General features: G+C 35.8%; 1 protein-coding gene across 3 annotated transcripts; it reads right to left on the reverse strand.

The window, feature by feature from the left end:
* Positions 1 to 466: 466 nt before the first annotated feature.
* On the reverse strand, positions 467 to 87,315 carry LOC128982527 (AT-rich interactive domain-containing protein 5B-like). 3 transcript variants are annotated; one of them, XM_054401510.1, is made up of 10 exons: positions 86,683 to 87,315; positions 46,138 to 46,336; positions 42,668 to 42,904; positions 42,094 to 42,209; positions 36,448 to 36,619; positions 35,519 to 35,669; positions 26,065 to 26,179; positions 10,355 to 10,546; positions 9,926 to 10,123; positions 467 to 2,607 (listed from the first exon to the last, which is right to left on the reverse strand). In XM_054401510.1, the coding sequence occupies exons 1-10, from the start codon at positions 86,950 to 86,952 to the stop codon at positions 1,768 to 1,770; spliced, it is 2,490 nt and encodes an 829-aa protein (XP_054257485.1). In that variant the 5' UTR covers positions 86,953 to 87,315; the 3' UTR covers positions 467 to 1,767. The 3 variants fall into 3 exon arrangements, with proteins under 3 accessions (XP_054257485.1, XP_054257531.1, XP_054257571.1); XM_054401556.1 differs by lacking the exon at positions 9,926 to 10,123; XM_054401596.1 differs by lacking the exons at positions 9,926 to 10,123; positions 10,355 to 10,546 and having other exon boundaries at positions 86,683 to 87,313.
* Positions 87,316 to 136,961: the final 49,646 nt, after the last annotated feature.

A 136,961-nucleotide genomic window follows, 5' to 3' on the forward strand; every position in this document is an offset into this window, starting at 1 on the left:
CACTGACACATCCCTCCTTTCACTACAACGGACCTCCACCTTCGGTCCTTGCTCCTCCCTCGAACAATGTTTGAGCCCAGGCGTTACTCCGAAAGGCACTGGTCCGAAAATGAGTTTTGGAGCAGTGCTTTTTGGAGTTTCCCCTTCAGACCACTACCTGGATCTTTTTGATAGATCTAGATACTCTATCGTCATGCTTAAGTTGTCACCAGCTTTTTTAGTGACAAAAATAAGGCAGAAAATATTATAATTATTGTTAAACGAATGTGGTACAGTTGTGAGTGGCTCATTCAACTATGGTCCTAAAAAAATTAAATAGGATGCAGCTGGTCCACATAGATAGCATGTCTACTTCAGTAACCAAAAGCCAATGATGAAAGTACAAGTGTCTTTATCCTATATAAATAGTCATTTGAGATAGTGTATCAATTAATGGGATTTGAGGATAGCAAATAGTAATTGGAAGTTACAATAGAAAACTGTGTTTATTTATAAAAGTAAAAGATATACATAAAATTTAAAACTAATGTGAACACTGCACACATAACTGCATTGAATTGAGTAGTGTTTTATACCATCAAAATATACTCTTTACACGTTTGGCAATATGTACAAGATTATCATGGTCTTATTTTATTTACAAACACAATTTTCTAAAAAAGTCTGAACGGTTTCCTGTTGTTTCTTCACAAATTATTTAGAAAACATATTAAACAGCTAGTTTGCTGATAAGACTGGGCTTTTGTAATACTTGAATATTTGAACTTTGAAAGGCACTTAAAACAAAAGCGATAAATCTTGAATAAACCTTTAACGCCATTAAGTTACCACTAAAATTGGTCTACAAACATGCGAGAGCAGCTTATGCCTGGAAAACAATATGATACATTCTATTCAGGTATTGGAACTTTCAGGTATCCAGAAACTTAACGTTGAAAATTTCAGAATTCCAGAAGCTGTTTATGAATATAAAAAAACGCTCATTGACCAAAAACTTTCCTGTCTTGTTTTAAACTCATATTTTTTTTCTATATGTCATAAATACTCATAACACATTTTCACATGCCTAAGTGCTATTTGAGTATCTATATACATGGCATAAAAACTGAAATGTTAGGTAAATTAATAAATTATAGTTTCATTAGTTATTTAAAAATGCATGGTTTGGAAGTTTTAAGAAAATTGTTTGAATATTATTTAAACATTACTACTTTAAAACAATGCCACAGGGAAAATCAAAGGTTTTATTAGTGAATAACAACTAATTTTGAAATTAGATGGAATAATAAATAACTTGCACAACATTTACAATTAATAAAGAAAGACAACACTTAAAGATTAACATTACAAATGATTTTAAATAACTGTTACCAGTATCAAAAAAGGCAACTGTGATTCTTAACTTTATCAAATATCAAGGGTGGTTTTAAAAATACATCATACTTTTTGTTTACTATCTTTTATGCCATGGATTGTAAAAATTTAGAACATCACAACACTACAATGTGCAGCATTTAACTTATTGTAAATAATACAATCTAAAGGTTTGGCTCACTACTAGTAGTTATATATGTAAAAAAAAATAATAAAAAAGCTACTACACGACCTCTTGCACATCTAGGTCTTCTAAAATTAAATTGTAAATTTATATTGTACTATACAATCTATCGAGAAAACTACATCGGCAGAATATTCTACTATCACAAAATGCTGAACGATGGGTTGAATACTGCTTATGGCACACTAGAGTGTGACGTTGAAGGCAGGTCACTTGGACGAAGGGGAAGGGCTCTGATCAACTAGAGATATGGATGTGGAACCATCCTGAAGCAAGCGGGGGAAGCTGTCGGGGATGTTCTGTCTGTGGAGGAGATCTTTGTACATCTGCAGCTGTTGAGGAGTAGTGGTGGGGGAGAACGGGGAGAACAGACTGCTGTAGAAGGCAGACAAGTAAACAGGATCCACCATCGGGTAAGGACTCGTCTTGAATGCTGGATAGTTATGAGGTGTCTGCGGAGAAGGAGTTATCTTGTTTTTTCTTCTCTGCTGGTTGGCGTTGATAGAGATACCAGGGTTGTTGGGTATACGGGAAGCCATCAGACTGTGCATGGGCTTTAGGGGAGGTATAGCTCGTTGAGGAGGGTGAGTACGAGGAGGTTGATACAGTTTTTGTGAATGGTTCGGTCGCGGCACAATAGGAACTGTAAGTTGCGGTTTCTTACTACGGATGTGATTCTCACTAGATGAAGGAGGAACTAGGGTGATTTCGAGATTGGACCCCACCGGTGTGTAGGGATTCCTTGTTCTGAGGTCCAGGACCTCCCCACCGTTGGGTCGAGGGCTGGACTGCACCACGTCCTTGGGGTTGCCGTAGACATTGTGGTTGCCCAGGGACCACGCGTGTCGGTTCTTGGGCAACAGCAGAGCCACGTCTGGAGTAATAGTGATGGACACCTTCTCCTTGCTACCCTCGCGAGGCCGTTCCACGTGTTGGATCACGGAAGGTCGCGGTTTGCTCTCACACACTGTTCCTACTGGAGTCACCTCCAAACCGCCTTCCCTCAATATCTCCAACTTCTGCTTCTTGGTAGCAGTAGGAGGCTTTGTCTGTCAACAGAAGTCAACAATTATTAGTACAGTTTATCATTGGACATTAATTTCTGCGACATTCAAATGTAGTATGTCAAATTGTGTACATAAGTTTGGTGTAACAAAATTTGTATTACTGATGATTTGGATTCTGGGAGTAATTTAATGTATGGAACTTTTCCAAAATGAAACACATTAAGCGTTCAAAATCAAAATCCACCTGTTTGAAAATATAAACCTTGTATTTCTATTTTACTTCAAGATGATTATGGTTATTTTTAGGACATATCTAGAAATAAATATCATGGTTACAGTACAATGGCATTTAGAAGGAAACTGTATCAGCTGTGTTAGTAGCTGCTATGCTATTATTCTTCATAGTAATCTGACAAAATTTCATTAATTCTCAGCCATTATCATCCATTCAAAGTCTTTAGGCCCTTTATTTAATGATATGATTCTGATGTGTAGGTCCAATCCATGGTTATATGAATTTTAAGAAAACGGAAAGTAAATAAAAGAGACATCTTATAACACTTAATCATCATCAGACCCAATAGGCGAATGACAAAAATCTTGAATGGCGCCCCTACTTATACCCTATTGGCTACCGTAATGCACCGGAAAATACATTTTTATAAGTACAACTGGAATCGAAACTTACTTGTTCATTAATCAACTTATTTCTATTTTTACATTTTTCCTTATAAATATACAATTCTTCCCAAGCATTTATTACATATTTCCTATTGAGTGGCCATTTTGTAACAGGTGTTGTGCGACATTTGATCTTTCCGGTTTGTTGATCCTCCACGCAGATGTATGGTTTTTGAAGCGGTTAAGGAAGTTCATTAAAGATTCTTGTCATTCACCTATTGGGTCTGATGATGATTGGAGTGTCCAATCGAAATCGATCACCACTTACCATCTTTTAGCGAATTTCCCATATAGGGAATAAGCTATTACCGTAGTACTCATGGTAAGACCTGGACCCGGGACCGATTTATTTTTTTTGTTTTTAGGTCCCTAGAGGCCAAAAACACCATCCGTTCAAATTCATATTATATATATATATATTTATATATATATGTGTCCGTTAGCGCGATAACTTGAGCAAATAACCCCGCCGCAGCAAACCTGCAAACTAAGCGAATTTCCATTTGACTGATTGGATTTACACTGAAACGTCTACTTAAAAATATAACATTTATTCTTGATTTAAATAGAATTAGTTTAACAAGTACTTAGGTTTGCTGCATCAGGGAGGGTAAAACTGTTTTTTTTTGTAAATGTGAATAGTTAGTAAGAAATCAAAACATTTTCCAAATTTGATCAAAAATGTTCACAAACAAGCAAACTACAACAGTTTACTTATTCTCCATAAGAATAACATGGGAATTTTAAATTTACAATTTTTTGGAATTTTCTCCATAACCATTAGGCGCATAATAACGCTTCAATATACTAATTTATTTGTTTTTTTAAGCTCTACAAAATGGTTTGGAAAGAAATTGCTAAATTTTATGTTTTTTTGTCAAAAATGGGAAAAACCTATTTCTACCCCATAAAACCCCCCGTAAACCCCCGTTCCCATGGTCCGATCATGTTGGATCACGAACTCGTTCGAATAAACGTACGTTTACACGTTTGTACCAAATTTCATCAAAATCGGATCATTTTTGCTCGAGTTATCGTGCTGACGGACATATATATATATATATATATAAATATATAAATACATATATATATATATATAAATATATATATATATATATGAATTTGAACGGATGGTGTTTTTGGCCTCTAGGGACCTCAAAACAAACAAAAAAATCGGTCCCGCGTCCAGGTCTTACCATGAGTACTACGGTAATAGCTTATTCCCTATATGGGAAATTCGCTAAAATGATCCGATTTTGATTAAATTTGGTACAAACGTGTAAACCTACGTTTATTCGAACGAGTTCGCGAACCAGCATGATCGGACCATGGGAACGGGGGTTTATGGGGGCTTTTATGGGGTAAAAATGGGTTTTTCCAATTTTTGACCCAAAAAACATAAAATTTTGCAATTTCTTTCCAAACTATTTTGTAGAGCTTAAAAAAACAAATAATTTAGTATATTGAAGCGTTATAATGCGCCTAATGGTTACGGAGAAAATTCCAAAAAATTGTAAATTTAAAATTCCCGTGTTATTCTTATGGAGAATAAGTAAACTGTTGTAGTTTGCTTGTTTATTAACATATTTTGCCCAAATTTGGAAAATGTTTTTATTTCTTACTAACTATTAACATTTTACATAAAAAAACACTTTTACCCTCCCTGTTGCAGCAAACCTAAGTATGTGTTAAACTGATTCTATTTAAATAGGGAATAAATGTGATATTTTTAAGGAGACATTTTCGTGTAAATCCAATCAGGCAAATGGAAATTCGCTTAGTCTGCAGGTTTGCTGCGGCGGGGGTATTTTGTATATTTACCGTCTTGTGAGTAACAGTATAAGCGTAAATATATGTCTTAAGTGTTATAAGAGTCTCTTTTATTTACTTTCCGTAAATTTGTAACACGTACAATGCTGATCAAGAAGAATTTTAAGAACAATTACTGTTTGCTCAAAAGAATCTAAGATGGCACCGTAACAGAAGAGATACTGTCTACATAAAACTGGTTTTAAATAATGCAAGCGCTTAGAGTAGGCTAATTCAAAACATAATTAACAACATTTTTTTAAAACTGTATATAAATTGATATATTTCAAAATATAATGTTACAATTATAAATATTTACGTTTGGCAGTACAGGTGACAAAAAATAAAACACACCTTTTCAGTCATAAAGTACCATGAACCAATAAATAATGATTACCACACAACAAGTAAAGCAAATAGGCAACACATAAATTACAGATTTTTGGTTATTATCTAAAGTGATACACATGTAGAGTCCAAGGTCAACAGCACTCTTTCCACAAACCCTACTTTGCTAGACTGGCAGAATAGAACACATTCACACTATTAGACTAGCAGAATAGAACAAATTATACTATTAGACTAGCAGCATAGGAGGACACATTCACACTATTAGACTGGCAGAATAGAACAAATTTTACTCTACTAGACTAGCAGCAGCATGAGAAACAATCACACGATTATACTGGCAGAATAGAACACATTCATACTATTTGACTAGCAGAATAGGACAAATTCACACTATTAGACTAGCAGAATAGAACACATTTTTACACTATTAGACTAGCAGATTAATAGGTCAATTAATAATAGGTAATTAATAGGTCAAATTCACACTATTTGACCGGCAGAACAGGACACATTCACACTATTAGACTGGCAGCATAGAACAATTTACACTATTAGACTAGCAGAATATGAAACATTCACACTATTAGACTGGCAGAATAGGACAATTTACACTTTGAGACTGGCAGAATATGACACATTCACACTATTAGACTGGCAGAATAGGACAATTTCCACTATTAGACTAGCAGAATATGACACATTCGCACTCTTAGACCGGCAGAATAGGACACATTCACACTATTAGACTGGCAGAATAGGACAATTTACACTATTAGACTAGTAGCATATATGACACATTTGACACTATTGGACTGGCAGAATAGAACAATTCACACTATTAGACTAGCAGCTTAGGACACATTGAAACTACTAGACTAGCTGCATAGGGCACATTAACACTATTTCAGCCGCTGTAATGAATGATACTATTATCACAATATGCCTGTAGTAGAAGCCAGCTTTCTCTTAGTGGACAGAACAAACCCAAGGCAGGCTACAACCCATCAACCAACCTGCAGAAACTCAGAATGAATGTTACTATAAAAATTTCCCAAACTGATTGCTCATTTATAGTAATATAATTATTAATACAACTTTTAATCATAGGAGAACTTGATAATATTAAATACCAGGGTTATTGAAATAGAATGGGGCAAAACTAAACGATTGGTAAACAACAGCTGGTTCAACAGCTGATTGTTACACCAATAGAGTGGGCATGTTTATAAGGTTTTTTTTCTGACATGGTTATGTTTTGTTTTATTTGCTTAGTTGAGTACTACAAAGCCTGCCAACAAATGGCAACTACAAAATAAGAAAAAGCATTTTATGATTCGGGTAACAGAGAGAGTTCGGATAGCTTATCTGAACATTATATTGATATTTTGTTCTAGTAGTATAAGACTTCTGAAGGTATAATGATAGTAAACAATTACCTTCTGTGGTCACCATAGAATAGAGATAAGTCCTTAATCTTATTATAGTCATAATTTATGGATTTAAAGTGTTTTCTGTATTTATTAAATTAACATATTTAGTCAACTGTTGGCTTGAGTAGTCAGTTGGATGAATACACACAAGCAAGACGGAAAGTACATCGAAAAAAACCAATGCAACAAAAAACATTTCAGACTTTGATTCTTTCTTAGGTAAGGCAATAAAATAAAATCTTAACCAATGAACGGTTCCCAAATCAGAAGATGGGGATTAGACTAACAGTAGATTATCAACTCTAAAAGCCCACCAAACTTTAATGTGATGATTTAATGAAAACAGAAACTCATTGTATTATACTGTACGTACATATTATAACTGGAATGGAATCAGTGACTAGATAAGTACATAAGGGGACCAAAGTTGGTGACACTTCCCTTCTCGTCAATCAATCCTAGTAACTAGCTGAACTCTAAACCTTCAAAAATAAAAATAATAGTTTAGAAACATGTTTTTCTTTCAGGTTTTTTAGAACGGTACCCAAGTTTTTTAGCAACAAATACAAACCGGCTGAGTCCCAATGAGAGAAGAAAACAGCAAGTTCATCTTTGACATTTGTTACCTCCGTTATAAAGAGCTCATTGTCCATGATTACAACTATTAAATACCCCTGACGCAGCAAACCTGCAGACTAAGCGAATTTCAACTTGTCTGGTTAAATTTTTACTACAATATTTCCATAAATAAGACATATTTATTCACAATTTAAACAACATTAGATTTAACAAGTGCTTAGGTTTGCTGCTACGGGGGGGGGGGGAAGTGTTTTTGGACCATACTTTAATAGTATATAGGATGAAATAAATAAATTTTCCAAATTTTATCAATATACAGGGTGTTTCCAAATTGTCAGGGCATATTTTGTGGACATGCTGCTGGGCTAAGACAAACATAAAACACCCTATAAGTATGCCCTATAACACCCTAAAGTGCCTAGATTTCTGTCTGTCGGTCTGTTTGTGATTTTTATAAATTATTTTATATCTCGGGCGTTTTTCAAGATAGAAAGTTTAACATTGGTATAAATGTGTATTCCAACAATACAATTTTCAAGCTTATTAACTGGTACACCTTTTATTTATATTTATATTACAAGTTAGTATTAAGTCATCAGATATAGTACAACAAATCATTTGTACAAGCTGCGAATTTTTTGACTTGAGTCCATGTTTAACTCTGACTAAAAAAATCACTAATTTTCTGAGCCAGGTGATGGCCTAGTTATCCAGACTGCCGGGTTACCGAGTGCCGAGTTTGCGGGACACTACTGTATTTCAAAAACCAAATATTAAAATGAAAAAACAGATTGCGGCATTGAGTTTAGCATAAAAAAGTAGTTCGAAATGAAGGGTCACAACACCACCTTCATATAAAAATTCATTTGTCACATTTCAAAATGGCGGATCCAAGATGGCGGCCGAAAAAAATACATCCATCATAACAAAGTGAAAATAGGTCGACGATGAATGTGGTGTATACTTATCTTTAACTAGCACTATTTTGAGATTATGGTCTTAGTTTGTAAATGCACAATGTTAAAATGGGCTAAAAATAACGTTATAAAAAGTCCTCATAACTTTAGAACGGATCAAGATTTTTTTTTAACTATTTGCGGCATTGTAATCAGCGTAAAATTCTAGTTTGAAATTATGGGTCACAACCCTACCTTTGCATTAAAAAAAACCTTGTATCCAATATGGCGGATCCAAGATGGCGGCCAAAAATGTATACCCAGTCAAAATGAAGTACTTACTACTCTACAATGATCTGACGTGGTCCGGAGTTAATATCTTAGGAAATGTAGAAAAAAGTAGGGGGGGGTGGCACTCATTTAAAACTCACCCTGTATAAATATATATGAATTTGAACGGATGGTGTTTTTACCCCCGCCGCAGCAAACCTGCAGACTAAGTGAATTTCAACTTGTCTGATTACATTTTTACTAAAATATTTCCATAAATAATACATATTTATTAACTATTTAAATAACATTAGATTTAATGAATGCTTAGGTTTACTGCTACGGGGAAGGTAAAACGTGTTTTTTGACAATACGTCAATAGTATAGGATGAAATAAATAAATTTGCCAAATTTTATCAACATATACCTATAAGTAAACTACATCAGTTTTCATTTTCTCCATAAGAATAACATGGGAATTTAAAATTACACTTTTTTTGAATTTTCTCCGCGACCGTAAGGAATACAACGGTGCTTCAATATAGAAAATTATTTCTTTTTTTAAATTATTTCCTGGAGATACTATGGATTAGAACCTACATACCAAAATTCATCGTAATCGGACCACAGGTGTAGTCCCTAGCTCTGTACACATCCAGACACACAGACACAGACATCACTTCGAAAACCACTTTTTTGGGTTCAGGGGGACCCAAAACGGATATATCCACTCAAAACTCAAACTCAAAAATTTTGACGAAAACAATACTTTCTCCATATAGGCTACTATGGTGGGAAAGTAAAAATCCCATAATAAAAGAATAAATTGGAATATTTAAAAATGAAAGAGAAAATTTAAAATTTAGAAGAAAGTTAATTTGAGAAACCGAAATAGTGATAATTTAATCTTTAATCATGCAGGCCTTCTAAAGATGGGTGGCTGTTGTTGGCTAATCTAAAGCAACATTGAAATATCCAATAATAGTGTCGACAAATTAAATGTCTTACGGTTAAGTAAACAATGCATATGGTTCTTATACCTACTTTATGAATTGTTTGTATATATACTCATATAAATGGTGTACTGTAAATTTACTACTTTCAGAAAATGAAACACTAAAAACCCAGATTAGTCATTACTAACACCATTGACTTTACAAAGACATCTTGTGTATAGTCCATGCTAAAATTAAACCCCAATAAACAGTTTAAAAACCAGTAACCTTCCAGGTTCTCACAAATATTATCACAACATTTACAAATATAAAACAAACAACAATTTGTTGATACTGATTGATACTTTGCATTCATTTATATATTACTGGTCATCAAAGATATCCATACCTTTAAAGGTGAGTGGGAATCATCAGAAACTAGGTCAATAATGTGAATGTCAATGTTCTTTTGTTCAACAGGCGAATCTGTTAAGTCAATTATACCAGAAAAGAAATTTGACGGGGAATGGGGAATATTTTCTTTTTCACGGGGTGAGTCAACAATTGATTCGGAATAGGTAAAGCGAGCATTTCCAACTTCAACAGCCTGAAAATCAAAATTTAAATAAAACAAAAATGGCGAAATATTCTGCCTTAACATGAACTATCGTAAATATTATTGTATACAAAACTAGGTAAATCGGTTTTATTACGTCAACATTTTTTGCTACACAAAAATTTGTGCATCCACTAAAATTATGATGACTGAACTTGGTAATCAGCCCCAATAAGCAGTTTGAAAATCAGTAACCATCCAGGTTAAGTCATATATTCATACCTTTAAAGGCGAGTGGGAATCATCAGAAACTAGGTCAATAATTTCAACGTTCTTCTGTTTAACTGGTGAATCTGTTAAGTCGATTACACCAGAAAAGGATCTTGACTGGGAATGGGGAATATTTTCTTTTTCACGAGGTAAATCAATAACTGATTCAGAATAGGTAAAAATGCCCTTTTCAACTTCTACAGCCTGAAAATAAAAATTCAAATAAAACAAAAATGGCAGACTAATATGGAATAAGATGAATTATTGTAAAAAGTTACTGAGTACAAAAAAAGCTGAATTATACATATAAATAAACATTCATACCAAATTTTTTGGTTAATACTAAACTAAGCACAAATAAGTGAATTTAGATAAAATAGGTTCAATATGTTTACCACTTCAAAAAATGGTGTTAAGACTTTAAAACAATGCATCTAGGCTATGTTGAGACTAGCCAAGACAGTTCACTGGCATTGTAAGCTACATCGCTACATGATTCATGCTATTGTTATTAGAACTTCACTAGAATTGTGAATGCATTTTAGACCCTTGGCTTAATCCTATCCACATTGGGGGTTTTAACAAAACAAATGCTGAAATTTGATCTTTTCATGTCCTAACTTGTTCATGATTCATCATCAATTTTGTAAGTAGTTAAGTTGAAGAATTTTAACAAAATACATGTTGATTCTCTAAGCCAATGATTCTTGGACATTTAGTATCAGTATCTAGAATCAATTTAAGTGGTTTAAATACCTGTAATGTTTGATAATCCAAGTGGTAGTGTAACAACTAGTTTCAGCTCACAATGGAGCCTTCTTCAGGTTTTCCCAAGGACATTGTCGCTTCTTCTGAAGGTAGTCAAAGTTCATAAATATTTACAAAACATAGAAAACATTTAAAACACACAACACACATGACTAGGCCTAGCTTTAACGTCTAGTTTATGTCTAGACTGCCGGGCACTATGGTCGGTGTGTCGTATCAGTAAAAGGCTGTTTGTGGGTTTCATTCTTCTCCCTCTCCCTTTCCATTATTTCTACTATAGTGTTGTACCGCAGGGGGCTCACGCTTGCGTGGGTTCGTGGCCTGGGCGACCACGCGGACCCTAGCTCTCCCAGAGGGGAGGTAACTGCCCGGTGTCAGACCCGGCACTTCAGGTAGACCACAGTTATGGACGACTGGTAAGCGCCAGCCCCTTAGGGGGAGCCTCCAGTGACATTCCCTCCATTCAGGGTGGGGGGGGTGTTTAGCTCTCAGTGACGCCGTTAATTCCGCCTCTCCTCAACTACCTGTAACTGTGGTTGTGACTGAGTCCTACCTGTTGTGTTCGACTGACATTTTGTGAGGCATATCCTCGACTTTGGAAGTAGCCTCGTCCTGGGAGGTGAAATACCTAGCCCCCAGAGGGGAGGTAAATGCTCCGTGTTGGTATCGGCATTTCAAGTTGGCCACAGACATGGTCGACTGGGCATCGGGTCCCAGTGACATTCCTTTATCCAGGATGGAGGGGTGTTTAGCTCTAGGAGAGATGGAAGTACATCATAATCTCTAACCTACCTGTGTCTGTGGTACTTTGGGCTTCGGCCTGCTTGTGGTGTGCGACCAGCATTCAGTGGGCAAATCCTCGACTTTGGAAGTAACCTTTCCTGGAGGTGAAAACGGGCAAGTACCCGCAGCTCACGGGGACACTCAAGGGCAACGTAACTTTCCGCAGTGTGAGGGCAACGGTTTGTAGGTACTTATGCAAACCTATCCCTGTCTCTGAGCACGGACGGTATGGTTATCTTGAGTGTGGGGGGTTCTTCCCGGAACCTCAATTGAGTCAAGGGTGTCGCCACCTCTGGTGGATAGGTTCATCCGGGTGGGTCCCACTTCTATACCTGCCTCCTTTTGGGAAACCCTGATGGCCTGGCAGTGATGTTGGGTCTGACGGGCAAACGAAGTAGATCGGGTGCTGGGTCCGAGCCCGCCAGGGGTATCTGGGGATCTATCGCTCTGGATATCTCTGGTTCCCAGCAATGGGTCAGGCCTCGATCGGGCAGCGGTGTAAATGGGAGGTTGGGGTTCCCCCCGTCAGCGTGCTGATGGTCCCCTTCCTCCTGGCTATTGATGGCGGGTTCTGCCTGTCAGGGATGAGATAGGTCCCGAGTGTTGCTTGCACTAAATGCGTCGGGGCGCTCTACTATGGACCTCTAGGTTCCGACCTAGTGGAACCCAGGTGGAGTGACGCTTAAACAAGCAGCCGGAATCCCTGGTTAGGATTGAGGGGCAACCCTCTTTCCGAAGGGTCTGCTTCGGCAGCCGGCGAGCCTGATGACCTTAAGTCATCCGCCCATGATGTGCTAAAGGTTGATGCGTAAGCTTCGGCCTACATCATGGGGCCCGGGTATGTCCTGTAGGATAGGTACCGGGTAAGCAGTCAGGGGGCTTCGGCTCTCATGACAACAAAATAATAATAATAATAGTGTTGTAAATAAAATTAAATGCAAATGAAAGCTTGCCGTTTAGCACATTTTGTTTGTCTGATTTGACTGCCTTATAAATCTCAAATTCTTCCAATGAGTTGATCTGAAACTTGTTTTTAATTAAATGTAGAACAGTCATGTTATTGTTGATGTTGGAATAGCTATGCTTGTTTGTGATTAAATGCTCGGCAGAAGTTAACGGTTGTGTGGACGTGGTTTTCTTGGGGATATGTTCCTTAAATTGTTTTGAAAAAGAGCGTGATGTCTGGCCTATGTAATAATTATCACAATCGCTGCAATAATTTTGTAAACAGCAGTCTTATTGTAGTTTGATGACATTCCTTTAAAATTGAGCCAAGTTTGTTAACAGATTTAAGTGCAACTGTGATGTTGTTCTTGGCCATAATATTTTTAATTTTTTTTTTCAAAACATTGGAAGAATTCAAAATTTACAAGGCAGTCAAATCAGACAAACAAAACGTGCTAAACAATAAGCTTTCCTTAGCATTTAATTTTATTTACAACACTACAATAGAAATAATTGAAAGGGAGAGGGAGAAAAATGAAACACACAAACAACCTGTTACTGAAAAGACTACACTGACCATAGTGCCCAGCAGTCTAGACATAAACTCCCGGCAGTCGTGTCGTTAAAGCTAGGCCTAGTCATGCGTGTCGTGTGTTTTAAATGTCTTGTAAATATTTATGAACTTTGACGAATTTCAGAAGAAGCGACAATGTCCTTTGAAAACCTGAAGAAGGCTCCAGCGTGAGCCGAAACTAATTATTACAGAACCACTTGGATTATCAACATTACAGGTATTCAAACCACTTTAATTGTATCTTGACAATCTACCCGGAGGCCACCTGTTCAAAAATGAAAATATCTAGAATTGATCCTAAAGAGTAGATGCCGATACTAGAAAGATCTGCGAAGAAGATTTCACACTTTTGCCGCCATTGCAGATGATGACGATAACGTTTCTGTGATCAGAGATGTCAAGAATTTTTCTGCAATCGCAGAGGACGATAATTAGTAATGTTTTAACGACTGTGGGAGGTATTCAGGATTTGGGCACCATTGCCAGAAGACGATGATGATCTAGTGACTGCAGATGATATTCAAATGTTTGCTGCGATCGTGGAAGACAATAATTATGGTTCCATGACCGATGGAAATATTCGGGATTTTGCTGTGATCAAGGGAGAAGATGTCTACAAGATCGCAGGATATATTCAATTTTTTGCTACAACAGATGATTATTTCCACAACAACCACAGGAGATGATCAGAATTTTGCCAAGATTGCAGAAAACAATGATAAAGGCTAAATGACTGTGGGAGATGTTCAAGATTTTGATGCAATCGTGGAAGACGACGATGATGTCTACACGACCGGGGGAGATATTCAGGATTTTGCCATGATCGCTGGAAGACAATGAAGTTCTGGTGACCGCAAGATATGTTCAGGAATATTTAGCAATCGCAGAAGACGTTTTAAAGATGTCTTCATAACCGTGGAAAATTATAGCAATATCACTCTAAGCTTGATTGAAAATCTCAGGCTGGCACACCTCTAGTTATAATTTTTTTTTTATTTGTTAGTAAGACCTTACCTTTGATACAATAAATGTGTTTATAGGGTTTAAATTTTAATTTGCTGGTTAGAATTACTTTGTACTAGGGATAGACGGGTCTCGAAATTTTAGGAAATTTTTGGGAAAAATTTTTCTTGATTTTTGGGACGGGATTACATTTTACTCGGGATTTTTTCGGGACGGGATTTGATATGATTGTTGGCGATGATGCCGCTATCGCGAGAGATGTTCACGATAGTTCCGCAACGCAGGAGGCGAAGTCATTTCAACGATCGCGCTGTGACTTTCCCAAATCTCACCAATATTATTTTTTTAAATATTTGAGAAGGTCATAAATTTCAGATTGGTTAGTTATTTTGAAAGCAATCATCTATTTTATAACAAACAATTTGGATTCAGGAAAAATTTAAGCACAGGTTCTGCACTAACACAGTTTATAAATGAGGTTACCCAGGCTTTGGACGGGTCTCAGGCTACAGCTGGTGTTTTCTGTGACCTGTCCAAAGCTTTTGACTGTGTTGATCACTCAGTCCTTCAGCTCAAGCTGAGTGATTATGGTATAAGGGAAGTTGTCACTCTCTATTGAGTTCTTACCTTTCCAATAGAAAAAAAAAGAACTGTAATAACACTGTATAAGATCAAGTACTATTCGCCATGGGAAAACCTATCGGCAGGTGTGCCCCAAGGTTCAATCTTAGGTCCTCTATTCTTTCTAATTTACATTAATGACCTCCCTAAAGCTATTGATCAGGAACTAATTCTTTTTGCAGATGATACAACAGCCTTGATAAAAAATAATAGTACTTCTGAAATGCTATCTTCTCTTGAAAATGTGGTTCATGGCATGGAGGGTTGGTTCTTGAACAATGGATTAAAACTTAATCTTGAAAAAACGCAAACAACAAAATTTTCCCTCAGAAACAATGGTAATAAATTGGCAACGTCTCATAAATTTCTAGGTGTTTACATAGATGAATCACTTAAATGGGATGTACATCTGAATCAATTAAAAAGTAAACTTAGATCCATGTCAATTGTATTTTTGCACTTAAGGGACTGTGTTCCTAAAGAAACTCTGAAAATGGTTTATCATGCTTATGTAGAATCAGTATTGAGGTATGGTATAATCTTATGGGGTCATGCTACCGGAGTCAAATCAATATTCAGGCTACAAAGTGCATTATCCGTATTATGACCAGCTCTCATCCACGTAGTTCATGCAAAAACCTTTTTCGAAATTTAAAAATCCACTCTAACAGGACTGTACATTTTGGAATCACTAAACTACATTCATTCAGCTAAAAACGACCTCCCAGAACCAATTCAAATCAACCATAGATATAATACTCGAAATGAAAACATTTTTAGATTTCCAAGGCACCATTTGACCCTTTATGAAAAAAGTCCACTATATGCTGGGCTGAGGCTGTACAATGTGCTGCCTGCAAACTATAAATTGTTAAATGAAAATAATTTTAAAGATAAAAAAGGTGAACTCTTAATTGACAGAGCCTTTTATTTAATTGCAGATTTTCACAATGCCCCTTTAGTTTAGAACAGTTTTATCATTCAATTTTGTTAATTTATATTATCATCTTGATTACTATTTCATTTTTTATATTCTGATAATTTTTACTCTGACAATGCACCTATTCTGTATGTAACACATGTAAAGAATGTTATGTGCAAATATTTAAAAATAAATAAATAAAAAAAAATTAATTAGATTTAATTGAAAATCATTCAGAGAAATAGAAATTCGCTTAGCCGGCAGGTTTGCTGGCGGGGGTATTTAGATCAGTGCCACAAACTGTAAAAATTGATTTTTTTGTCCCTTTTGGTAACTGCAATACTCAAAACAAACCCTTTTTTGCACAGGAAAAATCCCGACCCGAAAATCGGGAAGGAAATAAAAATCCCGTCCCGTCCCGAACTAAAAATTCAATCCCGTCCATTCCTAGTTTGTAGGGTAACGATCAATGTTGATGATCACAATGTTGCTCAGTAAACGGTTTTGAAAATCAATTACTGCTTTTGGAATTGATTTTAAAAAGTAGCTGATGATCAATATTTACAGTAGATTCTACAATAAAGTTTGTAAAAATTGTACTTGGACTCAAGGGATTCAGTACTGTAGGGTTTGGATTAAAGATTTTGGATTCTTGGATTTGATCATTCTTTTTGTTGCTTTGTTTGTTTTTGTTTTTGTGTTTGTAAAATTAATATAAAATGTTTATACCACTTTCAATAAAAGTTTTTTTGAGTATCAATAAATTCAATATTAAATTACAACTATCTCATTTTTTTTAAAGATAAAATAGATTTAATGTATTAGGCTGTATCAGCAAATTCAGTCTTTTGTTGTTACAAGGTCAAACTTTAAAAATCAAATTACAGTAGACTCTCAGTAATCCGGCAGATATAGGACCGCGATACAGCCGGATTAGTGAAAATGCCGGATTACTGGAATGTTGCACTGGGATGTGTGTATCATTAAAAACACTTAAAATGCAATTAAAACACGTCTCCGAAGATCGCGTGATCGGAAACCGCTATTGCCGTGATCGGGCATTACCACGATGGCGTTTCCATATTCTTGGGAGACAATGATAGTTAACGTCTACACGGCCGCGGGAGATAATCATGATTTTGCCACGGTCGTTCATGACGACGATGTTGTTTCCGCGACCACGGGAGGCAATGGTAACGTCTACACGTCCGCGGGAGATGTTCGTGAAATTGCCACGATCGCGCGTGACGACGATGACGTTTTCGTGACCGCGGGAGATGTTCATGATTTTGCCGCGATCACGCAAGACGACGATGACGTTTCCAAGACCGTGGGAGTAGACAATGATGTTTACACTGCCGCGGGAGATGATGAAATTTTTTACCGCGCCCGCGGAAGACAACGATAATGTCTACATGACCGCGGGAGGCGATGATAACGTCTACACGTCCGCTGGAGATGTTCATGATTTTGCCGCGATCGCGCATGACGATGATGACTTTTCCGTGACAGCGGGAGATGTTCATGATTTTGCCGCGATCGCGCAAGACGACGATGACGTTTTCATGACCGTGGGAGAGAATGATGATGTCTACACGGCCGTGGGAGATAATCAGAATTTTGCGGCGATCGCAGAAGACCTCCCGTCAAAAGACGCCGGATAACTGGAGTGCTGGATTAGAGAGGGTCTACTGTAATTAAATTATTAATTTAAAACAAAAACACTTTAAATTTCAATAGTGATGGGCTAGTTCTAGAATTGTTCGATTCCGATTCCAGAACTTTGGTTTTGATTCTCGATACCCATAGCTGTTATTAATTTGATAACACATCGCTATTTCTATTAATAAAGGAGCATGTTATTTTTATTTAATCTTTATACAATAAGACAACTGCATTACTATTAAGGTTATATAGATTAGATTACCGTAGCATATAAGGAAAATAAGATACTTCAAGAAGACATACATTTTAACATATTTTTTAAAATTAAATTGAAACAATAAACACCAGTTTAGGTAAGCCTAAAATTGTTACTGAGTTTTTTGTTTGCATAAGCATTTGTACATCTAGGCCTTCATTGAATGTTCCATAATGCTTGAGTGATAAACTCAAAGTCAATATAAAAGTCATCATCAATATAACTTAAATTACTTAAAGAATCATATAAAAGTCAGGGAGTTCATCACATCACTTGAACGGAGATTATAACCCATTATTGAACAATTCACTACGCACAGCGATCAATAACAATACAATTCGCCATTCGCAAACTCACGACAGCTGTTTCAGTTCAGTCAGAGAGAAACAACATATAACGATAAAATACATCGCTAAACAGCCGTCTCCAATAGTCACCATAAAGCCCTGAATTAGCTGAACAGTTAAGTATATAAACTGGATCGGATGTAAGCCATTGATCACGCATATAAAAATAAAGCACAAAACTTAGCGCCTACAAACTCACCCAATTTTGGGCGGGCGACACTCGTACGCATCAGAAAACCCGTCCAATATGGGGTGGGCGATACTTAAGAGGGTTCAACCAAGGACCTTAAACCTTAGAACCTTAGTGTACTATTTTACTAAGAATTAAGTGAATGCACTGTTTTATGTCTTAACTCAAACTCAACTAACTTTATTTACCTTTTTCCAAACATAGAATAACAAATAAACATATGATAATAATTAATAGAAATTAACAGGTGTTATGAAATAAACTGTTCTCACAACATCCTCCCTTTTAAGTTTGAAAGTTCTTCAACCAGCTTGGTTTGTGTATATTTCTCTTTGGACGGTTGTATGGTTCTGTTTGATGTGTATTTGCTGACAAATTTTGTTCACTGTTTTCCTCTCTTAAATAAGGGGCAAGTTTGAGGTGGAATCGATTTCTTCTCACATTCCTCTTATCAGTTTCAACAATATATGAACGAGGGCTGTCAAGGATTTTCACAATTTTGCCATGTCTTCTAAGGTCCACAATCCAAACTGGGTCTCCTATATGAAGAGGATTGAGAGTTTGCACTTTGTGCCTTCTATCATAGTTGTGTTTGTACTTCTCACGATATGTTTCTTCTCTCCCTTTAAGATCCTTTAGATCTGGTTTTCCACAAAGCAAATGTACTGTCTGAGGCAATGTGCTCCGTAATAGCCTGTTCATAAGAAGCTGAGAGGGACTGAACCCATTCCAGAGGGGTGTCGTTCGATAGGCTAGAAGCGCTAAATAAGGGTCTTCCACATTTTTCTTTAGAATCATTTTGGCGATTTTCACTGCCGCTTCAGCCTCTCCATTGCTTTGGGAAAATTTTGGGCTACTTGTTATATGCTTGAAGCCATAAACTTTGGAAAATGTCTTGAAATCTGAATGTTCAAGGACTTGAAATTGAGACCCACAGTCAGTCCTAATTTCTTCTGGAATGCCGTGTCGACAGAAAAAGGCTTTGCATCTCATTATTACTTCTCGTGATGTTAATGACTCTAATTCAGCTATCTCAAAATATCTGGAGTAATAATCTGTCACAGTCAAAATCCAAACGCCTTCAAGTTTGAACAAATCCATCGCAAGTGTTTTCCATGGCCTGTCAGGGAATTGTGTGGGAAGCAATGGTTCATGACTGTTCCTTGAATGTTTAATACAAGTAGGGCATGATTTCACCATACATTCAATGGCTGAAGAAATTCCTGGCCACCAGACTGACTCTTTTGCATGTAAACGACACTTGGTGATTCCAAAATGACCTTCATGTACTCTTTGAAGTGCCCAAGACTGCAGAGCGGGCGGAATTACAAGTCTTGAACCTCGTAGTATCATCTCATTATCAACACTTAGCTCATCCTTAACTGAATTATACGGTTTTAGGTCATCTCGTAATGATGTCTTAGAAGGCCAACCTTGGATGATTATTTTTTTCAGTTCACGTAAAGTCGGGTCTTTATTTTGTTCCTCCAATACTTTAGCAACTATGCAGTCGTTTATATCGATGGACGACAAAACCATTTGAACAAACGCTTGAGTTTCTTCTTCTAACTCACGGTCATCAGTACCTGAAAATGGGAGAGGTGCTCTTGAAAGAGCATCAGGAACTAGAAGCTGCTTTCCAGGAATATAAGTAATTGAAAAATCATATCTCATGAGACGCAATCGAATTCTTTGAATTCTTGGAGACAATTCATCAAGATGTTTGGATTTCAAAATTTGAAGTAGTGGTTTGTGATCTGTTTGTATTGTTATTCTCTTGCCAATAATAAATTCTTGAAACTTTTCACATGCCCAAGCAACAGCTGTAGCCTCCCTCTCGATGTTTGCGTAGTTTTTTTCAGAAGGAAGAAGGCTTCGGGATGCAAATGATACTGGTCGTATAGAACCATCATCTTGAACTTGAGAAAGAGTTGATCCTAGTCCTTGAAGCGAGGCATCACAGGAGATAATTGTTTCCCGATTTACATCCTAAATGGCTAGGCAAGGAGAGTTAGTCAAAATGAGTTTTATTTCATCAAATGCCTTCGCCTGCTCTGGACCCCATATCCATGGAACGTTAGCTTGAAGTAGTGAATTCATTGGGGCCAAAATCTTAGCTTTGTCAGGAATAAACTTACCAAGAAAGTTTACCATCCCATTGAACCTTTGAAGTTCTTTTACGTTTTTTGGGCAGTCCATTTTGAGAATGGCGGAAACCTTTTCCTTATCAACAGAAATTCCATCGGATGAGAGGAAATGCCCGAGGAATTTAATACTTGACTTCCCAAACTCAGTTTTGTCTTTGTTAAGTGTCATTCCTACATTTTTAAGCTTTTCAAGTACTTGCCGAACAACTGTATCATGTTCTTCTTTCGTTTTGCCCCAAATCAGAATATCGTCCATACGGACTGCGACATTTGACTGGTTGTCTAAGATTTTGTTCATGCATTTCTGAAAATGTTTGGAAGTTTGAGAAATTTAAAACGTCCAAAAGGGGTAAGGAAAGTAGTTAGATCCTGGGAATTTACATTTAAGGGGACTTGCCAAAAACCACTGTTTGCATCAAGTTTTGAAAACCATTTTGCTCCTGAGATTGAGCTGAGAGACGTTTCAATTTTGGGAATCAGATGATAAGACCGCTGGATGGATTCATTCAACTTTGTTAAGTCAACACATATGCGGACATCTCCATTAGATTTAGGCACTACTACCATTGCTGAGCACCATTCATTAGCATGCTCAACTGGTGTGATTACATTATTTTGTACCATACTTTCTAGTTCTTTATTCACTTGACACATTAGGGGTAAAGGTACTGTCCTAGGAGTGGTTGTTGCATATGGTTTTGCGCCATCCTTAAGTGCTATTGTGTAGGGATCAGGAATGACGCCCAGACAACTTAACATTTCATGGTAATCGGTAAAAAAGTCACTGTATACCTCTGCAACTGAATTAACAAAAGTTAAAATCTTCAAGTCCTGTATTGCTGGACGACCAAGCAAGGGTGTTATGAGTCCCTTCACTACGTATACCATGTGATTTATTTTAACATCTCTGTATTGGATATTAGCTCTAACACAACCTACAGTTTCTAATTTTGTTCTACCAGCCCCAAACAACTCAACTAGAGTCGGCTGGATCCTACTTGGATCAACTATGCCAGGGGGAATTACTGTTACATCTGCCCCTGAATTAATTTTAAACGTTTGTGGTTTTCCCTCAAATGCTAATTCTAGTTTCCAGGGCTTACATTTTGACCCATCCCCAAGTGTACCTATGAATATTTTATTATTTGAAGGTCCAAGTTCACTTACTTCATTTTCGTCAGTTACTTCCTGTGCTTCTTTAGATCTGCAGACCTTCGAAAAGTGACCAATCTTTTTGCATAAGTTACATGTTGCGCTTTTTGCTGGACACGTGCTTCTTGGATGGGACGGTTTATAACCACACCAGATACATTGCGCTGGGTATTCTTGTTTCTTTAGACGAAACCTATATCCTTGATTTTGGTTTGAACTCGATGACGTAGTTGCTTCAATTTGAACTCTTTTCTCATCACATAAATCTGCCTTCTCTTTCTTTACGTTATCTGCATGTCTTATTACTGTAATGGCCTTGTCTAAATTCATCTCGGGATCTAGCAACAAGCGATCACTAAGGCTAGGATTATACTAGGACGCTAGCGTCCGAGAGGCTGGCGTCCGGGACGCTAGCGTCCCACTTCGAGCCGATAAATTACGTGATTTGTGTTGGGACGCTAGCCTCTCGGACTGCCATTTTATTTCAATGTTTAGTCACTTTTTGTAACATTAAATAGCATTAGGTTTAACGAGTACCAAGGTTTTATGCTTTAAGGGGGCTAATAAAGTGTGTTTTTTAGTAAAATACTGTATTATTAGCTTAGTATAAAACAAATTGGCCAAGTTTAATCGAAATATATCCATACACAAGCAAATTCCAACACTTAACAACATTTTCTATAAGAATAACATGGCAATTTTAATATACTCTTTTTAGCGAATTTCCCTATAGGGAAGTAGCTATTACCGTAGGTCTCATGGTAAGACTTAGGCCCGGGACCGATTTACTTTTTCATTTTGATGTCCCCAGAGGCCAAAAACACCACTCGTTCAAATTTTTATATATGTATATATATATATACTAGCTGTGTACCCGTTCTACGCACGGGGATCTTATAATATTCAGTTGAAACCTTCTTATATAACGAACAGCAGTTGGTTTGCATATTTTAAGATATGCTGGCCAAACTATTATACATAGCTTCATTTTATGTTGTTTTTTGTTGTTCCGGATCGGTATGACAATCAATAAAAGGTTAAATTACCTCTGTGTCTGCCGGTCGATCCTATAACGGTAGGCTTACTTTTATTTTTACTATCTGATCTCGTTTGCATGGCTCAATCACGTCCTGGTTGAAGTTCGTTCGCTACGCTCACTCACCTGTATGTTGGAGCTCGTTCGCTGCGCTCACTTTCCTTCAGGTTAGCTCGTTCGCTACGCTCACTTGCCTTCAGGTTAGCTCGTTCGCTACGCTCACTCGCCTCCAGGTTGCAAATTAGCTGTTGTCATAAATGTAAAAGAAATAATAGTGCTAGTGCTGCACCCTGTTGGTAATCCTTGTAACTTTAATGCTATTGAACATCACAGAACAGAACCAACTTGTTTAATTGAAACAGCTGTTAAGATTCAATAATTTCATTTCTCATAAGGTTAACATGGGCTTCCAGAAATTCCACGTCAAAAATCGACAAAAACTTGATTTTCAAGGGTTTACTGTTAAATATCTAACTGTCTCATATTCGATGAAATACGTCTAAAACCATCTCATATATGTATAGTATTTGGAAAATAAGTTTCAGGCGGGACAGTGCTATAGTTATTGAGGAGTAGTTGTAATAAAGTGCGTATTTTAGCGTTACCAAGAGAATGACAGATAGACAGACAGACAGACAGACAGACAGACAGACAGAAATTGAGATAAGGTTTGATTCGGTTTCTCGGACCTATGAAATGTAAAAATAACCAAAAAGTTCATTATTCTAAGCAATGTACAGACAAAACTCTAATTTTATTTATATAGATATATGTGTCCGTGAACACGATAACTTGAGTAATTTTTATCCAATTTTGATGAAATTTGGTTTGAAGGTGTAAGGCGGGATAAACTTGAATGAGTTCGCGATCCACCATGATCGGACCATGGGAACAGGGTTTTATGGGGGGTTTTATGGGGTAAAAATTGGTTTTTCTCACTTTTGACCCTCAAAACACAAAATTTCCCAATTTTTCTCTAAACCTTCTTAAAGAGCTTAAAAAAACAAACAATTCAGTATAACAAAGTGTTTTTGTACGGTTATTGGTTACGGAGAAAACTTAAAAAAATGGTAAATTTAAAATTCCCATGTTATTCTTATGGAGAATATTGTAAAATGTTGTAGTTTGCTTGTTTATGGATATCTTTTGATCAAACTTGGCAAATATATTCATTTTATACTAAGCAATAATTATTTTACTTAAAACACACACTTTATTAGTTTCCTTGTAGCAGCAAACCTAGGTACTCGTTAAACCTAATGTTATTTAAATAGATCAATTGAAAATCAATTCAGCCAAATGGAAATTCGCTTCAGGCGTCAGGTTTGCTGCGGCGGGGGTATTTACTCATTTAATAGTTAACATTTTAGTATTTAAATTTTTTCCATAACTAATAACAGTACAAAAACACTTAAATATAGGTACTAAATTATTTGTTTTTAAGCTCATTAAAATTATCTAGAGAGAAATTGTGAATTTTTTAGTTTTATGGGTCAAAAATGACAAACCCCCCTTTTTAGCACATAAACCCCGTTTCCAAGGTATGTTCATGCTGGTTCGCGAACTCATTCAAATTTATCCCACCCTTCACCTTAAAACCATTTTTTTTCAAAATAGAACAAAAGTTACTCCAGTTATCGCGTTTACAGACATATATATATATATATATATATAATATTCAAATCTATACGAACGGATGGTGTTTTTGGCCTCTGGCGACATCAAAATGAAAAAGTAAATCGGTCCCGGGCCTACGTTTTACCATGCCACCTACGGTAATCATTTCGAGCTTTCGGTGGCTTTTTTTAGCTTCCGACGCTAGCATCCATAGTATAATCGCCCCCATTTGATTTAATGCCCCGCTAGCGTCCCGGACGCTGGCCTCTCGGACGCCAGCGTCCTAGTATAATCCTAGCCTAAGTTTCTCATCATTTAAACCCAGTATTAGTACCATCAACACCATTTCATCATTAAGTGAACCCCAGTCACAGGTTCTAGCCAAGGAATGGAGACTAACTATAAACTCTTCAACTGTTTCATTAATTTTTTGTTGTCTCTTCAAAAACTTTGCTCTTTCAAAAATTAAGTTCCTCCGTGGAATAAAATGTTTGTCAAATAAATCTAAGACTTCTTCAAATGTTAGCGTTGATTCGGTTGCTAAATTAAAAGATGCAAAAATCCCATCAGCTTTCTCACCTAATGTGTATATAAGAGTGTTGATTTGTTTGTTCTCAGACTCTTCAGATAGCCCAGATGCTGACCGATATCTTTGAAATCGTGTTTTCCATCTTGGCCAATCTGCTGGTACAAAGGAGAAACTAGCTGGAGGTTGAATAACTGAATGAGTGTTTGATACAATGATTGACTTCTTAGTTGAATTGCTGTATTCATTTTCTCTGCTTCTTTCATTTTCATTATCTTCATAGTCAGATTGTTTCCTTCTTGGATTTCTCTTCTGAGGCATAGCTCTAAACCGCTGCCACCATGTACTATTTTACTAAGAATTAAGTGAATGCACTGTTTTATGTCATAACTCAAACTCAACTAACTTTATTTACCTTATTACAAACATAGAATAACAAATAAACATATGATAATAATTAATAGAAATTAACAGGTGTTATGAAATAAACTGTTCTCACAACACTTAGAACCTTAAAGGATCAACCATTGATTACAAATATACCCACGTAGTGTGTTTATGATATTGTGTCAATATAATCAAGATATGATAAGTATGATATGATATAATAAGATATTATACAAGTTATCAAGCTCTTTACCTACTCACAAAATAAACATCAAGCCAATCACAAGTTATACTAGTACCATTGACTGTATACACTTTGTGTGTATTATATTCAATGTTTGTACCATCCGGCCAATCTGGCAACATTTGACAACATGGCGCAAAGTGATAAGCCTCTATCATTCAACTAGTGTTCTACTAGTTGTTAGTTGAACAGTGAACACATTGTGAAATGAAAAGGGACGCTATTTTGGATTTTAAAACAATTACAAATGTGAGAAATGTGAGCTTATTTGTATTAGCTGACTTCAGAGTATTCCAAAAACAAACTAATGATGTGCAACCCATTACAATCTTCAATGTCAGTCGAGTTTTGCATCATAATTAATCTCTTTTTTCAGAATCGGTATAGAATACAATGAAGCGAAGTATTGAGTACAACGAAGCGAAGTTTCGAGTACAATGAATCGAGTATCGACGATTCTTTGATAACGCTGTAATCAAAGAAGTAAAGTGGTAAGTAAGTAGAGTAATTTAAAAACATACGAAAGATAAACAATAATAAATGCCATATGTGAAGAATAAGAGTAGTAGTATGCCTTACATTCATGTATGATGATTTTTCTGTAATACTGATTTCTTCATACTTCTTCAACTTAGCCAAAGCAGCATTTTTCGTTCGGTTGGGAGCAACATGCCTTTCATATGGTAGCAATAACCTGGAACAAAAGAATATTATTGGATGTGATATTTAAAAAAAGTTAAAAAACAGAATAAAATAATTACAGTAGAACGTAGAACTCCTCATATACGACCATGACGGAATTGGGCCGTGGTCAGAACGGCCAAAAGGTCGGATATTGGGAGGTGCATAAACTGCAGTCTCCGCGACATCAGTAGTCGTATCCCACGGCCATGACAACAGCTGTAAGCATAACTTGTGTCTTCGCGACTTCTGTAATCGTTTCCTGCAACGGTGGCAACACCCGTGAGCGTTGCTTGTAGTCTCTGCAACTTCGGTAACTGTCTCCCGTGATGGCGGCAACACCCGTAATCAGCGACAGTGGTGATAATCTGCAGTGATTACTGTAACATCCGCGATCGGCCTTTTTGGTAACCGATCACGCTTCCAGACAGGAAACAAGTATACGGTTGGACACTAGGTCAGATATCCCGAGGAGTCGGTTATACCTAGGTCGGATATGAGGGGTTTTACTGTATTTGTTTAGTAATTATTAGATTTTTTCACACCACATTAAGAATATAGTGTTTAAACTTGCTTAAATAATTTATAGATTTAGAAACACATGGATAAGATTAATTGACTCCTGAAATATTATATATCACCAAATCAGATGGGTAATTATATATATACAGGGTGGATCAAAAGTTCCAAACAGTTAAATATTTAAAAAATAATAAAGACACGACCTACAAAAGGTTACTGGGCGTTACAATCATTTTAAATCATTATTCAGCCGTACGCTACTTCCTCAGGAGGCGGGCCTTCTAGAAGTAGGAAGAAAATCTTAAACGTTAGCACAGGTTGATATGCACATCCAATTTAATGTCTTTATTAGTAGAATTTGAGCTCAAAATATCAACTGAGTAAAAAAGGGCAGCGGTTCAAAGATTCAAAATGGCAGACTCAAGAAAATGGCTATTTTACTCAAAAGGTCTGTAATGTGATGTGCATATCAACCTACCTACAGACTCCAGTGCGAAAATCTTTGGTTGGATGTTGGAGGATCCCGAGGTCACTCTCGGATCACTCAGATGGTAAGAGGGGAGTTACTGGACATGCCCTCAGACCACATGCCGATTCGATTCTTCTTCGCCAGGCCATTCACCGTCCTTCTTCCATCCAGGGATGAGTGGATGTTGGGTGGGAATCTTCTTCCACAAGGCGACCTTGAATGGTATACTGATGGTTCAAAGGTAAGCAGTGGGACAGGGGCTGGAATTCATGGAGTGCAGAACGGGGTGGACATTTGTCTTCCTATGGGCACTCACCCAACTGTGTTCCAGGCCGAAATGACTGTGATAATGAAATTTGCTAGGGAGAACCTGAGGCTAGGCTTCAGGGACATCAACATTTCCATTTTTACAGACAGCCAGGCTGCGCTCAAAGCGCTTGACTCCTACGAATTCAATTCCAAGGTGGTCAGGGACTGCCTCTCTGCAGTATGCAACCTGGGCAGGCGCAACAAGGTAACACTCTGTTGGGTTCCTGGTAGGGGTGTGCGAATAGTGATTTTCAACCTCGAGCCGAGCCGAGCCGAGCTTTTTAAAAAATGTTCGAGCTCGAGCTTTTTCGAGCCGAGCTTTTCCTAGCAAAGGCCTAACCTTATCTTAATTATTAAACTTTTTTTTTTCTTAAAAAAGTGCATAACAATAATAATGTTCAGTCAATTTTTAAATAAACACAATGTTATTTTAATATGTTTAAAAACATTGAGAATTGTCAAGACATCAAATAGTAGATAATCACGATAAGAACTGAACTGAACTAAATGAAGATGCAAGAAATAAAAGGATATCGATTGAAGGCCTGAAGAGATATGCAGTGCAGACTGAGACAATCAGATTGTCTTTCATGACAGAACAGCAACGCGACCTTGAATGACGACAAAACAACTAGCAAGTCGATTACATATGTATATTGTAACTACTATGAATATTTAATTCTATTTTGTATCAATAAATACAAAATAAATTTAAAAACACGTGATTATTCTTGTTGTTTTCCATGCACAAAATATTTTTGTTTAATGTAAAAATGGATTGTATGTTTAACAATAATTGCAGTCCATTATTGTTAAAACACGTTCACTGCTAATGACGCACTTGTGCGTCATAAGTATATTAGCCTATATATAATACATGATGTATATAATTACATAATATATTTTAATCCACAATTTATAGTATAAAATTTATTTAATTAAAGATATATTGTCACTCAATTAACATGATCATGTTAATGTTTATGTTTTTTAGCCATTTATAAAAGTATTACATATCATTAGCAGTGAATGTGTTGCAGTATGGTCCCAAATTATTGTTTTTGTTTTTAAAACATCGCAGTTCATTTGTAAAAATTAATGTTGAAACAGCCCAATGGCTTGTGCAATAGTTTGTTTACAAGCTTTCTCCAGACCACGGGGGAGGGGTGGGTCTGATAAGCCGTCTATTGTTCACCCGCAAGAAGGTCCGACCCTCATTAGTGCCGCTCGGCTGCACTCAGTGGGGAACCCAATACAACAAATCAATCTTTTAAATGAATACAAATATTTGGTAATAATTGTTTTATTAACATTCACCTTGAAATTTCAATAAACTTGGTGTAAAATTTGACAAAAATCGGCCATTTTGACCGATTATTAATACAGTACCAAATACCAATAAAGTAGTACTTAATTGGTAGGTAAAAATTAACCGATTTTCGTCACGTTATACCCCATGCTGTGCGCTATGTCACAAAAGCTGATAACGACATGGGTGATTAGTAACCATGACAACATGTTGAATGCGTGATGAAGGGAAACCCAAGAAATAGAAGAACAAAGAGAAAGAATGACGTTGTTATCTTTACAGTACTGTAACAGTACTGTAAATAAACTATTACAGCGCCCCTAGTATCAGGAGCGAGACAAGCACGAGTTGACTTTTATTTGACCATGGTAGTTCTTTTTTGCTTTATGCCTGTTCATTCCAGACGAATCTAATCGTAAAGCAAAACAGCCGATAACGACTAAACTAGTTATCAGTATTGCATCATACGGCTTCTTTGCCGTTTGCTGTTAGGTCGTTGGAAACGTATTGCTGTAATTTTGTCCTGGGAAACTAATGGTAGCTATGGAGATTTAGTTTTCTGTCCAAAACGTCAAAATATATTGTATATCCGAAAAAGTCGGATAAATAACGGATAGTGTCGGATATCGAATTTGGGCCCGGTTTGGATACGGATATCCGAACCGAATCCGACCCGATTTTTCGGAAATCCGCACACCTCTAAATGAATCCTATTAATCAAAAAAGAACATGGTTGGTTTGGATCCAAAAAGGTGGAGAGACAAGTTTTACTTATATATTAAAAAATATATAATTGACATATAGAGGAAATAGACCAAAGCACTAGAATTAATAGAATAACACACAAAGTAAACAAGAAATGAAATGCAGAACACGATGATTTAACACTGTCACTCAATTTTGTCATCTAGAAGGGTCGGCGAACTAATCAATAAATAGCCAAAACCAGTTTCCTCCCCTTCACACAGTCTCACCGCCCCCTCCCCCCCCCATCCGGGTGGCCCAACACTTTGTCCTTGAAACACCCTTGCGTCTGAAACAATAAACTCTTTAACCCTTACACCCTCGTTGCTGTTTTGACAACAGGTTTATGAATGCGATCACTATTTTTCATTTCCAGAATTAACTATCAATTATTATTATTTGCAAGATACAAATAGGAAACTACATCACATTATGGTATTTAATGACCCGTACTATCAAAAGTTAATAACTCATTACTTATTTTGAAAATAAAAAGCACTCATTACAGCACGCGCCACTTATTGATATATATATAATCCTCAAAGTAACTGTTACTTTTATACAAAATAAAATAGGTACAAAATTGTGTGGCTAGTCAAAATTTATAAACAAACATTTTATTCTATAAAATACAGATGGTAAATAGGGGTTGGTTTAAAGGAAATAAAATACAAAACATATTAATTAATTATTTTGATAAACATTAGAAAGGTTATGGGATTGATTGAACTAAAATAACCGCAGGGAAACTTAAGTAGAAAAGTCGTCAACCACAATCTTGTTTAATCAGTACATTGTTAGAGAGAGAGAGAAAGAGAGATAGCAGATAGGGGCGTTTGATAAAGAATCTTAAAAAGTAAACAAACAAGGAACAACGACACGACGATACTCGTTTACAGCCTTATTGTGTCGCCCACTACATTTGCACACGTGACCACCTTTGTTTCTTCCTTATCTTTCATCCGTCCCAAAATAGAATTCCTGAAATAGTTTGTTGGTATAATCTCCCCTCCCACACAAGGCGCAGTGCTCAGTGCGCAATGTAGGTTGCCGTGGCAACCGTGTGTCGTCATAGCGACTTAGCCAATCACGCACTCGAACTGCGTTGTATATTACGATACGAATAGTTGTGTTGGAAAGACAACGCGATAGGTGGTAGTTTCCTCAAAATTACGATCGATAATCATTGCGTCTTGACTGAGCTGAGGTTCTTGCTTATCAAGACAGAATTATGAAACGGAGAGTAAATTTAAATGAAAGTTAGTTCCGTATTTATTAATTTAATTTTTATTTGCTAGTTCAATAAGTATTCGGCTCGAACATTTCGAACTTTTTGAAAATCACGAGCCGAGCCGAATAGGACGCTATTCGGCTCGAAAAAGCTCGATGTTCGAATACTCGCACACCCCTAGTTCCTGGGCACTCAGGGATAGAAGGGAATGAGGTGGCTGAAAGGCTTGCAAATGTCGTGTCAGCCTCAGACTTCGTGGGACCACAGCCTCTCTGTGGAATCTCTCGTAGGCATGCATGTCATTAGTCATGTCATGGGCCCAAGAGGAATACAGAAAAAGATGGTTTAGGCTTCAGCAACACAGGGAAGTAAACTCACCCTCTTCTCCCTTTCCCAGACGGTCGCCTCCAATGCTCTAGGTTTTTACAGGAGGCAACTCAGACAGATCACAGGAATGGTCACTGGCCATGGATTCCTGAAATTGCACCTGCATCGCTTGAGGATCCACAATGGAGACACTGCGTGTAGAAAATGTGAGCAATCAGAGGAGACTGCAGATCACCTACTCTATGATTGCACAGCTCTGAACGAGATAAGGGATGGTACTCTTGGATAAATGACAAGGGGCAGACACCTTCCTCAGGAGGAGCTCATTGACAGAATGCTGAAGTTCACTAAGCAACTCAGGTTGGACGGACTGTGATGTACCATATGGGGAGCCGAAAATCCCAACAGTGGCTGACGCGCAACAGGACAAGGTCCGCCCCTACAGAATCAATCAATCAATCAATCAATCAATCCTTAAGGTGGCGTAATTTCCTACGTTGCCATCCAAGTTTCGCCGGCAGGAAATTTACATCACAGTCTTCTGTGAGAAGTCCCCACCAAAAACACAATTTCTTCTGAAATGGACATTTTTACGGCCAAACTCCCCTTTTACTTTTAAACTCCCTAACCAATTTCTGCACTTTACCCTACCTCATTGACAAGGCAATTGATAGGTTGCTGAAGTTCATTAGCCCTTTCCACTCTAATTACGGAGGCCTATTTTCTCACCAGCTCCATTTAATTTGAGCCAAATTTGCATACTTCAATTGTTTACCAAAATATAATCTTTTTCCAAATACTTACACATAAACTGAAAAAAAAAAAAATCAAACATCAAAACTAGCATAATAGGCCTACGTTGTCATAGCGACAGGCGGGCCCGGTGCGACATTGGACTTCGTGCGGCCACGACGAATGGCGGGGGCCCCACCAATTGAGCGGAAAGGGAAATGCAACTCAGGTTTGACGGACTCTGATGTACCATATGGGGAGTAATGCCGAGTAACTTTGTACCAAGTTTTGTAGCTCTATCTTTATAATTTTTGGAATCATTTAACCATCCTGGTAATTTTATTCCACCCTGTATATAATGACCCCCGCTGCCACCCATTAATAGTTGTAGTTGACGTTTGCTACTAGGGTGCACGCCAAAGTAAGACTATTTCCACTTCGATAATGACCTAGGGCTCTGCCCCACAGGTTTTCAAAGATCTGAGGTGAATTTTTTCAAAGTGAACATTGATTGGTTTACATGGCAACCATGAAGATAATCACAATGATAACATTCACGTTGACAAACTGACAAATTACAATAACTGACAAATACAGGTCCGTAAAGTTGGCCCCCCCCCATAAAAGCACTAACGAAAAAACTAGTATCAATGGTTAGTGCTTTGTTAGTGCTGGTTAGTGCTTCAACTCACATCGTTAGTGCTCTTACGGTTCAGGAGCTATAACTAAAAAAACTGTCGGGGGCCAACTTCACGGAAGTTAGCCAACCCCAGTCTATGTTGATACAGTACTTACTTTCAAAATGGTATCAATGGTTAGTGCTGGTTAGTGAATGTCCAGGAGTTTTAATGAAATATCTAATTCTGAGGCCATATTCACCAGGTGATGTGCTACAGTTCCACCCAATTGTATCAACTAGGCTCTAAACATTTTTTAAATGCTCCAAATGAAAGGTTATTAAATTAAAGGTTAAATTCCTTATATAAATTATTCCCTCCTCACATGAGTTAAGGATGCATTTAGTACAAGTAGCGCATAAAAAAACACCTTTTACGATTGTGCATGGTTCAATTGTCTTAAAATATTATTCTTCATATTTGATTGACTTAATACACATATATCTATTATGAATGTGATATAGATAGTCCATATTTATTTAAAAATCTTGTTCAAAGTTAACTAAAATATTTTGTAAATAGGAATAAAACCAGAGATTGTATTAGTGTATTTAATATAACATTTGTTATATGAAAATAACAAATTATATACAAAATATATATATACAGGGTGTCCCGGAACTCTCTACCAATGTTTTAGGGCATTGCTCCTGGGTAAGAAACATACCTAAATATCATATTTAAATTGTCCGGAAGTCCTTAGTTACTCATACCGCTGGAGGTTAGTTGCAGAGCATGCTGAAAGTGGTCACGTTTCACTAAAACTGCCATATCTCAGTTAATACTTGTTCAACCATAAAAAAATAAGGTGTCAAGGTCCTTAGATACTCACACAGCCACCATTTAGTTTTTTTCAGTTATTAACTTGTTTCTAAAGAATGGTTAAACATATGAAATGGAAACTTTGTACAAACATTTATGACACCTAGAAAAAGCTACCAAAAAATTCTGAAGATTTTTCAAATCCATAAAACGAAATAACGGCCATTTAAAACTTTGTTTCTTAAATAACTCAAAAATCGTTAATTTTACAAAAAACTTACAAGAATAATTTTGTTTAGGCAATTTCATTGGCTACAAATCGCTTGAAACCTTATTTTTTAAGATTGGACTGTAAGTATTAACTGAGATATGGCAGTTTTAGTGATACGTGACCACTTTCAGCATGCGCTGCAAGTAACCTCCAGCGGTATGAGTAACTAAGGACTTCCGGACAATTTAAATATGATATTTAGGTATGTTTCTTACCCAGGAGCAATGCCCTAAAACATTGGTAGAGAGTTCCGGGACACCCTATATATATAGGTATATACATATATATATTTTTGTGTGTATATAATTTGTTATTTTAACTCCTGAACCGTAAGAGCACTAATGATGAGAGTTGAAGCACTAACCAGCACTAACGAAGCAATAACCATTGGTATCGTTTTGAAAGTTAGTGCTCATATATTACTTACTACTGGGTGGGGCTAACTTCCGTGAAGTTGGCCCCATCCATAGTTTTTTCGTAATAACTCCTGAACCGTAAGAGCACTAACGATGGGTGTTGAAGCACTAACCAGCACTAACGAAGCACTAACCATTGATACTTGTTTTATCGTTAGTGCTTCTATGGGGGGGGGGGGGGGGGAGGGCAACTTCACGGACCTGACAAATACATATTTCACAATTCCACACACCTGATTTTAAATTTTATTACAAGCTTTGCCCTTGAGTTTTCAAAGTTTTAACCTTATTAAACTATTTTATGGATTGACTTTTAAAGGAAACTAAATTATAATAACAATTAGGGATGTATCGATTCTTGATACCATCGATACTTTGACATTGGTATCGACTCCGATACCACTCCGGAACCGTAAGAGCACTAACGATGGGTGTTGAAGCACTAACCAGCACTAACGAAGCACTAACCATTGATACTTGTTTTATCGTTAGTGCTTCTATGGGGGGGGGGGGGGAGGGCAACTTCACGGACCTGACAAATACATATTTCACAATTCCACACACCTGATTTTAAATTTTATTACAAGCTTTGCCCTTGAGTTTTCAAAGTTTTAACCTTATTAAACTATTTTATGGATTGACTTTTAAAGGAAACTAAATTATAATAACAATTAGGGATGTATCGATTCTTGATACCATCGATACTTTGACATTGGTATCGACTCCGATACCACTCCGATACCGACACGTCTGCAAAAATTTCGTGGACGAAGAAATACCACTATCCTATTGTCGCGAACGAGCAAGACGACGATGACGTTTCTGTGACTGCGGGAAATGATGATGATGTCTACATGACTGGGGGAGATAAAATTATGTCTACACGACCAGGGGAATGTAATTTTTGGGGGAAAAAAATTCCCGATCATCGGTATGGGATTACATTAGATTTGGGATTTTCTTGGGATGGAATTTGATCTGATCGTCATCAACTTTTCATGATCGTGGCACCATTGTGGGAGCATCTACCACCATCACAGCACTGTCGCCAACAGTGCTGTGTCGCGTTCACGGCGCCATCGTCAATATGTTCCGCGTTCACGGCGCCATCGTCAACATGTCCCACGTTTGCGGTGCCTTCTTAAACATCTCCTGCGACAACGGAGACATGGTCATCGACTCCTAGATTTGTGGATGAACCATCTATCACAACTCGTTTAAATTTTTTTTTTTTAAGAGGTTGGCGGCCTCTTTTAACCTTGCATTTGCCCCTCCACATAGCAAGGGGTGAGCCGGTACAGTACAAAGATGAACTGTACTGATAAATTTTATCAGCAGTGACCAGAATCCGAACCCACAACATCGCTGCCGTGGGCCCGAAGTCCATGACACTACCGACTGAGCCACCGATTTCTTTCCCTAAAACCGCCTAAATATTGTGAACAAAGTATAATTAAATTACAATGTTATGTAATAAATTTGAATAAAAAATTGTGATCAAATCTCTTAAGACTTAAAATCTCAACTGTCTACAAATGGAACATGACATTAAGTCTATTGATAACACATTGAATGTGAGTTACCGTTCGTAGTGTCGCCTACAACAAGTAGCTGCACTGGTACTAGATTGATCTCCGCCCATCTCTTCATACACATACTTCCACAGCCTACTGGACGTGACGGTGTCATAGCCTCCCAAGTGACGTACTTTGCTGAACAGCTTCCAAAGGTTCACTGGGAATCAAAGTGATTCTGACTAAAATAACTGATAAAAGCTTGGTTTAAATCTGATTAATATGCGTTTTATATTTATGTTTTGTGTGTATTCATAATAGACAATCAAGTGCAACAATTTCCCAATCCCTTAGCCACCCAACCTGTATAAACAGCCTTAGTATCAAAGGTCAACCCCAACGTTATCTCTGAAGCTAGTTCCGTGTTTGCCGTTGAAGAGGACACATGGGGTACCCCACTACACTTCAGTGCAGTAAGCAAATTTAAGTCTGCAAAAGGTATTTATTATACTTTAACTTTCATTTTTTGGACTGTTCCCATTATTCTATTCAACACACATTGTTGGCTATTTTACATTTTTTGTAAGGGGACGGTCCAAACCTTGGTCTTGTTACTATATAATGTCAAGTCTAATGACAAATGGTAAGTGGGTCTCCAATTGATCTCACTTGGTTAGACAATATGAAGGTGCAGAAAAACATCCACATTAATGGCCACATGTTGGCCTTTTTTACTATGCTTCCAGCACCGTAAGAGAGGATTTTTGTTGCCAGCGGCCACTTAAACTTTTAATTACAGATTACTTTAAGTTGGAACAATATATTAGCTTACTTAGTTTAGTCATATAGTAATTTGAGGTATTTATACTATTGAAACTATCTTGCCAACATAGGATTTTAGCGTAGGCCGGTGTACTAAACCAGGTGAGGCAGTACCAAACAAAAATGAAAATGAATGATGCTTTATTGTTGGCAACAGTAAGGTGTGAAGTACTCACATTCCTTGAAGCCTATAGTAGGAACCCTGCTTATGGGAGTCTGACGAGACCTCATGAAGGCTTGCAGCTTAGCAAAGAAGTCCTTCTCTTCTGAAGGCTGGTGCGGGCCACGAGGACCTCGTCTGGGAGCTGCCACTAGAGATATCTGCTTTACCGGGGTCACTGACTTGGCCTGTACACAGTGGAAATAACATTGCAATTACTCACAAACATATTAAATCTTATAATTTTAGGCTCCCTAATTAACTTGCTGATTTTCTAGGATTTTGGGAATCAACACTATAGCCCACCGACCAAAAAACACTAGGCATGAATTATTTGCCTCACTAAAATATACACTAACCTACAAATACCTCATGTGATGGTTACATTATAAAAAGTGTCTAGGTTTTCTTAAACCAAAGACAATTATGTCTAACAATTCGTTGAAGAACAAGATGGACATGATAAATATGTCAGTTTGACAAATGTCTCCTGTTTAAAATTTGTAATTGGGTTATATGAGTTTTGTATAGTGAAATAGGAGTATGAAATGAGCTACCAAACACAAAGAATTTTATTTTTTTATAACTTTATTTTATTTAACACATACATCTTTTGGTAACATCCCTTTTTCAGCTGTCCTACTTAACCAATTTTCACGTATGAGGTGTCATTTTTAAGCTTATGATCTAGCGCAGAGACCAATGGTAATGAAAAAGGTAATTTCCTTAGGGATCTGCCCTCGCCTCCCTCCCTGGGTTTCAACAATTTCAACTATCTAGAGTTCACTTTCAAAGATCCATTGTTTAGTAGAAATAGGTAATTAATTCGAAATTATTAGCTCTTTATCTGATTTGAAAGTAAAGAATTTTACTGCAATAAGTGATAGAATAAGGGTTTTATTTTTTAAGTAAATAATAGATGTTAAGGGTAACTCTTACATACAGCAGATCTAAAAATACCCCCGCCGCAGCAAACCTGCCGACTAAGCGAATTTCCGTTTGTCTGAATTGATTTTTAATTAAATCTATTTAAATAACATTAGGTTTAACGAGTACCTAGGTTTGCTGCTACAAGGAAACTACTGTGGGGTTTTTTAGTAAAATATTAATAGCTTAGTGTAAAATAAATAATTTGCCAAGTTTTATCAAAATATATCCATAAACAAGCAAACTACAACATTTTACAATATTCTCCATAAGAATAACATTGGAATTTTAAATTTATAATTTTTTGAATTTTCTCCGTTACTAATAGGCCTAACCGTACAAAAACACTTTGATATACTAAATTATTTGTTTTTTAAGCTCTTTAAAAAGGTCTAGAGAGAAATTGGGAAATTTTGTGTTTTGAGGGTCGAAAATGAGAAAAACAATTTTTTACCCCATAAAACCCCGTTCCCATTGTCCGATCATGCTGCTTCGCGAACTTATTCAAGTTTATCCTGCCTTACACCTTTAAACCAAATTGATTCTAAATCGGACAAAAATTACTCAAGTTATCGCGTTCACGGACGTATATATATATATATATATGTAAATCTATATATATATACTAGCTGACCCAGCGAACTTCGTATCGCCTAAGTTATAGGTTTCCCCTAAGACAGACCGATGGAAAGAAAGTACCGTTACGTTTAATTTTCAAGATGATCTCGTTCGCATCGCTCAATCACGTCCTGGTTGAAGTTCGTTCGCTACGCTCACTCACCTTTGGGTTGGAGCTCGTTCGCTACGCTCACTCACCTTTAGGTTGGAGCTCGTTCGCTGCGCTCACTTGCCTTCAGTTAGCTCGTTCGCTACGCTCACTCGCCTCCAGGTTGAAGTTTGTTCGCTACGCTCACTCACCTTTTGGTTGCAAATTAGCTGTTGTCATAAATGTAAAAGAAATAATAGTGCTGCACCCTGTTGGTAATACTTGTAACTTTAATGCTATTGGTTGCTATTGGTCATAGAACAGAACCAACTTGTTTAATTGAAACAGCTGTTAAGATTCATTAATTCCATTTCTCATAAGGTTAACATGGGAAACTCCAGAGCCACTGGGGCGGAGCCCTTTTAAGAATTTCGAAACGGGAAATAGTTTACTTCCTATTCGCATACCTACAGAATTTACACACCAAATTTCATAACGATCGGTGAAGTCGTTCCGGAGGAGTTTGCAGACAAACACTGTGACACGAGAATTTTATATATTAGATAGATATGTAAATCTATATATATATATATATATATATATACATGTATAAAATTTGAATGAATGGTGTTTTTGGCCTCTGGGGACATCAAAATGAAAAAGTAAATCGGTCCCAGGCCTAGGTCTTACCGTGCCACCTACGGTAATAGCTACTTCCCTATAGGGAAATTCACTAAAAACAGCATTATTCTCTTTCACATACTTCCCCTGTTGCGAAGGAAGGGTATACCAGCTCGTAATAATTTAATTCTGAATCTCATGAAGTATGTGGAACTTGGCAAACTGTACCGTATTCAAAGAGCAATTTTACTGAAATTGTTACTGTAGTTCCTGATTATTGGATTTCCATACAATTTTGCGATTTGTATCTTTGTATTCATCTATATAAATAATCTAAAATAAACATGTAGAAATATTCGAATCAATAACATACAATAATGCTGTATAAACCATTTTCACGTTTAAGGCTAAAATAACTCCATAAATAGGGTCAGTTGGGGTAATAATGACCACTTTTAGCAAATTTCCCTATAGGGAAGTAGCTATTACCGTAGGTGGCACGGTAAGACCTAGGCACGGGACCAATTTACTTTTTCATTTTGATGTCCCCAGAGAACAAAAACACTATTCATAAAAATTGTTTTATATATATAGATTTATATTTTGATAGTTCTGTTCACTTTTTAGGGCAACTTTTTCAATTAATAAGCAAAGTAATAAAAACCAGAGTACCCTGAAATTCATTTTTTATTTAAACTGATACATATTTCGGCACTAAGGCCATGATCACAGTATGAGTGTTATGAAAGTATGTAAACAATTAAAATAAATAAATAGTTAATAACATATGTTTGAATTCATAGTAAAATTTTGATTAAATGGTTAGGTGTATTTTTTAACATGTAGATGTGTAAGATTTTTCTCTGATTTGTCTGATTTTTTCATGAATTGGATTTTGTTTTTGTTTTTGCATTATATTGAGAATTTGGTCGTCGTGTTCTTTTGAATGTAGGTATATTTGTAATTCTTCTTTTATATCCATTTTTTCTCCCTTTTTCTCAAAATTTAGAATTTTGACACACTCTTCTAATTTGCCATAATTATGATTATTTTCTAATATATGTTCTGCATACATTGATCGTTGAGATGTTTGATTGTTTGATTTTATGGCTTGGATGTGTTCTTTGAATCTGCATGAAAATGTTCTTCCAGTCTGACCAATGTAGAATTTGGGACAATTTAGACATTTAATTTTGTATATTCCAGATTTGTTATATTTGTCAATTGTTTGTCAATTGCATGTGAGTTCTTGTTTGATAGTTTATTAATTAAATTGAATGCCTTGTTTCTAGATCTATAGCTAATTTTGAATTTGGATGCTTGAAATGTTTTTCTGATTGGTTTGTTTAATACCGAACTGTACGGAAGACAAATAAACTCCTTCTTCTCTTCTTTTTCTAAATTTTGGGTTTTCTTATTTTTCATTTACGTACGCTCGTTGAGATAATACCCGACCGGACGACATTTGTAGGCCTACTCCTAGATAGACCTCCTACCTAGAGTAGGCCTACAAATGTCGTCCGGTCGGGTATTATCTCAACGAGCGTACGCTACAAAAACATATGTAAATAAAAATAGCATGCTAAAATGTTCTGTGTTTGTGTATATATGTGGTTCCTGTATATAGTCGACAATCATCTCTCGATGTGAAAATTGTACATAGAAAAATGCTGCTGAAGATGAGCCGTATTACTAGGCTTGAAACATGTACAGCATAATCAACTACAATAATTGACACCTACTGGCATACGTGATACGTAAGTAGATTATTATATATAATAATGTATTAATTCGTCTTGGTAGCTTTTTGTTAACAATTAATGTTAGTCTGCTTACGATTTGTTTGGATAAGGCTCAGAAATATTGATGTCATAGAAAAGAGATCAAGAATAATCGGGAATCACGATTTTAAATTACCACCACAACCTTAAGCCGAGTTTTATTCAAAGATAAACTGATGGATGACATAGATTGAACACAGCGGCATCATTGACCTAGGATACTGCAATTAGACAAATCATCATTTATGAAATCAAAAAAAAGGTTGTTTGGTGTGTGTTCAGTTGTGGTTACTTTAGGAGGCGCTGATGTAGGCAAAATATCACTTTTATTTCAACTATAAATATCTTATACTTTTAATAAATTAATATGGGAAATTACGATGTAGGTTGATTCAATAGGTGGGTAATTATTACAGATATTAGAACTGATAACGGTATAAATTATTAATATAGATAATTACGTCACTAGCTTTTTTTACTAGCGTGTTTACTTTTTAAATTCCTTCAACATGTGACCAGTTCCTTTTCAAATGAATGTTATTTTAACCAAACAGCTATAATTCTTAACAAACTTTATGTTATTGATTTTACTTTTCTTTGTTTACTCTTATTTATTTAGCAATTGATTCAGTGAAACTGATACGTTTAATGATGATAGGATACCAAAGTTATATTATGTGTATTCCTACTGTGAATTTTATTGGATAATATATTTTTATTTTAGGTAGTTTCTATTCAGACCTACTGGAAATTGTGTATAGTATGAGTAATTGAATTGTGGTGATAATAATTAGCAGGTATGCGATGGAAGGTGTTATTGTTGACTAGGTCTATACACTTCTCAATTGACTATTACCATTGACTAATGATACTGAATTATTATATTAATAGTCAAAGCTATTACTCTCTACTGTAGGCTACTTATAATCAGTGTGTGAATCGGCCGCAAATCTCACTTCAACGCTTTTCACATCGTCACAATTGCTGTTTTATTGTAAAATTATAGGATTTAAAATGCATATCGTATAGGCCTATGATGGAATAATACATATTTGGCCACGCAACATTTGTTTACAAGATGATTTTTCACATTATAACTGCAAGAAAATATTTTGTCTTTATACGTGTAAACTAGCTGCTCTGAATTGTACACAGTTTTAACTGACAACTCAATTCCCGTACGCAGGACGGGCTAGCATCTTGTATACTTTTATATTACAACTTTTAATGGATATGGAAAATGATAATCAAAAGTAGAAAAAAAACTTAATAGGATTAGTATATACATAAATTCCTTCAAACAAACAAAAATTTTAGGGTTGGGGTCACTTTGAATCAACGCATGTGCATTATGTAGAAACCAATAATTGAAAATTTGTTACGTATTTTATAATTATTAAAATATTTACCTGATGTTTTCCTTTAACAACTATTTACATCAGGTTGCCAAAACAAAATAGACATATAAAACCATGTAAAACACATTTTTTTAAAAATTTTACTGACATTAGGTTTTTAAAAAATGACGCTGGCATAATTTTCCCCTGGTCACCCCAACTGACCCTAAACAATTGACATATTTAAGAATCTGAGTACTATCTTAATAAAACTAGTTATATGAAATAACCTTTGTAGAGGATGAGGATGTAGAAACAGATGAAGACTCTGAATCTGAATCCGAAGACTCCTGTGAAAGGTCCAGTAGCTTCCGTTTTTTCCGAGGCCTTCCTTTTAGTTTGGGAGCTATATGGGGGATGAAAAAGGTCAAAAGTTTTATATTGTTTGGAAATATTTTAAAACAACAATTAAATCAACTAATTGTGTTAGGTTAACATGACTGATAGCATTGTTTGATAATAACTTCACCAGACAATAACTTCAACTAGGCCGACTCGTACATGGATTTTGCCATGTTTTCCAGTGGTTTGAATTTGAATATGATTTTATCTATAATTTAAGTTATGAATAATTAATAAACAATAAACGCTTTTCATATAATATGAACTCTTCACTTCTGGAAGTAGTAGTTTCACACTTTTATCTGTATCAATACTCTGGCATTTAATTAAAGTAGTTAGGTTTGGGACCTAATTTTAAAATTTACACTATTTACAGTTTAACATTTATTTTTCAAACATAGAGTGTGCAATCAACAAGCATACATGATAAGTTGAGAGTTGTTTTGTATGCCTACTGCCTACCTAGGTGGTTACAGAGCAGCTCATGGCCCTCTAGGTCTGGATAGTCAAACGTCTCCTTGCAGTAGAGGACTCTGGTGTTGCGGCAAGGTACTATGAAGCCTCCCAAGGCAGCCACCAGGGCAGTTCTCAGCCACTTGTTGTGTACTCCTTCCAAGCGCTTCAGTATACCTCGGTAGCGACAATAGCGGGGGAAACTGAGCACCACCACACCACTGGCTGTGTCCCAGTGTTGTTTACCTGCACATTGCACAGTCAACTACAGTAGCCTGCTGCACTAAAGTTATCCATCCTCTGATAAAAATTCTCTTAAATATAAGGCAAACACATCAAACTCTGTGAAAGGTTTCAATTAAGGCAAAAGAGATTTATCCTTGGAAATATAACATGTAACAGTATTTGAAAATTTAATGCAATAGTAAAAGCATAATGATATATATACAGGGTGCGGCAAAAAAACCGATCCATTTTCTGTAGCACACTGTTCAGCGACAGGTCGTCTGAGGGTGGTGGGAGTAGGCTCGTTGGAAAGCCTATGCAATGCCATTTTGTGTAGTCATAGAGCAGTGGTCGTATGAGCTACGTGCGGTTGTTATCGAGTCGTTTTAAAAAGGTAATGATTTAGTCATTGCAACTCAGCGGCAGTTCCGTGCTTTTATTCAATTAGGTCAACATAAGAGTTTCCGTCGTAATAATCTGTATGGATGATTACCAAATTATACACATTATTATTCTAATCCATAGGGATGAAAATTAACCTCAAAATTCGTATAACTGAGCGGTCAGACATGTTCAAGGCAGCCGCTTGTTTTCGGGCTGGCCTACGAGGACTGTTTTCCACAGCAGCACGAACTCTATCGAATGTTTGTTGTCTGGCGTCCGATCTGACTTTGGAAGGCCTGTCAGCTTCCTTTTTAACGCAGAAGCCGTTGTCCTAAAGTAAGTAACCCACCGCATTATTGTGCTACGCACCGGAACTTCTCCATGTCACCTTAGTTGAAAGAATGCATGAAACTGCCGCTGAGTAGCAATGTATGAATTAAATATTTAATCAAAAACACTCCCATAACAACCGCACTAGCTCAGGTGACCACAGCTCTATGACTAGAAAATAGCATTGTGTACGCTTTCCAACGAGCCTACTCCCACCACTCTCAGACGACCTGTCGCTGAACAGTGCTCTTCAGAAAATAGATCGGTTTTTTTGCCGCACCCTGTATATATATATATGAGGTCTATATATATATATATATATATATATGATTTACAGACTAATAACATTGCCCCTAAACAAAACAAATTTTGAAAAAGAAAAGAAGATAATAAAATATATTGCAGCCAAAAATGGATATAAAGACAATCTTATTGATAATATGATAAAAAACAAAATTAAGAAACAAAAGAAAAAAAGAAGAGAAATTGAAAAAAGAATACATATGTCTCCCTCATAACTCTAAATTAAATAAAGCAATAAGGAAACCTAATCTAAAACAAATTACAAAGCAACATATAGAACAAAAAACAACGTCTTTAACCCTTTCAGTGCTATGAAACGATATATCGTTGTTTTAAAAAAACCCTAAGGGATATAGAGAGGAAGGTTATTTTAAAAAAAAATAGCAAAACGGCCATTGGTGACCTGCATGTTCATAGGATACACTACCAACCACTTAGCTAAAAGATTCGCCCAATCCGATGATTTCGAGGTGTATGTCTAAACCAAGGATTATGAACACCTCACTATGCCCCAGTGGTTGTAGTATATCGCTACAAACACACAGGTCACCAATTATTTGCCACACAGGACGGGATTCGAACCCGAGCAGACGAATGCCACTGGCTAAGTGACACACGCCCTAGCCTTCTCGGCTATCTGTGCTTGAAGACTGGGGAGTCAAAACCCGGTATTTAAGCTGTCGCCACCGATTGCGAACAGATGGCGCTGCAGATAGTTGTTCAATGCGTTACTAGGTAGCAGCACCAGCTAGTCACGGACTATTTAGATGCAATCTTTTAGTTTTAGTAGTAGTAAATGTGTTCCTGAGACTTTGCTGCAAAACATTAGTTTCCCTAAAATTGCTATATTACAATAACCTCGTCCAACTAAATCAGGGTTAAATTCAATATTACATTGTAAACTATGTGTCTTTTGATTTTGTGAGATTTCGGTTTCAAATAATGCTATCAGAACATAAAAATTTATAGGAAAACCAGGAAAATTACAACAAAAACTAAGTTTTATTTGATGTTTACTACAAATACCGGGATTTATCTTTCTTATATATTTTCTTATTGTGTTATTATTCAAAATTAGCCTAATTAATAAAATAGTGACAACATGACAGTTAAAATTCAACAACGGGTAATGGAATTAAAAGGCAAACAAAAAAGTCTTATAAAATATGAATTATTGGCCTAGCACTGAAAGGGTTAAGATTATAAATTCAAAAGTGTCCAAACATCAACAAATAACTGAAGAATCATCAAAATTTAACAAAAGCGGTATTTACAAAATTTCCTGTACAGACTGTAACAAGTATTATATTGGCCAAACTAGTAGAAGCTTCAAATGTAGATTCCAAGAACATATACAGGCATTTAAATCTAAAAATTCAACAAGTATGAAATCAAACTACGCAGAACACCTAATAAAAACTAATCATAAATATCAAAATAAAGAAAATAATTTATCAATAATTGAATTTGAACCAAACAAAGCCAAATTATTCATTAAAGAAGAATTCCACATATATAGATACCATAAAAAAGATCCTGAAAACATACTTAATACAATGCAAATTCAAAAAGAAAACATAATATATGAAAAAATCTTATATAATAAATCAAAAGAAAACAACACTTAAGCCAACCTATATACTAGACAAAATTCCAAAATCATATGATAATTTACTTATTTATTATTTACATTTCTATTTATTTACTATTTGTTCATAACTGTGATCATGGCCTAAGAGCCGAAACATGTAAGTTTATTCAATAAATTAATAACTTAAAAAAAAGGGTACTAAATGTTTAATAATTTATTTCATTTATTAATATATATATACATATATAGTACACAATACAGAACCGATTTACATATTCTCTGCTTCAAGGCACGATGTAACTTGTTTATGAGCAGGACAGCAGTGAAAAGGCACCATTTAAATTTAGAAGTAAGCTTAGGCCTAATTGTTTTGCAGGTTTTGGTCATCAGTCACACAAATCTTTAATGAAGCACCCTTTGCCTTTTCCAACACTCCCAGGCACTGGTGTAGAGGGAAATACATCCCTGATAATCAGTTACATTTAAGTAAAACAGTACTGTATTTGTTTTTTTCTAGCACAATTCAATAGTAAAAGGGGACATTCTTTCAGGGTTACAATATTAAGTGTACAATACTTTTGGCTAGCATTTTTCAATAAAACTAACATTCTAAGTATTGTTTTTTTATAACAAAAGTGAGAATTACCTAACAGGTCCTTCTCCTTGTCAACCTCAGTCAGGTCCATCACGCAGTTGTCAGCTAAGAGCCCCGGACGAGGCATCAATGTGGCTGAGTGGTCGTACACTGCTGACAGACCCCAGGACCAGTCCTGTGCCTCCGTGATCCATGTCAGTAGATCCTCCACCCTCAGTACCACCTTCTCTGTGATGGCCAGCACCTCATGCTACAACAGAAACTAATTGTAACGAAGTAGTTCTCTAGTGTGGTGTGTGGACAGCGGACAGCGACAGGTTCCGACGCGTTCGTGACTCATCTGCCGCCTGAGCCAAGTTTTGTAAAAGGCTAGTAGCGCAGTAACCTCCCGTCGGCGAGCCGGCGTTTGGGACAAAACATGTTAATTTCATCCCTTGTTTCAGACGCTGTTTCTCAACAGATTTTCTTTAAACTTGGTAAGAATATAGTTGAATAGTTATACTACAGCTCTTATACCTCAAAAAATTGAACATGATATAAAAAGTTGGTTTTATCAATGTTTAAAAGTACAGTACTCATTTTACGTTACGTTTAAGATTTTTTTGTATTCATATGAATTAGTATATACTAGCGGAATACCCGTGCTTCGCAACAGAAACTTTCAGAAAGGTTGAAATTTTTAATAAATTAGTGTTCAAGTGCCAACAGCCTTCAGTCAACAATTCAGCTACAACCTGTTTTGCTCCAATCGATGTCATATTAAAGCAGCTATCATAATGTCTCACCCGGACCAAAAAATGTATATGCTCAGGATGGTTACCCATGACCAGACTGCATAAATGTTTAGGTAGGTGCTTCAAAGGTAGTAGTTGCACTACCACCATTGCAGTACATGCCCGGTGTTTCTTCTTTCCATTTTAAGGCTTCGCAGTACACTTAAATTTGAACGTCATGGTACCTATTACCACCGAGCTATTTCCTTTATAGTCTGTTTTCGGATTATATGTCATTGTTGATAGATGTGTCACCATCCATTAAATCTTTGGCAAATGTATTTCAGGATGAGTTTGTTTAAACCTATTGCTTGCGTTCTTCACCTGCTATTTCTTTGTTTGTCTGTGCACCTGCTACACCGTTTACGCCTTAATGTATTTTGTTGAGATTCCGGAATTGGCTGATGATTGGGATAAACAGGCTCTTTTTGTGGCTCTAAAACGTCGAAGTGCCCGCTATACAGGGATTGTGTAAATCTGAGTCTTTTCATGGAATTACGTCCATCACTTAACTTGACAAATTTGAATAGTTGTTAAGCTACAACCAGCCCACACAACCCACCAAAGGTAAATGGCTTAGACATTTAATAGAAGTATTCCCTAGAATTTAGGTAATTATTCCCGTCACTGTCGTAGAATAAGATTGAAAAGTAGTCCCAGTTCTTCACATTTTCAACAATTGCTTCGCACACAGTTAGTGTGTGTATGTGAGAAGGTGAATTATAAATGACGGTGAAATAAATAAACACGCTTCGTCTCCTCTGATGTGAATGATAGGCCTATTGTGTGGAACGAACTTGCCATTAACATTTAACCTCAGTGTAGATACTATGAAACAGTTTAAAAAACTACAATAGTTATTTGTACAACTAGTGAGCAATTGCCTCACTCGAGTGGAGGAATGGTAGGCGAGTGAGGAATGGTTTCTCGAGTGAGGAATGGTTTCTCGAGTGAGGAATGGTTTCTCGAGTGAGGTGATTGCACTTTGCACTCGAGTTGCACATTATATTTTTCCTACAGTTACCATAAAACAAATAAATTGGTAAAGAAACGTGCCTTCACGTTGCAAATCTGGAGTGAGACTAAGTAATTAGAGTGAGACAATGTTAACATAGTCTCACTGATGAGCAAATTGGCCACTTTGCTTTCTCAAATCAGTGAGAGAAAATTTACATTGTTAGGTGACTGTAGGAAAAATATTAACAGAACTATATATCACAAGTTCTCACTTAAAAATTCAAATTCAATAAAAAACTAAGTTCAATTCTACTTTCTTCAACACTAATCACACATTTTATTAGAAGTTGATAAAACTCAAATGACACAGTAAATTAGGTTAATTTCACTGACACACAACTATGATGTTTATATAGTCTGAAATAAACTTAGTAAACTTAATTTGTATTCTAACAGCTGATGATTAGGCTAAATAAATTGCAGACAAATGTAAACAAAAACCCAAAACAAATTATTCTTCCTATACAAACTCCATGCTAACTTTGATCTTCTGTGGGGGGGAGCCCATTGGGAATTTTGTAAAATCGCTTCTTATTGTCTGCCTACGCTATGAGAGGAATATGTATGCAAAATCTCGTTCATCTATGTGCAATGGTTTGGCCTGGGCATTGATCGGAATTTCACATTTATATATAGAGATATAAAATCCAATGTATGTTTGTTTGTTTGTCCTTTATGGATTACGAAACCGCTCGACAGATTTTAAGATTAAGCATTATTCAAGGATAGTTTGGTGCAGATCCGTCAAAAGGGCTCCACCCCCGTGGCTCTGGAGTTTCATATGTTAACCTTATGAGTACTCATATTTAAATGGAATTAAAGAATCTTAACAGCTGGTTCAACTAAACAATTTGATTATGTGATGTTCAATAGCATTAAAAAGTCAATAGGTTTACCAACAGGGTAAAGCACTATTATTTATTTAAATTTATGACAACAAATAATTTTCAACCAAAAGGTGAGTGAGCGTAGCGAACTAACTTCAACCTGGAGGCGAGTTAGCGTAGCAAACGAGCTAAGCTGAAGGCAAGTGAGCGCAGCGAACGAAGATGAGTGAGCGTAGCGAAAGAACTTCAACTTGGAGGCGAGTTAGGGTAGCGAACGGGCTAACCTTAAGGCAAGTGAGCGCAGCGAACGAGCTCCAACCTAAAGGTGAGTGAGCGTAGCGAACAAACTTCAACCAGGACGTGATTGAGCAATGCGAACCAGCTCATCTTTAAAATGAACGAGCATTTGACATAAAACCAACCGGTCCTTGGTCCTTCCAGCCTTCACATATTGCTTCCTGCATATGGAAACAGCATCTCTAAGGAGGATATGGCAAGAGTTCCCGCTGGGAGAGCCTCATTACCTCAGCGAGAGGCTGAAGTACAGGAGGGAGATCTGTCTGCGTAGTACTCGCTCCGACCGCAGGCTTCACTTTCCTAAAGTGAGGCTTGAGGCTGGAAGAAAGTCTTTTTCTTATTTCGGCCCGCAGTTGTACAATGGCCTCCCTCAAGAGATCAAGTGTTCAAAATCGTACTACACATTCAGGGCCGCAATGAAAAAAACAAATGTAAAATGTATATTGTAATTTATTCTGTTGTAATTTGTTTGTAATACTTATGTAAATATATTAGGATAGTTTAGATTTAGTGACTTGAGTTAGTTTGAAAACCATGTATTATGAAACTCTCACGTAAATAAAGGCCTTTTTATTTATTTATTTAACCACATTAGGACAGGACGATGTCTGTCGGGCCAGCTAGTCTCTTATATTAAGACATGAGGGCCATTTTTGGTGAACAAAACTCCTCCGTTATTTCTAGACAGATTTTAACGTTTGAGGTGTCAAATAATTCGTCTCAATTTGTAGTTTTGCATAAAGGTTTTAGAATTTAAAAACTCTTACCCTTAAGGGCACGAGACGCTCTCAAAGTTCACATTTTCCCCATAAGAATTACATTGAAAACAAATTTAAAAACAAAAACAGCTGTACTGTACTACAGCATTACTCATCCCGCCACCAACACCAACACAATCAAACTAGGGGGCAATGTCAATGAAGATGTACATTAGTGTCAGGTGAGGACTGAGTGGGAGATGGCCTTGTGTCTGTTGCGGTCACAGTCACACTCACATACCAAGGCCACTCACAATCTTGCCACTAACTAACACTGTCAAACTAGGGGGCAATGTCAATGAAGATGTACATTAGTGTCAGGTGAGGTGGTGGTCAGGTGAGGACTGAGTGGGAGATGGCCTTGTGTCTGTTGCGGTCACAGTCACACTCACATACCAAGGCCACTCACAATCTTGCCACTAACTAACACTGTCAAACTAGGGGGCAATGTCAATGAAGATGTACATTAGTGTCAGGTGAGGTGCTGGTCAGGTGAGGACTGAATGGGAGATGGCCTTGTGTCTGTTGCGGTCACAGTCACACTTACATACCAAGGCCACTCACAATCTTGCCACTAACTAACACTGTCAAACTAGGGGGCAATGTCAATGAAGATGTACATTAGTGTCAGGTAAGGTGCTGGTCAGGTGAGGACTGAGTGGGAGATGGCCTTGTGTCTGTTGCGGTCACAGTCACACTCACATACCAAGGCCACTCACAATCTTGCCACTAACCAACACAATCAAACTAGGGGGCAATGTCAATGAAGATGTACATTAGTGTCAGGTGAGGACTGAGTGGGAAATGGCCTTGTGTCTGTTGCGGTCACAGTCACACTCACACACCAAGGCCACTCACAATCTTGCCACTAACTAACACAATCAAACTAGGGGGCAATGTCAATGAAGATGTACATTAGTGTCAGGTGAGGACTGAGTGGGAGATGGCCTTGTGTCTGTTGCGGTCACAGTCACACTCACATACCAAGGCCACTCACAATCTTGCCACTAACTAACACTGTCAAACTAGGGGGCAATGTCAATGAAGATGTACATTAGTGTCAGGTGAGGACTGAGTGGGAGATGGCCTTGTGTCTGTTGCGGTCACAGTCACACTCACATACCAAGGCCACTCACAATCTTGCCACTAACCAACACAATCAAACTAGGGGGCAATGTCAATGAAGATGTACATTAGTGTCAGGTGAGGACTGAGTGGGAGATGGCCTTGTGTCTGTTGCGGTCACAGTCACACTCACATACCAAGGCCACTCACAATCTTGCCACTAACTAACACTGTCAAACTAGGGGGCAATGTCAATGAAGATGTACATTAGTGTCAGGTGAGGTGGTGGTCAGGTGAGGACTGAGTGGGAGATGGCCTTGTGTCTGTTGCGGTCACAGTCACACTCACATACCAAGGCCACTCACAATCTTGCCACTAACTAACACTGTCAAACTAGGGGGCAATGTCAATGAAGATGTACATTAGTGTCAGGTGAGGTGCTGGTCAGGTGAGGACTGAATGGGAGATGGCCTTGTGTCTGTTGCGGTCACAGTCACACTTACATACCAAGGCCACTCACAATCTTGCCACTAACTAACACTGTCAAACTAGGGGGCAATGTCAATGAAGATGTACATTAGTGTCAGGTAAGGTGCTGGTCAGGTGAGGACTGAGTGGGAGATGGCCTTGTGTCTGTTGCGGTCACAGTCACACTCACATACCAAGGCCACTCACAATCTTGCCACTAACCAACACAATCAAACTAGGGGGCAATGTCAATGAAGATGTACATTAGTGTCAGGTGAGGACTGAGTGGGAGATGGCCTTGTGTCTGTTGCGGTCACAGTCACACTCACACACCAAGGCCACTCACAATCTTGCCACTAACTAACACAATCAAACTAGGGGGCAATGTCAATGAAGATGTACATTAGTGTCAGGTGAGGACTGAGTGGGAGATGGCCTTGTGTCTGTTGCGGTCACAGTCACACTCACATACCAAGGCCACTCACAATCTTGCCACTAACTAACACTGTCAAACTAGGGGGCAATGTCAATGAAGATGTACATTAGTGTCAGGTGAGGACTGAGTGGGAGATGGCCTTGTGTCTGTTGCGGTCACAGTCACACTCACATACCAAGGCCACTCACAATCTTGCCACTAACCAACACAATCAAACTAGGGGGCAATGTCAATGAAGATGTACATTAGTGTCAGGTGAGGACTGAGTGGGAGATGGCCTTGTGTCTGTTGCGGTCACAGTCACACTCACATACCAAGGCCACTCACAATCTTGCCACTAACTAACACTGTCAAACTAGGGGGCAATGTCAATGAAGATGTACATTAGTGTCAGGTGAGGTGGTGGTCAGGTGAGGACTGAGTGGGAGATGGCCTTGTGTCTGTTGCGGTCACAGTCACACTCACATACCAAGGCCACTCACAATCTTGCCACTAACTAACACTGTCAAACTAGGGGGCAATGTCAATGAAGATGTACATTAGTGTCAGGTGAGGTGCTGGTCAGGTGAGGACTGAATGGGAGATGGCCTTGTGTCTGTTGCGGTCACAGTCACACTTACATACCAAGGCCACTCACAATCTTGCCACTAACTAACACTGTCAAACTAGGGGGCAATGTCAATGAAGATGTACATTAGTGTCAGGTAAGGTGCTGGTCAGGTGAGGACTGAGTGGGAGATGGCCTTGTGTCTGTTGCGGTCACAGTCACACTCACATACCAAGGCCACTCACAATCTTGCCACTAACCAACACAATCAAACTAGGGGGCAATGTCAATGAAGATGTACATTAGTGTCAGGTGAGGACTGAGTGGGAGATGGCCTTGTGTCTGTTGCGGTCACAGTCACACTCACACACCAAGGCCACTCACAATCTTGCCACTAACTAACACAATCAAACTAGGGGGCAATGTCAATGAAGATGTACATTAGTGTCAGGTGAGGACTGAGTGGGAGATGGCCTTGTGTCTGTTGCGGTCACAGTCACACTCACATACCAAGGCCACTCACAATCTTGCCACTAACTAACACTGTCAAACTAGGGGGCAATGTCAATGAAGATGTACATTAGTGTCAGGTGAGGACTGAGTGGGAGATGGCCTTGTGTCTGTTGCGGTCACAGTCACACTCACATACCAAGGCCACTCACAATCTTGCCACTAACCAACACAATCAAACTAGGGGGCAATGTCAATGAAGATGTACATTAGTGTCAGGTGAGGACTGAGTGGGAGATGGCCTTGTGTCTGTTGCGGTCACAGTCACACTCACATACCAAGGCCACTCACAATCTTGCCACTAACTAACACTGTCAAACTAGGGGGCAATGTCAATGAAGATGTACATTAGTGTCAGGTGAGGACTGAGTGGGAGATGGCCTTGTGTCTGTTGCGGTCACAGTCACACTCACACACCAAGGCCACTCACCATCCCGCCACCAACACCAACACAATCAAACTAGGGGGCAATGTCAATGAAGATGTACATTAGTGTCAGGTGAGGACTGAGTGGGAAATGGCCTTGTGTCTGTTGCGGTCACAGTCACACTCACATACCAAGGCCACTCACAATCTTGCCACTAACTAACACTGTCAAACTAGGGGGCAATGTCAATGAAGATGTACATTAGTGTCAGGTGAGGACTGAGTGGGAGATGGCCTTGTGTCTGTTGCGGTCACAGTCACACTCACACACCAAGGCCACTCACCATCCCGCCACCAACACCAACACAATCAAACTAGGGGGCAATGTCAATGAAGATGTACATTAGTGTCAGGTGAGGTGCTGGTCAGGTGAGGACTGAGTGGGAGATGGACTTGTGTCTGTTGCGGTCACAGTCACACTCACATACCAAGGCCACTCACAATCTTGCCACTAACTAACACTGTCAAACTAGGGGGCAATGTCAATGAAGATGTACATTAGTGTCAGGTGAGGTGCTGGTCAGGTGAGGACTGAGTGGGAGATGGCCTTGTGTCTGTTGCGGTCACAGTCACACTCACATACCAAGGCCACTCACAATCTTGCCACTAACTAACACTGTCAAACTAGGGGGCAATGTCAATGAAGATGTACATTAGTGTCAGGTGAGGTGCTGGTCAGGTGAGGACTGAGTGGGAGATGGCCTTGTGTCTGTTGCGGTCACAGTCACACTCACATACCAAGGCCACTCACAATCTTGCCACTAACTAACACTGTCAAACTAGGGGGCAATGTCAATGAAGATGTACATTAGTGTCAGGTGAGGTGCTGGTCAGGTGAGGACTGAGTGGGAGATGGCCTTGTGTCTGTTGCGGTCACAGTCACACTCACATACCAAGGCCACTCACAATCTTGCCACTAACCAACACTGTCAAACTAGGGGGCAATGTCAATGAAGATGTACATTAGTGTCAGGTGAGGTGCTGGTCAGGTGAGGACTGAGTGGGAGATGGCCTTGTGTCTGTTGCGGTCACAGTCACACTCACATACCAAGGCCACTCACAATCTTGCCACTAACTAACACTGTCAAACTAGGGGGCTATGTCAATGAAGATGTACATTAGTGTCAGGTGAGGTGCTGGTCAGGTGAGGACTGAGTGGGAGATGGCCTTGTGTCTGTTGCGGTCACAGTCACACTCACATACCAAGGCCACTCACAATCTTGCCACTAACCAACACAATCAAACTAGGGGGCAATGTCAATGAAGATGTACATTAGTGTCAGGTGAGGACTGAGTGGGAGATGGCCTTGTGTCTGTTGCGGTACATTACCTTATGGGGGAAAATAAACTGTAGTAGTTTGCTTGTTATGTGATATATTTCAACCAAATTAGACAATTTTGTTTATTTAGTACTAAGCTATCAACATTTCAATATAGAACATTTCATAACAAACCCTGTTGCCTTTCTTGTCGCAGCAAACCTAAGTATGCAATTCATTAAAATGAATCCCATACTCTAAAACAAGCGCGTGTACGGACAAACTTTTATTTTTTTCTAAAGGTTATTGACTTTTTGGTTGAATATGGGGTATTTGGCCAAGTGAAATCGATTGGAGTTGGTCACAATGCTGGGAAAATCCAGTTTCTGTTCTACTGACCTTTAAAGTGCCCATGTTATCGGCAATATCTTTTTGTAGTGTCGGTTATCAAAAACCGCTGATACAGGTTATTTTTATTGTCATCATTTGATTTGACGTGTAAACAAAAATCACGATAAGCTGTACGCCTTGGTATCTACCACGATTACTAGAAAAATACCGGTATGGGTCATAAGCATAAACAAATGACGTTTTTGGCCCCAAAATAAACATTATTTGACATTGCTTAAATGGAACTGACAAAACATATGTTCAATGCTATTAGTATATGATTCGGGCCAACAACGTCATTTGTTTATGTTTATGATCCATACCGGTATTTTTCTAGTAATCGTGGTATCTACCTATATATAAAGCCAAAAGTACCCATGAACTTTTGGGAAAACTACAAGTCACACCCCAATAAACCATATACTTAAAATGTTCGACATGACGAGAAACCTTGCACAACACGATCCTTTTTTTCATAAATTGCCCTTTAAGGTCATAATTGTTTCGAAAGGGAACTTTCCATATATACTTAATGTTAAAAATACCTCAGCTGTTCTTTTGTATGTTATTCTTTCAATTTATTACCTTATTAAAATCTGGTGTGATTATTTGTTTGTAATGCTGTAATCTGTTTTGTTTATTTCAGCTTAACTTGACCAATCAATCTATATATATATATATATATATATATATATATAATACTCTAAGCCGATTTTTGTGAACAGAACTCCTCCCTCATTTTTGGACCGATTTTGATAATTAAAGTGTCAAACAAATGGCCCTGATCTGTAGTTTTGCAAAGTGTTTTTCGTTTTTTGATATCTTTGTTAGTTTAGGCAGGATCGTCCATCAAAGTTGGGTTTCCTCCCATAAGATTAACATGGGGGAATCTAAATATTTAATTGGAAACTTTGTCGCCACTAATTTGAGAGAACGGCTGGGCGTAGAAACTTGGTAGATGTGTCCAACGAAAGGTCTTGGTCTGTAGATGAGTTACCAAAAGAAAAACGAAGTAAATTCGCTTAGGGCTCTGTCCCAGAAGCCTTTAAAGATCCCTCCACAGATTTGTTTACATTTTGGCCACGTGGATAATACTTTTTAATGAAACAGCTGTTAATTTTAAAATTGTATTTTAAACAATACACATTTATTGGGAGTTACTGAATTGTCCAAAAGAAGTATTATTTTCTGATTTTAAAATTGATTTTCCTCCGTATCATTTGTGTTGCAATATAAAGTTCCATTACAAAATCAGTGGAAAATCCTTTTATCAGAATAACTCCTACAATTGTTTCTTATTGAACTATCTTATATCTATTTTACGTGTTGGTGTCTGCCTGTTTCACACCTTTTCCCTATATTTTATCATATTATTCTAGACAGATCATCATAGGTTCATGAGATTTTTGTCATGCATGCTTTCAATCATTGAAAAAATCTTCGATTGTGTAATACAATACAAAATAATACAAGTGCAGAAGGGCACCCATTTGAGCCGAGTCCATATTTTGTTAAACTAATAGTAGTTTACAGCAACTGGATAAGACATTTTACAATAGTTATGTAGAAATATGTGCATGATTTAGAAAGTCATTAAGCTGGAAAACTAAACTGCAATACATTGCAGACTTTTCAGGGAGGTTACTTTGATGTATTCAGTCAGCTTAAAAAAACATAATATAGATATGTATGTATGTACAAATAAGAACTTGAACTCTTGGAGAGCCTTTGAATGTTATTAGACTAACGAAAAGGGTTGTGCATGTTTACTAGCGCTACTCAGCAACAAAAACCTTTTAATTTATCTCTAAAACATATATTCTTAAAGTGCACTGAGCAGCAGCAAAAAAAAATATATGTAACTTCCCAAAAAAGTTACAAAATGCTCAAACTCGCATTGTGACATTTATAATTCGGCTTATATTTCTCCAACAGATAATTCATCTGCAGAAGAATTTTATTGTGCTCTTACCGTGTCTGATAACATCCAAACACAGAAACCTTGCATAAAATGGTACCTATCTTGACAAGTTATTTGCAGTGGCCTATCCTATTATTGTGACCAAGGCCCACTGGGTTGGTAATATTATTGAAAATAACACGACATTTTGGCTGTAAAAATGGCCCAATGAGTATTTAAGCAGTTACTGTCATGACAGAATGGTCTTATCCTTTTAAACTAGGTCTGATCTACGATATGAACTGACGCGACGTGACGAAGGAAAAATCAAACTTACACTGTAACGGATATATCTCTCTTTGAAGTTAGTACGTGTCTTCCCAACAAACAGATTTTTTTCAAATAAAATCATAGATTAATCTGCATTACACTGATGAAATCACGGAAGTGTTTAACTACAAAAGATCCACCAATACGATTTTTATACTGTTTAAAGGTTCTCCAAAGGAAGAGATACCAGATAGTATACTAACAACTCCAAAGACGTACAGTATGGGATATATGTTATTCATTGAATGATCAACCATATTTGGTACCTAACTAACACAATTAATATCATTATTGTTTTTACACTTATTAATCTTTAAACAATGCTATATGCTCAAAATATGTATAATTTCACTGAATTTAGTGCAGTTAGATGAATTAGCGTGAGCCTTGAAAGTAACCGTCGATTTCGACGGGTTTCACCTAGTAGTTTTATTGAGCGGAGCGAGCGAAGCGAGTGAAGCTCTTATACGTCGACTGTTATGCATTTCGTAATACGCAAACTCCTCCTAGACGGCTGAATCAATCGTTTTCAAATTTTGCATGCTGATAAAGACCATATCGGTGAGTGCCAACATCTATATGGCGTTAAATAAGTCTCTCAGGAATCCGCCCCACTGTGTCTCAAAGTTTCAAAATTATTCTTATGGAAGCAGTATTTGACACATAAACAAAGCCATATGATCAGCTGTTGTCTTTTGAATGCAGTAGATAAAGAAATAGCTGATAGCATTATTCCACAGATATTAGAACAGAAACGGTATGGATCATAAATATAATAAAATGACGTCACTAGCTTGAGGTCCGTGACGTAGGAAGTAGTAAAGGTAAGCAGTCTGGAGTGTAAAAACTATTTACGAAGATTAGATTAAGGTATCTGCAATCCTAAAATGATATTGGAAGGGAAGGAAACAGGTCCGCGACGTAGGAAGTGGTGAAGGAAGTAGTCAAGGCGAGCAGTCTGGAGTGTGGAAACTGTTTAAGACGATTAGATTAAGGTATCTGCAATCCTAAAATGCTATTGGAAGGGAAGGAAACAGGTCCGCGACGTAGGAAGTGTTGGAGGAAGTAGTAAAGGTGAGGTGGTTGCTCACCGGATTGCTTTATTGCTTGTGCTTGCTTTTAAGTCAATCTATATAATATTTAATATTGTAAATAAAACAATTGTTTTACTGAGTATATTAAGATAATTGGTTATTGGTAATTGGATAATAAAGTTAGTTATGTTTTAGTAGTTATGAAGGTCGCAGATTTGAGAGATTGCCATATATTTTGTGTTTTCGCTTATTATAATCACCATCACATGAAGTCCTCTAATGCAGTTACTGAATCATCCAAAATGGTTGAATCCGAAACTGTGAGGGTTGATTTCTAGATTATCACTAGCTGGAACTGTAACGCCCTATTTGAGTAAAAGCTAATGACCATCCCAGAGGTTTTAAACTTAAATGTAAATGCAGGCTTCCGAAAAGACCTAAAATGACATCTCTGTTTTTACTCCCCTTCACTACAAAACAATGTGTAGCCAAACTAATTTTCCTATTAATTATATCCGCACAATCTGTCTTCACTTTAAACTGTAGGTAAAAAAGATTATAAAGCACGAATCTATACATATTTTCGATACATGCAATCGTTTACAATCGAAATTTACAACTGAGTTGAAAACAGCTGATATTTACTCCATAGAGGCTAAAAAACGATTTTTACTTCCTAAAGAGTAAAAATGCTACTTTAGACCCGCAACGCATGCATTAAAAACGACTTTTTTTACTGCATCATGACAAAAACATGACATAATATGAACCCTTGATGACTCCGCTCAATTTTGTGGATGCCTCTGCGAACGCTACCTAGTTAATAATTATGAAGTCAAACGGGTTTAAGCCCGTGGGTAACAGCATAGACAAATAGAATAAATATAGACCGTCAGCTGTGCTGCGGTAGGCATAAGTTCTGGCATCCACCGCTAGGTTTGCCATGTAGTTACGGCGCACACCGCTGCAGCGTCTGCTGGTCTCATACGGCTCCTGCACTCCTCGCCTGCAGTGGTCTGCGCCATAGCTACACGGCCCTCCTAGTGGTGGGCGCCGGAACCTTCCTTTGACAGTATATATTTATTCTGTTTGTCTATGGTAACAGCTAGTTGAAGTAAACAAAATTCAGCAATATGGCTTCTCATGCTATTCTTATGGAGAACATTTCATACCTTATATATAATTTTGTGTTAAAATTTGGGTAATTTCACTATTTTTCCCGCCGTCACAGGGTCGAGACCTTTAATTTGATCCCCCTTTCGCCGTTCTACCGTTCTACGACTTCCCAGTCGCCCACAATTTTGACCCAAAGAATAGGCTTACGTAATTAGAATATTATATATATACACATATACAAATTTGGACGAATGGTGTTTTTGGCCTCTGGGGACATCAAAATGAAAAAGTAAATCGGTCCCTACTTCCCTTAAAGGAAATTGGCTAAAATGACAATATAATAAATAGAAGACGTTAACACACTCCAGCATTGCCGTGCATATACTGTAAATTGGTTTAAATTGTCTTCAGCTGATTAAAGAAATATTATATGGATGATAGGTGTTGTTTGTATCTTTGCTAGTGTATTTAACTGTAGGCCTACTTTACGTCATAAATATTTACATTAAAATATTTACGTTAGAGCCACATACATTTTCATTGGGCATTGCACTGTTATTATTTTTATTCATAGTTTACCTCACTGTTAATTTTATTGTCCTTGTTTTTAAAGTCTTGTCTGTAAAATCTGTTTGTTTGCCAATGTTATTTCATTGTAATATTTTTTAAATTGTTTTAGGCAATCGTTATTTTTCTGTCCCGTTGTTTAGCATGTTATCTACTTATAGTTAAGGAAGACCGTTAATTCCGTGTTTGTTTCGTTGACAAAGTATGTTTTCCTACAGTCACCCGACAAAGTTGGCTTCCTTGTACTGTTTATAGTACAGAAAGCTGCTAATTGCTGCATATTTATATTTTTTCGTACGGTTTATACTTTGGCGCACATCAGGATTCCAACCAAACAACACAAAACAGCGTGGTTCTATTATGCACGTAATCCGTGTACGATTGGAAATAGGTTGGCAACACTTAAAGATAATAATACTATGAGCAGCTGATTGACTATTATAACTTCGATTTAACCTGTCATTTCGTGTTTATAGTTTCGGTATTTCTGAACGTTTTTAAAACATTCCTACGATACGATCTTAATAAACAAGAAAATACCTTTAAAGCATTTTTTTAGGCGCGGAAACCACTTCAAATAAAAAAAAAACATACAGGAACTATATTCTCAAGTCGCAGAGCACATTTCTTGCCGAGGAAACATAGCGGAGTGATACGGACCGGGTACTACTTTCTCTAGGGCACCTATTTGTGTTGCCAGCTGAACCTAAAAACGTGTTGTATAGTGTTTGAAAGACTAATTATTTATATGCTTTATAGTGACTGTAGGTAAAATATAATGTGTAACACGAGTGCAAAAGGCCTTTGCTGCACTCGAGATCATTCCGCACTCGCCTGCAGCTCGTACATTGCTCTCGTGTGCAGCAAAGTGCCACTTTTCCTACTAGTTACACAAATAACTTTTTTTCATTCTTGTTCTGATGTCATTTCATGTCAGTATTTCAGCAATTTATTGTCAATGTCAAGCACGATGAATCCGTTTGTATGTAGTTTGTATTACAAGGTTATTTTTACGTTTCATAGCCTAAGAAAGCCGAAACGAGTCTTATCTCAATTTCTGTCTGTATGTCTGTTTGTCATTCTGTGACTCCGTCTGTAACGCCAAAATGTCATTTTACGCGGCCTTCTCCTAGAAAACTAGATTACCGATAAAGGTTCTAATCATTTTTCTGTATTTACTGGATTGTTGAGAATGTCTTTGGCTATAAAAACATGGCCTCGCTTCTTTGAAAACAAAATAACGAACCTTCAAAAACCCAATTTCGTTCGATTTTTTTCAAATTTTCACCTAATGTTTACTATTACATTTTATGGAATAACGATCAGCTGTTTGGATTTGTTCTCATCACTTCTAGCTGCCACTGATATGTTTACATTAAAAGTTGTTTACAAATACCGAAACCATTTCCGATCAAGTTTTGTGCACATCCAAACCAAGTGAGATTAAAAACGTTGTGCCTTACTTAACCGGTTTAATTAATCGCAAGTGCAACGATTGTTCTTGAGTTATGACAACCGGGGAAAATGCCGTGAATCAGTGTTGTATTAGTGCTGGGAAACTTACCTACATTTTTTAAATCATCGTCACCAATAGCTTACAAAAAGGTTTTCACTTATTGACGACGTTTCAAGGACAGTTGTGTAAAGTGCAAAGTAAAAAATCACAAATGCAGTGGGTGATCGTGGATGTTGCTGAAATCTTGGAAGATCTATCTGATTTCGCTGTGATCGTAACAGAAGTTTAACTTACAGATATACTAAACTCGCTTTTCCAATGTGTTGTTCACTTTTGGTTTCTACTTACATTTCGACAACGATATTGGTACTTTTCCTATCTAGGAAGTAAAACTAAAAACGTCCAAAACCCCAGATTTGTTCGTTTTTGTAACATTTCCTCCGAATGTTTGCTAGATATATGTACCGACTATCGTTTAGAGATTACGTAATCTTTTAAATAAGAAACCTTTGTTTGGATAAAGGTGGTTTTTTCAAACTATCATTAATATGTTAACATTTAAATTTGCTTACAAATAATGCTATTAATGGGAAATAACTTTGATTTTCGAAAACTTAAAAAGAAAATTAAAACCAAGGGAGATTAATAACTTCGGTACTGCACCCCATCAAGTGAAAGTTTTTTTTTGAGCAAACCATAGTGAGTTTTTAAAGCTTTACATTGTTAACGTTACATGTTACATGTTTTGTGGCCTGTGTATTTATTTATATATTTGCCAACGGATTAACACCTATAATACAGATTGATTAGAAGGACAGTTTGAATTGGTCGTAAGTACTACAGTTATTTTCTTAAATGTAAACGTTGGTTTTTGGTACTGCTACTTTTCCTTAGAACCGGTGGTAGCAGTAAGAATCATTTTTACGTACAAGCACATTACTATTTACAACTAGCCATTTGATGGCACTATAAAAACTTTCAAATAATTGTTTTGTTTGCAATGTTAAAGCGTAGGAAATCCCCTAATTCAATTCTGTATTTGTGTGTGTATGCTGTCTGTTGGTAACGCATTAATGTCCTTATTTCTCAGTGTTTCGTGGAAAAGACAAGATGTTTTAAGCATTAACATTAAGCACCTTTGTTAATGAAAATTTCAACCCGAATAAAGTGTGCAGTAGTGAGGTTGAAGTAGTATTTTAACTACTTTTAACCAGTGTGAAAAGTAACTTTCAATTACAGGCCTACCTTAGGGCTATGCCTCATAGATCTATAAAGCAATTCCTTTTATCATTAGATATAAAATATAGACTAACACGATCGGGTGACATGTAGGCTAATTGTGAAGCATTCGTTTTGGCTTTGAAACTGTCAGATATTGTATTTGCGAAGGTTTATATGTATTCCTATACAGTAATAGTTTTGCCAGCATATCAGGAAATATTCATATGCAAACCAGCTCCTGTTCTGAAAATAAGAAGGTTTCAACTTACTACAAGATTCCCGTACGTAGAACGGGCAAACAGCTAGTATATATTAAAATATGGTAACAACTTGTCACTTCCGTTGTTGAACAGGGGGCCATTTCATTTCCACTCATGGCCCCCACATTTAATTGTGGGCTCTGTTATCAGGATCTGGCTCGGCCCCCAGCCCATGGGGGTCTCCCCCCGGAAAAAATGTTGAGAATGTCATGTATTTTAGTAAGTTTTAAGGCAATCTAGGTATTAAATTTGTGAGTGGTAAATGGCACTTTTGCAGCCTTTTTTAAGGAAGAAAAGAGTTCTTCAATGAGTTTTATAAGACTTAAATTACAGGAATTCAGCAATTAAAACTATTATATCAATACACAAAAGCTCCATGCCTATTAATATTTTGTCTTTTTTATTTCCCTGTAAAAGCGTTTGGCTATCTTAACTGCTATAATTGTACTTTGTAATATGGAGTAGGAAAAAAAAACTTACGTAAATCGAGTTTAACAGCTTACACCAATGAAATCATATTTTATTCAGTGACAATTTTCATCAAGAATTTTAACAATACTACATTTTTTGGGAGTGGATGCCTGAGCTGCCGAACTTTCGCGAGTAGCCATGGAGAAAAAGAATGTGCACGAGTAACGCCGAGAATGACCGATGCTATCCAATCCATGCTGTAGTACAGTATTATACCGAGCGAATTTGGAAGAAAACTTAGGTCAAAATTATTACAATCTTTCATATTTTTTAAACTCCAAAAGTAAATAATTCTAGATTGCAATTATTAATTGAAATATTCCATACATAAAAGTGCAACAGGGACCAAATGTTGATAAAACGGGACAAATAAGCGTCCCGAGAGGATTCGTCGGGACGGACCAGTCCCCCTAAAACGGGACTGTCCTGTTCAAAACGGGACGTCTGGTCAGGGGTCACCTGAGCTAATTCACCTGAGCTAATGGTACATACTTTTATAGTACATGTCAATGTTTCAATGCTTTACAAATTTTTTTTTTAACTTATAAGTATAAGAATTCATTCTTGAAACTATCAGTTTAATTATAAAACCAAACATTGTTTATTATGGGGAGAGTGAGGTAGGAGTGGCTAGGCGCCTGCCGGGAGGAAGGGGTAAAGGGAGTTTGTGGGGCCGGCCACTGGGGCCCGAGCTGGCTGTTCTGCTGTTGTATAGTACATACGCACCTATAGTATTTAAATATAAACTAGCTTAGAATCTAGAATTAATACATTTTATTTTAAATTATTTAACTTTGTTTTTTTAAAATATTTAAATTATTTTTTATCTTCAATTTATGATCTGCTGAAAAGTGATCTTCAATGGGGAAGAAAAGAAAAACAAGAAAAAAGAAAAAAAAACGGGTAGGCCCGGGCCCTGTGACCAGAGTTGCACCAGCCCCACCCTTGTGGGGCCATGTTTCCACTACTGTATAATTAATTGTGAGCCAATTCTGAGTTAGCTTAATTATTCAGGTTATATGATGTTGTTACGTTGGCTATTTTGAGATTGCCCAGTCGTCAGTTTTGAACCCCCAGTGTTCGATTTATAGAGCATTTTTTTACTATTTATCCAATTGTGGTTTGATGATAAAATATTGTCATCCAAGTTGGCCAAGACGCACAAATTTAGCTTAAAAAAAATAGAGATGGCATCCAATTAGGCCTAATGAAAGTATTGCCACTCTGTAATGTCGAGTAAACATTGCCAGGAGTTAACTGCTCCCAAGCATGGTGGAAGTAAATAGCTCCCAAGTCAATGAGAGACACGCATGGAGACAAGGTCAAGGTCTGTGGCTGTACGCTGTTCCTGTTGGTCCGTCGGTTTGGTCTTGGTGCTGAGTGGAGGGGATACGTGCTGTTAGTGGGGGGAGGAGAGGGAAAGCGTGCTCTTTCTCTCTCCCCCCCTTCAAATGGACCAACTACCCAGTACCCACTCCACCCAAACACAAACACAACACACACACACACACACAAACAAATGAACGTCAGCGCAGAGAGATATTGTAATAATGTTGCAATGCATTTATCTGCGTTACTTTCCTTATTCCTTCTGAGTCATTATTATACACAGACAGTCATTGTGTGTCTATAACTGGTTCAGCAGTTTCGCGTTGTTTGCCCAACAAAACTGTTACAGGCATGTACAGTATGACTACTGACTGATAAACGCGGTATTGATTATTGATTGACTAATTTATTTTAACTTGGCAGTGACACATACAAAGTGTAGTCGGTCTGCCATGGTTGCAATACAAAACGAAGGTTCTAAGATACAATATTCTCGAATGCCATATTGTCTGTAATACGCCTTTTACTCCATAATAATTATTGTTAATAACAACTTTCTTAAATAAAAATAAGTGGCTATCCATGCAGCGTGCCTCAACCCTGAGAAAACATTATTTCCATTTCCCACACTGTATTTCAGTAGTGAAAATAACCAATGAAAAGGCTTTTAGAGAGGAAATTCTTCGCTTTACCAAGTAGATACCTCTTAGTTAAAAATTTAATGCAGTATTACTGTATTTAATTTTAGATGCAATGCAGATTAAAATGTACATTTGTTTAAGAACTAAGACGCTTTGGAAGTAGGAAAATACAGTTTATAGTGAGTCGGCTGATTACAATAGTCACATTCACATTGCCAGTTGGTGTTGATAGTCTGTAAGCTGTATAGGCTGGATATCAGCTAGCTAGTTATAAATGTTTATTTGACAATCAGCGATCCTCCACTTGGTCCATTGAGTGTAGCCTACGACATTTATGACAAGATTGCCTTATCTCGTGGTGCTAGCCTGTCATGGTCATTGGTCATGTGTCATTGTCATGACATTGTCACGTAGAGTATTATCCAAATCAGTTATCTGTGTTTACCCCACACTTTTTGTCTTAATCTAACGTTCAATGATTAATTTATAACACGATTTCGTCGGATACACTTTTTGGCCCTTTTAAACGTGAAGGCGCTTTCAATGTTATAAATATATTATGGATTGAAAACATTTCGAGTTCGGTATGATGTTGTACCAAATAATAAACAAACACCCTGATATTCATCCTATATGTAAAAACGGGCAATGGTTGAATTTTAAAATGGAAACGAAAACAAGTTAAATGATAGGTATATGTATAATATGAAGAATTTTTGGGTTGAAACTTGAAAATGATATTAACATAAACTAAAGACAGATCCCTCCTTTTTGTACTAAAAAATAACAATACGTATTCGAAATACGGAACAGCATTAACGCTTATAGGATGGAATCAGTTATTGTTGCTGAATGTGAGAACGTGTGCTAACATGAAACAGAAATGTTACTAAAGTTGGTTTTAAATGTAAATGAAAAGAGAAAGAAGAGGGATTGGCGTGGGGCCAACGTCAGTTTTAGAAGAGGCCGTGCAATGGCAATGCGTTGTACTACTGAATCAAAAAACATCAACTCGACCACGGCACACGCCGATGCAGTGTTGCACTTATCTCGTTGAAACAAACAAATTATAAATTAATCTCCTGACAACAACGTTATACCCATAGCTGTCACGGTTCTTATCTGAGAAACTGTTTTGGTATGAAGGTTATTCATTACTTATTTGGAGACAAAGCTATTCTTCGGTACTGCAATAAAATTGTTACATACACATATGAAATGTTAAAATCCAAGCTAAAGTAATCGTAACCAATTTTGACTTACTACAAGGAATGACAGGAAGTAAAACAGACATGGATGAAATATTACACAATAATAACCCCGAATAATATTAATTTACATGTCCATTTATGTTACACACCTATATCCATTTCACGATCTGCTGATTGGACGTTTTCTTTTTAACCTACGTTTCATCCACACTATCAGATTTATCACAATTTAGAAACAAACAAAATAATAATAGTGACCTGAATAATGAATAGGCCTTAGTGAAAAAATAATAATAAATATTATCTCCATCTTGTAACGAATAAGTTAAAAAATCAAAATCAGGTAAATTCGGAATACGAGGGCTTTATTATTGCAACTTTGTTCTGAAGATAAGACTGGTATTTTCAAATTGAAAAGTGAAACAGGGTGCCCACAGAAAATTTGTCATTAATGTCCATGACTAATTACCATTGATTTCCATGACCCACGAACTTCTCACGAACTAAGGGACACCGGGGACACCTCATAATATGAAAATAATATTTGTACTGTATTGCAATTTGAGTTGTAGTAATAAAGTTGTAACATTATAATATACACTGTTGCAACAATATCCTACAATAATATTAATAGACTAGTAAAAATAGCTTAACATTTACCTGTACCTAGAAGTAATTGTAATATAATTTCTGTCAATGGATTCTTATGTAAAAGTGGCTGAAAAAAACGATGGTGAAAAGTCTACCACTCTACGGAGGTGCGTTGGCCTTGTATGAAAGGTTTTTCAAAATGGCTACCGGAAATATTTATATTTTTAGCCAATAAGTCCTAAATTATTACAGGTAGCTTAAATAAGTAAATGAGTAAATTATAGAGGATTAAATTGCGCAACTGTTGGTATATAATAAGTTAAATTAAGGTAAGTACTTACATTTTTACAAGAAAATAATGTTGTCAAACAATTTTAATAATTTATTGTAATTCAGGGAAATTTTGAGTTATGGACTTCAAGTTGGCAACAATGTTTGTTTTGTTCCAGCTGAGAGTTCTAATTGTTGTTGTTATTATTTCAACATGTTTCTAGTTTACTTTCATGAGTTTCTTGTTAGTCCCCCTAAGTATGACCATTGTAAAATAGAGAAATGAATATCGAAAACCTGTTTTATTTGTGAAAAAATTATACACGACGGTTGTGAGGTGTCATATCTCGCTGAAAAAGGAATTGAAGCAATACACCGACCTGTAAGGCAAGGAAAATAACTGAATTCCATGTAATTGTTGGTCAAAAAGTTCATAAAAAATGTAGGGCGCAGTTTATTAATTTAATATCTCCATTCAGAAAGCAGGATGATGAAAACCAGTTGTTTCCGTTCGACACGTTTTAGTGAAACCTATTTTGATTTCAAAAGTAATTGTTTTTTGTGCACAGCTGAAGTAAGCCTAACATATAAATAGAGGAAAAAACAAATTATTTGAAGCTCGGACGTTAAACTTAGGAACATCAGTGCTATAAAAGTGCATCGAACGTAATGATGAATGGGCTGGCAAAGTCAAAATACAACTTTTATGTATACGATTTGCCTGCTATGAAAGCATGTTATCACAAACAATGTTTACAGTAGTATACTTTCGAAATGTAATATCTATACCACAACAATAGGAATATCTTTAATCTCGTTGCGGATTAATGTGGCTGCTGCTGAAATCATATTTATTTGTTCTTTTTCAGTCTCATCTTTAGTTTTTGATTTATGATACTCCTGCAACACATAAGAAGCTGTACTTTTAAAAGTAACAATGTCCTTAGTTCCAACTGTGTCAATAAAGATTTAATTCTCAAAATGGTATATGAGTTCTGTTTCATAAACTTATCTAACTTATTTCATAACGATAACTCGAGCAAAAATGATCCGATTTTGATGAAATTTGGTACAAACGTGTAAACGTACGTTTATTCGAACGAGTACGCGATCCAGCATGATCGGACCATGGGAACGGGGGTTTACGGGGTGTTTTATGGGGTAAAAATAGGTTTTTCCCATTTTTGACCCAAAAAACATAAAATTTAGAAATTTATTTCCAAACCATTTTGTAGAGCTTAAAAAAAAAAATAATTTAGTATATTGAAGCGTTATTATGCGCCTAATGGTTACGGGGAAAATTCCAAAAAATTGTAAATTTAAAATTCCTATGTTATTCTTATGGAGAATAAGTAAACTGTTGTAGTTTGCTTGTTTGTGAACATATTTTGATCAAATTTGGAAATTGTTTTTATTTCTTACTAACTATTCACATTTTACAAAAAAAAACAGCTTTACCCTCCCTGATGCAGCAAACCTAAGTACTTGTTAAACTAATTCTATTTAAATCAAGAATAAATGTTATATTTTTAAGTAGACATTTCAGTGTAAATCCAATCAGTCAAATAGAAATTCGCTTAGTCTGCAGGTTTGCTGCGGCGGGGGTATTTTAAACTTGTATCTTTATTTATGTAAAAACCGCAATAGATAGAAATATGCAGTTTGCGGGAATCATCTATTGACGTAGGGGGCCCATTTTTTTTTTAATTCAACGTTACATTCACATTCCCCCCTGCCCCCAACTTATTTTTTTTTAATAGCAAGGTACCCCTAGTGACATATCAAATGAAAGAGCATAAAAAAGAAAATGTTTGATGAAAAAAAAATTGAAAATCGGTTAGTTTAATTCACCAGTTCATAAATTTGTAAGATATTCCCCCCTCCCTCCCAGGAACTTATTTTTTTTACAGCAAGGTACCCCTTGTGACATAGGTATCAAATGAAAGAGCATGACAAAAGAAAATGTTTTGCGAAAAAAGATTGAAAATCGGCTCATGAATTTGTGAGATAATCCCCCCTTTTCCCCTCCTCGGAACTTTTTTTTTTTAATAGCAAGGTGCCCCTTGTGACATATCAAATGAAAAATAAAATTTCACCAAACATTTTCTTTTTTCATGCTCTTTCATTTAATATGTCACAAGGGGTAACTTACCTTGCTATTAAAAAAAATAAGTTCCGGGGAGATGGGGGGGGGGGATATCTCACAAATTTATGAACCGATATTCAATTTTTTTTTTCATCAAACATTTTCTTTTTTTATGCTCTTTCATTTGATATGCCACAAGGCGTACCTTGCTATTTAAAAAAATTAAGTTGGGGTAGGGGGGAAAGGGGGGGAATGTGAATGTAACGTTGAATTAAAAAAAATGGGCCCCCTACGTCAATAGATGATTCCCGCAAACTGCATATTTCTATCTATTGCGGTTTTTACATAAATAAAGATGCAAGTTTTTAAAAAAAAACACCCTGTATATACATCACTTGTTTCTATCATGGGATTGCTGTTACAAAATACAGCCTTTCCTCGAGGTAGGCAGTCGGGAATAGGTAAACTATTCATACTCTGATAACACTCGTCATCATTTTACTTTTAGCTAGAAAAAATCCACCAGGGTTTTTACTTATTGAAAAATCTATAGAGCATTTTACCAAAATAAGTTAAAATGTCCCATTTTAGACAATATATTGTTAAATGAACTAAACAACGTCTTGCAGTCTTATGACTATGCAGAATGAATAAATTTGTGTAAAAGGTAACGAGGTGTTAGCCCGTCCTACGTACGGGAGTAGTCAGTTAAAACCAACGTTAAAAATGTGTATAATTCAGAACAGCTAGCTTAGACAAATTTTATTGCAGCCTACAGTAGAAAGAGTAATTATGAATTGAGAAGTGTATAGGCCTAGTCAACGATACCACCTTCCAATTCCATCGCATACCTGCTTCTTCCATTATCAATATCACCAAAATACAATTACTCATACTATACACAATTTCCAGTAGGTCTGAATAATCGTTCACACATATCCTTTATATCAATTTCACTGCATCAATTAATTGTAAGTGTAAACAAAGAAACTAAAAACAATAGTTTGTTTTGGTAAACAGCTGAGTCAAAAATAAATTAAAATATTCATTTGAACAAAAGAACTGGTCACATGTTGAAGGAATTTAAAACGTAAACACGCAAGTAAAGCTAGTGACGTAATTAATTGTCTATGTTTATTATCCATCCGTTATCAGTTCTAATCTCCTTAATAATTAAACCACCCTCATTGAATCAATGTACACCGTGATTCCAAATATTCATTTATTTAAACGTAAAGTAAATAAAAGAAACGTCTTATAACACTTAAAACATATATTTACGCTTATACTGTTACTCACAAGACGGTAAATATACAAAAAAGGTGGTAAGTGGTGATCGATTTCGATTGGACACTCCAATCATCATCAGACCCAATAGGCGAATTTATTTAAACTATAAAATATTCGGAGCCTCCAAACTTAACCACAACTAAACACACGCCAAACAACTTTTTAGATTTCATAAAAGGATGGTTAGTCTAATTTCAGTATCCAAGGTCAATGATGACGTTGTGCTCAATCTATGTCATTCGTCTGTATATCTTTGGATAAAACCCGTCTGAGGTTGTGGTGGTAATTTAAAATCGTATTCCTGGGGGTTCTTGATCTCCTTCTTTATGACATCAATATTCACGGGCCTAATCCAAACAAAGTTTAAGCATTCAAAAACATTGATTGTAAACAAAAAGCCACCAAGATGAATTATAACATGTAAAAATTGTGATTTTCCTACTCTTTCCTAAAATAGTTGAGTTGGTCTACTAATCTTACTTATTTCGTATAATAAATGACAAAATCAGAGTAAATAAAATAACCTCATAATTCTATAGAGCATTTTTATATCTCAGCAGCTGTTAGTTAAAACAAATTATATTGCACTAAAACAAACCGAAGATTACAAAGATTACTTAAAAGAATAATTTGAACATCCTAGTATTTTACTATGTAGGCCTATATTAAAATAATCTGTCATCCTCTTATCGAAGGATTCAACGTATCAATGATTAGCATTACACATAGTATAAATAATTCAACCATTAGTATGTCTTTTAATCTTATCCAAATGCTGAATTTGTGTTACAAACGCTGAATGTTTACAGCTGTTATGTTAAGCAAATTATATTATACCAAAAGCTAGTTTAGAATCTTAGCGTCGGCTGCTAGACTTTTCAAAAATTTAAACTTAATTTCTAAATAACTGGGACCCTAAACTAAAATTATGGCTTCGACATTCCCTAGTTCTCAAAATTATCTTTATTTTAACACAAAAATCTTGAAAATCCGTCGAGTGGTTGATTCAGAATCGTGAAATAAAAAAAAACCCTGTTACGTTTTAATATTATAGATAGATAGATGAAAATGTCACGTTGTGTAATGACGTATGTGCTATTGAAACATCTGGGCAGCAGCACGATGTATTTAAATCGGTCCCTGAGGGACAAAGTAGTTTTGAAGTCATGTTTAGAAGTACAGATTACAGAATAATATATACCGATGTGTTTCAAAACACGTGGGGGTATTAACAGTTTACTAAGGAAACTTTTTTTCAAATTTACATTGATTCGTTAGCTGTGACAAACATTACAAAATTTGTATACAGGTTACTTTACTATTTGTAACTTCCACATAACGACATCAAGGTTTGTAAATCTGTTTATTAACACAGTAGATTTATTCAATTTTCAATCTACAATATGCCATTTTATATTACCATTAATGTATGTACTGTAGTATGAATTGATAGCATAGTCCGAATCTCACAGAAATGTCACTTTTCACATCACCAAGTGTAGCTGAAGCCGTGACCCAGCAACGTCTGTCTGGCCCTGGTCCTCTAAATCCTCGCCGCAATCAAATGCATAATACAGACTACCACTACAAATCCAATTTTAATTATTATAAAGTTGTAGGTTATTATAATATGATTATGTAACAGATTCTTATTCAGTTATGCCAGTTATTCAGTTCTTATCCTCCTTTACTAGTCTTGACACTTGTTCCATTCCCCGTTCTCGAGGGACGATCTTAAACTATTCACATGCTTATTTCCACAGTCCCGTCAGTGGTCTATTGTCTATATGATACACCGTTACCATACCATGACTGGAGAAATGTAGGCCTACTTGTCGCAAATCTACCTGGGAGACTACCAAACCCGAAAATATTGTTGTCGCTCTGTTTAAATTATAGAATATAGATAGAGAGTTGTACTTGGTGGACTAAATATGAAAATAGTTTTATTTGTGAATAATGTATCAGACAAATTTATACTAGCCTAATATAGCCTACCATATACAGTTAGGAGTTTTGCACTCGTGGTAAAATGTTATTTTTTAAAATACAAAATTTAATGACGAAATTCCTCTAAAAAATTATAAGTAGATTAGGCCTATACTGTAATACATGATATTCTAGAATCCATCAGAATATAAATCATCGTCCAGTTAAAGATTCAGACATTAGGCCTATTTCCACACAAAATAATATTGTTCTTCGATTTCGATTGAAATATTAAAATGACTTGTCTCATACAGGACAGTCCTCCCAAAGAATTGTATTGAGGTATATGTCACCCCTGAATGTCGTTGGATTTAAAATTCTAAACAACATTCAACAACTTCAAAATCATGATTTAAAATGTTTAGTACAATATATTACAAATAAATGGATTTCACCATAAAATTACTCTATGACAACGTTGAGATACAACAATGTAATGTAATTTAGGAGATATGTAAACAGGCATGTAGTTAGTGGAGGGGAGGAGCCCTATATCGATTTAGAGAAGGCCCTCCCCTTCGAAACGTGTAGTAGACATACAAGCAATTCAGCTTCGGCGATGGGTACCAAGCAGTACCTAATGAAATGCAATCAGCCATCTTCACTCCATCATTTTAAGTAGTTTTGAAATTTAAATTTGGAAACTTGCATTAAACTAATATTTGAGTAATGCATTATAGTTTTGCTTATAGTAGGCAATAGTTTATGTAACCTATAATTTTATATAAAAAACAAACCTGCAGACTTAGCGAATTTCCATTTACCTGGCAGGATTTCTACTAAAATATTCTCTTAAAGATGTCAGATTTATTTCAAATTTAAATAACATTGATTTTTAATGGGTACTTAGGTTTGCTGTTATGCTTATGTTTGATGTATTGAGGTGAGGTTGTTTATTAAATTCGATTAAAAGATATCCATAAACAAGCAAACTATAACAGTTCATATTTATTCTCCATACAAGGAGTTTAAATTTAATTGTTTTTATTATGTTCGTAACTGTAAGGCATACAGTACTTACAACAACGCATTGTTATACAAACTGATTTCTTATTTTAAGCTCTACAAAATGGTTTGGAGAGAAATTGTGAAATTTTATCTTTTTAGAGTAACAAATGGGGAAAACCAATTTTAACCCCATAAAACCCCCCTGTTTCCATAGGCCGATCATGCTGGTTGCTGAATTCGTTTGAACAAACTTAGGTATAGGCTACACGTTTGTACCAAATTTCATCAAAATAGGATCATTTTTGCTCGAGTTATCGCGCTGACGGACACACACACACACACACACACACACTTACAGGGTGACTATTAAGTCTTAGGACGACTTTATAGGCCTAACTTTAAAACGAAAATACATATCACAACCAAATTTGGTATAGCATTACTCGTAAAAGTAAGTTACTTTTTTGTGTACATGCTGATCGGACGTCAACTATGGGGGATGGCCCATAGGTAGTAAGCTTAAAATCTAAAATCTCTAGGCTGATATGCACATCAAATAGAAGGTCTCGTTACACTAAAAGAATGCCACATGACGAACCTTAAATGGACAACCGAGTAAAGAACGGCAGCTAAAAGGTTTCTTGAATCTGCCATTTTGAATCTTTAAAGCTGCGCGCTCACAGGGTCGGTACGGGATTTTTTAAAGTTAAAAACATTGAATTAAATGGGGATGCACCCACTGCATCGTCACGGCCGTCAACGCGCATCTTCAGGATGTACGATGGAAAGTCTGGAGCTACAAACTCCGGGACTTCCGTGACGACGGATCCGTTCGACCGATCCAGTGCGCGCGGGCTTTTGACTTTCGGTACGGCATTTTCAGCTTCCTACGCAGTCTGCTCTATATTCTCTGTTGTGCTTTGTGCTCAAGTTCAGTTGAAATCCTAACCGCAACAAGGATGGATGTGAGTACGCAGAAAGTGCGAGTTGAAGAATAAGAAGAGATCTACAAAATGAAAAAAAAAAGATTTAATTGAAAATCAGATCAGGCATAGTGGAAATTTGCTTAGTCTACAGGTTTGCTGCAACAGGATATTTATAATGTAAAACATTTTTAAGAAAATTATTGGGGTTATAGTATTGAAAGTTATTTCCTCAACTTAAATACAAGAACAAATAGGCATAGTACTACCTTTGATAATTGGTTTTTACCAAGTAAAACTGATTAAATGACTTATTATGAGCTATAGTAACTGTTGTGACCCAGCAACTATATATAAACCTTCGCAAATACAGTATCTGACAGTTTCAAGCCAAAACAAATGCTTCGCAATTTAATGTCACCCGGATCGTGTTGGTCCATATGTTAAATAATTGACTATATAACCACAACCAATAGTTGTGGTTATATAGTCAATGGTTAAATCCAATGATTAAACTATAAAATGCTTTATAGATCTATGAGACATATCCCTAAGGTAGGCCTATAATTGAAAGTTACTTTCCACAATGGTTAAAAGTATTTAAGGTACTACCTCAACCTCACCATTTAACACTTTATTCGGGTTGACATTTTCATTATCAAGGTGCTCTTGTCCTTTGCGTGAAACACTGAGAAATAAGGACATTAATGCGTTAGCAACAGACATACACACAAAAATACAGAACTTAATTAGGGAATTCGCTACGCTTTAAGCATTACAAAGTGCATATAAAAATTAGTATTTGAAATCTTTGTTAATGTCATGAAATTATATCATAACAATTTATATTTGCTTGGACCAAAGATGACCAGAAATGCTGTCGGAATTACGGCTTACTATATGAAATGAAGTACCATAGACGATTTAACTATTGACTATATACATAGTCAATGGTAGGAACAGAAAGTGACACATTGGAAAAACGAGTTTAGCACTATCCGTAAACCTCTGTTACAATCACCACTAGCGTCTAGACTGCCAGTGCAAGTCCGAGGATCGGAGGATCGTGTAGTCCAGGAGCTGAGGGGGTTTGAGCATGCATGAAAGTAGTACGCAATGTTAATGCTGATTATTGTAATATGGACTGTGGTGATCAAAATTACGTATGTCGCCTATTTCAAAAGTGGTCGATAAGGTGGGGGGGAGGGGGCAAACATGGCGGTTTGCGCTATGCGTTAAAACGCTGATAGTTCGAAAACGGTAAAAGATAGAACATCGGTTAAAACGTCGTTGGAATTCTAATAATGTGGACAACAATAATGGTTATTGGGTCCGAGGTCGTATCTCTATAAATAAACAAGTTATTGTATAAAATATGTAAAAATGGACTTTTCGTGTAGTTTTTTAACCGAAAGTAGAATTAATTTGTGAGTGTCGCAAAGAAGTAATATCAAATATCTTTGCTGATAGTTGTAATATGGACTGTGGTGATAAAAAATACGCATGTCGCCTACTTTTCAGGTGGTCGAGAACTTGGGGGGAGGGGGGCAAAAGATGGCGGAACGCGCTATGCATCGAGACGACTGTAGCTCGAGAACGGTACGAGATAGGACATCGGTTAAAACGTAGTTTTAATCCAAAAAATATTACCAATAGAAAAGGTCATTGGGTAAAAAGTTGTATCTTAACTAATAAAAAAGTTATAACAATAATAAGTTTAACAAAATCTACATCGCACAGCTATTTTTTTCGAAAATCGTATGGATTGTTGATAAATAATAGTGTAATTCCTTAATTACTCGGCTATATATTAACTAGATGCATGCTCTTATAAGAAAAAAATATATTATTACGAATACATTTGGTTTAAAATGTAAAACACGGCCTCCAAACTACATAGCCTATAATACTTGGGGTTTCGCCGCAATCAAATGCATAATACAGACTACCACTACAAATCCAATTTTAATTATTATAAAGTTGTAGGTTATTATAATATGATTATGTAACAGATTCTTATTCAGTTATGCCAGTTATTCAGTTCTTATTAACAGTTCTGCCGATATCAGCAGCACTGCGCAGCAATTATGACGCAACCTATCGGACGAACCCCAAGGCGTTTGGAGGCCGTGTTTTACATTTCAAACCAAATGTATTCGTAATAATATTTTTTTTTTCTTATAAGAGAATGCATCTAGTTAATATATAGCCGAGTAATTAAGGAATTACACTATTATTTATCAACAATCCATACGATTTTCGAAAAAAATAGCTGTGCGATGTAGATTTTGTTAAACTTATTATTGTTATAACTTTTTTATTAGTTAAGATACAACTTTTTACCCAATGACCTTTTCTATTGGTAATATTTTTTGGATTAAAACTACGTTTTAACCGACCTATCTCGTACCGTTCTCGAGCTACAGTCGTCTCGATGCATAGCGCGTTCCGCCATCTTTGCCCCCCTCCCCCCAAGTTCTCGACCACCTGAAAAGTAGGCGACATGCGTATTTTTTATCACCACAGTCCATATTACAACTATCAGCAAAGATATTAAGATATATAAACCTATGAAAGAAAGAATTGGGAGAAGAGCGAAAGAGAGGATTTGGGGGAGGGAGAGTGCAGCCCCCCTCTCGCGGAACAAGAGATATGTCCGCGGAACAAAATTTATGTTTCGGCGGGCCCTGAAATCTACCTGCTGATCCCCGGAACAAAAGCAATGTGAAGAAATTAGCCTTCAACCTCGGAACAAAAGCGGCACACGCATTTAAGACTGCCGAGACGGCCGTGATGACCGTACCGACCCAGTGGCGTAGCTGCCATTTTTACAGTTGTTCTTTTGAGCTCAAATTTGCGGCAAAGAAAATTTATTAGTAAGGATTATTTGGAATTAGTAGGAATTAGCAAGGATTATTTGACCAAACTTCCACAGCATAATCTGGGCAAATAGTCCAGATTTACTATCAAAGAAAAGTAAGCTAATTAGAAAGATTATCTGGTAAAACATTCACACTATAATCTATTCAAATAATCAATGTATTGATTAATCAAAGAAAAGTTATTCTAGAAATATTAGTTGACCAACATTTCACAACATAATCTATAACATAATATAGTCGATGTTTAGATTTTACAAAGGAAAATGTCATGTTTATTTATAATTTCCCAACAACATTCTAAACCATTACACCGGTTAAACTAATATTTGTAATGCTATTTTAGAGTACAACTTGTATGTTCTTGAGTGTTAATTAGCTTTCGTTAGCTGTGGTATGCTTGGGATAGAAGAATAGAGCCCCTTGAACACACCGAACAACATATAAGCGGAATCAGCCAAATATTAAAACCGGTTTGTTGAGTTCTAAGGTGACGACAAGGTCTACGCATAGCCAAGGCACTATCTACGTTATTTTAAATAAATTAAGCAAATAGCTGCACTATGAGCGTTTCTTTAACAACAATTAGGCTAATTGTTATGCACCACTATCACTATACAGGCTGAAATGCTAGTAAACATAAACGTGGGGCCGACATAGACATTAGACGAGTAGGCCTATGCTTATTGCTAGCAGGAATAAGGTTTATAACGGGTTTTATCGACGATTTTTTACGACGATGTCCAGAGTACAGTACCGACGGCCGAACAAAAATGTATGTGTTCAAACTACTAGACTAGGCCTGTGGACGGCGAAACCGTAGAAAGTGGTCCCACGTAGCGTTAGCTAGCAATTGATTACGGTATAAAGGCATAGTTTAGAACCAGACACGTTCGTTGAACTGCTTGATGAAAAGGTAGAAGGAACCAATGATCTCTAGCGCAATGAAGCAAGCACAGCGTGTAAGGTCTGCCAACTAGATGCTTGTTATCGACATTTTAGGACTGTTGAACTGGTCTGCAGTTACTCTTTGTTTAAATCCAACTAACTGTTTGACATTTGAATGACTATATAGGTAACTCGAGAAATTATTTGTTTATGAATGATGATTGTGTAAGTTATCACCCATTTTTAAATGTCTGGCAGTCTCCTACATAGTATACACAGATGGAAAGATAGGCAACACAGTCGACTGCTATAGGCCCTACTGTATTATAATCCTTTGACATCGAATAAATATATTTTCCCCTACGCTTTTGATGAGATCTTATGCAAGCTCATGGTGGATTCCACCATGATGCAAGCTAACCTACCATATTTTTTTTTGCTGGTAGTCATAACAGCTTGTAAATTGTTTTACATAGGAAGTTTTGTATTTTAGTTTATTTTGACATGGCTAACGCTGATTGTGTTTAGTTAATTTGGCTAAATAAATTACATATAACTTAAGCTATTATGTTTAAGTTATTGCATTACTTGTACTTAATTCAAAGAGGTATCATTAAGGTTATTCGATTAAATCAAACTATTAAATGTGAACCACATATTCTGATATCAAGTCTATAAATATAATTAATGGGTTTATTAAGTAAATTACTGACAGTTGGTGGTACTTATACATAGGCCTACACCTAAGTTATTGCTGTCTAATAGACGATTGTAGCGGTGGTGGGGGGGGGGACATAGACCTAACATCGTTGGGAGAGACAGAGAACAGAACAGAGAGCGGGTCTGGTACAGTCAGGTCAGGTTATGAGGAGCTGCAGATCGTGCAGACTGTACAAAACTACACTGCTCATCTCGGACTAGACTACAAACAATCGTACAAGGCTACAAAGCCCCCCATACACTATCCAACATGTTGGACTGACATGTCGGGATCCAACGTCTTGTCGAACATATTGGACAGTGTGTGGGTTCCAACCAGTTCCAACCCGACATGCTCGACGGATATGTCAGGTCGGATGCTCGGACCGGTAGCACCACCCGACTCGAGCCGACGTACAAATATCTCAATATAAAAACAACAATAAATAAACGGTATCAGCATTCTGACACATACTTTCTCCCATAAAGTAGATGAAAGTGCTTACTTTCCTGTACCTTTTATTTCAAATTTTTATAGGTACGGTACCGATTTATTAAGATGATTTAGCCTAATCAATATTTATAGGCTCAAACTAATTTTCCAATAATATAAGATAAATAAAGTATTGTTGATTCAGAGGAACTGTAACTTACCCTCAACTGAAAAGTTATGCAACACCCTAACAAAAATCATGACTCGTAGGCATAAGTTATAACATTAAGTTTACTTAAGTTACATAGTTTAGTTAACACCAAACAAGTTAAGTAACTTACTTAAGTTAGATTGTCTTTCAAAAGTAATCCAAGGGATTTTTTATCCAAATAGCATTTTTATTAATAGAAATAAGTTAAGTTAAGAAGTTATCATGTTTCAGGCATAAAACTGTTCAATCACCTTCCTGGTGAGAAATCTGGAAAGAAAGAACTTCCAAACCGCAATAGGCTATTAGACTGGCTGGTTTAAAATCCTTTTTCCAATTTCAAGATTTTGTAGTTAGTTAAGTAAGCTTTCCTCTAAGAAAATAAACAGGTTTCCTGTTTTTGCATAGTGCATGCATTTTGCATGAACTGCTTGGTCTGCTTTGTAATATTTTGTGCATGGTTTTAAAATTTTGGTAATTATTCGGACGTCATGACTAGTCGCAAAAGTGAAATTTTTTTCCCCATAATGACCTAAATTTCACGCTGAATCCGAAAATGACATTTTTATTTTTCGTAAAAGACCGGAAATTACCAAAAAAACGGAAAATTTACTCAAAATACGTCATGTGGGTACTCAAAATATGCGGAATATTGCGTAGATTAAGAATATGCAAGATTGTTTTGGATCCGATGAAAAACACCGGAGATAGGATGAGAAAACGGAAAAATCGTTAGGTTAGGTTAGGCTTGGTTAAGTTAGGTTAGGTTATGTTAGGTTAGGATGTTAGGTTAGGTTATATTATGTTAGGTTAGGTTAGGATAGATTTGATTAGGTTAGGTTGGCTTGGATTATAATAGGGTTAACCCTAACATAACCTAACCAAACCTAGCCAAACTAAACCTATCTTAACCTAGCAAAACCCAACCTAACCTAACTCAACCTAACCTAACCCAAGGGTCATTCCAAATCAATTCAACCAACGAAAAATGATTATCTCACCCACCATCTCAGAATTTGATGAAACTTGGCTTGTTTGTTCTAACCATAAAGATAAGTCACCATACCAAATTTTAACTCAATTACCTCTTACTTAATTAGTGAAATAAAATCAAGAACTAACTTAAACTCATTTAATCACAGAACAAAACATAACATTATTTGTTTACATTTTCATAATAAACATAAAACCAAATTATCAGCTGATTCCAATATATTACACTTTTCCCTCCTCATCGTCTACCGCACCTTCTCTTCTTCGCAGTTGATCCGAATGTTTTCTTTTTATCACTCCACCACACATGACTTCATAAGAGTATAAGCCATTGCGTTTGACTATTGTTCCTGCTATCCAACCAGGGTTATTCTCTTTTTTCATCCATACTTCTTCCCCTTCACTGAATGCTCTTAAGGTTTTATTTTGAGTTGGGTTTTGTTGTTCCTTCCAAATTTACAGATCTAATTGTTGTCTAAGGTTTGGTTTCATGTTGTCCAAAATAGTTGGCATTCTTCGACCAAGAAACAACTCTGCAGGGGCTCGTCCTGTTGTTTTTTGTGGGGCATTTCTGTAACTGAACAACACATTTTGCAATGCCAATGAAGAATCATTAATTTCTTGTTTTGTTGTTCTGTAACGCCTTTTAAGTCCCTATTAGACGTTCAACTAAGCCATTACTTCTAGGATGATAAGGAGTAGGTCTTATATGTCGAATTGAATGTCTCTTAAAAATGCTTCCATTTCAGTAGAGACAAACTGTGGCCCGTTGTCAGTTACTACTTGTGATGGTATCCCATACCTGCTCATCCACGATCTTAATCTTTGAATTATGGCAGTTGAAGTCGTTGTTCTTAAACATTCAACTTCTGCCCACTTAGATAGCGCGTCAATCCCTACTAACCACATTACTCCATCAACTGGTCCAGCTAAATCCAAATGAACTCTTTCCCACACTTTTTCAGGAATGTTCCATGGATAGACCAGGACTTCTTCAATGTTTCCTCTGTTTTCTTGACATGCTTCACAAGTCTGTACATGCATTTCAACGTCTTTGTCAATGTCAGGCCACCATACATAGTATCTGGTAATTGATCTCATAGCTGAAATTCCAGGATGGCCACAGTGCAAAATTCTCTAGATTTTTATTCTCATATTTGTTGGCACAACAACTCTACCAAACCACATCAAAACACCATCTTCAACTGATAATTCTTCTTTCCTTTGTTTAAATGTTTTAATGTTATCTGGTACGTTCTCTGGCCATGCATTTAGCACATAACTTTGAACTAATTTTATCTCCTTGTCCAAACTGCCTTCCTTATTTATAAAAAACTCCTTATTTATGCCTTCTGGCCACCTTTGCCTGATTTCAACTTCAAACTGTGGAAAGTTAACGCCACCAGCAAATCTATCCCTTACTCTTTCCTCAAAATACCTGTCGTATTTACAGTAGGAGGCTAACTCTTTTAAACGTAAGACGAAATTTGAAAAACTCTCATCATTTCCTCTCAAACATTTTTCAAAGTCTAGTCTCGCTGCAAAGATTGTTTTACTAGGTTTATAAACACACCGAAATGTATCAAGCAGTTCAGTCATAGGTATGTCATTAATTTTCCTAGGTAAAACAAAGTTAGATACCTTTTAGCGAATTTCCCATATAGGGAATAAGCTATTACCGTAGTACTCATGGTAAGACCTGGACCCGGGACCGATTTTTTTTTCGTTTTGAGGTCCCTAGAGGCCAAAAACACCATCCGTTCAAATTCATATATATATATATATATTTATATATATATTTATATATATATTTATATATATATTTATATATATATTTATATATATATTTATATATATATATATATATGTGTCCGTTAGCGCGATAACTCGAGCAAAAATGATCCGATTTTGATGAAATTTGGTACAAACGTGTAAACCTACGTTTATTCGAACGAGTTCGCGAACCAGCATGATCGGACCATGGGAACGGGGGTTTATGGGGGCTTTTATGGGGTAAAAATGGGTTTTTCCCATTTTTGACCCAAAAAGCATAAAATTTTGCAATTTCTTTCTGAACTATTTTGTAGAGCTTAAAAAAACAAATAATTTAGTATACTGAAGCGTTATAATGCGCCTAATAGTTACGGAGAAAATTCCAAAAAATTGTAAATTTAAAATTTCCATGTTATTCTTATGGAGAATAAGTAAACTGTTGTAGTTTGCTTGTTTATTAACATATTTTGCCCAAATTTGGAAAATGTTTTTATTTCTTACCAACTATTAACATTTTACATAAAACACTTTTACCCTCCCTGTTGCAGCAAACCTAAGTATGTTTTAAACTGATTCTTTTTAAATAGGGAATAAATGTGATATTTTTAAGGAGACATTTTAGTGTAAATCCATTCAGGGAAATGGAAATTCGCTTAGTCTGCAGGTTTGCTGCGGCGGGGGTATTTAGAAGATCCCTTCTGGCTTCCTCAGTTTCATCACTGTCATCACCCAATCCCTTTACCTTGCACATCAATTGGAAGTGAGCTTCATAATCCTCCCAGTTCTATTTTTCATCATAGGGTTCTATTGAAAACATTTCCATTCTCTTTCGCACCTCTTCTTTATTGTTCCAACCAATATCTTCACATCTTTGGGTTCGTTTTTTACTCATCGTCGCCAGTGAAATAAAATCAAGAACTAACTTAAACTCATTTAATCACAGAACAAAACATAACATTATTTGTTTACATTTTCATAATAAACATAAAACCAAATTATCAGCTGATTCCAATATATTACAGTTTCCTTTTAATAGCCTTTTAAAGTTTTTCTTTCCGCTAGTGCTAACCATCAGATGTCGCGGAATAAAACTCGCTTACTTTTAGAAAATAATTTGTAACTTTTCTGTTTACTGAAGAATCTTCATAAAAATGCATGTACTTATTCTTTAAGACATGAGGATTCCATAAAAAAATACTAATACCTCTTAGTTTAATAAGGCTGAAAAAAATTTCTTTTTTGTACCTACCTATGAATTTTTAAAACGCGAAGACATAGTTCAGCGTAAAATGGATTATCTAGAAAAGGGTATTAGATAAACACAAAAAGATCTTTTTACTAATAAAAAGCCTGTAGCCTACCCTATTAATTATAAGGCCTAGGCTATAATAAATGAACTTAGGGGTACAGTTTCTTAACTGGGCTATGCTAATATTGATTGAAATTATCGAATTGAAAATATTGATTGATAATCGATGTTTTTAAATATTTTGTTTCATTAGATTTCTAGTCATTTGTACAAACATATATTAAATTGATGAACCTTTTGTTTAAGTTCATCATACATATTCGGCATCAAATGAAATTTTTAGCTTAATCAAATTTAATTTTTAACTTTCAAGTGTGATAACAATGTTAATACTCAAAACCCCACTCATTTGAAAGAAAATTTTATCCTCTTTCCAGTGATAAGGTTTATCTGGAGAGAGATTTTTGTTAGCCTATCAAACCTTTTGTACCGGTAGGCCTAACTGAATGTTCCGATTTCGGAAAAATCGAATTAACTTATTTGTATTTGGGAATTTTCTTGGGTGATAATAGGTAGGCCCTAATAGTTATCATTTTAATTGTATTATATGATTCTGCATTAAATTTTGAATATATATGAGTCCAATTTGAGGCCTCTAGCTTAATAATTGTCCATTCTACATAGAAAGACGAGAATACATGCACGCTCCCTTAGCGTCAAATTGGACCTCGGAAACTAAATTCGCTCAAAACTTCAAATAGCCATATCTCTGAAACCGTTTGACATAATGAACTGAAATTTTGGATTTTATCCTTACTTAAATGTCTAAATTATGTGTACAAATTTTCATGAAAATCTGTGACTAGTGGGTGACAACCCCTGGATGACTTGACATGGAATGGCCACTAACTTTAACAAGGCTAAAATAGGCTAAATGAAAAAAATAAATAATCAAAAAGTGTCCCATCCCTCCCCCCTAAGTTAAAGGCCTAACTTAAATATACTTAATTATTATTGACCTTAAAAACATACTTAACTTAATAGTTATGGGATTATTCGTCAAATGCCTACAATAACTTATGTCTCGCAAAATATGTCCAAACTACCTTTTTCAAATGGAAATGTAATTTAAGTTAGGCCTAGCATTATTATTCAAATTAATAATTGGTGTAATTTGTATGATGATAGCGTTAAGTTCAGGATTATAAATTCACTAGAGAACCCGTGCGGCTCAATGAGCCGCATAGTATAAAACAACGCCGAGGAAAACGTTATGCTTAAATTCGAGTAAATTCTAGTTACATCTTAGAGTTGTTTAAACACTTGTTAGAAACTATTTTAAATATCCCTATTTGTGTCGTCAAGGTTCACCTACATTATTTCTTCTCTCAGTTTTAACTGATAACTTCTAATGAATGGTAAGCGATCAGCTTCAATTCGAGCTAACATGTTGCAACAAAGTTTTTCCATCATTGAGAATTTAAGAAAACTGTTGCCTAGACATCCCCCTAATCAAACGAATTTTCTCCGTAGAGAATCCTGAAAAATGGAGTGATATAAACCATTTAATGTGCTCCATTTTTTACCCACAAACTCTGGGTTATCAACTGGAAAGCCATAATCTGCTTTGAATAGGCTAAAGCAGCAACTTATCAATGGCGTTACACCTATGATAGTTTGTTAACGTATTTTAACGTGTTGTGTGTTAGTCACAGTATATGACCTGCATCAGAACGTTCTCACATTGTTCTTTGGGGTTTCTCTTAATACCTGTCCCAAAGTTTTGAAAGTATGGATTCATTTGTCGAAATAGGTTGGATAACTCTTGTAGCTATAAGATTTGGATAGCAATTTTCATTTTCTCTTTTTGAACAGCGTATATTATTTGCCTCTCCTGAATCATAAAATTAAACTTGACTGTAACTACTCGATCGTTGAATACATAAACACTAATTCCTTCACTTATGTCTAATATTACTACTAAAATTCAGTAAAAAAACTTTGTATAAGTTTGTCCAAGGAACTGGCAACATAACCTAGAAATAAACAATCCATCCATTTGTGTTTTTTCCTCAATTAAAGTAGAGCACGTACCTAATACAAAAGTTTACAATAAAAACATAAGGTCCACCAAGATTTGGTATAATCTTACTACTTGAACTTATCATAGTCAAGGCATTATTATTGTTTGTACTAAATTTTTTGAGATCTGTCAGTGTCAGAAGTAAACATTTCTCGCATGCATTAATTTGATCTGACATTAGGCAACTTTATTTTACCATCGTGACAACACTATGTGCTTCGTATATTTTTTCACTTCCAAAGTAAGTTGCATAGCAGAACAAATATTATTCATCTCACCAAGTGAATGTGTATTTTATGGATGTGTATATCTGTTAAACCAGGCCTCTCTTTCTCTTCTCTCCTTATACGCATAAGATACCTTATTATTAATTGTCTCCTCCTCCCGTTTTCAATAAAACTGATTAAGTGTTTAACTTGGTCTTAACCTACTGAATATTAAAACATCAATATTTACTCCCAAAAAGCTAATGGGTTTCTTTTTATAAACAGCTGTTCTTGTTTTTAAATTTGTTCTATGTATTTCTTATGGGAAAAACCCAACCTTTGAGAGGGTCTCACGCCCTTAAGAGTAAACATTTTAAAGTTCTAAAACCTTATTGCAAAACTACGTATTGAGACGAATCTTTTGACACCTTAAACGTTGAAATTGGTCCACAAATAAGGGAGGAGTTGCGTTAACAAAATACGGCTTCACGTATTATATATATAGATAGATATATATATAGATATAAACGTAGGCCTAGTTCAACATCAATATCCAAACGAGGCGTTTATTTAGTAAAATAACCAGACCTTTAGGATAAAATTGATTTGAAGCGAATTGTTAAAAGTAACCCAAAATGCAGTCTTTGTTTACAGAGAGGTTACTAGCGTCTAGGCCTACCTATACCAAGGTTAGAGGAGGAGGTAGCCTACTGTAAATAAACCCTAATTTTTTTTTAATTTCTTAATTAAAAAACCAACGAAGTTAAACTGAAACTTACCTCTCCATGACAATCACTTCTCCCTTCAGGTGTATTTTCAGGCAAAATATATAATCGTAAACTAGCTAATGTCTGTTCATTGTTTTTGTCTTCCCATAATAACTGAAGTTCACCAATGCTCACTAAGTCAGAATCATTCCATAATTTAACGAAAAAAAATTCACTCAGAGCCAATATGTTTGTTTTTCCATGTTTAGAATACTTGAAAGCCTTATAAAATGTATATGGACCATGTTGCCCACAAGGTGCACCAATTAATTTAAAATCCATTATCACAATAACAACACAATTTAAAAATAATAGCTCTAAAGATAAACTGTAATTGGTTTCACAGAGACAAAATGTTTTTGGAATGGCATTGTAATGACGCACTGTTACAGGCTGCGCTGTAGGCTACGCACAATAGGCGGTCTTATAGGAATGAAAAGGATAGCAAGTGTCAATATTATAATGGAAATAAAACTTAATTTGAACCTATTTAAAGCGAATCAGGTTTCCTCCACATTTCACGTGCACTAATAAGGCAGGTCGTAAAAAATATAATATTTTATCGTGTTTAATTAAATAAATTTAAAAGAAATATTAGAGCTCACAAATAACACGCCACAAGCACATCACTTTGTATTTTACTCTAATTATGTGACGTCACCGATACTGTACCATACCCATAATGCTTTGAAGTTTAAGCAAAACAAAACAAAGCGATAGTGGAAGTGGATAGTGGGATGGGATGGGATTGGGATTTGGGAATTTGAAGTTGATGTTGATGCAAAGCTAGCTAACCTAATCTGAGTCCTGAGTGTTATAATTTTGTAATTGTGAAAGTGTTTTGTTTTGATAGAATCATAGACTAACCAACACAAAGGAGTATGTTCTATCATAGATAAAAGGTTTTGATAGAAGTTATATTAGTTAGTTGGCTATTATGTTCACTAGGCCTAACTTATGTAGCCTACCCTATTAATTATAAGGCCTAGGCTATAATAAATGAACTTAGGGGTACAGTTTCTGAACTGGGCTATGCTAATATTGATTGAAATTATCGAATTGAAAATATTGATTGATAATCGATGTTTTTAAATATATCTATTATAAAATAAAACTAACATAACCTAACCTAACCAACCAAACAAATTAAAAATAAAACCAAACAAGTAAAAAAATCGCATGCAGGTTTACTAATCGAATCGATAGTTTCAATGGATATTAGCATAGCCCAGTTAAGAAACTGTACCCGAACTTAAGAATAAAGAGATAATTTGAACTGCCATCACAAATGTGAACCTAACCTAACATGAGGCAAATTAGGTTTAAGCTGGGGTCTGGATCCTAAATAAGTACCGTAGAGACAGTAAGTGGCAGATTCATAATTATATTAGGATCATTTTAGTGGTAAGTTCAATTGAATAAAAATTGTCTACAAAAACAAATATATTCCTCAGTAAACAAAAGACTGTTATCCGGTCCTTGGCATCAGACTCTATAACCACCTGCACCAAGACATAAAGTCACTCCCTCTTAAGAGTTTTAAAAAGAGAGTGGAGGAACTACTCAAGGCGCGGCCCCTGTACTCCATGAAGGAATATTTCACAGAGGAAAATGGTGAATGGGCCTCGTAATCTACAGCCATGTTAACCACATAAATTAAAAAGTACTAAAACTAAAATGTTTAAAATGTTTTTTCTTTGACGAAATCTATCCAGTCACTACTGGTCATCGATGGATACATGGTATAAAGGTATAGGCTAAACTAGCCTACTAAGTTAACCTAACTGAATCCTGTTAAAAATAGGGATGGAATCAAATCAAACATAAACATAGGCCTACTCCCTTAAAGTTTAATAGATAGGCCTATCTCATCATTAAATGGATCTAAGTTACTATAGACAATTTTATTATTAGTTCCGCCCTTGGGCTGCACTTTACTTTAGGTCCTACACTCATTCGAATGAAAATATCGATCGATATATCGATTAATCGATTGTTTCATTCGATATATCGTTTGGTTAGTTAGGTAAGGTTAACCTAACCTAACCAACCAAACGATATATCGAATAAAACAATCGAATAGGCCTAATTGATATTTTCATTCGAATGAGTATAGGACCTAAAGTAAAGTGCAGCCCACCCTTGTTTAATTCTCGTGATTTCAGTCATTAAAACCTTGGTTTAGGCCTACTACCTAATTGAAACGATATAACTTTATCATAAAAAATGGAGGTCGCCTAGCCTAACTAAGGCTAGTTATATTTTTTAACCAAACAGTAAAGCATACTTGAATACTTGATCTCTTCATGGTCGACCAACAAATGTTAAATAGATTGCGTCATTATAGATTTCCGGTACTACACAAAAACACTATTTACATACTTATAACTTATACCTACATTAAACTGCACTGACAGATGTGACTTTTTTGGGGAAGGCGAGTGACTCGTCAAACAGTTTTTTATAGAGTAGGCTACAAGGGCCTGCTGAGTAGGCTCTGGCGAAGTGCGGATTTGAATCGCATTTGGTCTAGGCCTAGAGCTCGGATATTATACTTAAATTAGTCGGCAGTTTGTTGAATAGTTTTATCGATATTGAGGGGTACGACTGAAGTGTGTGGCGAAGCCGATAACGAGGTAGGTCAAGGTCACCAGCCCCGCGGGTCCCATAATTGTACTGTATGCTTCTGGTTGAGAAATTAGTTTCTCAGAAGGACTAATGTGTTGTAGCCTATAGGCCTTCTGGCTTTAGACTGATAAGATGCCAAGTTCTTGAAAAATCTGCCTACGATGGTCGGTTTGGCTGGAAGATGTTATCAGTCCTAGAGCCCTCATCTTCAGCAGGAGCACACTTTGAGTTGCGTGGCTATGTCACCATACCACCAAGTCATAGTTGGATGTGGCAGTGGAATAATGCGTAAGTTAGTAAGCCTACGTGATGAGCAGGTAGGGGCGTGTGATCTCGTTCTTTAGCCTTCTGATCAGATAAAGTATTCTACTAAGCCTAACACATACCTTCCCAACATCATGATTCCGGTTTAGTTGTGAGTCGACCCAGGACCCTAAAGCATGGTTTGCACGGGTCGAGTAAGGCGGGTGAGTCAGTGTGCGAGTTGCCACTTTCTCTTTAACTCGCATGGTGTAGACATGCAGGAGAGTCGAGCAACGGGCGAGTTGATAAAAAGAGGTCAGTTGAGAGCGAGTCGAGTGATTTAGTTGAAAACCGAGTTGCTCGGCCCCAGTAGCTAACCCCACCACCACGATTTGCCCGAAAAAACATCTGTTTACTGATATAAAGTGAGTCCAGTTACCACAGAATTAATTTGTTTGTATTTTTTGTGGTCGCTGAGTGAGTCGATCACACATTCACAGTTCACACACAACGATCAGTATTGAGGTTAGTTCAGTGAGTAGTGTAGGCCTACTCTCCCTCAATGCTCAATGGTTTATTTGAACAGTACAAGTGATTTTGTAAAAGTACAAGTTGAACAGTATTGTGTTGCATTTAACTGTAAATCCCTACTCTTATAGAATTCAGTTTTCAAGATTGTTGTTGTACAACTTAAGATCTACAGTTCTACTGGATCGATTTTATTTATATAGATGGGTCGTTAGAAAGCTCACTCCCTAAAAATGTGTTCCATCAGAAATACATTGAAAACGGTGTTTTCAAATTTTTTATTTGGAGGCAACTTTTGGCTGCCTTTTTTATATTATTTTAAAGAAATGCAGTATAGTAGGTAATTTGTAACAAATCTAATTTAAACTGTATAGATTCAGTATTAAACTCTTGAAGGGCCATTTTAAACTCAAACAACAATTAACACAAAAAAGCTACGGTATACAAAATACCCAACACCATAGAGAAATTAAAAAAATTACTTCTCTGTGCCTACACTGTCCAGGTGTTTGAAATAGGAATGTGTGTAGACAGTCCAGTTAAGTACTGGGCGAGTTGAACTAATCAACAACTGGGCCGAATAACTCGTCTGCCATACTCGACCCGTGTAAACCAGGCTTAACCGCTTGACTGCCTCGTCTTCAATACCCTGTTTGAGGGTGAACTGATAGGATATTCCTATGTCAGCACAAATGAAACTAACCCTAAAATAAAATAGGTAGGCCTAAACAAAATTTTGTCGACACTAGCAATCAGTGTTACCTACATGGGCTGCACTTTAGTATCTGTCCTACACTAATTCGAATGAAAAATATCAATATATAGATTATTCGATATATCGATTATTTCATTCGGCTAGTTAGGTTAGGTTAACCTAACTAACCAAACTTGATAAGTTATACAGGGTGTATATAAAGTCCCGCACGGGCTTAATATTTTCTAAACGACAACAGATAAATCAATAAGATTTGGTACATCAACACCACACCTAAAAATCTACTTTTTCAATGAACTATGAATTTTCTGTCATATCATGGGGACGTCCCACAAGGAGTCGGAAGAAAATCTTAAATGGAAGCATAGGTCAATATGGACATCAAATGAAAGATCTTTTTTAGTAGAATTACAATGCTGCAAACCACACTTCAAAAGGTTGATCCTGCGTAAAATGGCAGCCGTTCAAAGATTTCTTGAATCTGCCATTTTGAATCTTTGAACGACTGCCATTTTTTACTCAGGCGTTCTTTTGAGCTTGAATTTACGGCATTGTAATCTACTAATGGTGAAGACCTTTAATTTGATGTGCATATCGACCTATGCATTTTCTTCCGATTCCTAGGGCTGTTGAGGAGTAAGCGTATAGGGTAATAGCAATGCAAATTAAATGAGTCTTTAAACAACTGTCATTCTTGGCTCGGTTGTCCGTTTGAGTTAAAATTTGCGGCATTAAGTATATTCTGCTAGTAAAGACCTTTAATTTGATGTACATATCAACCTATGCTTCTATTTAAGATTTCCTTAGGACTCCTTGCGGGACGTCCCCATGATACAGTAGAACCCCTCATATCCGGCCTTGGTTTTACCGGTCCTCTGTTTATCCGGCCCCTTCCAGGAAGCCAATATCAAATTTTTTTCTCACAGCTTACAGACGTTGAGATGCAGCCACTAGTCTTTTTGACTGCTCAAGTCATAAAATAAATTGTTCTCATTATTTATCTGTTTGTTTATACATATATTTGCTGAGTTACTATACTCAGTTGAGCTAGTAGGCCTAACTTCTGATCAGTTGGTTGATTATTTCCAAAGTGGGGTTAGTACAGTACAGTAAGAGTACATTAATAATGTATTTCACAAAATGGTTAAGAATGTTGAGTAGAAATGCATGTACCATTTAAGTCCTAATGATCTTTAAGTACAATTTATTGTCATTTTTACCTCCATTTAGGTTTTGTTTGTATCATAATATTTGTACATTCGTTACTTAATGACTTTAACCTACAAATATTTTTTTCTTTTTACAAACATGTTAATTTTTCTAAAAATGATCCCAGAACAGAATTAAATTATACTTTTGATTGCATATATTGATTACCTATTATTATTAGGTATGAATTATCATTTTCATAGTAGGTTGGTTTATCCGGCCAAATCGTTATCCGGTCAGGGGCTTGGTCCCGTGGTGGCCGGTTATGAGGGGTTCTACTGTATGACGGAAAATTGATAGTTCCTTGAAAAAGTAGATTTTTAGGTGTGGTGTTGATGTACCAAATCTTATTGATTTATCTGTTGTCGTTTAGAAAATATTAAACCCGGGCGGGACTTTATATACACCCTGTATAACGTAAACCAAATTAGTAAAAATACTAATTTAAGCTAATTTGTACTAATTACTAATTTAAACTTGGTAAAAATGTAAACCAAATGTAAATAACTTATATTGGAGATATTGGCAATGAATAATGAAATGTATAACTAAATTTAAAAGTTCAAAAAGGCCAATATCCTTATATATAATACGTGAAGGCAATATCTACGAAACACTACTTCTCCGTTAATAATGGACGGATTTTGACAAATGACGTGTCAAAATAAAGTATATTTTGTGAAGACGCCCCATTTCACCAATTCCTGTAATAAAAATCCTCAGGCTTTGCCCCACAGGCCATCAAAGTTGGAGTTTCTCCCATAAGGTTAACATGGAGGAATCTAAATATTTAATAGGAAACTTTGTCCCCACTAATTTGAGAGCACGGCTGGGCGTAGAAACTTGGTAGAGGTCTCCAAAGAAAGGTCTTAGTCTGTAGATGAGTTATCAAAAGAAAAACCAATCAAAATCCCTTCTCTGCCCCAGAAGCCTTTAAAGATCCCTCCACAGAGTTGTTTACATTTTAGCCCTGTGAATAATACTTTTTAATGAAACAGCTATTCATTTGTAAATTGTATTTCAAACAACACACATTTATTGGGAGTTACTGAATTCTACCAAATAAGTTTGCAATATTATTTTCTGATTTTAAAATTGATTTTCTTCTTTATCATGTCATGTTTTGCAATATAACGTTCCATTACGAGATCAGTGGAAAATCCTTTTATCACAGCAATTCTTAAATTATTTCTTATTGAACTATCTTATATCTATTGTACGGGTTGGTGTCTGCCTTTGTCACCACTTTTGCCTACATTTTATCATATTATTCTACACATATCAAATATTTATGTAGAAATATCTGCTCTTATCGTGCCTAATAAAATCTAAACATAGAAACTTCGTCTAAAATAGTACCTATCTTGACAAATTATTTGCACCTGCCTATATTACGGACTTTGGCGCACTGGTTTGGTAACATTTTTGAGAATAACACGACATTTTAGCTGCAAAAGATTGTACAAAGAGAAAACACTATTTAAGCAGCTACTGTCATTTGACAGAAAGGTCATATTCCTTTTAAACTAGATCACACAATCCTTTATAAGATACGTTGATTAACAATATGTAAACGTAAATATATACGTAACAGCCAATTTACAGTATTTTTGATTTTTGGAAATGTTCCATTGCTATGTCATTTGCATAATTTGTTGCCTATGAAGCCGCACGACCATATAAACGAGGAGACCCTTAACAGTACAAGAATAAAAGCCAACTTCACTTCAAGTATTCCACTACACCTAACATTCCGCAGTGTGTAGAGAGATTATATTGACAACTTTATGTTATTGATAAGGCTGAGACAACTAACTGACATCCCCCATGTCAAGGAACTCCAGTTTTACAGTAACCCCACAAACAATAATTTCTCAAAACTATGATAGAGGGTTCATTCATTGGCACAGAAGTACGATATGAACTGACGCGACAAATCAAACTTACGCTGTAACGGATATACCTCCCTTTAAAGTTAGAATGTGTCTACCCAAAAAAAAATATTTTCTTTTGAAATAAAATCATATTACACTGAAGAAATCACGAAAGTGTTTAACTACAAAAGATCCATCAATACGATTTTAATACTATTTAAAACGTTCTTCCAAAGGAAGATATACCATATAACATACTAATAATAACTCCGATGACGTACGGTATGGGGAATATTTTATTCATTGAATGATCAACCTAATTTGGCAACTAACACAATTAATATCATTATTGTTTTTACACTTATTACTCTTTAAACAATGCTAAATGCTCAAAATATGTATATTTCACCCAATTTATCGCAGTTAGATGAATTAACGTAAGCCTTGAAAGTAACCGTCGATTTCGACGGGTTTCACCTAGTATAATAAATTATTTTAATCCACAAGCGCTTTCAGAAACTATGTTTCCATCGTCAGGCTGTGTTAAATGTAAATAGCTTATGGCATGTAGGATAAGGAACTTTGTATATATTTGATGTATTAGGCCTACAGTAATTGACGTTTCAACCAATGCAACTGTAACTTATGTAAATCTGGTTAAATTAATTACTTATGACTTGTATTGAATTAAATAATTGATATAAGTTTATCGATCAATATGTTCATTCGAATGAGTGTAGGACAGATACTTAAGAGGGTTCCCTACCCCCGCCGAAAAACGTTAGAAAACCGCTTCGCGCGGTATCATATAGCGATTCCAGTTTAAACATTTAAATTGTGAACCATACACCATTTTGTATATAAAGAGTGGTTCTACTAAGTTTGCTTTTTAAAAAATGTCTGTGCTTACGCAATCAAGGGCTACGGCTTGTCAAAGTTAGTGAACTTTACAGTTGAATAATAATATCCTTTTTGAAATTATCGATTTTTAATAAAGCAATATTAGTGCGAAATTTAACTAAAAATATTAAGTCCCTTTTAGTTTCAAGAAAAGATTATTTTTTGTATGTGCAAAATGAAACCGCGTAAAACCTTGCACGGCGAAAAGTGCTATGATTCTGACGGACTCTAGCGGCCTTTATCGAAACTACTCTCTCGCGGAGGGATACCAATTTTACACATTCTTCATTCATAATATTTCCCCCAAGATTTATCCATGACACGTAATAACATTATATTAATTATTATAAACCAGTTAAGAAGTATAAATAAATATAGCCAAGAACCTGTTGATAATATAAAAACGTTCAGCCACATAGGTTGTAGCATATTTGTTAAACGAAAACGTTTAAAATTAATATTTCATTTGAATAAATGAATCTTAGAACTGGAGCAAATAAGTTCCAAGATGTAGCGTTTTTCAACCTTGCCAAATGCAAAACCTGTGCGACGCGCTGTGGGGTGATCCTAGGGCGGCAGGCGCGGCGCGGCTGAGTAATTCCCTAGAAATGAGTGAAGGGTTGTAAAACTTTGGGCTCTTTTATTGGTTGTTTGCAATTGGTTTCTCTTTTCCGCCTAGATAGATATTTCGGCATTAGTTGTTTGGACGGCAAACGAACAAACTTTGCTAAGAAAAGGTCGTATCAAGCTAGATTCGCTGCTGCAGTCGTGAGCCACAATAGCGGTACACCGCATTACAAGTTGCACAGAGCTATGTACGAATGCAGCCCTGGAAAATATTCCAAGTCATATGAAATAAGGCGAAAAAAAATAATCAAACGTTCACAGTTGCGGTTGAAGACTCCAAAAGGTAGCACATAAGTGCACATCTACCAGGTGCAAGGCCAGCTCCACATAACAAAAAAGAATTACTGCATGTTTGTTGTGTGGACACCAAAAGGAATGAAAACCCAACGGATTGACGGAAGGATGAAGAATTTAAAAAAACGAAGATGGAAGAAAAACTAACTAGGTTCTACAAAAACTGTTTGTTGCCCGAGATAATAGATCCCCGAAAACCACGGAACATGCCAATCAGAAACCCCTCCTACATTGTTGAAGCTCAGAAGAAGAGAAAGCGATAAGATGATACAATGAGATACAATTTGAATATAGTAGTTTTGAGATATATTTGAAGATTTAGTATTTGTAAATCTTGTCTTGTAAATATTACTTATATTCACGATATTATTATTTTTCATTATTGCAATGATTGTCACGTATAATTGAAATTGCATTTTACCACTAAGTCATACATCATTTTCTCTTTACACTTTTAAATGTTCTTACGATTGCTATAACTTTTTTGTGCTGTAAATAATATTTCTGTTATTATAAATAAGATTTGTATAGTATGGTATGTTTAAAGGAATATTTTTATAGTTTTTATGTGTGATATTTAGCTGTACTGTTCATTTCTTTGAAGATGTAGTATTTGTAAATCTTGTCTTGTAAATATTACTTATATTCACCATATAATTATTTGTAATTATTGCAATGATTTGCACGTATAATTGAAATTGCATTTTACCACTCAGTCATACGTCATTTTCTCTTTACACTTTTAAATGTCCTTATGATTTCTATAATTTTTTTTTTGTGTTTTAAATAATATTTCTGTTATTATAAGTAACATTTATAAAATACTAGCTGTACCCGCGGGCTTTGCCCCGTTTAACTTCACAAGTGAGCTCGTTCGCATGGCTCAATCACGTCCTGGTTGAAGTTCGTTCGCTACGCTCACTCACCTTTTGGTTGCAAATTGGCTGTAGTCATAAATTAAAAAAAAATAATAGTGCTGCACCCTGTTGGTAATCCTTGTAACTTTAATGCTATTGAACATCATAGAACAGAACCAACTTGTTTAATTAAAACAGCTGTTAAGAAATTCCTTTAAATATGAAAAATCATAAGGTTAACATGGGAAACTCCAGAGCCACTGGGGCGAAGCCCGAAAGCCCAATCAGAATAAAAACTACTTAGTTTTCCTATTTAATGCCCAAAGAATTGGTGTACCGAATTTCAGCCTCCTAGGTAAATGGGAAGTGGGAGAATTAGTGATGAGTGAGTGAGTCAGTGAGGGCTTTGCCTTTTATATATTTAGATTAGTATTTTTAAGCAATAGGCCTATGTATAGGCCTATGATGTTTAGTTTTCTATTTGTTGTGTAATTTAGAGTGTGTTAGATAGCACGTGCATATTAGTTTTTTTTTTTTCAATTTGTTAACTATAATGTAACATTCTTTTAAATTATTCCAGAGATATCTACTGAGTATTTTTTATTAATAAAGAATTCCGTAAAGAATTTCATTGAATCAATTATATTCAATACCTATTATTTACAAGCGAAATAAATAAGTAAGCATATGAATTCCAAAAATTATAACTTGGGCTATAATCCCACAGTTGTTTTACAGCGGTGTAATCTGACTGGAAGAGGCGCGCAACGGTCTTGAGTCTGTATGAACGGCGTGAATAGTTTCAGGGAGGTAGCCCGTTGTCGCCAGTCACCGAGGGTTGTAAATCAGAGAGAGGGAACTAGGGGAGAAAGTGAAATTGAGTGCGCTGCTGGGGCGAGTTTACTAGGATGGGCCTACTTCCACTGCGGAGGCGTCCTGGCGGTGACACGACCAGCAGACAGCAATCCTAGGGATTATTTTGTTGTCTTGTAGTTCCAACTAAACTCACCAGGGTCGCAGAAAATTGAATACAGTCCGAGGTAGGGAACCCCCTTAAGTGCAGCCCTTATGTAAAAGTGGTGTAAATTTGGTGTCCTTTGGTTACATCAATCATCAAATACTGTATCTTGTGCTATTAGAGTCCAGGCCTGTTTTCAAGTACGTAGGCCTAAGTTAGTAGGTAGGCGAGGACGGGGTACAGTGGTCCATGGTGCACACTGGGTCATTGAGGAAATTTCCCTTTTTAGGGATATTTTCCCCCTGATTCCAGTATAGTTTAGGTTGCCTACCTGCTAGCCCATATTGTGGAAAAAGAGTTTATGGGGGTTTTATGGGGTAAAAAATGGTTTTTCCTACATTTGACCCAATAAACATACAATTTAGCTATTTCTTTCCAAACCATTTTGTAGAGATTAAGAAAACAAATAATTTTGTATATGCTAGGCGCATAGTTACAAAAACAATTTTAAAAAATTGTAATTTAAAATTATTATGTTATTCTTATGGAGAATAAGTAAACTGTTGTAGCTTGCTGGTTTATGAACATATTTTGATCAAATTTGGAGGATGCATTTATTTCTTATTAAACTATTAACATTAAAAAAAAAATTACCCTCCCTAATCCAGAAAACCTAGGTAGGCCTACTTGTTAAGCTATAATTCTATTTTAATAGCTAATAAATGTGGTATTTTTAAAGAGATATTTTAGTGTAAATCCATTTAGTCAGTCTGCAGGTTTGCTGCAGCGGGGGTATTTATATTTACAATGGTTTTTTTATGCAATGTAACTTTATCCTATACCTAAATGATCCTTGGCTGTTCTTATTCATTTGGATATCACTTTAAGACGGCAGCTTCTCCTAGGGTACAGTGGGTCACTTTGTTTGGGGCACCATGGGTCGCATTGAAAATGCATATCATCAGAAAAAGCATATTAAGTGAAATAGATGAGAAAAATTTTAAGAAAACTCACAATTTTATGTTTGGTGAAGAAGGAATTCATTTGGCAGACCATAAAGACATTGAGAGAAAACAACCAAAACCATAAAAAATATCCTGGTACTGAAAGAAAAATGACTAAGTTGAAATTTTCACTAAACTTTGAATCCTGTAATGTGCATTGAGACATTGAGCATTTCTCAAAAAAGGCTTTTTTGTTGTAATGTCTAACTTTCATATTCATCTTGCCTGCCTAATTTCTTTATAACATATGGTTAATGTTATCTATACTATTATAAAGAAGAGGTGGTGTCTGTGTGTGTGTTTGTATGAGCTAATCTCAAAATCTACTGGTCGGATCGGGCTGAAATTTGGCATGATGATAGCTCACATTCCCGATTAACATATAGGCATATTTTTATCCCAAAAAATCCTTCGGGGCTCCGCCCCAGTGGCTCTGGAGTTTCCCATGTTAACCTTATGAGAAATGGAATTAATGAATCTTAACAGCTGTTTCAATTAAACAAGTTGGTTCTGTTCTATGATGTTCAATAGCATTAAAAGTTACAAGGATTACCAACAGGGTTCAGCACTAGCACTATTATTTCTTTTACATTTATGACAACAGCAAAAGGTGAGTGAGCGTAGCGAACGAACTTCAACCTGGAGGCGAGTGAGCGTAGCGAACGAGCTAACCCGAAGGCAAGTGAGCGTAGCGAACGAGCTAACCTGAAGGAAAGTGAGCGCAGCGAACGAGCTCCAACCTAAAGGTGAGTGAGCGTAGCGAACGAACTTCAAAAAGAACCGAAATTTCTTAAACCATGTCCTCACTCATAACTGCTATAAGCATTTGATACTTATATGCCAACCCCGTACGAAGGACGGGTACTCTGCTAGTCTAAATATATAAAAGGCAAAACCCTCACTGACTCACTCACTCAACACTAATTCTCCCACTTGCCATTTACCTAGGAGGCTGAAATTCGGTACGCCGATTCTTTGGGCATTAAATAGGAAAACTAAGTAGTTTTTATTCTGATCGGGCTTTTGGGCTCCACCCCAGTGGCTCTGGAGTTTCCCATGTTAACCTTATGATTTTTCATATTTAAAAGGTATTAATGAATCTTAACAGCTGTTTCAATTAAACAAGTTGGTTCTGTTCTATGATGTTCAATAGCATTAAAGTTACAAGGATTACCAACAGGGTGCAGCACTATTATTTTTTTAAATTTATGACAACAGCTAATTTGCAACTAAACGGTGAGTGAGCGTAGCAAACGAACTTCAACCTGGAGGCGAGTTAGCGTAGCGAACGAGCTAACCTGAAGACAAGTGAGCGCAGCGAACAAGCTCACCCAAAGGTGAGTGAGCGTAGCGAACGAACTTCAACCAGGACGTGATTGAGCCATGCAAATACTTGTGAAGTTAAGCTGGGCAAAACTCGTGGGTACAGCTAGTACATCTATATTGTTATGAGTTTGTTTATAGGTAGTTTGACCTGTTTACATTCAGTTGTTGCATTCTATCTTATTCCTAATTAAATTAGTTTCATGTTAACTAACTGTCTAAATCATTTTATATAATCAGGGTAATTAACCGCTGCAGCTCAACTCTGCTATTTCACCAACATCAGGTTATGGGCCTCCTGTTTACTGATTTTTAATTTCTCTGATTATTTTGTCCAAGTTCACCAACTTTGAAAATGTATCAACCTTCCTTCAATAGAGAAATTGCAAGGCCGTGAAAACTATGATACATGGAAAGTTTCCTTTCAAGTATATTTGGAAGATTGTGAGCTCTGGGACTGTATTTTGGGAACTGAAGAAGATAGAAAGAAAGTGACAAAATTTAAATCCAAAATTATCTTGCTAATTGATTCAGTTAACTATGTCCATGTTCAATCAGCAGAAACAGCCAAGGAAGCCTTGGAAAATCTAGACAAGGCATTTTCTGACAGGGGTTTGACCCGAAGAGTTGGTTTGCTGCGATTGTTAACAACAAGGCTAGAAAATTGTAAGTCCATTGAAGATCATGTTAATCAAATCATATCAACAGCCCACAAGCTAACCAACATTCGTCTGAAAGTGGATGATGAGTGGGTAGGAACAATTTTACTTGCTGGACTACCGGATCAATTCCAACCAATGATCATGGGTATTGTAAGTTCTGGTGTCCAAATAACGGCTGATTCAATCAAAACTAAACTACTTCAAGATGTATCCGTGGAAAATGAATCTTCCAAATGCATTGCGATGTACGGTTATGGTCGAAGAGAAAATTCAAAACTAAGTTTTCAGAACAGCCACAGACACAACACTTCATGTAAAAAGAAACCCACTGAAGACAAGAAACGGCAATATAGCAAATGTTACAAGGGACCTCGATATTTCCAATGCAATTGTTATGGTCACATGTCAAGGAACTATGACAAATCCAGGAACATCAGCACCAGAAATGAAAGAGAGTTGTAAGTCTACTAAACAGGACAATTCACTCTTTGCTGCCTTCTCAAGGTGAACAGATGTAAGTATTGATTGGTATCTAGGTGCAGAAGCTAGTGCTCATTTATGTGTGACAGTGTGATATTTGAAAATAAAAGGAAATCTCCACATGTGAGTATTACCACCGCTAATAATTCCACTATGGTAACTGACACAATTGGAGATACAAAACTTTCTGTAACTATTTCAGGTACTTCATCAGATGTTAAAGTTCAAATTGTATATTATATTCCTCAGTTCAATGTAAATTTACTGTCTGTCAGTCAAATTGTGAGTAAAGATAACACTGTGATTTTTGACAACAAAGGAGCTCAGATTTTCAATAGTGACAATGAAGTAATTGCCAAAGCTTCTAAGGTCAACAACCTGTTTAAATTGGATGTTCAACCCTCTTCAGGCACAGTCATGACTGCAAAAGGCAATGATCGAATGCTCTGGCATAAACGTATGGCTCACCTGAACTATGATGATCTGACAAAATTGTCAAATGTCTTGGTGCATGGAATCAATCTTTCTGACAAAAAGCCGGGTATGCCTTGTGAATCGTGTGTACTTGGAAAAAGTCACCGACTACCTTTCCAACCAAGTAGCAGTAAAAGTAGTGAACTGCTAGAATTGGTACACTCTGATTTGGTTGGACCTATGGAAATAAATTCTCTTGCTAGTTCTAAGTATGTTCTTACTTTCCTAGACAATTTTAGTCATCAAACATTTACCTATTTATTTCTTGAAGACAAAGGATCAAGTTTATGAAACATTCAAATCTTTTAAACATCTTGTAGAAAATCAAAATGGAAGAAAATCAAAACTCTGAGAACAGATGGAGGTGGTGGGTATTGTAGCAAGAAGTTTTCTGAGTTCTATGAGAAAACAGGTATTGCACATCAGACTAGCTGCAGTTATACACCACAACAAAATGGAAAAGCTGAGCGATTGAACCGCACACTAATGGATCGTGCCCATTGTTTATTGCTCGACTCCGAGATGCCTAAATGTTTTTGGGCTGAAGCAGTTAACACTGTAACTTACCTGTTAAATCGCTCACCGAGTAGGACAATATCTTCGACTCCTGAAGATTTGTGGTCAGGCCAAAAGCCAACCCTCTCTCACGTGAAGGCATTTGGTTGCAAAGCTTATGCACATGTTCAGCACCTAAACTACACTCATGTTTGAGTAGGGTAGGAATGACTCAGTCAATCTTTGATTCCAGTGTTTCACGTGGTGAAAAATGGGAGGATGTTAATCGTTACAGCCTGGGAGGACAATTTAGTAGTTTTTCACAATGATAAACGTCTCAAAGTAATCCTTAAGACACGACTAATAAAATAATTGTAAATTAAAGATATGGGGACAGCAAAATTCATTCTGGGTTTAAGAATAACCCGGGATAGGAAAAACAAGAAGATTTTCTTAATCAACAAGCATTAAACTGTTAAAAAGGAAAGAAGCTCTTCAGAAAAAGTTCAAATGAAGAAAGTTAAGTTTGTTTACACTCCTACAACTAGTATGGTGGCTGATTCTCTAAGGCACTTAATAAAGACAAGCTCATGAATTGTATCAAGGAGCAAGGAATATGCAAGTTGGGAGGATGTTGTAATGTCTTACTTTCATATTCATCTTGCCTGCCTGATTTGTTTATAACATATGGTTAATGTTATATATCTATACTAAGGTAAATGCACCAGTAGCTGACAGTGCTCCAGAAGCTGACAGTTTGAGTTTCTTTACATTATAATGTGGTCTCTTAAAAATATGTACATATGATTGCATTGTTAGAAGAACATATGTTTATTCTTGATTTGTTTATAAACAAATCAGTGAAATTTAGCCCATACTCGCTGAATGGTGGTGGTTTGAAAGCGACCCTGTCTGTACACATCACATTTAGTCGATTCCCTTAATGAAATTGTTAAGAAGATAAGTTTGGTTTTTTGTCATTTCGCTAAATTTCTTAAATAGTATTAATGATTAGGCTCATTATTTTTATCAATTATACCTTTGTTGACAATTTCATGATAATATTGGGGTGTTAGGGGTTTTGGATTTAAAATTATATCAATGTCAGGCTTTGGTACACAAAAGCCATACAAGTTCCACTAGCTGACAGGGGATATTTGCTACTTGCATAATACTAAATTGGTTTTACTCATCAAAATTTGCATGCTATTTCACACATTTTAATTTTTTAATTAATAAGCCAAATTATCTTTAAATACCCCCGCCGCAGCAAACCTGCAGACTAAGCGAATTTCCATTTGCCTCATTGGATTTACACTAAAATGTCTCCTTAAAAATATCACATTTATTCCCTATTTAAATAGAATCAGCTTAACTCGTACTTGGGTTTCTGCAACAGAGAGGGTAAAAGTGTTTTTTTTTTTATATGTAAAATGTTAATAGTTAGTAAGAAATAAAAACATTTTCCAAATTTGGGCAAAATATGTTAACAAACAAGCAAACTACAACAGTTTACTTATTCTCCATAAGAATAACATGGGAATTTTTAATTTACAATTTTTTGGAATTTTCTCCGTAACCATTAGGCGCATTATAAGGCTTCAATATACAAAATGATCTGTTTTTTAAGCTCTACAAAATGGTTTGGAAAGAAATTGCAAAATTTTATGTTTTTTTGGGTCAAAAATGGGAAAACCCAATTTTTATCCCGTAAAACCCCCCCATAAACCCCTGATCCCATGGTCCGATCATGTTGGTTTGCGAACTCGTTCGAATAAACGTAGGTTTATACGTTTGTACCAAATTTCATCAAAGTCGGATAATTTTAGCTCGAGTTATCGTGCTAACGGACACATATATCGTCGGTCAATAGACATAGGGGCGTAACTTGAAAATCGGCAATTTTGAGATAAGACTACCACCCCACTAATTTTTATGCGCTCTATTCAATAGACCGACTGGTGCAACTGTATCTCAAGTCGTTCAAAAGTTAGATGAGCATCGTAACTGACATTTTTCCTACATTCCAAGAGACATACAGACGGAACTGCACTTACGACCGTATGTCTCTTAACTTTAAATGTATTTAGCTACTAGGTGCAGAGTCATAAAGGCGTATCAACTTTTAATAATAATGTATTAAGCTTACTAGCTGTTGTACCCGTGCTTTGCAATGGGAAGAGGAAACAAAATAGAAACATTTTAATCTTTACATCTGTTGCATATAATAGTTACTCATCCGCCAACACTTTTAGAACCAAAATTCTACTTTTATGGCCTTAATAGAAACGTTTAAGTTATGACTTTTAAATCTGGTAAGTAGTGGATACCGCCATTTTGGTTTTGATTAAATTTAAATCTTGTGTAGGCTGATATGAGAAAAACTGACCAAATCTTTCAAATAAAACTTTCACATACGATTTACCTTCATATCTCAAAATTACATATCTTTTTATTTATAATTGACATTTTAAATTTCAATTTTGAAGTTGCAAAAATAGGCTAAGAATTATTAACTTTAAATGGACATTTTTTTTTAATTTCACTCTTCTTTATATTAAATCACAAATCCTCCCATCTTAAGTTTCTTCACTGACAATAAATCATTATTAGAAAAACTAACTCAGCTGTTAGTTATAGAAAATATTATATTTAACTTTTACTTATTTACTTAAATATTTAATATATTTAACTTCTTTGTATCAGCTGTCTGAAATTGTGAAATATGCAATTTTAGCAGTTCTTCTTGTTTACATTGAAATGTCAAAGCTAATGTAAACAAACATTTAGTATTCTAATCGCAGCCATGGAGACCAATCAATATTTACTTTTAAAATCCTCACCTCAGAACTTTTAAAGGCAAAGGGGCAAAGCCTACGGTCAGTATCGAAATGTGAATAGTCCTATAATGGTCCTTAATATGGTAGCTATATTTTGTAAAATTTAAGCCCAGGTTCTAAGCCAAGCAGACTCTACAAGAAGAACGAGCCAAAGTTAAAGAAGGAAAAATACAATGATTTGATGGGGCTCTGCAGTGGTCCAACACCTATTTTACAGGGCGAAGACAATGTACTGTTCTACAAAAACTTGCGTCAGGAGTAACTTAAAGCAATTAAAAAACTGTTACTACGGTGATTAGCAGATGGTTAATTTGTTACTTTTAGTCTTTTAGTATTTTGTATTTTTTACTGTACTGATGTCTAATATTTTGTTTTCACAAGGCAAATTTGAATTTCTATCTGTAATGAATTTGTTGTAATGGTACTTCAATTCTCATTTCGGCAAAATGTTAATTTGATATAGGCCTATTTTGTATTTTTGTATTAGGCTAGAGCTGATTTCTACATGAAATAATTTCAATTTCTGTCTGTAATGAACTTTTTGTTGCCCTAATAGGCTAACTTGCCGGTACTTCAATTATTATTTTGGTAAAATGTTAATTTAATGTAGGCCTAGGCCTATTTTGTATTTTTGTAGTAGGCTAAAGCTGATTTTCACATGACATAATTTGAATTTCTGTCTGTAATGAATTTGTTTGTTAATAGACTACACACTATTTTAGTTGTAGTTGGACTAGTCTCTAGACGTTGGTTTTCACGTGGCATAATCATGTTTTTTATAGTTCTCCTACTTAATAAATTTAATTGGAACATGATAATTTTTTTCTTTCTTATTCATTAAATTTTAACCAATTTAGTGCATAATATGTAATAACAAGGTTAATTTTACAGATAAATGAGGACAGTTTATAGCTTTAAAATTATTGAGTGTAACTGGTTATTTGAATTTTCTTGTTTGAGACATACAGGCGTATCTACTTTGACTTGATGTAATTACGAAATCAATAATGATAACAACATATTAACTAGTGCAAACTGATGCCCATACCCTTTGGTATCATCTGTGAAAATTTCATTGTCCTAGGTGGCTTATATCTATAATTACAACGCCAAAAGTAAGTACATGTTCTGAAACCACCTAAAAAACTGTTCTCCTGAAAAGTTGCCATTTTGCAGTTACGCCCCTATGTCTATTGACCGACGATATATACATATATATATATATATATGAATTTGAAGGGATGGTGTTTTTGGCCTCTAGGGACCTCAAAACGAAAAAAAAAATCGGTCCCGGGTCCAAGTCTTACCATGAGTACTACGGTAATAGCTTATTCCCTATATGGGAAATTCGCTAAAAATGTATATTTTTATATATATATAAAATATATATATACTAGTGTACCTGTTGCTCGAATTCGAGCAATTACGAAGCATTACAGGCGACACAAAGATAATGGAAATACTAACAATCTACACAACAGTTGGAAATAATTAAAATCTTTTGTAAATATCTTATGTTTTTTAAAAAAGATGATCTTTTTTTTTAGTGTTTTCTACAAATTTTTCCCTCTCATAGTTGCATTAGGTTGTCTATGATAACGATTATAAATGAAAAAAAAGCCTTATTTCTATTTCTTCTACTTGGTTGTGATCTATGACTTTTTCTATGTTTCCATTGTTTGCAAATCGGTTATTTCAATGATTGCTCAAGAAATGTAGAACAGTGTTAATTCAGTTTTATTTTTAGCCTAAATCAAATTGTCCAGGATTTCTTGCTCTTTTCCATTGTAATAATTACACCAACCCAAGTTTCGTCTACAGATGCAATATGCCAAGGAATATCACCTACGTACAATCTCCATGAAATGGTAAAGGCAGAAACCAACCCATACAATAGATAAAAGCTTACTCCAAAATAATTTAAAATCAGAAAACCCATTGCAAATACTGTACTTCATTTTGACAAATTCAATAAATCACATTTTAAATATTAACAGCTGTTTCATTAAAAAGTAGTGTAGAATTATGCATCTAGTCGTAATGTAAACAAATCTGAAGAGGCAACTTTAAAGGCTTCTGGGGCAGAGCTCAAGGGAATTTACTTCGTTCCTCTTTTGATGGCTCATCTACAGACCAAGACCTTTATTTAGAGACCCCTACCAAGTTTCTACGCCCAGCCGTTCTCTCAAATTAGCTGTGACAAAAACCCCGTTTTCCTCCATAAGAATAAAATGGGATGGGAATTTAAAGGCCACTGGGGCAGGGCCCCAAGGGAATTCACCATGTTTCTCTTTTGATGGCTCATCTACAGACCAAGACCTTTCTTTAGACACCTCTACTGAGTTTCTACGCACAGCCGTTCTCTCAAATTAGCTGTCACAAAGAAAAAGAGTTTCAAATTAATATATAGAAAATCTTTTGTAAATATCTTATCTTTTTTCAAAAAGATGATCTTGTTTTTTTTAGTGTTTTCTACAAATTTTTCCCTCTCATAGCCGCATTAGGTTGTCTATGATAACGATTATAAATGGAAAAAAAACATTATTTCTATTTCTTCTACTTGGTTGTGATCTATGACTTTTTCTATGTTTCCATTGTTTGCAAATCGGTTATTTCAATGATTGCTCAAGAAATGTAGAACAGTGTTAATTCAGTTTTATTTTTAGCCTAAATCAAATTGTCCAGGATTTCTCGCTCTTTTCCATTGTAATAATTACACCAACCCAAGTTTCGTCTACAGATGCAATATGCCAAGGAATATCACCTACGTACAATCTCCATGAAATGGTAAATGCAGAAACCAACCCATACAATAGATAAAAGTTTACTCCAAAATAATTTAAAATCAGAAAACCCATTGCAAATACTGAACTTCATTTTGACAAATTCAATAAATCACATTTTAAATATTAACAGATTTTTCATTAAAAAGTAGTGTAGAATTATGCATATGGTCGTAATGTAAACAAATCTGAAGAGGCAACTTTAAAGGCTTCTGGGGCAGAGCCCCAAGGGAATTTACTTCGTTCCTCTTTTGATGGCTCATCTACAGACCAAGACCTTTATTTAGAGACCCCTGCCAAGTTTCTACGCCCAGCCGTTCTCTCAAATTAGCTGTGACAAAAACCCCGTTTTCCTCCATAAGAATATCATGGGATGGGAATTTAAAGGCCACTGGGGCAGAGCCCCAAGGGAATTCACCATGTTTCTCTTTTGATGGCTCATCTACAGACCAAGACCTTTCTTTAGACACCTCTACTGAGTTTCTACGCCCAGCCGTTCTCTCAAATTAGCTGTCACAAAGAAAAACAGTTTCAAATTAATATATAGATTTTTAATGTAAATATTTTTTTATTTTAAAATATGTAAAATAAATTTTCTTAATAACGTTTTACATGATTTTATAATTTAATTATTAAGTTAGATTTTATTTGTCTTATAAATTATAAAACCCCTTAGGTTTAGCAGCTATATAGTAGTACATTAATAGTTCCAGTGTCAGCTACTGGGACAACTGACAGTCAGCTACTGGTACAAGCACTTTTTTCACTGTCAGCCACTGGAACACGTACTAAGGTTGAATTAGGTTTAAAAATGTTATAAAATATATTTTAAAACCCCTTTTTGTATGACAAATTTGAAAACTACACTAAATTTAGAATCACATAAAATCCGTAATATCTTTTTAGTTCCTATTTATTCAAAACCACGGATTATTAAGTGCGTATAGTTTCTTATACTGTCAACTACTGGTGCGTTTACCTTAGTGTCCCTTCGAGCAATTGCCAAGTATTACAGGCGTTATTTTAAAACGAATAACAGTAATAATTTTTTTATCACTTTAAAAGATTCGACTCAAAGATTATGGAATATTTAAGATGTACATAACAGATCGATATAAGAGTGAAAATTTAAAAACGTACGTTTTCAGGAAAAGCACTTTGCAAATTTTTTTCCCATTTTTTCAAAACTTTTATTATTTTTTTTATTTTATTAACATTTGAAGTTTTATAAAATGTCCATGGTAACGCAATATCTTTGGTAGTTTTTTTTTAAAGAGCATCTTTAGTGGAAAAACACAAAATCCTGTCACGACCATAACGGACGTTTAAATGAATATTAAAAATAGTTAATATTATTTTTATAACTATGTTTTGCTATTAACTAATTTACTTTTATGACCATTATACAATAAAAAGGCCACTGAGCTTTTGGTATATTTGGTCTTTCTAGAAAAAAAGAAAAAAACTCTAAAAATTGAAAAAAGCCAATAAAATCTTTTTAAGTTTGTATAACTCCGAAAAAACTTACCAGAGACCCGAAAAATCGTTATGTTTGTATAGAGGTGTGCTTCTTTTGTGTATAAAACATTAAAATATGACGATATTTTAATTTTTGAATTTTTTATGATAGAAATCATAAACGTGATGGTCAGGGACAAGCGGTACGGTCGTGAATTGTCTGGAATAATCTAAATCTTTCTAAACAATCCTTCAATTATACTGTTAGATATAATAAAATTATGTGTTTCAATTGAACTGAACTGTTCAATTTACAATTATATTACAGTTATTGTCACGACCAAACACACTATAATCCATAAGGCTGGATTGGTCGTGAAAAAAACCGCGATGGTCGTGAAACTTTGGTCGTGAAATTACGTGTTATTTGGCTCTGTTCTGGCGGTAGTCCTGCACCTCATGTTCGAGGATACAAAGTGGACTTCTAGGTTAATCTAGCAATTGAAATATCTTATAAACAAAAAATAACACCATGTCTACTTCATCGAATGACTATGTACGGTCATGGACACACCAAAATTACAAAAAACACAATCTTTCCTTTATTAATCTTGTAATTCCTCCTTTCAACTCGAAACGACCGGCACTACAATCCTGACGTACACCCCGAACTAGTCTCTAAAACCAACTGACTCCATCGACGCCAGGCTTGCCACTGTCGTGCCCCAAAGTTGAAAATTTTTCTTAAATGGTCGTGACGCCAAATCGAGGGACAGACTTATTTTGTCATGGTAGTCAGTTTGCAATGACAATAAAATTATAATATGCTCCTCTTTTGTAAGTTTAATAACCATTGATGACATAAAAATATGGCTTTATATATTTCGGCATGAATAATTAGTCTAAAAACAGAGTGAAAGTTGGAAAATGTACCCTAGGGACATGTCATGGTCGTGAATTTTGAGACTTTAAAAATACGAAAAAAATACCTAGAACCTATTTAAAACCAAATAAATGTGTGTAACATGTTGCCCCCGTCCCAAAAAATATTAAAACACATAATAATAAACTACAAATCCAGTATCTACGAAGTAAAAGGCCAGGGACATGAAAACGTACGTTTTTAAATTTTCACTCATAATCAACATTTCTTGTAAATATCTTATCACTTTTCAAAAGCTAATCTTGTTTTTTAGTGTTTTCTACAAATAGCCTGACTCATAGCCACATTAGGTTGTCTATAATAACGATTATAAATTTAAAAAAAAACATATTATTTCTATTTCTTCTCCTTGGTGGTTTTCTATGACTTTCCTATATTTCCACAGTTTGCAAATCGGCTCTTTCATTGATTACTGAGAAATGCAGCACAGTGTTAATTCAGTTTTCTTTTTAGTAGGCTATATCAATTTATCCAGGCTCTCTCGTTTTTTTTTCCATTGTAATATTTACGCCAACCCAAATTCAAATAGTAAATATTTCATTTGGTTGTAGCAAACTAACTGTTAAATTATTGACTGTTTCAAATTAACATATGTTTTTCTTCCCAATTTTAATTTCTGACAACAGCCGGAGTTTCATAACAATATTTGTTTCCCATGTTAATCTTATGGAGAAATAGGAAACTTTAAAGGGCCCCAGCGCCTCACCCTCTAATTATTTCTCTAAAAAGAAAGTTTCCTGCACAACTTCACGTTACGCTCTTTCCAATTACACCAAGAACATGTCAATCGGTTCAATAGTTTCGGAGGAGTAATTGTCACAAAAAACCTGTTTGCGTATGAAATAAGTACTAGTGTTCTGGTTGCTTGAATTCGAGCAATTTCTAAGTATATCAGGCTTTTTTTTCTTTTTTTTTTTTTTCGAATAACAGTCATAATTAATTTCTGATGACTTTGAAAGATTTGACTCAAAGATTAGGGAAATACTCAAGATGTACATAACAGATCGATATTATAAACATATCTTGTAAATATCTTATCATGTTTCAAAAGCTGATCTTGTTTTTTTAATGTTTTCTACAGATAGCCTTACTCATAGCCGCATTAGGTTGTCCATAATAACGATTATAATTAAAAAAAATCAACATTATCTCTATTTCTTCTTCTTTGTGGTGTTCTATAACTTTCCTATGTATCAATAGTTTGCAAATCGGCTCTTTCAATGATTACTTAGAAATTCAGCACAGTGTTAATTCAGTTTTCTTTTTAGTATATCAATTTATCCAGGCTCTCTCGCTTTTTTCCATTGCAATATTCACACCAACCCAAATTCAAACGGTAAATATTTCATTTCAACCAACTCGGTAAATGTGTATAGCAAAATGTTAAATTAGCAACTGTTTGCAATTAACATGATCTTCTTCCCACTTTTGATTTCTGACAACAGCTGGAGTTTCATAAAAATTTTTGTTTCCAATGTTAATCTTATGGAGAAATACGAAACTTTAAAGGGCTCCAGGGCCTCACTCTTTCATATTATTTCCCAAAAAAAAGTTTCCTGCACAACGTCACGTTACGCTCTTTCCAATGACACCAAAAACATGACAATTGGTTCAGTAGTTTCGAAGGAGTAATTGTCACAAAAAATCTGCTTGCGTATTAAATAAGTATAGATAATAGATAGATCATTATGAGTTTGTTTATAGTTTGACCTGTTTACATTCAGTTGTTGCATTCTATCTTATTCCCAAATAAATTAGTTTCATGTTAGATAACTGTCTAAATCATTTTATTTAATCAGGGTAATTAACTGTAGCAGCTCAACTCTGCTATTTCACCAACATCATTTTTCAGTTTTGCAATTGTGTTTCCAGGAATATTTATCATGTTGGTGTGATACTTTGTCCTTTTTTTCTTTATGACCCATTGTGGCCCACTGTACCCCTTTCTGGTGTAGGCCTAGAGGGGATCAAAATGTAATGTAAAAAAAAAATTAATATAGAAAAACCTAAAATTTAGTTGAAAAACATTTTTTTGTAAAAGAATTGCCAAGCAATATCTATATTTAATCCAACCCTTCATGAAAAATACTATGAATTAAAAATTATGAAAGCAATAAGTGACCCACTGTCGTGCTCCCCTACCGTAACTTAGTAAAACATCTTGTAAAAACCAAATCTTTGGATTTTCAGCAAAAAAATTAGGCAACAGGTTACACAAAAAAAAAACTAAACTGTACACCTCCCAGACAGCACACTTTCTCCTCAGGACATCCCACGGATATTGCGACAGGATATGCAAGATATCCCATAGTAGTCCCATGGTCAACCTGGGATATCCCAGGATATCCGCAGGAATGCGTAATGTCCCCGCCCGGGGATGTCCTACGGATAAGCTCACAGCATATCCGTGGGACATCCGAGGTCATCCCAGGGTAGTCCTCAGGACATTCTCAGGACATATGGGACTACTATGGGATGTCCCTGGGATAAAGTGTGGTCTGGGCCTGAACATAAAATACCCCCGCCGCAGCAAACCTGCCGACTAAGCGAATTTCCATTTGTCTGAATTGATTTTCAATTAAATATATTTTAATAACATTAGGGGTAACGAGTACCTAGGTTTGCTGCTACAAGGAAACTAATAAAGTGTGTTTTTAGTAAAATATTGATAGCTTAGTACAAAATAAATAAATTTGCCAAGTTTGATCAAAATATATCCATAAACAAGCAAACTACAACATTTGACAATATTTTCCATAAGAATAACATGGGAATTTTAAATTTACAATTTTTTTAATTTTCTCTATTACTAATAACCGAACAAAAATACTTTTATATACTAAATGATTTGTTTTTTTAAGCTCTTTAAAAAGGTCTAAAGAGAAATTGGGAAATTTTGTGTTTTGAGGGTCAAAAGTGAGAAAAACCAATTTTTACCCCATAAAACCTCCCGTAAAGCCCCGTTCCCATGGTCCGATCATGCTGGTTCGCGAACTCATTCAAGTTTATCCCGATTTACACCCTTAAACCAAATTTCATCAAAATCGGACAAAAATTACTCAAGTTATCGCGTTCACGGACGTATATATATATATATATAAATCTATATATATATACATATATAAAAATTTGAACGAATGGTATTTTTGGCCTCTTGGGACATCAAAATGAAAAAGTAAATCGGTCCCGGGTCTAGGTCTTACCGTGCCACCTACGGCAATAGCTACTTCCCTATAGGGAAATTCGCTAAAACACAAAATAATATATATTTAGTATGAAAAGCTTAATTATCAGTTGAGTAAATTGATTAAATAGTTAATAAACACAAATTTTGAAGAAAAAAACGAGAAAAAAGTTTTTGGCCCAGACGGGTCTCGAACCTGGTACCATCGCCTTATGAGCCTCGTACCTTACCTACTGAGCTATCTGCGCTTGATATTTAAGAGTGTTTTCAAGTGGCGAAAGAGAAGCCGACAGTTGCAATGGTCGCAATACTTGTAATCTTGTAATATGTTTGATACTACAGTTTATAATATGATTCTGTTAATCTGTTTAGGCCTCAAGTAGTTGAATTATTTTTCTGGTAGTTGTACTTGATGTAATTACTGAAAATAATTACATCAAGAACAACACTGAAATATATCCAAAATTCAAAAGACTAATTTTTATAATATTATTTTTTATTTTTCCAATATCCTTTAAATCATCTGTTTTAACTTTGTTTAAAATTAATTTATTAAGTAAATACTTACTTTTTGTACTAGTGTAAACACAGCCTGAAGATGGAAACCAAGTTTCTGAAAGCGCTAGTGAATAAAACAAATTATTATATATTGGCCTTGTTGAATTTAGATATACATTTCATCAGTGGTAGAAGTTTTTTTTTTTTCTTCAGTTTGTTACTGGGACATTATGGGACATTACAGGATATCCAGTGGATTTTGTACATGTCCCGGGATGTCATGGGACATATTGGGATATCCTATGGCATTCGTACATATCCCGGGACTTTACAGGATATCCTGAGGTTAACTTACAAATCCCGGGACATTACGGTATATTGTAGGATATCCTGTGGATTTCGTACTCGTCCCGGGATTTTGCGGGATATCCTGAGGCTAGCGTACATATCCCGAGACATTCTCAGGACATATAGGACTACTATGGGATGTCCCTGGGATAAAGTGTGCTGTCTGGGCTATATGGCTCAAAAGAGTACATTTTTTGTCAGTGTTGCCTTTGGCTTTAGAATGTAACTTACCTAATATTTTGCGCATGTATTTCACGACCAAGCCAAAATCCTGTTTTATCCTGCCTTTAGTGTGATGAAAAAATCCTGTTTTATCCCACCAGAATAATAATCTCGATCCATCCCTTAGGATCTTTTATATGTTACATGTTAACATAGCTCATTTAACCTTCCTACTATAAGATATGCTGAATCTAGGCCTTTTCAATTCATTCGGGATAGATTTGACTTAGAAATCAATCAGTAAAGCCTCTTTCACACGTATCGACTTTTCACCGTGCGCTGTGCACGGCTCTGCGCCGTGCATTCCTGAACCGCGCCGTGGACCACACGACTCGCGCCGTGGACTTGGGCCGTCCGAAAATGACTTCTTGCCACACATTTCTTCAGTCTGTCAAAATGGATAACCAAACAAGTGTGCTATTTTTATACTTGCTACATCGTCAAAGCAAAAGGAGGCGTAATAAGCTAAAGTGGGTACACCCTATAAACGTCCAAAGGCCAGAAACAGGAGCATTCGTTCTTTTTTTCAGTTCTTTTCTTTTCTAAGAAAGAACGAAAGTAAATTTTATAATTATTTATTCGAATGTCAGTTGCTTCATTCGATGAACTGTTAGTAAAAGTGCAAGGAGGCTTAATTAAAGAAACAGAACACTTAAGCCTCAGATACGATACGAGCGGTGAGCGGCAAGCGGCGAGCGGCAACCTTAGCGGCACGTAAGCGGTGGTGGTGGCTACGATACAAGCGGCACATTTATAACGCTCATCAAATTTCTCCTGTTTTATGAGTCAGATTGATAAAAACCTCGGACATCGGGTCTCATTTAGTTGCGTGTAAATTTGTTGAGGGTGGCCACGATGCGGCGAGCGGCGGTGAGCGGTGGCACCGCTCAGCGCCGGTCATGGTTCCAAGTCAAAAACGATTTTCACGAAAACGCCGCTCGCCGCTCAGGTGAGTCATGCTTCAGTTAGGTCTAAAATGACAGGAAAAAACAGCAGCAAACATGCGATACGGGTCGATACGTGAGTTGCAGTCCAGGGAATTTTTTTGGAATGACCAGCACGGAAGTTTTAAAACACTTCAGTCACCATAAAAGTATGGAACAAAGTTAGGGTTAAGGTTTTTCTAAAAACTAAGTTTTTCTTTAAAGACAAACAACTGTCAGATAGTAACAATAGTTGCAATACGTCTTGCAGGTAAGCATAGTTTACCATTTTCGACTAAACTGACTCGTAAAACTGGGGAAATTTCATGAGCGTTATAAAAGTGCCGCTTGTATCGTAGCCACCACCGCCACTTACGTGCCGCTCGCCGCTTGCCGCTCGCCGCTCGTATCGTACCCAAAGCCTTACTCTCAGGTTTTGCGCTAAAAGTTGTATTTTATGTATCATACAAATTATGTAAGCTGACTTCATTTCCAAATAAATCTGGTTAATCTTTACAAACGAGCTTTGTGGCCCATCTTAAGGCATGACTTCACTGTTTAAAAATTAACTAATGTTTTATAGCAAATATTACTATGAACTTGTGAGGTGTTCACATAAGTTATTTTTACAAATTTTTTACAAAAGTGGAAGATTCCGCCTTTTGTGATGGATGTACTACACATCTCAAATCCATGAAGACACTGAAATAAACAATGTCTGCGCATGCGCTAGACCGAGTCGGGACGGCCCCGCGTCGACCTGTGTGAACGCATCCATAAGAGACCATGGTGTTCAAGAGGTCGAGTACGGCGCGACGCCGCCTCGTCGCTTGAAGGAGGTCGTGATGTCCACGGCCGCCGTGGACGGCGCGGCGCCGTGGTCGATACGTGTGAACAGTTGCATTTACAGCAATGCTATTGAATAAACACGACGTCGTGCCGTACACGGCGCACGGCAGAAAGTCGATACGTGTGAACGAGGCCTAGGGTAATTGAAAATAAAGGTCAGACCCAAAAATCTCATTGTTTTATCCCGCTTCAATCCTGCTCATGGTCCAAAAATCCTGCTTGTGGAAACACTGTCTTTGCGCTGTATAGGGATGATCAGAATTTTGCCTCATTCTCGGAAGATGATGAAATGAAATGAAATGAAATATTCCTTTATTGTCACAATACATTCCAAGTTTTTCAGCAATGCTGATGAAACAGGTGACATTGTCCATTATTAAAACTAGATTTACAATTCATTCCTATAAATTAAATAGGGGTAATAGAAAAATGTTTAACTGTTATTCAAATATTCAGAAACAGATTCAAACTGTTTTTGTAAGAGATACATTTTAAACTCGCTTTTGAATTTCGAAATACTGTTAATTTGTCTGAATTTGGTAGGTAGACTGTTGTAAAGCCTGAGACTCATATAAAATGGTGATCTTTCATACAGACAGAGGCGATGCCTTGGATATTTCAAATTATTTTTAAAACGAGTAGGATATTGATGGATGAATTGATTGTTGTCATATGATTGGTAGTTACTTTTTAAAGAAACCATCATTTTAAATATACAGGGTGGCTGGTCATCAGTGTCACAAAATTTTTTTGGCGTAAGTACAAAGTAAATGCAGTGTAATGATGCATATTAAAGGTTCCAAGTCCAAAAATTAGCTTCCCAAAGAATTATTTTATGTTTTTCAAAAATAACTATGTTTTCAAACTTAATACAGCTATTTCCCAATTACCTGTAAATGGATTTGAGTAGACAATGTCATTTTCGTGTTCTACATTAAATTTTGAATAAGAATAATATAATACCCCCGCCGCAGCAAACCTGCAGACTAAGCGAATTTCCATTTGACTGATTGGATTTACACTGAAATGTCTACTTAAAAATATAACATTTATTCCCTATTTAAATAGAATTAGTTTAACAAGTACTTAGGTTTGCTGCATCAGGGAGGGTAAAACTGTTCTCTTTTTGTAAAATGTTAATAGTTAGTAAGAAATAAAAATATTTTCCAAATTTGATCAAAATATGTTAATAAACAAGCAAACTACAACAGTTTACTTATTCTCCATAAGAATAACATTGGAATTTTAAATTTACAATTTTTTTGAATTTTCTCCATAACCATTAGGCGCATAATAACACTTCAATATACTAAATTATTTGTTTTTTTAAGCTCTACAAAATGGTTTGAAAAGAAAATGCTAAATTTTATGTTTTTTGGGTAAAAAATAGGAAAAACCTATTTTTACCCCATAAAACCCCCCGTAAACCCCCGTTCCCATGGTCCGATCATGCTGGATCGCGAACTCGTTTGAATAAACGTAGGTTTACACGTTTGTACCAAATTTCATCAAAATCGGATCATTTTTGCTCGAGTTATAGTGCTAACGGACACATATATATATATATATATATATATATATGAATTTGAACGGATGGTGTTTTTGGCCTCTAGGGACCTCAAAACGAAAAAAAAAATCGGTCCCGCGTCCAGGTCTTACCATGAGTACTACGGTAATAGCTTATTCCCTATATGGGAAATTCGCTAAAATGACAGAGGATCAGTTGTAAAAACTCCATTGTAAATAGATTCAAAGATAAAAATTAAGATGTTTGAAAAAAATTTAAAAAACATTGGTCTATTGTATTCGTTCACACCCTGTATACAAGAAAGTGTCCGAATATGTTAAAAACTGCGCCATTTTATAAGCTTTCCAACCATATGCTACACTATTGAGGTTTAGATATTCTGTTGTTTGTTTTAGTGGTTTGAATACCAGAAAACAGGGTATCTTTTACATTTGAAACATAGAAAGCCGGTATGTATTAAGCAAAAGTTGTATTTTTGTTTCAGCTTTAACAGTAAAAACAGTAAAAAAGTTCCCTGTTTTCTGGTATTCAAACCACTAAAACAAACAACAGAATATCTAAACCTCAATAGTGTAGCATATGGTTGGAAAGCTTATAAAATGGCGCAGTTTTTAACATATTCGGACACTTTCTTGTATACAGGGTGTGAACAAATACAATAGACCAATGTTTTTTAAATTTTTGTCAAACATCTTAATTTTTATCTTTGAATCTATTTACAATGGAGTTTTTACAACTGATCCTCTGTCATTTTATATTATTCTTATTCAAAATTTAATGTAGAACACGAAAATGACATTGTCTACTCAAATCCATTTACAGGTAATTGAGAAATAGCTTTATTAAGTTTGAAAACATAGTTATTTTTGAAAAACATAAAATAATTCTTTGGGAAGCTAATTTTTGGACTTGGAACCTTTTATATGCATCATTACACTGCATTTACTTAGTACTAATGCCAAAAAATTTTTGTAACACTGATGACCAGCCACCCTGTATATAGAAAAGGCATTGTCAATATGTCATATTTTTTAAAAATAGGTTTAAATGATGCTCTTTTTGGTGCAAAAGATAGGATTCTTAAATACTTCTTTTGTTTTTAAAAACTGTGTCGGCATATGAAGTTGAGCCCCATAGTTCAATTCCATACTGCATGATGGAATAAAACATTGCATAATATACAGTAAGTTTAGTTTTCAGATCAATTATATTCCTTAAAACATACATTTGAGAACAGGCTGTATTCAGCCTCTTTAGCTAATAATTAAGCCTAAAGGCGGGGACACACTTGTCATACACCCTTCCGATCCGACTCCGATCATACTGTGGTACGACTGTCGGAGAGGGGAATGGTACATAACTTTAAACGTGGTTGTTTACACCTCTCCGACACGCGTCACGTCATACTCCGATCCTACTCCGATTTTGGCTCCGATCACGCACCGACACTGCAGTCTATTCGTTTGTCGGATGCAGGATGGGTTGTTTTTTTTAAATCACCTTTATTCTTAAGATTTAAGAATAATGGTTTAAGATAAATATATGCCGATGCTTGATGTGAAATCTGTGCGTGCATACCTTCAATTTGAGACCTCGATCATGAAAATCGGACGGGTAGAAGAGCCAATCGAACTCGAGAGAGAAAACCCAATGTGCTTAATATAGGATGGGCACTTAAGTAAGCCACCTAACTTTCTTTCCATACAGAATGAACCCAAATTCTTCGTTTTCCACTGCCCTTCAGAGATGTCTCACTTTCTTCCTCTTCATCTAGACAAACCGCCATCATGGGTGAATCCCGAAGTCCAAAGTTTTTGAACATTTTTACCACCTTCTGCACGTAGTTTACAAATCAGACTGGCAAGTGTTGATCGACCGGTGAAGGAAATCTGAGATGGGTCGGAATCGTGTATGACATGTGTGTTCACCCCCTCCGATCCCGCACCGATCCTTCTGGAATCCCGCAAATCGGATCGTAGTAGGATCGGAAGAGTGTATGACAAGTGTGTCCCCGCCTTAAGAACTTTGTATGTTCAACAAAAGGTAAAGTATCGCTTTGGTATTGTAATTCAAAATTTTGATTCTCTCTATTTTGGATTGTTTGAAATAATATAACCTGTGTTTTAGAACTATTGAGTTGAAGCCCATTTACTGTAAACCAACTGGATAAATCTATGAGTGAGCGGTTGAGTTCTAATTTTAGATTGGGTATATCTTTTGCTTTAACTATGGCTGTAGTGTCATCTGCATATAATATGAGGCTAGAAGATACATTTTGAGGTACATCATTCACAAAAATTAAAAATAGTAATGGACCCAATATCGAACCTTGTGGGACACCACATTTAACTTTGTGCCAATTTGAGATAAACTTTTTGCCATTTTTTATAATTGATGTTCTTTGTTTCCTGTTAGTTAAATAAGAATCAATCCAAGACAAAGCCATGCCAGAAAATGAATAATGTCGAAGTTTGCTCATTAAAACATCATAATCCACACAATCAAACGCCTTGGATAGATCACAGAACACCGCCGCAGTACTCTGTGATCCATCCAGGCCAGCCGATACTTGATTTATGAACTCTGGGACAGCCATTGTTGTGTTTCTTCCAGATCTAAACCCAAATTGTTTTTCTGTTGATGATGATGATCTCCAAACGACTGCGGGAGATGATTACCATTTGCCACAATGGCAGGAGAGTATTACTATGCCACACCAACGCAGGGAGGCGATGATGTCTTCACGGCTGTGAGGGATTATCAGAATTTTACCGTGATCTAGCAAGAGGATAATAATGTCCACACGACCCTGGGAAAAGATTAGAATTTTGCCTCATTCGCGGTAGACTGTGATAATCTCCTCACGACCGCAGGATGTGTTCATATATTGCCGCGATCAAGGAAGACAATAATTAGGTCCGCCATCAGAATTTTGCCGCAATCACGGGAGGCGGACGATGATGATGTACACACAGCCGCAGGAAATAATTAACCAATTGCAAGAGACGGTTAAGATGTCGTACACGACCGCGAGGGATTATTGGTTTCCCGCAATCGCATGCAAGTAGGCCTACAGCCACCATTTTTTTTAATTTTCAAATTTTTGGCGCCCCCTATAAAAGCCAATTGCCTCACGCCCTAGGCACGTGCCTACTATGTCTATATGGTAAATCGGCCCTGGTTTAACAGTTATGAATCGTAGACTAATAATTATGTAATTAGTTAACCTGTTGAAATAGGCAACCTTATAGATTTCTCATGATTTCATATTTATGTGCTCAGACATTTGTTTAACGATATGGATAGAAGTGATTTTTGCATAAAACGGCCGAGACATACCATTTTTATATCATAGCTGCATATTCATAGTATTATTATTACCATCCACAATAAAATTATTCTCTAAGTGTCTACTCGGGTCCAATAAACTTGTCTGGAAACCAAATCAGTTGAGAAGAAGAAGAAAGCAGTATGTCTATCACTTGATGTTGCAGCCAAAGAACACTTCAAAGAGTGGAATGTGATCAGCATCTCGCGTCTGGTATTCCTTCCGAGCAGCTATCACATTCCATTTCCACAAATCATAAATAAAAAGCATTTCGTGGTAATCCCGAATCGAATGAGATCTGGTTGGCTGTCTATTTGTAACTGACTGAATTTTTTTCAGGACTCTGCTATTTTATCTTATCTTTAGCTAAATTGTTATTATTATTCTAATACCTGAATCTATTAAATAAGTGTATTAAGTATAAAAAAAATTTCAATTGAATTTGAATGGAGTTCATTAAAATTTTCCTAATCTTATATTACTTTTTACTAATATTATAAATTTGAAATTTGTGTTTTTGTTTGTTTGTTTGAAATTCAATTACGCAATAACTACTGAACGGATTGGGCTGAAATTTGGCATGATGATAGCTAACATTCCCGATTAACATATAGGCTTGTTCTTATCTTAAAATTCCTTTCGGGCTCCGCCCTAGTGGCTCTGCAGTTCCCCATGTTAACCTTAGTCCAGGCAAAATACGACAATTTACCCTTAAACCTGGGCAAAATTGCTTCACAAGCCATTGAAGTGGTATTCAACACAGAAAATAATGCTTTATAACATATCCAAAATCCGACCATGGGAAATTACTAAAAAATCAAATTCAAAATGGCGGCAAAATTTCAAATTTTTGTGATATTTGTTTTAAGACTTTTGGTGGTATGGGATAACGGAAAGCACATATACATAAATTAAATATCAGATTGGATGTTGAAATATCAAATAAATACAAGAATAGACTTTATTAAAACGACAAGGGCATATTTGTATGTACATTTTAGTTTCCATATTACTAAAAAATAACTAAATATCATACGTTTTCTTGGACAAACTATTCATTTGAATAACTGTTATCATTTTGTTTCAATGTTCTTACATTTATTGATCTGGCACTCCCCTCAAGAAGCAGAACAAGAAAGTCCGTTCTGTTTACACCCACAGTTGCGCAATGGGTCATAAAAGAAGAATTGACCATTTTCAATAATCACTCTACGGTTGGCGGTATATCAGATACTGTACGGTAGTCCGAGTTTTTCACCAAGTAGGACATTATTCTCAGACGTTTGAACAAATATGTGAAAAATAACTATTATAGGAAACAGTAAACATATCAAAACAGGCAATGCAAAAAGATTACAAAACAAAAAGTCGTACCCCCATACATTTCTTATGGACGTTTCGTAATTTGAACATTTTTTAAGATAATTTTTCTTATATCTCCAGTTTTAACTTAACGCTTGCAGTTTGTTCTAGCCTTAAAATATTCTGTGATAAAAGGATTTACATTTGAGCTATTGATCATTAAAATCGGATGATTTAGAAACAAGCTACGAACCCTATCACAATATTAAATTAAAATTTTTAGATATAAGTTTTTATTAAAAGATGTATATCTCCTGTATATCTGTATCTCTATATATATTCTGTGATAAAAGGATTTACATTTGAGCTATTGATCATTAAAATCGGATGATTTAGAAACAAGCTACGAACCCTATCACAATATTAAATTAAAATTTTTAGATATAAGTTTTTATTAAAAGATGTATATCTCGGGTTGTTAATATGTCAACAAGTCCATTCTGGTCTCAAATTACTCAGTAAATCTTTGGCTTTAATTTTATTAACCATTTAATAAAATCCGTTGAATTTTAATTGAGTCATGAATCTTTATTTAACAGTAGATTATTTGTTTTTCAAAATTTGTCTTTAGTTTTACACGTATATCCCCAATTCTAAATAACTCCCAAAAATCTTTACAGTCTTAAATAAATAATAACATTATAGACTTTTGTTTTAGCTATGGATTACTTATTGGGAGTTATTAGAATTAAGGATAAATGCCCTAAACTAAAGACAAATGTTGTAAAAGAAATAATTTACTGTTAAATAAAGATTCATGACTCATTTTAAATTTGTCAGATTTTATTAAGTGGTACATAAAATTAAAGCCAAACATCCACTGAGAAATTTGAGACATGAAAGAACTTGGTGACATATTAGCAACCCGAGATATACATCTTTTAATAAAAACTTATTTCTAAAAAGTTAAATTTAATATTGTGTTAGGGTTTGTAGCTCGTCTATAACACGTCCGATTTTAATGATCAATAGCTCAAATGAAGACAGTTTTATCACCGAATATTTTAAGGCTAGAACAAACTGCAAGCGTTAGTAAAAACTGGAGATATAAGAAAAATTATCTTAAAAAATGTTCAAACTACGTAACGTCAATAAGAAATGGATGAGGGAGAATTTTCGTTTGAATATATCTTCAAAACAAAAAAAATTATTTCAAAACGGATTTTAGCAATGAAATCAGCGTAAAAATCTAATTTATAATGATGTGTCACAACACTATCATTGCTTTTAAAAATATATATTTATTGTATATCCAATATGGCGGATCCAATAGGGCTGATCCAATATGGCAGATCCAAGATGGCGGCCAAAATGTGTTCCCTATCAAATTAAAGGACTAACCACACAATAAATATCGGTGGTGATCTCAAATAATAAATAACAAAATAACAAATAAGTGAATATCTCAAAAATATGCATACAATGCATGTGATATATTTTTTAATGTGTCCAATGTTGGGGATAACTGCCATTTTTAATCGTCATTAGAGGGGGTTTCCTGTAGACCGATTTTTGGCAATCTTTAGTACGTCACTCTGCACACCCAACACTATACCAAATAAAACCATACAATGTTTTCTTGCATTTTTTTAAGGCCATATCCCATATTATCTGACTATTGGTGTTTTAAAAAAAATGGCTCTTAAGAAAAATAGCCGCCATTTTAAAATTTATTTTTAAACACTTTCCCATGGTTGGATTTTGTAGGATTTGGATATGTTGTAAAGTAACATTTGTTGAGTCGAGTACCACATAAATGGCTTATGAAGCAATTCTGCCCAGGTCAAATCATAATTTTACTAGACTACCTAATGAGTATTCATATTTAAAAGGAATTAAGGAATTTAGGCAGCTGTTTCAACTTAACAAGTTGGTTCTATAATATACAATAAATAGCATTAAAAAGTTATGAGGTTTCCCAACAGGGTGCAGCACTATTATTATTTAGTTTTTGCATAAGTTACATGGCAAAAGCTAATTTGAACCATAAACAAAAAGAATTAAATATAGACCGTCAGCTGTGCTGCGGTTGTAGATTCTGGCGCACACTGCTGGGAGCGCCATGTAGTTACAGCCTATGTGCTACATAACTATACGGCGCTCCCAGCGGTGTGCGCCAGAACCTATGGTAACCACAGCACGGCTGACAGTCTATATTTAATTCTTTTTGTCTATGTTTGAACTAAGCAGCAACTAAAAGCTGTGATACTCAATGAGAACTGTCAAAGTAGGATTGTTTACAGTTATAATTATGTTTTTAATTGAGCGGAGCGAGCGAAGCTCTTATACGTCGACTCTTATGCATTTCGTAATACGCAAACTCCTCCTAGACGGCTGAATCAATCGTTTATGTCTATATGGCCAACATCTATATGGCGTTAAAAAAGTCTCTCAGGAATCCTCCCCAATGGGTCTCAAAGTTTCAATGTAATCCTTATGGAAGCAGTATTTGACACATAAACAAAGACATATGATCAGCTGTTAACTTTAGAATGCAGTAGATAAAGAAATAGCTGATAGCATTATTCCACAGATATTAGAACAGAAACGGTATGGATCATAAATATAATCAAATGACGACACTAGCTTGAGGTCCGTGACGTATGAAGTGGTGAAGGAAGTAGTAAAGGCAAGCAGCCTGGAGTGTGGAAACTGTTTATGAAGATAAGATTAAGGTATCTGCATTCCTAAAATGCTATGGGAAGGGAGGAAACCAGGTCCGCGACGTAGGATGTGGTGAAGGAAGTAGTAAAGGCAAGCAGTCTGGAGTCTGGAACTCTTTGTGACGATTAGATTAAGGTATCTGCAATCCTAAAATGCTATGGAAAGGGAGGGAAACAGGTCCGCGATGTAGGAAGTGGTGAAGGAAATAGTAAAGGCGAGTTGTTCGGAGTGTGGGATCTGTTTATTACGATTTGATTTAGGTATCTACAATCTTAAAATGCTATGGGAAGAGAGGGAAACAGATCCGCGACGTAGGAAGAGGTGAAAGAAGTAGTAAGTTGAGTAGTGTGGAGTGTGGGAACTGGAAACCGTTTGTATCAGTTTTAATGTATCTACAATGCTGAAATGCTATGAGAAGGGATGGAAGCATGCCCACGACATAGGAAATGGTGAAAGACGTAGTAAAGGCTAGCAGTACGGAGTGTGGGAATGTTTGTGGCAATTAGATTAACGTATCTAAAATGCTATAGAAAGTTATGAATACAATTAGGCATTGCATTTAGGCATTGCAGTTGACAATGCCTTGTCAACCGCAAAGTCATGGTACTCAGCCAACAATCTAACCTTAAATGAAGATAAAACAGAATTCCTGTACTTTTCCTTAAAAAGTCAACTGTGCAATAACCTCACTAAACCTGTCAAACTCCTTGGTATCTATCTAGATAGTAAATTGACTTGGGAAGAACATGTTTCTCAACTTTCTAAAAAGCTGTCTCGTATTGTCCGCCTGTTAAGAAAGCTTAAGCATAGTGTCAGCTTAGAAGTTCTTCTGATGACATATTTTGGCCTCTTCCACTCACAAATTAGCTATGGAATTCGATTGTGGGGAAACTCTGCTGCCTCCAACAAAATATTCACTTGGCAAAAAAAAGCTATCAGGACTATTATGGGTCTTACTAAACCTGAATCTTGTAAACCTAGTTTTATTCAGCTCAATATTTTAACTTTGCCATCACTGTATATTTTTTCCAACCTTATGTATGTAAAAGAAAATTTAGTTAACTTTCCCATGCAGCACAGCAATCATAATCACAACACTAGAAATAAGCACAATATTGTTACACCTTATATTAGATTAAGTAAAACCTTCAAAAGTTACCATTATCAACAGTATCTATTGTTCAATAAGTTACCATTAGAAATTAGAAATCTGTCTGTAAAAAATTTTAAATCGTATGTAATGACATTCTTAAAAACAAATGCCTTTTACACTGTAGAAGATTTTTTAAACTTGTAGGTTAAGCCACCAATGTCATGTGGATAAAGTAGTATCTAAGTCGAAACACTCAAAATGCTACATACAACCCTATGTGTTGTACTGTATGACGTTGCCTATTACTGTAATAAGTTTAATGGCATTAATAAATTCTTATTGAGTCTTCTTATTATTGAGTCTTACAGGTCCACGACGTAAGAAGTGGCTTAGGAAGTAGTAAAGTATGAGCATCAGCATAGTGTGAGATCCGTCTGTGGCAGTTAGATTAATGTATCTTTAATACTAAAATGCTATGAGAAGGGAAGGAAACAGGCCCCACGACGTAGGAAATGGTGAAGGAAGTAGTAAAGGCTGGCAGTGCAGAGTGGGGGAACCGTTTGGGCAGTATAAATGTATCTGTAATACTTAAATGCCATGAGAAAGGAAGGAAACAGGTCTATGACGTCGTAAATGGTGAAGGAAGTAGTAAGGCTAGCAGTGCAGAGTGTGGGAACTGTCTTTGGCAATTACATTACTGTAATGTATCTGCAATCCTAAAATGCTATGGGAAGAGAGGGAAACAGGTCCACGACGTAGGGGGTGGTGGAGGAAGTAGCAAAGGTGAGCAGTGTTGAGTATGGGAATGGATTAATGTATCAGCAATGCTAAAATGCTACGGCAATGCTATGGCTACGGAAAGAGACTGTAGTCTGTATGTTAAAATGATTACAAAGCACGAATCAATACATATTCTCAATACATGCAATCGTTTACAATCGAAATTTACAACTGAGTTGACAACAGCTGATTTTTACTCCATAGAGGCTAAAAACGATTTTTACTCCTTAAATATTAAAAATGCTACTTTAGACCCGCATGCATTAAAAACTACTGTTTTTACTGCAGTATGACAAAAACAATATATGAACCCTTGATGACTCCGCTCAATTTTGTGGATGCCTCTGCGAACGCCACCTAGTTTAATGAATAATTGGTGATATTGTGTGAATATTTGATATTTATTTTTTTTCTATTGTTTAGGTGCAGTGGTAGAACAATGGCTATAGTAGATGAATTAGGTTGTTTTATATCATACCGTGAATTTAAAGAACCAAATTTTATCAAACAGATTCCCCCCCATGGCAAATGCAAAGCTTGAGTATAACTGCAATTTAAGCATTTTATACTTATATGCCAACCCTGTACGAAGGACGGGTGCTCTGCTAGTTTCATATTAAGTTAAGGTAGAAAATTGAATATTTTTTAATTTATTAATTTTTCAATGAAACTGGGTGTTAAGGAATTTCTTGATACTTTTATTACTATTGCATATGTAATCTTTGCTATTAGTAAGCTTAAGTACCCAAATACAAAAAAAAAATATAATCATAGTCGTTTTTCACTTAAAATTGCATGTTAAATCTATTTTAGGCTACTTCAAATCATCAGTCTTTAGCATGGCCATGTTTTTTCACAATGAAGTTTTTGATAATTGTCAATTTCATTGGAACTCCGCAACATAGGAATAAGGATTTTAATATTGATGAAAAGTTTTAACTTTTACGATGAAACTTAGGTAAAATCTCATTCAATACCCCAATGTTAAATGTTATTGTTGAAGCAATATAAAAATATAATATATTCATCATGTATCCAAATATACCCTAACTCAATTATTTATTACTAGATAACCCATTGCTCTAAATCGAGCAAATCTGAAACTTGTATTAAAAGAATAAACAAAAAACATAAACCGCAAGACCTTAGTCAAAGAGTCACTCTAAAATAATTTATATGACTGATTAGAATATAAAAAATATTATGATGTAAAAAATATAAAAGTAATCTACAATATTTAAATTCACGTTCACTCTCATACTGCTCTGGTTATCTCTTATGTATAGTAGGCGGGTGCACTCTATGAGCACGTAGATGTCAACCACACACTGTAAAGTGAGCTTTTGACCTAATGTAGCTCAATTCCTCTCTTAAAGCCAACCATTGCTACTCTTATTCTAGCATTGTCAAATTATTTCTACGATATGTTCTGTTTTAGGGGTGTTTAAATTAGGAGCCCCAACCCCAGTCTCTGGTTGGGAACATAAGAGGGTAAGCAAATGAATCTAACGACAGATCTAGAATGGATACGCGTTTAACATTATCAGTACGTATTGGAAAAAAACTATACGATTTATTTGGCCAGGTGGTGCTTTGTTTTCAGCTTTAAAAATTGCTGTGACATTTACACAGGTAGCACCATTGTAGCGAGGGAAGACACTTCTTCTGTCTCTTATTATGGCCATAAGAATCTCACTTGACTCCTCGGAGCTCTCGTCCCTACAGAATGTCTGCCACTGTCTTCAAAGATTTGCAAATGGGCATAGTGACCCTATTTCCCGCATATTTTTCATTGAATTTTTTGTTTGATTCGTGCTTAATTTTCCTTTGGGTTCTAGTAACATTGTTGTACTTACTTATATATCTATGCGTATTCAGGATCATCACCTTCTTGAGGAATTAGAGGACCTACTCGGTGGTAAAACGTGTCACGAATCTTGACATTGTCGATCCCCTGTGGAATTGTCTCGTCTTAATGAGCTTCGGAGCTGACCATGGTAAAGGCAGAATTGAATTGACGAATTTTATCCAAAAATGTCTGGATATAAGTCTCACAGTCCTTTTTTTCAGATTGGGAGTTTCCAATAAGATCCTGAAGGTATGGTGAATTGCACAAATGAGGTAAACGAACCTTTCATTTATTGCAACAAAGAGTAAAAACTTAACTGTCTCAGCCAGTCTTTTCTTGCTTAAAATGTAAGCCACTACAATGTAAACATTTCAAGTTCATTTGTCTGAGATTGGATGTATCACAACGGTGGTACTACCACTACTATGTACCCGTCAAATGTTTCATTGAGAGGTTGATGCAAGCGGTCATGTCCGTGTTCCCTCCTCCAGTCACTCACAGTTTTCTTCGTCAAACTCGTGGCATTTGTTTTTAAATTGAAATGAAATAAGAAAGTTAACCAAACAGAAAACACTATAACGGAATTGGAATTTTGATACACATTGTAAATTACATGATAATATGGTAATGTAACGGATAACTGATCTGTGAATAATCACTTTTAAACATTCACTTCATCGCATCGAACTGTAACTGAGTGAAAATTTAAAAACGTACGTTTTCATGTCCCTGGCCTTTTACTTCGTATATACTGGATTTGTAGTTTGTTATTATGTGTTTTAATATTTTTTGGGACGGGGGCAACATGTTACACACATTTATTTGGTTTTAAATAGGTTCTAGATATTTTTTTTGTATTTTTAAAGTCTCGAAATTCACGACCATGACGTGTCCCTAGGGTACATTTTCCAACTTTCACGCTGTTTTTAGACTAATTATTCATGCCGAAATATATAAAGCCATATTTTTATGTCATCAATGGTTATTAAACTTACAAAAAAGGAGCATATTATAATTTTATTGTCATTACAAACTGACTACCATGACAAAATAAGTCTGTCCCTCGATTTGGCATCACGACCATTTGGGAAAAATTTTCAACTTTGGAGCACGACAGTGGCAAGCCTGGCGTCGATGGAGTCAGTTGGTTTTAGAGACTAGTTCGGGGTGTACGTCAGGATTGTAGTGCCGGTCGTTTCAAGTTGAAAGGAGGAATTACAAGATTAATAAAGGAAAGTTTGTGTTTTTTGTAATTTTGGTGTGTCCATGACCGTACGTAGTCATTGATGAAGTAGACATGGTGTTAATTTTTGTTTATAAGATATTTCAATTGCTAGATTAACCTAGAAGTCCACTTTGTATCCTCGAACATGAGGTGCAGGGCTACCGCCAGAACAGAGCCAAATAACACCTAATTTCACGACCAAAATTTCACGACCATCGCGGGTTTTTTCACGACCAATCCAGCCTTATGGATTATAGTGTGTTTGGTCGTGACAATTACTTTAATATAATTGTAAATTGAACAGTTTAGTTCAATTGAAACACATATTTTTATTATAACTAACAGGATAATTGAAGGATTGTTAAGAAAGATTTAGATTATTCCAGACAATTCACGACCGTACCCCTTGTCCCTGACCATCACGTTTATGATTTCCATCATAAAAATTTCAAAAATTAAAATATCGTCATATTTCAATGTTTTATACGCAAAAGAAGCACACCTCTATACAAACATAACGATTTTTCGGGTCTCAGGTAAGTTTTTTCGGAGTTATACAAACTTAAAAAGATTTTATTGGATTTTTTTCAATTTTTTGAGTTTTTTTATTTATTTCTAGAAAGACCAAATATACCAAAAGCTCAGTGACCTTTTTATTGTATAATGGTCATAAAAGTAAATTAGTTTATAGCAAAACATAGTTATAAAAATAATATTAACTATTTTTAATATTCATTTAAACGTCCGTTATGGTCGTGACAGGATTTTGTGTTTTTCCACTAAAGATGCTCTTTTAAAAAGAAACTACCAAAGATATTCTGTTACCATGGACATTTTATGAAACTTCAAATGTTAATGAAATACAAAAAATAATAAAAGTTTTGAAAAAAGGGGAAAAAAATTTGCAAAGTGCTTTTCCTGAAAACGTATGTTTTTAAATTTTCACTCAACTACATGATAATCAGTAAAGTACGATGTAAGGTAAATCAATTTAACCATAGTGAAAAAAATGAAATATTTATTAAATATTTATTCTTTTTGTCTATGATTTAACTATTACAAACACTTGTCTAGTATTGCTAGGAAACTCTTTATTATGAATCAGATTTAGTTAACAGATTGAAAAAAAATATAAATTCCAGCTTTGCTCTGGAAGTTTTAAGTCCTGCAGTCTGTGGTTAACCTTAAAAACTATTTCAAACTACGTCCATATGTTATTTGTAAACAAAGGGAAATGAGTTTGATCTAATGACAACAGATAGTGCAACCTTCCAAACTTTAGCCCTTAAGTGTACTTAAGTGGTGCCCTTTCTAAATATTCTGAGACGTATTTGCACATCTACGTGAAAATACCATTAATTTGACACCTCAAACTTTAAAATCCACCAAGCTGTTATTGAGTTATGACTGTGAAAAGAAAACTGCTTGCGTATTAATATATAGATTCCATGTTTAACAAAAAGACTGTTTCATGTTTATAAAATTTGTTGTTATGTTGGCATAGCAACTTCCTAGTAGGAGTAAAACAAATGTTATACAAGTTTGTATGTGTTCTGTTTTAAAGATATATAATAAAGTATTGTTTGTTTGAAAAGTCAAGTCTTATAATTAAATAAGGTCCACAGATTTAACCTCAACAGTTATGTTAAGAAATGTTTTACTTTTCTTTCCTATTTTTTCAACACAAGATCATCCTAAACTGTTAGCAAACTTGCCCCTTTGTTTGAGCAACACAATGTGGTTTGTGCAAGATGGTGGACCACCACACGCGCAAAATTTAAATGAAGTTTTTGGGAACAGATAGACAGGGTGTGGGGTCCATCCCATGGAAGGTAACTGTAAATCCCTAGATCAAGGATTAGACCATAGACAAATAGAATGAATATAGACTGCCAGCAGTGCTGGTTAGCATATGTTCCTGCGCCCACCACGATGAGTGTCGTGTAGTTACGATACGGCTCCTGATGCGCTCCTTGCCTGCAGCGGTGTGCGCCGTAACTAAATTTTAACATGAAGATGTAATAAACTAGGTGGTGTTTGCAGAGGCATCCACAAAAGTCAGCGGAGTCAGCAGGGTGCATATTATATTTTTGTCAACCTTCTCCATCGAGCTTCATAATTCTTCTTACATACAGTTTTAAGTGAAGACAACATTTGTGTAGAGATAAATATTGGGGTACCTAATTAGATTGGCTAAGTAATGAAGGGGAGTAAAAACACAGACTGCCATTTTAGGCATTCTCGAAGTCCTGCATCTACATTTTAAGTTTAAAACCTCTGGGTTAGTCATCAATTTTTTCCCAAACAGGACGGTACAGTTCCAGCTAGGTAGTGATAGCCTAGAAATCAACCCTTACAGTTTCAGATTGTACCATTTTGGCTACTGATAGCGGCATAAGAGGAACTTCATGTAATGGTGATTATTTAAGTGAAAAGATGAAATATATAACACTCTTAAATCTGAGACCTTCATAAAACATAACTAACTAGCCAACTAGATGAAAATCCTCAGTAAAACAATTTAAAATTTTTTACAATATCAAATTAATAGATTGAAATGAATTGTAATTTGACTTTATTTGGATTTTAATGAATGTGAACATAGCCTAAAATAAATGTTACAGATGTTATATTAACATTAACATTCGCATTGATTCCAGCCTAACCGATGTGTTACACGTTAGTAATTTTTATAATCAATCGGAAAGTGATCGAAGACAAAGGTTAAGCTGTCGAGTTTTGGCTAAAATTTGTGTGCTTCCTAGTGGTCCTTGTTGATCTTGACAAGATCGAATTATTTGCTACGTAGCGGCATTTCAAACAGATCATAAAATCCACAATTATTCAATGAAATCTGTGTATGGATGATATGTAAACTTTGTTAACGTGTTTGGTTTTCATTAACACGTTCACTACTGAGCATTGCATATATGCGATGCCGCGGTCATTGCCACAGACCAAGGTATACATTTGAATCTTACATATAGACCGGCTGTCACTTGGTTAACAGTACACACTAACCACGGGCAAAAACCTGTAAAACAGATCATTTATATTGTAATGGGCTACAATCGTGTTTGTAAATAATTTATTCTTGTTTTTTGTATTTTTTATAACCTTTTGTAATGTTGCATATTTGCGACGCCCGGTCTACAGCAAAGACAATAGTGAAAATTATCATAGTTTTCTTGAAATAGACCAAACGTCGCATATATGGGAAAGTTCATTTTTGTTTGTGTTTTGAGGTAAAAGTAAGTAAAAAACAGATTACTCAAGAACAGTTTATTACTGAACAAAAATAAAAGCTACATAGGATAATGCAGCATACATACTGCATACATACATACAGTGATGCAGAAATGTATAGACCAGTTTTTCCAACTATCATATGACGTCACCAATCATCATATCCACAGACCAAGCGACGCAGCTATGCGTCAGACATCTCTGTAGACCACTGCAGGGAATTCAGTGACTGGGACGGGTGGCGTTGTCCTGTAATCCAGCTACTAGGAGGTCACAAATTGTGGATATTTATAAGCATGCACTGTGGATGCGATACTCCCTGGTGTGGATTAACGTCCGCACGAGTGAGTACTACGACTATCCGCAGTACTATCCTGATAATTAGACCAATTCGTATATACCAAGGCAAAAATGTGGTTCGGATTCCACTATAAACTGTAGGTCCCTTAGTTGCCATTAGCTGTATGGGCTATTAATTAACAGCTGTGTCTGAGGAATGTCGGCCTTATTCACTAATAGTGGGGTGGGTTAGCAACAAATTACACCATAATAATTCACATCTGGCAACCAACGCGCCCCTTTGGATTCAGATAGTACATGCGTAGACGAGTCCAAAAAGTCCGGGACACCAATTTTTCGGGCACTCTATGGGTGTTGATGACGTAATCAATATGGCCACCAAAGATTTGTGACATGATTCTACATTTGCCTATATAACTCGGGTTCATATTCTAATAATGCCCTACATTTTTAGTGATTATTAATCACGAAAAAATTACCTTTCCGATGGTGTACTTTACTTCATTATTTACATTCATAATACTAAGAATATTTATATTTGTACTAAATATTTTGTTTTTTATTTAGATTTTTTTAAATCATTTTGCTAAGTGTCGTGGATCGTGTTACACGTAGCTGAAAACTTCTTACATACACTTTTTTGTCAGAATATTACCTTTCTAACTGTATATATTACTTATATTTTAATACAAAAACATTGCTCAAAATTTGCCATAACAATGTAGTGGTACACAGTGAGTCGTTATCACCCCGATGCAATTTATAAGAGGACCGAAAGGTAATAGCGCTATTGAGTGCTATTAAACTTTTACTTTCGTTTTAAAATTAGAGACAATAAAATTAAGTACAAGAATTAAATACCCCCGCCGCAGCAAACCTACCGACTAAGCGAATTTCCATTTGTCTGAATTCATTTTCAATTAAATATATTTTAATAACATTAGCTTTAACGAGTACCTAGGTTTGCTGCTACAAGGAAACTAATTAAGTGTGTTTTTTTGTAAAATATTGATAGCTTAGTATAAAATAAATAAATTTGCCAAGTTTGATCAAAATATATCCATAAACAAGCAAACTACAACATTTTACAATATTGTCCATAAGAATAACATAGGAATTTTAAATTTACAATATTTTAAATTTTCTCCATTACCAATAACCGAACAAAAACACTTTTACATACTAAATTAATTGTTTTTTTAAGCTCTTTAAAAAGTTCTAAAGAGAAATTGGGATATTTTGCGTTTTGAGGGTCAAAAGTGAGAAAAAACCATTTTTACCCAATAAAACCCCCCGTAAAGCCCTGTTCCCATGGTCCGATCATGCTGGTTATGCTGGAACTCATTCAAGTTAAACCCGCTTTACACCTTTAAACCAAATTTCATCCAAATCGGACAACAATTACTCAATTTGTTCCTAAAACCCCATTTTAGGATATATTTTATATATAACATAATTTATATATACTGATATTGATGTTTTATAATACTGTGCCCACAGATTTGGTCAATGGGCACTAAGGGTTAATCTGTTTGATTTAAGCCTGGATTATATTTTTGATGTATATGATATTTATGAATTTTGATATAAAATTTAAACAATATTATATAGAGTACACTCTTTTGTTTTAGCGAATTTCCCTATAGGGAAGTAGCTATTACCATAGGTGTGATCCGTGCCGGTAAGACCTAGACCCGGGACCAATTTACTTTTTCATTTTGATTTTCCTAGAGGCCAAAAAACCCATTCGTTCAAATTATATATATACAGGGTGTCCCACGAAGAGGTTTAACCGTTTGATTTTATATTTCTTACCCATTCATGGACCGAACATTTTGAAACTTTACACAATTTATAAAGTACAGAAGGTTTAAAAATGTCTGTGAAAGATCTATCTCCCGTTCCTTGTAGAAACAAAATTGTGGCGTATTGAATGTTTTTATTAACTAATTATATTATATAAATTAATTTATTATTAATTTTTAACTAGTGATGGATGACAGTTACAATAAATTTGGACTCTACTTTAGGGTTTTCACTAGGCTATGGTATAATTTCCTGATGAAAAAGCCTTATTTCCGTAGAATGCGTTAATACAAATGTTCTACAAAACCAAAAACACTATTTTTAATGTGTTTAAAGTATCATTTTTCAATATGCTCCGATTTTGTTTTTACAAGAGGTAGGGAGCTGAAACTTTCCCAGAATATTTTTAAAATTTACTTTATAGATTGTGTAAAGTTTCAAAATGTTCGGAGCATAAATTGGCAAGTAATCTAAAATCAAACGTTTAAACCCTTCGTGGGACACCCTTTATATATATACGTCTGTGAACGCGATAACTTGAGTAATTTTTGTCCGATTTTAATGAAATTTGGTTTAAAGGTGTAAAGCGGGTTTAACTTGAATGAGATCCAGCATAACCAGCATAATCGGACCATGGGAACGAGGCTTTACGGGGGGGGTTTTGCGGGATAAAAATTGTTTTTCTCACTTTTGACCCTCAAAACGCAAAATATCCCAATTTCTCTTTAGACCTTTTTAAAGAGCTTAAAAAACAATTAATTAAGTATATAAAAGTGTTTTTGTTTGGTTATTGGTAATGGAGAAAATTTAAAAAATTGTAAATTTAAAATTCCTATGTTATTCTTATGGACAATATTGTAAAATGTTGTAGTTTGCTTGTTTATGGATATATTTTGATCAAACTTGGCAAATTTATTTATTTTATACTAAGCTATCAATATTTTACTAAAAAACACACTTAATTAGTTTCTTTGTAGCAGCAAACCTAGGTACTCGTTAAAGCTAATGTTATTAAAATATATTTAATTGAAAATGAATTCAGACAAATGGAAATTCGCTTAGTCGGTAGGTTTGCTGCAGCAGGGGGAATTTAATTCTTCTACTTAATTTTATTGTCTCTAATTTTAAAACGAAATTAAAAGTTTAATAGCCCTAAATATCGCTATTACTTTTCGGTACCCATAGACATTGCATTGTTGTCATAACGACTCACTGTGTACCACTACATTGTTGTGGCAAATTTCAAGCAGTGTTTTTGTATTAAAATATAAGTTTTATATACCGTTAGAAAAAACAACAAAAAACAAAACAACAACAAAAAAGTCTAACAAAAAAGTGTATGCAAGACGTTTTCAGCTACGTGTAACGGAATCCACGAAACTTAGCAAAATGTAAAAAAAATCTAAATCAAAAACAAAATATTTAATAAAACTATAAATATTAGTAGTATTATGAATCTAAACAATGAAGTAAAGTACACCATCGGAAAGGTAATTTTTTCGTGATTAATAATCACTAAAGATGTAGGGCATTATTAGAATATGAACCCGAGTTATATAGGGAAATGTAGAATCATGTCACACAACTTTGGCGGCCATTTTGATAACGTCATCAACACCCATAGAGTGCCCGAAAAATTTGTGTCCCGGACTTTTTGGACTCGTCTACGCATGTACTATCTGAATCCAAAGGGGCGCGTTGGTTGCCAGATGTGAAATATTTTTCAGCTAACCCACCCCACTATAACAAGACTACAAGATCGCGCCACTCATCGTACACTCATCTCCATTC

The sequence above is a fragment of the Macrosteles quadrilineatus genome, unplaced genomic scaffold (genome assembly GCF_028750875.1).
Source record: "Macrosteles quadrilineatus isolate MER2022 unplaced genomic scaffold, UCM_ALF_1.0 Scaffold_1__1_contigs__length_201487025, whole genome shotgun sequence".
Taxonomy (NCBI): domain Eukaryota; kingdom Metazoa; phylum Arthropoda; class Insecta; order Hemiptera; family Cicadellidae; genus Macrosteles; species Macrosteles quadrilineatus.

Bases quoted from the DNA above. Each gene is read 5' to 3' on its own strand.
- LOC128982527 (XM_054401510.1), bottom strand. From the start codon at position 86,952: ATGGATTTTAAATTAATTGGTGCACCTTGTGGGCAACATGGTCCATAT. The intron at 10,547-26,064 runs GTAAGGCATACT...TTTTATTTTCAG, and splicing joins AAAAATCATCATACATGAAT to GCTGTAGAAGTTGAAAAGGG. The intron at 10,124-10,354 runs GTATGAATATAT...TTTGATTTTCAG, and splicing joins ATTCCCACTCGCCTTTAAAG to GCTGTTGAAGTTGGAAATGC.